Here is a 141,709-nt window from a genome sequence, read left to right as displayed (position 1 = left end):
AAAGGGTCTTAGTCATTCGTACCATAGACATGTGGTCAACTAGAAGTGACTTCTTCAAGTATTCATAGTTCATCACCACCAAACAGTTCAACATATTTTTGTCTCCATTCACTTAGTTCTTTTAACAAATTCATTCGAACAACAGCCCATGACTCCTCTCCCATGCCCAATTCGGCAGCAACAACACGGTACCCACAATGGCCATCAGCCTTAACGTCCACAACAGCAAGAATGTATGGATGATACCCAACAGGGAACTGATCAAAGAAAGGAATGGATTTTGGTGGTAGAATTTGTGGTAAGTGTGATGGAAGAGGCCCAAGCACAAGCCCACATGCAAGCCCACCAAAGGGTGGATTTGGGTCAACCTTAGAGTTATGGCCAAGAGGATCCAAGAAGACGTTCTTTTACATGTTCAAATGCCATAAACTCTAGTGTAGAGTAGACTTTTAATTTTTGTAGTCAAGTAGCATAGGAATTTGCTTGTAAAAATTGTTTGGCTTGTAATTAGGATGTTTTAACTTTTAAACCAACCTAGGTTAGATTAGGATTCTAGAAACACCTAAAGCTAACCTAGGACGGTCATTTTGAGACCAAAATAAGCAACCTAAGAGTCACTTGAGTTAGGACCGGTCACACATTTAACATGTGACTATTTAGGATGTCATTTCCATTTCATTTGGTTTGTAATTCATGTCACATTTGGCTCTTCAAATGACCAGCCTCCAAGCCTATATAAGGAGGTGCTTGGGTCATGTTTTGTAAGACTATTTTGAGTAATGAAATGCTGCCAAAGTGTCATTCAAATTGCTCCCTTGCCAATTCTCTCTAGAATAGGCTTTTAGTCTTCCAACTCTCACCTTCAAATGGAGACGGCCGAACCACTCCAACTCTCATTACTCCTCATGCACCTTTAAGGCTCACACAACTCCTAGGAGTGCCTTATTCCACTTGCAACCATTGAAGCTTCCGCCAACTACATCAAAACTTGAAGATGAAGGCACATATTCCATCAAAGTGTCCTTCCATAGATTTTTTAGTCGAACAACTATCCTCTTGCGAGTGTAAGAAATCCACATTTTCAAAATAAGAAGGCATTCGCTTAGTTGATCTCATGAATTTCGTAGGACGAGCCATCTTTACAGCACCTTTTGTTTTCACCTTAGCATGTGGTGCGTTAATAGATGTCTTCTCTGAAAAGGCTATCTCTTGCAATTTAGTTTTGATGTTAACCTTACCTACAACATCTAACTCTTTGAACCGCTTCGCGATCACCTCAAACTCTTTGTCAATTGACAACTCAGATGAGCATTGTTCACTTGTAATATCTTCAAAGCTTAATCGAGTCCACATGACATGTATTGATTTAAGTGATATGCTACCCACACCAAATGAAGCCAATTGACACGCACACGGAAGACCATGAGTACATGTAAGAGTACATCCACACCGATTTTTATCAAACCCCACTAATTTGACCCTATCAAGCTCTTCAGAAATAAGGTTCAAAGCATATTTTGACACAAAACCTAACAATTTTTTGTAAGCAGTAACCTTAAATCGATGTCCCACCACATTAAGACTTTTTTGGAATGAAGCTTTGATTGCATTATGTTGTAAAATAATCATCTTATTGATCAAATCCCAACAGAAAAATAAATCCCCCATAGAATTTTGAAGAATTCTCTTTAGGCTTTAGTGTGCCTCCTCAACCCTATTACTTGTTGTGTTTCCTAAGTGCATTACCTTATCTGTCCGTGTCTTCACAAATTTTTCTTTGTGTGGACGTAACCATGTATCCATCACATAATCAACAAATATAGGTCATGGAGAACAAACAACTTGAAAAACGTTGACACGATCTTCAAAGGCCTCAACAATATCACAATCCACAACAGATCCCCAAGCTTGCATTACTTGATCCCAAGCCTCCCTTGGATGCACCAACATTTTACATTTTGCTTTCACATTTTTATCAATGTGAAATCGACATAGCAAATTATAAGCTTCAGGAAACACAATTCCCACTGCATTCATTAAGGCAATATCTCTATCACATACTACCACCCTAGGGTATGAATCAATTCTAAAAAACAATCCTTTAAGTCTATCAAAGGCCCACAAAAAATTGTTTTCCTTTTCTGCTACTAGTAAACAAAATGCAACGGAAAAAGTCAAACCAGTTGATGTAATCCCAACAACCTCAAGTAAAGGCATCCTATACTTGTTTGTTTTGTACGTACTATCCATCAATATGACAATATTAAATGAGTTCACTAACTTTACTGAATCTGGGTGTGTCCAAAATATATCCTGCACAACATTCGACACCTCTTCACACCTACACCAATGCACGTACATGTCTCGCTCCAGTAACAACATGAATTCAGAAATAATCATCTATTCCGGATATATATCCATAATTCAGAAATAAACTACGGATATGGATATCCATAATTCAAAATACAATTACGGATAATTATATCCGTAATGCAGTGATATGGTGCAGAAAATGTTACTCACTTACGAACGCTTACATCCGTAACGTTAAAAAACACTTCCGGATATCGGTATCCGTCACTAGCTGAGCTCGAACAAAATGCGATAAAGAAGCACCTTATCGGTTCTTACCTCACAACAATGCACCACCATCACTGTAAATCCACCTCTTACGCAACTCAAAGCACCACCAATGAAGAAAACCAACTCAAAGCTCTACCGTCACAGTTTTTCCAAAGAAACCTTCACAACTTTTCTAATTAAAGAAGACAAGGGCATAGTTGGGTTTTTAAAATTTCGTCAGGAAGCAAATGATCGGGTGCAAAAAGTAATTGCCTTGAGTAAGAATGATATAAACAAAAGGTTGCTTCTTGCTGCACCCCATAGGTTCTTGCTGCACCCACATCAATTTTGTAATTCCAAAAATATTTCTCCGGAATTAAAATAGTTAGTTCCGGATTATATAATCCGAATTATGTCATGCTGGGTGAATGAAGTGTCTGGGGGTACACTTGTGAGAAAAATGAGAACAAGCGGTAGGATGAAAAACCTAAGTGAAATTTTAGGATTTATTTAATTTTTTAACTGAAGGACAAAAATATAGTTACACAATTACTATGGTGCAGCAAGAACCTATGGAGTGCAGAAAGAAGCAGCCTAAACGGAAACGTTTCAGGCAAAGGCCGTGAAGCCTGAAAATTTGAACGAATGGTAGAACTGTCTTCGTAGTAGGATCCCATGACACAACCAAATCATCGATGTGGAACCTCTACACCTATTTTGTTCCCAAAATAGTAGAATTTTCAAAAGTTAGTTGGATCCTCTTCGATCTTCCATACTCCAAAATCCTCACCTTAATTCCCATTCCTTATTTGAAAAAAAAAGATAAAAACTACTTGTTTGTTATAGTTTTTATTTCATTTTTTTTTCTCGTAGGTGTCATGGTAATGTACGTTAGAGGAGTCATGCGGGATGTTGCAGAATCACCACGTTGGATTCAGATTTCAGGTGCGTGGAACACTTCTCATTTGGAAATAGGAATATATGATTTTGATTTCGGTTTTTGAATTTTTTGTCTCGTTCTTGTTTCTCCCGTGGTTTTGTGATCCTGTTTCTAATCAACATTGCGTGAACGCAAGGAAATGAATGCGATGCATGTAGGCAATCACTAGGAGGAATTAGGATCAGCAATGAGCAATGAGCGTGGTGTTTGATAATAGAAAGATTGGTATCACATTGATTTGATTTTGTTATAGTTAAACGTCCATTTCACCATTAAATTCTTGACTTACAGAGTAGAGAATTCTTGGAATGAATAAGTAATTATCGGAAAACAACCTTCTATCTGTTAGCAATAATCTTGGAACAGTTCTCAGAAAAGGTTAATTTTGAATCTTCTAGAAGAGTTATTAATATTCAACTGTAAAGATCATTCAAAAATCTAGTTATAGTGATAGGTTCAAAGCTTATCAACAATTTGTGCGAGTCCAAAGAAAACTTCTTTAGCCGGTGCTTCTCCCTGCAGAATTTCAAGTCGTTGATTTTCTTACCAAACCTGTATCCGGTGCTTCCTTTCATAGATTCAAAAATAAACTTATGATGGTTGTTAATCTTATCATAATAAGGGGATGTTAGGTAATATTGAGTGTCATGCATGGGTTGTTAGGTTCGAGAACAGTTAGGTTATGCCCCTCTATTTCTGTATATATTCTTTCTCCCTCTCTTTCTCTTCTCTGATATCCTCACAATGCACAAAGATCACCCAAAAAACTAATTACACAGATAGTTACAAATCAGATCCGACCCTGAAGAAACTTTTCGAACTTTAACAAATTTTCCTAATACTTCTAAAAGTATAGTTTGTATAGAATTTCATTCTCCAATTAGTCGTCTTTGTAAATTTAGTCTTTAAATAATTATATTTGTGATAATTTAGTTTAACTTTACTGGAAATATTTATTATTAGTTAACAAACAAATTCATAAATTGCATACTTCTACTCTAAATTGACACAAATGAATACTTCTGAAGACAAATTGCCTAATTACTGTTTAATTTTCTATCATATTATTGGTTGGTTGAAAGTGAAGAATACACCAGTGGCCAAACTGTGCGAGGTTTGGTAATAGGAGTATGAATTAGTTGTAACTATGCCTTCAGCATTCCTAAATGTTGGTTTTGAAAGAGTAGTGTAGGGTATAGATTGATGCACTTAGCCGAACTGATGGCCCTCCCCCATCACGAACTACCCAGTGCGATCGACGAGGGTTTTTTCTGTTGTCAGATTGGACAATAATTTCTATTATAAAGAATGAGAATAGAGGAGAAGAAAGAAAACTATAATAAAATGATAAACGATGTGACGAAGAAGATAGATAGAAAGTAAAAATATCATTATTGTCAGTATTACAGATGAAAAAAGAAATACAGAACTTTTCAATTTCTCATGGGATGCTGTTGTTAAGACACCAATTCTGGCTTGATGACTTTTTTCTGTATAATTAACGGGCTCTGATTTCACTTGTTTGATATTAAAGTGTATTGCTTCCCTTTGATATCTTAACAGATTTCCTTGTCATAAAATAAACCATGTCACTTTCTTAGCTGTTTTTCCGTATGCCTAAGTAGTGAGCTTCTTAATTGATAATATAGAATCTTTTCAAGATCATTATGGCCATTCCTTTTACTGTATTTTGCCCTGATTCCTCGTTGTTTGAGGTACTAGCAACACTTTTTCTAGATGATGGCCATTTATCCACCATGATGAAATGGCCTACATGTGATACTTGTATACAAATAATATAATATGGCCCGTTGAAACGAATATATGCGTGCCAAAAATTATCATATTCTACTATTGGCCCCCATGCCACTAAAATTCAGTGGCGAATATCATCCTGTCAGAGGGTTCATCTGCCCCCAATCATTATTATTTTCTTTAAAATTTCTCTGATTAAATTATACAGATTGCTTTGGCAATTGAAGGTTTGGGAAATTATCAACTTCGATTGGTTGCCCTGAAAGCTTTGGAATTAACTACTGTAAAAACTGTTTAGGAAGTTTTATATTTTATCCTTATTATATTTTTATTTTGTATCACAGCTGTATCTTACTATTAATATTAGGATTATGTATTTAGAAACAATCCCACAATCATAGGGATTTGTTTCTCTAGAATTAGTTGTCCATATTTCCTAAAATAACTAGCAAGCTCTCATGTATATATAGGTCTAATGACCTCATAATTTAAATAGAAGAAAATATTATTCCTTCTAAACTTGATATGGTATCAGAGCTCCTGATCTTTAGGAGTCTCTGACCGTGCCTGAAAACCCTAAGTTGCAGCCGTCATTGCTGCACAACATTGAGCCTTGCTGCAGCCTTCATTGCTGCACAACCTTGGCCTAATCGCAGCCTTCATTGCTGTGTAGCCTTCACCGCGGCTACTGTTCACCGCGGTTACTGTTCACCACGCACTGTTCATCACGGTTACTGTTCACCGCCGCTACTGTTCATCACTGTGATGGCTGAGATCACTGAGATCGTGAATCCTATTGGGGACAGATTCCAAACTGCTGGAGAATTGCAGAATGTTCATTCTGCTTATAGATTAAATGGAAAAAATTATCTCAAATGGTCTCAACTCATTAGAACCATCCTGAAAGGAAAAGGAAAGGTCAGTCACCTGACTGATATGGCCCCTGATGAACAGGATGCCAAGTTCAAATCATGGGATGAAGAAGACTCCATGATCATGGCATGGCTGTGGAATTCAATGGTCCCAGAAATCAGTGATACCTGCATGTTCCTTAAATCAGCAAAGGAAATTTGGGAGGCAGTAGAACAAACCTATTCTAAGGCCAAGGATGCTGCTCAAATATATGATGTAAAAGTGAAAACCGTGGCTGCTAAGCAGGGAAACAAATCTGTTACAGAATATGCCAATCAACTCAAGTCCCTATGGATGGAATTGGATCACTACCGAGTTATAAAAGCAAAATGTTCAGAAGACTCAGCAATCCTTAAGGAGTATATTGAACAAGATAGAGTCTATGATTTCTTGGTAGGCCTGAATCCTGAATATGATCAGGTTCGAATCCAAATCTTGGGAAAAGAGAAAGTCCCAGGGCTTAATGAAGTGGTAGCCATTATTCGAAGTGAAGAAAGCAGGAGAGGACTGATGTTGGAGACCCCAACTACTGAAAGCTCAGCAATGAAAGCTGAAGGAGGAACAGCCATGCTAACTAACCAGAAGAAAAGCAGGTTTTCCAATATAGAGAAAAAACAGGAGGAAGTCTGGTGTACCTACTGCAACAAGCCGCGCCACACAAGGGAAAAGTGCTGGAAATTACATGGAAAACCCCCAAGCAGAGAATGGGGCCAGAAAGGAGGCCCTCCAAAAAGGGAAGGACAAAGACAAGCACACATTGTTAATGGACAAGGAGAAGAATCTGTCCAGCTGAATCATGAAGAGATAGAAAGGGTAAGGTCCTTCCTTAGTAAATTGGAGAAGCCCTCAGGTATGTGCTCCTTAACATATTCTGGTAAGTTTCCATTTTCTTTTGGACTTACTGCTTCAGATACACCCTTTACTCATTTCTGGATACTAGATTCAGGTGCTACTGACCATATGACCCCTCTACCTAAATACTTCTCCACATATATCCCATGTCCTAGCAACAAGAAAATTTCCACAGCAGATGGAACATGTATAACTGCCGCAGGTCAAGGAGAAGTCCAAATAAGCCCATCTATAACATTAAAACATGTCCTTCATGTCCCTAAATTGTCCACCAATCTGATTTCTGTACAGAAACTCACAAAAGATCTCTCTTGTAACGTTGTTTTTCATAACAACTATTGTGTATTTCAGGACAAAAACTCAGGGAGGACGATTGGACATGCTAGAGAATGGAATGGCCTATACTACATGGAGGATCCTAATCTTGGTATCAATAGTCACTCTCTCATATCTGAATCCACCATGACCAGTAAAGAGAAAGCTCAACTATATCATTGTCGGCTAGGACACCCTTCATTTCAAGTTGTAAAAGTGCTCTTCCCTTCCTTGTTTCAGAATTTAAATGTGGAGAGTCTCCATTGTGAGGTGTGTGAGCTTGCGAAACACAAGCGTGTACCTTTTCCCATTAGTAATAAAATGAGTCCTTTCCCTTTTTTTCTTATCCATACTGATGTCTGGGGTCCTGCTAATATTCCTAATATCTCAGGTGCTAAGTGGTTTTTAACCTTCATAGATGATTGTACACGGGTGACTTGGGTTTTCCTATTGAAACATAAATCTGAGGTTAGCTCCATTTTTGTTCAGTTTGTGTCTATGATTAAAAATCAATTTGGAGTTAATATCAAGAGAATTAGGTCTGATAATGCTAAGGACTACTTTAACCTGGTGCTAAACTCTTTTTGCCAAAAGGAAGGGATAATTCATGAGTCTTCATGTGTTAACACACCCCAACAGAATGGGATTGCAGAAAGAAAAAAATGGGCACTTATTAGACCAAACTAGAGCTCTACTTTTTCAAAATCATGTCCCTAAGAAATTTTGGGGGGAAGCCCTTCTTACGGCCACCTACCTAATCAATAGGTTACCCTCTAAAATCTTAGCATCAAAAAGCCCCATGGAAGTCCTATCCTCCTTCTACCCACACCTAAACCCTACAAATAAACTCCAACCTAGAATATTTGGGTGTGTATCCTTTGTGCATGTTCATAGTAATGAAAGGGGAAAGTTGGACCCTAGGGCTGTCAAATGTGTATTCTTAGGGTACTCAACCACACAAAAAGGATACAAGTGTTTTCACCCCCCGTCAAAGAGATTCTTTGTGTCAAGGGATGTCACATTCAACGAACAAGAGAGCTACTTCCAGCCTCATCTTCAAGGGGAGAATGTAAGAGAGGAAGATGAGCCTCTCATGCTTCCAAATATGGCATTTGGACCTGAAATTGGGACAAATAGCATTGCTGTCCCTGAAACTGAGACAAGAACAAAACAAGCACCTGAACCAGCAGCAAGACCTGAATCAGCTCCTGAACAGGCACCTGAATCAGCAGCTGAATCTGCACCTAATGGTGGTGGAAAATTCGGAAAAAATCTGGTATATTCAAGAAGAGGAAAGGTCATTCCAGAATCTATCCATGTCCAAGAATCCAACCTACCATCTTTACATGAGGTAACAGTTTCTAATCCTAGAAATTCCAATAATTCTAATGAGTTTATTTTGGAAAATTCAGAAGCACAGGAGGATCAAAACCTGGATCTTCCTATTGCCCTTAGAAAGGGAACCAGAACCTGCACCCAACAGCCACTTTACCCTCTATCAAATTTCCTATCCTTTGAAAAATTCTCTCCTACCCATAAAACCTTTCTCACAAACTTAAACTCTACACCCACACCTTCCTCTGTATCTGAAGCATTATCTGACAGGAAATGGAAACAAGCCATGGATGTGGAAATGGAGGCACTAAACAAGAACAGGACCTGGGAGCTTGTCACCTTACCAACTGGAAAAAAACCAGTAGGGTGTAAGTGGGTATACGCTGTAAAGTATCGGGCTGATGGGACTATTGAGCGTTACAAGGCAAGGTTAGTAGCCAAAGGATTCACTCAAACCTATGGAGTGGATTACTTGGAGACATTTGCTCCGGTTGCTAAGATGAACACGGTCAGAGTAATATTGTCATTAGCAGCAAATCATGATTGGGATATGCAGCAGTTCGATGTGAAGAATGCATTCCTACATGGAGACCTTAAAGAAGAAATATACATGGAGTTGCCCCCTGGCTATGATGGACAGGTTGCTGCTGGAACCGTTTGTAAGCTAAAAAAGGCTCTATATGGGCTGAAACAATCCCCAAGAGCATGGTTTGGAAGATTCACCAAAGTTTTGACAAGTTTGGGCTACAAACAGAGCCAAGGAGATCACACTTTATTTATTAAACATTCAGTTTCAGGAGGAGTAACAATATTATTGGTGTATGTAGATGATATTATAATAACTGGAGATGACAAAGAGGAGCAGCAAACGTTAAGTCAATGTCTTGCCACGGAATTTGAAATTAAGACATTAGGGAGACTTAAATATTTTTTGGGAATTGAAGTGGCCCATTCCAAGAAAGGAATCTTCATATCTGAACAAAAATATATTACTGACTTGCTTAGAGAAACAGGAAAGACAGCCTGCAAACCAGCAAGTACTCCAGTTGATCCAAATATAAAGTTGGGAAGTGCGGAGGAGGATAATGCCGTGGACAAGGAAATGTACCAAAGACTCGTGGGCAGGCTTATTTACTTATCTCACACTAGGCCAGACATTGCTTTTGCTGTGAGTCTAGTCAGTCAATTTATGCACCAACCAAAGGAGGCACATTTGCAAGCTGCCCTTAGAATTGTGCAGTATTTAAAAGGGACTCTAGGAAGAGGGATTTTGTTCAAACGAAACAAAAGTGTTCGTCTTGAAGCATACACGGATGCAGATTATGCAGAGTCAGTTGTGGATAGGAGATCAACTACTGGATACTGCACCTTCCTTGGTGGAAATCTAGTGACTTGGAAGAGTAAAAAACAAAGTGTAGTAGCTAGATCAAGTGCTGAAGCAGAATTTCGAGCAATGGCCCAAGGAATATGTGAACTTCTATGGCTGAAGATTATATTGGAAGACTTGAAGATAAGATGGGATGAACCTATGAGGTTATATTGTGACAATAAATCTGCAATTAGCATAGCCCACAACCCAGTACAACATGATAGAACTAAACATATCGAGGTGGACAGACATTTTATCAAGGAAAAGTTAGATAGTGGCTTGATTTGCACCCCATATGTGTCCACTCAGAGTCAACTTGCAGACATACTCACCAAAGGACTGAACTGCAGTAACTTTGAAAGAATTATATCCAAGCTGGGAATGGAGAACATCTATTCACCAGCTTGAGGGGGAGTGTCAAAACTGTTTAGGAAGTTTTATATTTTATCCTTATTATATTTTTATTTTGTATCACAGCTGTATCTTACTATTAATATTAGGATTATGTATTTAGAAACAATCCCACAATCATAGGGATTTGTTTCTCTAGAATTAGTTGTCCATATTTCCTAAAATAACTAGCAAGCTCTCATGTATATATAGGTCTAATGACCTCATAATTTAAATAGAAGAAAATATTATTCCTTCTAAACTTGATAACTACGCATCCGGCCACTGTGTTTTGTTCATCTAAATTCTATATAAGTTCCTTGACAGTTGGAAAATGGAACATCTTTAGAACATGCATGTATCAGCCTCAGTGCTTTAATTAGACTAACAGGCCCATTGTAGAAAACAAAAATTTGCTACTACTACAACCCAGAGGCAACGGAGGTAGCGTTTTGTAGCTGACTAACCCAGAGGAAAAAAGTTCAGCTGTACACTTTACTTTTCCATTAGAAAAGAGCAACAGTAGACTGTTTACGAAGGCACGATTACAAAGTATAACTTTATAACTGTTTTCATCGGTTACAATTTCTATGAGAGGGTCAACTTGAGAGGTAGAAAGGAAAGTTAGAACAAATGGTTTAGGCAAACAATTCTCTTTATAGTTGAAAACAAATCTGAACAATTGGATAAGGCATTTGATTGTATGTACACTCACAAGAACAATTGATTAGACACGAATGATTGACAAACCTCACAACCACACCAATGAATTACTAACTGTTCCTATTGATGTTCTTTTTGGAATCCTCTTGAATTGAACCTCTAGACTGATAAAGCTCCAGCCAACCTTTGGATTCCTGCAACAAAGCCTCGATGTTTTCATCCTGCGTCACATTAGGTTGCTTGGAAGCCCATTCAAGCACTCCAAGAACCCCGGCCCTAGCAAGTTCCTCACTGTCTGGCACATACAATGCAATGTAGGAGAGCAGAACTAGTGCTGAAATCTTAACTGTCTGTTCTCCAAAATACACAAGCTGGACCAAGTGCTTTGCACCACCAGCACTTATAATAGCCTTGGAGTGATCAAAACGGAGGTAGTTTTCCGTGGAGACAAATTTTGTGAGAGAGATTGCTGCTTCCCTTGACACCTCTGGCCTTCCTTCATCAAGAAGCCGGACCAAGGGACCAATTATCCTTGTGTCCGTTGCCCCGAATGTCCTTGCCAAATTCCCTATAGCCTTTATGCAAGGAATCGGGAGTTTTGTATCTTCCTTCTCAATGATCTTAAGCACTTGATCAACAATTGCCTTGCAAGCGGGAGAGTTGGGTTTGAAAGCTGATCTTCTCAATTCTGCGTCTTTTTCTGCCACTGCCGTTATCTCCTTCACTGCAGGCAGAATCGTACTTCACATCTTCAGACCCTTTCTCAAGGAGAATGGCAAAGCACAACAGAGCCCTCGATTCAGTGATGCTCCGACAAATGGCTACGTTGCCCTTGGCGAGCTGCCCGAGGGCTCTTGCTGCCATTGCTTTCATGTAAGCCTTATTCTCAGGGTCCTCCAGTTCCCTTCCCTTCATGTTAATTCCAGAGTAGGTATAGCTTTGCTGGTGGGACTGATGGCTCTGCTTGCCATTACTATTCCCATTGGCCTTTGGCGGAGCACCCTGTGAGTTCTGAGTCCCTTCATTGTCTTGACTTAACTGTTGCTGCTGCTTGTTGGCAGCATGCATTGCCATGGTACTTGTAACCACTTTAAGCATCTGATTTGTGGACTTATCACCTAAGGGATGCTGCATGCGACTTTGCATAAACTTGTCCTCATATTCACTCTCCTTTTTCAAAGTATTGCCATTAGAATTATTACTAGCCATCACAACAGCATGGATTGATGTGGGTTTGTTGCTAACAATTGCGTATTTACTATGCTCCTGAACGGTTTCAAAAGCAAGATGACTTACAAGCAAGCGAACGATATTATGCTGAGCGAAAAGATCTTGACATTTTGGGTACTTAGCTGCCAACTCAGACACGGCCCAGGCAACCACAGCTTGAACTTTCATGGGACCTTCTTTCAGAACTTTGGCGAACACAGAGCACACCCCGGCAAGGATCATAAGCTCCACGCTCTCAGGGTCACGGCCCAGAAGCCCAATAGCCCTGGCGGCGTTCTCTTGACCCTCTTTTTTACCCTCCTTTATCAGCTTCAACAAGGGTCCAACCCCACTTTCCTCGATTATCAACTTCCCATTCCGGTCGTTGTCACGTACTAGCGAAACGAGCGAGGCGGCTGCGACAGATCGGTCGTCGAGAGAGCCTTTCTGGAGGGTCGCCAGCTCCCCCCAAATGAAGCCCAAAATGGGGTCGTTCGCGGCGATCGGAGGGAGGCTGATATACTCGTCACCGCGATTCTCCGCCGGAGCCGAAACCCGGAGGAGCCACGACACGTCCCCGATGGAATTCTCGAGCTGGGACGACATCTTGCGAAACGCCGCCGCCGGAATGATGCTGAACACGCGCTTCATGAGGCTGTCGGCGCCGCATTTCAGGACCAAAGATAGAGCCTTGTCGAGGACGAGTTCGGTGTCGGCGATTATGCGCCGCGTGGGACGCTCGTAGAGGTCGGAGCTGGCACGTGCTGCTTGTCGAAGAAGGCCGGCGAGTTTTTCGGTCTTGGATTTGAATTCTAAGCACTCTTGCTTGAAAGAGGAACTGGCCTCTTCCGCTGCCTTGGTCACTTGGTCAGCCAATTGGATCGGCTTTGCCAACAGTTGCTTCACTATGTCTGACATGGTTCTCTTCTTGAACGCTCCGATCCAAAACCCCAGTTGCAAAAGTTTGAGCCTTCATTAAGAGTGTTTGATGTCTTCGTTAAAAAAAAAAATACACTTTTCATCTCCATTTAAGAGTGTTTGATGTCTTCGTGAGTAGTAACTACAAGCAAGTATAAGTATGATTAATTTAAATACAAGTGTAAAGGTTGGAGTAAAGTCAAATACATTGTTGATTGTAACATTGAGCTACTATTTTTAGCTTATTAGGTACCATTTTATCTCCTCATCCAATTTGTTTAAGAGGACATAGATAGTATCTAAAATTAAAATTGGTTGTGTAATTGTTGATATGTTGGTGATCTCTTCGTTTCTTCTTTCGAGTTTCTTTCCTAATATGCTGGTGTTGGATCGGGGTTAATCTGAAAAAGGTACTTCAACAATCAAGTAAGTACTTTGTGTAAAAAATGTATATTTGTAAATTGATAAAGTGTACCTTACACCTCTGTGAAAGGTTTATTTATAATGTTGGTCATGGGTCCTTGCTGTAATGGGTTGAATATTAGTTACACACTTATGTATAATGTTGGTATATCTGAAGAATATCTTTAATATCTTTCAGTTAATAAGTATTTAGCTTATTTCTCATAGATATTTTCCGCATAATCTGGGACGTGATTATGACCTATTAAATACTCTGGTAATTGTCGTTGCTTCCATTTATTAACTACCTTCAAATGTTCTTTGACACGATCAATCGGTCACCGAGACCGAGATTAGTTTGTTCGGTACTGATCGAGGAGTTGAGATGTGACCGTTGGGTGCCCCGAGACGAGATGATGTGACTGTTGAGCACATTTAATGTTTGTCAAAGATGTAACATTATTTTTTTCAAAATTTCATTCAATGAGCACTGTTTGATCTAATGGCTGACAATTTGTGTCGTTTCAATTGTCGAGTATGATGAGCCTTTGGATTAAAAATGATCCAACGGTGCTAAGTAACGCACACTTATTTCTCTCTCCTATAAATAGCAATGATCATGAACGTTGAAAGGTTTACTACTGCCTTATTGCTTTATAGATTTCACAAAGCTTGTTCTGAGTCCCAAGGCATTCAAATAGGTATGACTCCCGAAGAGCAGAGCATCCTAGCGGTCGTCTCAACGAGTGACTTGGTGGCTAAGCTGGCAAAAATGCTGAGTCACTCACTGGTGGTCAACCGGACGCTGGGAGAAGAGCTAGAGAGAAACTCAACCACTGGTGGCCAAACTGAAAGCCGAGTTGAACGAATCTTCTAGTTCAATACAGGATACGCTGGAAGCAATGGGGTCGCTTGATGAAAAAATGTGTCAAGTTAGTATTGAGGCTGACGAGGCGAAGAAAGAGGTGGCCGCATTGAAAGCCGAGTTGGAGGCGGGAAAGGCCAACCTTGCCAAAGTAGAGGGTGAAGTCGTGGAGAGAGAGAAGACGTTGTTTGCTGAGTTGGAGAAGTAGGCGACATAGTCGTTGCCAAGTAGATAAAACAATAATTTTTGTCGAGCGTTGAGATAAGTGGCATAGTCGTTGCCATATAGAATGAAATAGTTTGGTTGAAGCAGTAATATGAGGCCTATGTAATCGATAATGGTTGACCGAGCTTTTAAGTTTCCTTCAACTTTGACTTGGGAATACTAATAAGCTTTTATGGAAATAATATGTATTGTTGACACAAGGCCCAACATTCAATAAAAGTAGCATAGAACATGTTGAACTTGATAACTGAATGATGCTAAAATTCATGTAATAATTCCCTCTGACGGATGAATCTTTAACAGACTGGTCGGAGCAAAAAATTGAGTCGTGACGAATTGTATGAAATTAGTTAATAAAAATTGTGTCTCTGATTTATGATGTATGAGAAAAATCCATGTGCAACGAGAAAAATTGTCAACAGTAAGAAAGTAACGCAAACCAATGTGTGTAGGAATTTATGAGGATCCCAGACATCACAATGTAAAAGTGAAAAAAGAAATTTTGTGGTTATTGAGCTTTTGGGAAAAGGCATGATTGTCTACTTAGCCTTTGGAAAAATTGTACAACTATTTCCTAGTTATTTAAGATGATTAGGGAGTAAATGTCACATTAATTAAAAACGAGAAAAAGAGGGATGTCCCAAACGTAAATGTCATAAGTTGGACGACTGAGAGACATGGAAAATAGTCGATTTATTCTTTGATGAATGCATGTAGTATAGACCACCACACTGTCTACCCAAGCCAATCATCTTCCCCGAAACCAAGTCCTGCAAAATACAAAATTCAGGAAAGAATAAAATGCAACAATTTAGGCATTTTGTGAGTTTGCTAGCTGAAACCAAGTTCAAGTTAAAAGATGGGACACGTAGGACATTTTTAAGTGTGAGTTTGGCATTAAAAATAACGGTGACAGTGTGTGTGACTTGTGTTGTAGCACCATTCGGTAAATTGACACTTGTATGGAAGATTTGGGTTCATTTAAAAGAGACATATGGGAAACAATGTGATTTGTGGCGTTGATATCCAAAATCCAAGAACTTACGCTACTAGAATTAACAGACACAAGAGTTAATGGAATCAAACCTGTGACATTCGCGTACGCGTCAATATTACCAAAATTATTTTGATTTAATGCATTGATTGCTTGAGCTAATTTTTGGATGTGCTCCACAATGAATCTTTGTACTGCACTAGAAGAAGTTGAATGATATACTTCATGGGATTTTGTCATGTTTTTCGTGGATTGATAGTTGATGTCATTTAATTTGATATGAACCAAGAGATTGTCTGGTTGATCTGAATGATGAATATAGAACGGGTGTGAGGGATCAGTGGTTTTGATATCCGATCCAAAACCATTCGAATCGTCTACCATGACAGTATTGGTGTTTTTAGAATATATGAAAATTTTGATAATCAAGAACACCAAGATCATGCTACGATACCATGACCAGAATAAAGATATTGGTTTCAAATAGAATGAATTCGGAGTATATATATATATATATAAACAAAATTGTAACTTCAGAAAAGAATATAAAACATAATCATGTCTATTCAATCAACTAATTATGTTACATAATAACTAATTATATCATATAATAATTTATATATAATTTCTTTAATAATTAATTAAGTTATATAATAATTAATAATATCAATAATATATATATATATATATATATATATTCCTTAATAACTTCTCATTTGGAAATCGGAATATATGATTTTGATTTGGGTTTTTGAATTTTTTTTTATTGTTGTTTCTCCCGTGGTTTTGTGATCCTGTTTCTAATCAACATTGCGTGAACGCAAGGAAATGAATGTGATGCATGTAGGCAATCACTAGGAGGAATTAGGATGAGCAATGAGCGTGGTGTTCGATAATAGAAAGATTAACTTTGAATAAATAAGTAGTGGTCTCTCATTGATTTGATTTTGTTATAGTTAAAAGTCTATTTCACATTAAGCTAAAAATTTAAGTGTCTTTAGGATCACCATTAAATTCTTGACTTATAGAGTAGAGAATTCTTGAAGTGAATAATTAATTATTGGAAAACAATCTTCTATTAACCCTAAACTCTATTTCTATATATTCTTTCTCCCTATCTTATTCTAATACAATATGTTTTGTATGTTTCATCATACAAAATCTCTTTCTCTTCTCTGATATCCTCACAATGCACAAAGATCACCCAAAAAACTAATTACACAGATAGTTACAAATCAGATCCGACCCTGAAGAAACTTTTCGAACTTTAACCAATTTTCCTAATACTTCTAAAATTATAGTTTGTATAGAATTTCATACTCAAATTTGTCCAATTAGTCGTCTTTGTAAATTTAGCCTTTAAATCATTATATTTGTGATAAGTTAGTTTAACTTTACTGGAAATATTTATTATTAGTTAACAAACAAATTCAGAAATTGCGTACTTCTATTCTAAATTGACACAAATGAATACTTTTGAAGACAAATTGCCTACTTACTGTTTAATTTTCTATCATTATTGGTTGAAAGTGAAGAATACACCAGTGGCCAAACTGTGCGTGGTTTGGTAATAGGAGTATGAATTAGTTGTAACTCTGCCTTCAGCATTCCTAAATGTTGGTTTTGAAAGAGTAGTGTACGGTACAGATTGATGCACTGTGACGAGGGTTTTTTCTGTTGTCAGATTGAACAATAGTTTCTATTGTAAAGAATGATAATAGAGGAGAAGAACGATAATTATAATAAAATGATAACCGACATGACGAAAAAGATAGATAGAAAGTAAAAATATCATCATTATTATCAGTATTACAGATGAGAAAAGAAATATAAAACTTTTCAATTTTCTCATGGGATACTGTTGTTAAGACACCAATTCTGGCTTGATGACTTTTTTCTGTATAATTAACGGGCTCTGATTTCACTTGTTTGATATTAAAGTGTATTGCTTCCCTTTGATATCTTAACAGATTTCCTTGTCATAAAATAAACCATGTCACTTTCTTAGCTGTTTTTCCGTATGCCTAAGTAGTGAGCTTCTTAATTGATAATAGCTTCTGTAGTGCACAGCTAGTTCGTTGTCTATTCCTAGAATCTATCCAAGATCATTATGGCCATTCCTTTTGGTGTATTTTGCCCTGATTCCTCGTTGTTTGAAGTACTAGCAACACTTTTTCTAGATGATAGCAATTTATCCATCATGATGAAATAGCCTACATGTGATACTTGTATACAAATAGTATAATATGGCCAGTTGAAATGAATATATATATATATATATATATGCGTGCCAAAAACTATCATATTCTACTATTGGCCCCCATGCCACTAAACTTCAGTGGCGAATATCATCGTGTCAGAGGGTTCATCTGCCCCCAATCATTATTATTTTCTTTAAACTTTCTCTGATGAAATTAAAATTATACAGATTGCTGTGGCTATTGAAGGTTTGGGAAATTATCAACTTCGATTGGTTGCCCTGAAAGCTTTGGAATTAACTACGCATCCGGCCACTGTGTTTTGTTCATCTAAAATCTATATAAGTTCCTTGACAGTTGGAAAATGGAACATCTTTAGAACATGCATGTATCAACCTCAGTGCTTTAATTAGACTAATAGGTCCTTCGTTATGAAAATTAACGTCTAATGGCCATTGTGGAAAACAAAAATTTGCTACTACTACAACCCATTGTAGCTGAATAACTCGGGAAAACAGTTCAGCTGTACATTTTACTTTCCCGTTAGAAAAGAGCAACAGTAGAGTGTTTACAAAGGCACGATTACAAAGTATAACTTTATAACTGTTTTCATTGGTTACAATTTCTATGAGAGGGTCAACTTTTGAGGTTGAAAGGAAAGTTAGAACAAATGGTTTAGGCAAACAATTCTCTTTATAGTTGAAAACAAATCTGAACAATTGGATAAGGCATTTGATTGTATATACACTCACAAGAACAATGGAGATCCGAACACTTCTCTGAAATGGCATGTCAGTGTTGAACACATCGGACATGACACATTTGTACGACACCCGTAAGACACCTATCGATAAAATGTCTAATTCAAAAAATATGTTAGATTTTTTACCATTTTAACATATGATTCTAACATAATTTTTAAAATGAGAAATACATTAATTTTTTAAAATTTCAAATTTATTGTATAAATTTTCATTATGATTATAAAAATACATAACATACTTTTAACCAGCTATAAAAAAATCAAAAACTAAAAAAATCAAAAACATTATATATATAAATCTTTAATGTTACTTTATATAATTCATAATTATATAATATATATATATATATATATACACACACGTGTGTCTCCATGTCCTACCTTAAACATTATACGTTTGTATATGTCCGTGTCCGTAATGTACATAAACTGTCCGTGGTTGTGTTTGTTCTACTACTTCGGTTGAATCTCTAGACTGATATGGCTCCAGCCTACCTTTGGATTCCTGCAACAAAGCCTCGATGGTTTCATCCTGCATCACCTTAGGTGGCCTGGAAGCCCATTCAAGCACTCCAAGAACCTCGGCCTTAGCAAGTTCCTCACTGTCTGGCACATGCAATGCAATGTAGGAGAGCAGAACTAGTGCTGAAATCTGTTCTGTCTGTTCTCCAGAATACACAAGATGGACCAAGTGCTTTGCACCTCCAGCACTTATAATTGCCTTTGAGTGATCAAGGCAGAAGTAGTTTTCCGTGCAGGCAAATTTTGTGAGAGAGATTGCTGCTTCCCTTGACACCTCTGCCCCTCTTTCATCAAGAAGCCGGACCAAGGGACCAATTATCCTTGTCTCCGTTGCCCCGAATGTCCTTGCCAAATTCCCTATAGCCTTTATGCAAGGAATCAGGAGTTTTGTATCTTCCTTCTCAATGATCTTAAGAACTTGATCAACAACTGCCTTGCAAGCGGGAGAGTTGGGTTTGAAAGCTGATCTTCTCAATTCTGCGTCTTTTTCTGCCACTGCCGTTATCTCCTTCACTGCCAAGGCAGAATTGTACTTCACATCTTCAGACCCTTTCTCAAGGAGAATGGCAAAGCACAACAGAGCCCTCGATTCAGTGATACTCCGAGAAATGGCTACGTTGCCCTTGGCGAGCTGCGCGAGGGCTCTTGCTGCCATTGCTTTCATGTAAGCCTTATTCTCAGGGTCCTCCAGTTCCCTTCCCTTCATGTTAATTCCAAAGTAGGTAGAGCTTTGCTGGTGGGACTGATGGCTCTGCTTGCCATTACTATTCCCATTGGCCTTTGGTGGAGCACCCTGTGAGTTCTGAGTCCCTTCATTGTCTTGATTGAACTGTTGCTGCTGCTTGTTGGCAGCATGCATTGCCATGGTACTTGTGACCACTTTAAGCATCTGATTTGTGGACTTATCACCTAAGGGATGCTGCATGCGACTTTGCATAAGCTTGTCCTCATATTCACTCTCCTTTTTCAAAGTATTGCCATTAGAATTATTACTAGCCATCACAACAGCATGGATTGATGTGGGTTTGTTGCTAACAATTGCGTATTTACTATGCTCCTGAACGGTTTCAAAAGCAAGATGACTTACAAGCAAGCGAACGATATTATGCTGAGCGAAAAGATCTTGACATTTCGGGTACTTAGCTGCCAACTCAGACACGGCCCAGGCAACCACAGCTTGAACTTTCATGGGACCTTCTTTCAGAACTTTGGCGAAGACAGAGCACACCCCGGCAAGGATCATAAGCTCCACGCTCTCAGGGTCACGGCCCAGAAGCCCAATAGCCCTGGCGGCGTTCTCTTGACCCTCTTTTTTACCCTCCTTTATCAGCTTCAACAAGGGTCCAACCCCACCTTCCTCGATGATCATCTTCCCACACCGGTCGTTGTCACGTGCCAGCGACACGAGCGAGGCGGCTGCGTCAGATCGGTCGTCAAGAGACCCCGTGTGGAGGGTCGCCACCTGCTCCCAAATGAGGCCCAAAATGGGCTCGTTCGCGGCGATCGGAGGGAGGCCGAGATACTCGTCACCTCGATCCTCCGCCGGAGCCGAAACCCGGAGGAGCCACGACACGTCCCCGATGGAATTCTCGAGCTGGGACGACATCTTGCGAAACGCCGCCGTCGGAATGATGCTGAACACGCGCTTCATGAGGCCGTTGGCGCGGCATTTCAGGACCAAAGACAGGGCCTTGTCGAGCACGAGTTCGGTGTCGTAGATTATACGCCGCGTGGGACGCTCGTACAGGTCGGAGCTGGCACGCGCTGCTTGTCGAAGAAGCCCCGCGAGTTTCTCTGTCTTGGATTTGAGTTCTAAGCACTCTTGCTTGAAAGAGGAACTGGCCTCTTCCGCCGCCTTGGTGACTTGGTCAGCCAATTGGATCGGCTTTGCCAACAGTTGCTTCACTATGTCTGACATGGTTCTCTTCTTTAACGCTCCGATCCAAAACCCCAGTTGCAAAAATATTATCTTACACCATATACCCTATCAAATATTAATTTTTTAATTTTTTAATTTTTTAATTTTAAAAATTATTTTATTATTTTTCATTCCGTTTATATTTTCATTAATGATATTTTTTATTTTTTTATTATAAATATTAATATTTTCTTGGTGTAAAGTGAAACAAGATGTAAAAATATAATTATCTAAAAGAGATACACTTTTCATATCCATTTAATAGTGTTTAAATAATTATGGGTAGTAACTACAAGCAAGCATAATTATGATTAATTTAAATACAAGTGTAAAGGTTGGAGTAAACTCAAATACATTGTTTGTAACATTGAGCTACTATTATTTTTACCTTATTAGGTACCATCTTATCTTCTCATTCAATTTGTTAATTTGTTAAAGAGGACATAGATAGTATCTAGAACTAGTTGTTCAATTGTTGATGTATCGGTGATCTCCTCGTTCCTTCCTTCGAGTCTCAAGTCGGACAGTTGACAATGAGGCACCACCACCAACCACGGTTAACTAATGTATTTTCATATTCGTGGAATGCTTGTCTGAATTTTTAAGGTGATGAATGAAGGGGATTAAATATAGTATAAAAGTATTCCACAATAATGGTATTATTTCTTTTAATTCTCATGATTTTGAATCTCATACTATTTTGTTAATATTGAAAAAAAGTTGAATTCCCATTTCATGTTATTCTAAAGTTTGCATACCTGCATATTACTAGTGGATAATTAAGTTTCTATTCCTACTATATTTCTTATATTTTTTCTTAGACTCTCTTAGTTAAATATAAAGTACTGCAAAAAAATATTGTTGGCTAACTTTGTCTCATAGGATTTTATATTTTATTTTATTCTTGACTACAATTTTTCAGTTTTTATTTATATTAATTTTATAATAATATAAAGAGATTATATCCTTTTTAGTTATGCAAAGGAACTTATGTGATATTTCTTTATTATAAAATTTAAGAAAAAAAATTCCAAAATATGGAATTGATCAATTTTAAATGCAAATGATAACATTATAAAAGACTCTCTTTAACTGATTTCATAAAATTGTTTTTGTCTTTAAAAACTCACATATTACAACACAATAAAAACTGAAAATTTATAAATATTAATAAAACATGAAAAACATACTATCAATTTATTTCTAATCTTTATTCCTTTCTTCATTTTTTTCTTTTTTTTCTTATTAATTTTATTATATATATTTTTTATAATATATCAATTTTCACAAAATGTGGGAAGTATGGTAAAAAAAGAATGTGGAAAGTAGGTAGGTGGGAAGGAAAGAGAGAGAAAGTGGGAAGTAGAGTAAGTGGGAAAGAAATAGAAACCAATTTTAGAAACAAAAATAATTAGTTGTTATAGTAACTAAATTAGAGATTATTTTAGGGACTAAATAAATTTTTGATTTCTAAATTAGTTTATATTATTTTTAAATAATTTCTTAGCAATCAAGATTTTTTTTACCAAATTTAAAATCTAAATAATTGATAGTTAAAATTATTAATTAAATATCAATTTAAAAACTAATTTAAAATATTTTTTTCTTTTAATTTTTAAAATGATCTCTAGTTTAGTTACCATTACGACTAATTATTTTGGTCTCTAAAATTTGGTTTCAATTTAATAATAATTTTCTTGTAGTGACTTCTATTTTCTATAGTCGCAATGTTTCTCAAAAAATATGCTTAATAATTAAACATTTAAAAAAATAAAATATTATCTTTGTTAAAACTAATAATACAAATAAACATACTTTTTAAATATTTTTCTGATTTATTTTTTTCAATTTTTTTATTATTAGAAGAGAAATAATTTAGTTATTGTTAACTTATATTTTTATGAAAAATATGAACTCAAATAATTTAAAATTCTTATTTCACTTTTTTTAGTATTTAAAAATAAACAACATCAAATAAATTTATTAAAATAAAAAAAAAAATCAATTTTTAAATATGATATTTTATTTTTTAATAAAAAACTTTATTTGGAATATTTATATATTTTTTATTTTATATGTATATATATATATATATATATTAAAAGGAAATTAATGTAAATTAGACGTTTTTGTTAATTTTAGTTTGTGTTTTAATTAAAAGATATTGTTTGAATTAAAAAAAATATGAAAATGCAAGAAAAGGTAAGGAGGTTGGAGAGAATTTGCCATATATTTTGTTGTTCAGAGAATTATTTGCACCTGACTCTTTGAAGTGTGCTGCATATTTTAATTATAAAAGCCCGTGTATGTTTATATATCCTTAAACTTCTTATAAAGTAATAATGAAATATTTCTTATATAGTAATTGTAGTGATTACATGTTATAATTCGAAGTAAATTGCACTTGTGCTGATTTATATATTTCTTTCTCGAAGAACATAACATTGGCATAATAAAATCATTAGACGTTCATACCTAGATTCATCATAAATATTCTACCACGATAAAGCCAAGGTGTTAAAAAAAATTCATCAATCATCTCAATCCATTCAACCCATATTACCCAAAAGAAGCTAGGAGAGAAATCGGAAACGAAACATTACTAGTCACAAAATGATAATATTTAAATTAATTCAAATTAGCAATACTGTCACTAAAAATGCAAAAAAAACACACACAAATTACCAGAGTATTCAGTATTGTGTATTTGAGTGACCACAAATTGTTGGTGTTACACTTTTCGCTCAAAAAGTTAACTTAGAATTGACAGACATAGATGGATATGGACAAATCATTTGCTTTTATTTTGTGTTAAAGCATTGCAGCTCCGAAAAGCTACAAGGAATCCCAAAACACAAACCCATAAACAATAACAGCAATAGGACATGTAACTTAAACAAAATATAAATTACTGTCTATTAAAAACTCCATATTCTTGGTAGAAAATGATTCTCAAAAGAGAGGCCAAAAGTTTAACATAACAATCTATAAGAGAAAGAAAAACAAAAATGGAAAACAGGCAATGAAATATACCAATCCTAACAACACTCTCTCCTTAAACCTTATCGGCCTTGGAAGCAGTTGCAGCAGCTTGTCCTCTAAGACGACCAGTCCTCCTAGCAGCAATGAGACCAACCTTCTGTCCAGGAGGAGCATCACGCCTGACAGTACTGGCGTGACCAATGTGCTGGTGGTTACCTCCTCCGTGAGGATGCTCAACGGGATTCATAGCAACACCACGCACCTTGGGCCAGCAATTCCTCTTCACTCTAAACTTGTGGTAAGCATTTCCAGCCTTAAGAAGAGGCTTCTCAGTTCTTCCACCGCCTGCAACTTGCCCAATCATGGCCCTGCAGTCACTGGGAACAATCTTCTTCGCACCAGATGGAAGCTTAATCCTGTATCAAAGCAGGAACCACAGTTAAACAACACTCAAATGCCCCACCATTTCAATAACAATCCACAAACCCTTAAATCAATTCACCAAAACCCTCAACCATTCTCATCACTAAATTGTATGTTATGCTGTGCACTCACACAACAATCGAATTGGACCTAACATATCAATTAAAACTCTTAAACCAATTCACCCAAATTCCCAACATTTCTCGTCAATGAAATAAACATTGTGGTAAGCACTTCAATCAACCCGCGACCAGATGCTCCAGAATTACAAATACAATAGAATCCAAACTGCAAATACAGAATTAAAATGCTCCGATTACATACAAAATCCTAAACATTTCTACCCAAATCCTGAACCAGTAAATTATAAATCACGTTAGGCAACTCAAAAAATGCAATTATAACAGAACAACAAAAACGTGGATGCGAACCTAGATGTGTCATTATCAGGGTTGTGACTGATAACGATAGCATAGTCGCCGGAAGCCCTAGCGAAGACACCACGGTCACCGACATGGTGCTCAACGTTGCATATAACAGCTCCTTCAGGGATAGAGCGAATGGGCAAAACATTACCAACTACGAGAGTGGCCTTCTTGCCGCAGTAGATGAACTGACCAGTATAAAGGCCTTCGGCGGCAACGAAGAGCTCATTTTGCTTCTTGTATCTGAAGGGATGGCGGAAAGTAACCTTGGCAAGTGGGGCACCGCGGCCAGGGTCGTGGATGACGTCGGTGACGACACCCTTGAGGTAGCCGTTCCGCTCCCCAAAGTCAAGACTGCGGAAGCGAGCCGGACCCTTGCGGTGGTGAGTGTGGGACTTGAAGACTGAACCCGCACCCTTACGCTGCGCACGGATCACACGTCCCATTGCAGCTCTGCAACCTTCGATAACCTACCTCTCAGATGGAAATGAATTCTAGGTTAATGGAGGCTTATGTTAGACTATACCAAGTTTTCTGGGCTTAGATCCATTTGGACCGGCCCAAACTGGAGGCTTACATTAGACTATGGCAATTGCTTCCAGGCACCCAACACTTTTGAATCTGCATCCAACACTTTTTTGAACCTGCACCCAATATAATTTCAAAAATTCCAAAAATACCTTTTATTTTAGAAATAAAATTTCGGAATTAAAAATACTGCTTTCTGGAAAAGTAGAGCCGAAATAGATTATTGTGTTCCGGATATAAAAATCAAGAAAAATAAATCAAAATCCCATTCCGGATAAAAAATAATTCAGAATTAAAAATAATACATTCCAACAAAATTTATCCAGAAGAGATTATTGTGTGCAGTTGTATGGTGCAGAAAGCAATTTCCTTAGACTATACCAAGTTTTCTCTTTCTGGACTTAGGTCAATTTGGACCGGCCCAAACCCATAAGATTTCGATTCTGTGAGGAAAATAACGTAGAAATTAATGACTAAATTTGAGGATGATTATATATTTTTTTTTCTGATTTCATAGGAATATCAAAGAATAAGATATGTTTGATAAGCTTACCCAGAAATATTTGTACACAGGTTTTTTAATATGAAAATAATTTCAAAGTGATGATTTCAAACCTTTTACCAAAGTTTAAATCAAATGCAAACATAATTTCACTAATTCAATTTATTGTCGTAGTACAATCTAATATTTTATTATATTTTCTATAATGATGTAACATAATTTTTTTTTTATCATGTACCATTTTCTTATACAATGATTTTTCAAATGATTTTTTCTATTCTGAATTTTCTTTTTCGAAACAAGATTTTAATTTTCGAATTCGGCTCTAAAGTTTTATTTTCAAAATACAATAATCTATTACAAATTTATTTATTTTTAAATATTTTTTGAATTTTAAATTTTAAAATCAGAAATAGAGGATAATTTTAGAATTGTCAAGGTGCTGGAAGAATTTATCTTTAATTAAATACACAAGCAACTCTGATCTGACTGACGAGATGCTTTGAAAATTACAAAACCAACCTTCAATTCAACTAATCTAAAAAAAATTGAACCGTTAAAAAAATCAAATAAAAATGGTAAAAAATGAAAGTAGGTTAAAGATATTTTTTAATGCCATTTTTATTTTAAAAATAAAATAAAGCATTTGTTATTTTAAATAATATAATTGTGTATGATAGAAACTTAAATCTAAATATTATACTATATTTTGATTTTTAAGTGTATTTTAAAGGTTAAGAACATAAAATATATTTTTTTAAATTTTAATATTATTAAGTTATACTATTATATATTTTAGTGTTTATTTTGATATTATTTAATTATTTATACTATTTTATTGATATTATCACAATCATCTTTTAATCAATGATTCACTAATAAAATTATTAAATAGTAACTAAATCACCTTAGAGTAATAATTACATTAAAAAATCATTAAATAATAGTTAAATTTAAAAGTAAAATATAATTAGTTTTTATATTAATTAAATAAGATATTATCTTAAAAACTAACAAACATATTTAAAATTATTTTTATTATTAATAAAAAATTATAACGTATTTTTTATAAAATAATTTTTAAATTAACTAATGGTTAAATATTAGTTTAGAAATTATTTTATAAATTTTTATTAGTAATAAAAATTACTTATAATAATTTTTTTAATTTATTAAATAGTCTCAAAATTAATTAATATAATAATTAATTATTTTGATTTTTAATATTATAATTTTTTTGTTTTACTGTTAGTTTGTTGACTTATTTAAAGTTCAAATGATTATAAATATCGATAGCAAACTAAAAGTAATTAATAATATTAATTATAATACTTAAAAGATTATTCACTAAAAAATAATAATGAAAAGACGAAGGGAACATATTATGGTCGTTGATTGAAGTGGTCTATCAGAAATGAAATTTGAAAAACATATCACATGAAAACTATTGACTATAAATCTCAAAATGTGTATACCTAAAATCCGTGTTTGGATGGGAACAAAAGCAACTCAAAGAAGACAAAACACACTCACTTATTTCTTGTCTCTTTGAATTCATGCAAGTAGAAATCAAAGATGAACAATTTATAAATACTTAGAAATGGTTTAGTTTTCATGTTTGGTATAGGGTCTCTTTCATGATGCATTTTTTGTGTGTGAGAAAACAACATTACCTAACATGGTGGGTTATTATCTCTTTTGAATCACCAAAAGAAAATGCAATCCCTTTTGCTAAAGGTATTCTAGGGAATAGATACACACTTTTCAAATTTTACTTGGAATAAAACTAAGAATATAAGAAATACAAATTATCATAATTAAACTCATAATAGAATAAATAAAGCTAATTATCACAACTATTTTTGGAACATGAACAATTCATAATGTACATAAATATGTGATATCCTCAAACTTATATTCCCAACACAATGAAAACATCCTTAACAACTAAACCCTAAAAAAAAAAATAATAAGGTGTCGTGGACTATATTTAAATGAATATATAAATTTATTATTTTATATATCAGCTTAGTCGATGTTACATATAGTTAATGTTGTTTTAATGGTGGTAATAAAATCTGCTAATTTAAGTGTGATTTGGTGAATAATGGAGTTTGTAAGAACTGTTAAGTTGCAGTGATATAGATCCAATCTCATATATATATGCACTATAATTCTAAGGTGATGAAAACAAAATGATGTCAGCACTTCTGTTTTGGAGCTTTCAAGTGTCAATGAAACATTATTATTGAGATTAAGACTCTCTAACTTCCTTAATCATGCTTCTCATGAAATTCTAAACTCATACTATTTCCTTAATCATACTATTTTCTAATGGTAGGATACTTTTCCTACTTTGGGTTATTATATTCCATAATAAAGCTTTTCCTTTCAATGACAAAAGAGAATGTGACATAATTGTCAATTATGTATCAATTATTATGATATTTATGCATGATTAATCACCACCAACAAAGTGGTGGCCGTCAACTAAGCCCTTATTCACAAGTTATAGATTTTGTTTTGCAATTTTGTGATGGTAGTAAAAAGTTGCAATTTCATGATGATATGTTATTATTTAGATGAACTATTCTTCTTTTAAGGTATCTTTGTACGAGTATGGAGATCTCCGAATTGTTTTATCGAATGGATGAAAATATTTTTAGAAAATTATTTAACATTCAAGTTAGTAAGAATATTTATAAATAAATATAAAAAATTATATGTCTGAAAAAATAAGATATTTATAAATTTTTAGATCCAAATAACAACTCAATAAAAGAAATTACAAAAATCGAATTGTGAATAATGTGGATTTATATTTTAGTTATCAGTAATTTTATCATATTTAAATACAAAACCATAAGTATATCAGTCGGATAATATATTTTAACACCCTACCTCATCTTACCTTCATAACAAAATATTAAAATATTTTTTAAAATTATAAATAATTAAAATATTAATATTTATTGAGTATTGGTAGACATTAATTAAATATGTAAAAAGAAAAAAAAAACATTTTTCAAATTAGTTATTTGCTTTCCTTCGAAACAACTTTTGACTGATAAAGAAAATGATGTGAGAAAGGATGAAGTTGAAAAGCAGCATATACTTTTTCGATAGTATCATCAATAATGGCATCCATTGACAACCAAAACTTTTTTTTTCTTTTTAATTTTAACCTTAATAAAAATTATTCGGCTCAATTCCCTATCTAACACCATTTACATCTTTATTTTCCTATCTAGCATCCTTTTGTTTTTATTTCCCTATCTAACACTCTTTTATTTTTTATTTCCCTATCTAGCACCATTTTAAAAATAAATAAATAAATAATAAATTATTATTTTTTAATAATTTTAATTTTGAATGCATTAAAAAATAAATATTTTTAATGTTTAAAATAATTAGAAATATAATTAATGAATAAATAAATAAGTTTTTACAAAATAAAAATAAAAAAGTAATAAATTAAAAATGTTTACTTTAAAATTATTTTTTTTAAAAATGAAGAAAATAAAAAATTAAACTCTACAACAACATAAAAGTTGAATCTATAAACATAAATTAGTATTTATTTTTATTATTATTGATGATGTAATCATGTTAATTTTAAGTAAAAATACAGGACATATTTATAAAAAAAACCAAAGTCAATTAGTATTAATTAATAGTGGACACATAAATAATATTGAAGTGTTTACCTAAATGCAAAATTCTAAAAAAAACTAATACAAATGTTACACTTAATGCTTAAAAATGAGACCAAAAAAATAAGTATAGAAAATAAAAACAGCAACAATAAAATAAAAACAAAAAATAGATATAAATAAAGAATGACAGAAAAAAAAAACAACTAAAAACATAAAAGATATAAAATAAAAGCAAAACAAAATAAGATAAAGATAAAATATAAAAAAAAAATTCAAACAAGATAAAGATAAGAGATATAAGGTGATATTAAATAAGTATATGTTGATCATAAAAAGGAAAATAAATAAAAGATGATCATTCATTTGATATTTTCATTAAATAGTTTGTGCAAAATGAAACATAATTAATGACGAGAATTGCACAATCCAGTAATTTTTTTTATAATTTTAATTTTGAATGCATTAAAAAAATATATTTTTAGTATTTAAAATAGTTAGAAATATAATTAATGAATAAAAACATAAATAGAAATAAATAAAGAATGCCAGAAAAAATAATAATAACTAGAAACATATTAAATGAATGATCATCTCTAATTTATTTTCCTTTTTATGATCAACATATACTTATTTAGTATCATCTTATATCTCTTATATTTATCTTGTTTTGATTTATTTGATTTTTTTTATATCTTTTATCTTATTTTGTTTTTTCTTTATTTTATACCTTTTATGTTTTTAGTTATTATTATTTTTTCTACAATCTTTATTTATTTATTTATGGTTTTTGTTTTTATTTTATTGTTGTTGTTTTTATTTTCTAGACTTATTTATTTTTGCATTTTTTTCTTCTCATTTTTAAGCATTAAGTGTAACATTTGTATTAGTTTTTTTTTAGAATTTTGCATTTAGGTAAACACTTCAATATTATTTATGTGTCCACTATTAATTAATACTAATTGACATTGGTTTTTTTTATAAATATGTCCTGTATTTTTTACTTTGAAATTAACATGATTACATCATCAATAATAATAAAAATAAATACTAATTTATGTTTATAGATTCAACTTTTATGTTGTTGTAGAGTTTAATTTTTTATTTTCTTCATTTTTAAAAAAAATAATTTTAAAGTAAACATTTTTAATTTATTACTTTTTTATTTTTATTTTGTAAAAACTTATTTATTTATTCATTAATTATATTTCTAATTATTTTAAACATTAAAAATATTTATTTTTTAATGCATTCAAAATTAAAATTATTAAAAAAATAATAATTTATTATTTATTTATTTATTTTTAAAATGGTGCTAGATAGGGAAATAAAATATAAAAGAGTGCTAGATAGGGAAATAAAAACAAAAGGGTGCTAGATAGGGAAATAAAGATGTAAATGGTGCTAGATAGGGAATTGAGCCCAAATTATTCATCGAAATCCCTTTTAAGTGGGATTAGACCCTCCCCAAACTCTTTAATTTATTTTTACATACATTAATAAGATAATGATTTTGGTTAATAATATTGTTTAACAAAATACTTTTTATAATTTGATTAGAGATAATTGTTATTTTCATGCTTTTTAAATAAAATGTTGGGATATCATTTATTTTTCTTTTACAATGTTATTATTATTAGGTTTAACTAATCATTCCTGATACTATATTTAATGAATTTTATTTCCTGTTCATATATAAAAGGTTATTAATTATTTGATCCTTATGCACACTATTTTAATTCATTTCAAATTATACTAAAAAACCATTAAATAAATAAAAAAATTAATAATTTTTTTATTATTAATTATTATATTAATTAACTTAGATATTATTTTATAGAAAAAATTATTAGTATATAATTAGTTTCTATTATTAATAAAAAATTATAAATTGATATCCAATATTAATTATCAATATTTTAATTATTAATTATTTTTAATTCTAAATTATTACGAAATAATTTAATATTTTTCAATTGCTGACTATTATTGTCCTTAGATATGATTTAGCTACTAACATAATTTATTCAAATCTAATCTATTTTTAAATATACTACTAAATTTTAGAAAAAAAATATACCCATATTTTTATAAATTCAGTTACATATGATAATTATAATTTTCTTAAAAAATATTTAATATCTTCCAAGTAAATATATTCTTTTATGTTTGACCATTTAAAAAAAAGTATATATTCATTGAATTTTGGTGGTTCAGACTTTACATTATCATGTAGTTTCTAATGCACACAAGTAGGATATTTATTTCTCAATATATGATATATTTCATTCACAAAGTGGTATCATCTAAAAAATTGATTAAAAATACAAGCAGCTACTACTACAAACCGATTTGTAAATTACAATAATTTATCCTCCTAAGCTTTCTTTATGGAAAACTAACATTTTCCATGTTGTAATATATTATGAAATGATATTTAAACGAAATAGACTAAATGAAGTGACTGATATTTAAAATATCAGAATTTTATGTTGGTGCTAAAATGGATAAATATAAGTAGGCTTAAATATGATTTTATTTTTAAATTATATTTTTTTGAATTTTTTTACATTTTTTGTCTAATAATTTTTTTTTTATTCTCTAAATTGTTTAGATAATGTTTTTAACCGTGAAATAAAGTGATTTAGACAAATATAAAAAATATTAAAGATAAAAAAATAATTTGAAACAAAAACAATTGTGATTTTTTTTTCTAACATGAATTGAACTTTTGCATGCATCAAAGGTTTTACATCAGAATATTATGGTGTTGATGTATGGCAAGGAGGTTATATGATTTTGATATGGAGTAGCAAATATTTTATAATGTATTACATAATGAATGCAATGATGCATTTACGATAAATAAGATAAAGTCACTGTCACAAAAGTATTTACATATTGTGTATCTATGAAATGTATTTGGTTAATGAAATATAAAATTGTCATAAGTTTTAGTAGGTATTTGTTATTCAGGATAACATGTTAAAGTGGACAAGAAAGATTGTTTGTGAGTTTGACTTTGTTATTGTTATATTAAGGTAAGATAAATCGAATGACCAACGAGAAAAAAATACATGTGTATTATTAGGTTGTGAGAAGTGAGGTACATTCAGACAATATGCAAATGACCTAGAGGTTACTAAATATGGAGGTAAAAAATGTTATTGTCCTTGTCGTTTTAGATTTCAAGGGAAATTGGTAAAAGGTGATAAATGATGGATTATTAAATTATTTTGTGTTTCTCATAATCACAATTTGACATATATTTTTTAGTTAAATATATTTTCTCATCAAATTAATATGAGAATTCTTTTAGTTAAATATTTTTTTTTACTTAAATGATGAAGTCACATACAAAAATAAATTCTTAAATTAAAGTAAATTATTATGTGAAAGAGAAAAATGAAGAATTTATTATTCGTCAAAAATATGTATCTTCAATTTGAAGAAATTTTATTTTATATATGATAAATAATAAGATTTTGAGCACCAAGGATTATCTAGTTTTATTGGACATTTTGTGAATGAGACTGTACAATTTTTTCACAAAACACAACAGGAAAGAATCTCATGGGATAAGCTTGAATTTTTGTATGCTTCTGCATCAAATAGTACTTAGAAACATTTTTTTTTATATTATATATATATACAAATGAACACATTGAAATTTTTAAAATTGGATTAAGAATTTGAGTTAAAATTGGTTTCTACCTTTTTTTTACGTTGGCTATGACCCCACAAGTGAAGATCTCCCCAATAGTTTACTTTAAATTTGTTAAAAAGTGATATTAATTGTTAGATAGAAGGTTTATTATTAAACAAAGAATCATCATATTTTATCTTTAGTTTTAAAATAAAAATTCATACTCATCCTACACTCATCCAAATATATAAACATAAAACTTAAAGTAAACAAAATATGATGTTATAAAAAACCGCATAGTTTCTTCTCTTGGATGCCAAATATCAATAAAGAAGTTATAATGACATAAATTGAAAACTTTTAAGATGGAACATCAAACAAACTATAAAAATATTTTAATAACTTTAAGAAAGAAGGATAAATATTGTTGGAATTTCAACATTAGGACAATTCATGGTATATAACTGGTGTAAATCTCATTTTATGAGCCAGTTTTAAGAGATCGAGTTAGACTTAAATATACTTTTATAATAAATACATATACTTATTTTCAGTAAATATATATATTTTCTTCAGTATTGGATTGAATTTGGATAATATTTCCGGATATAAGTTTATTTATAGATAGAAGTAGATGAATTAAAGTGAAAAATAAGGGTAGGAGAGAAGTTAATTAAGAAAAGAAATGAGAAGCATGAAGGTATATACAATTAGAATTAGAATTACAGAAGGAAAAGTAAAAATGTTATTAGTGGTTTAGAGATGGAAGAGATGAAGTAGTTGGTAGATTCTCATCTAATCATGGAGGTAAGAAACTCAAAAACAAGTTCATCACATGGGATTGTAAGGCCCATGTCATGATTGAACCCAAACTCCTCTTCAGCTCTTTGGAGAAGAGTCTGAAACTGTGGATGAGGCAACCATGAAATTGGGACAATATATCTTGTCCTGTTTTCACCAACATACACTGCAAAGTGCCCTTTTGGCACATCTTCAGGAAGACCCTCTTCATTGTAGCCCTGTTTCTTTCCAAAACTTGAACACCTTCTCACTATTTGCTTCACCACTTCTGCTTGGTTGGATTTTCTTATGCCCATTTTCTCTTTCTGTTACTCACTTTCAAACTTCTAACTTCAAACTTCAAACTTCTCTTAAGGGAAAAGTGTGGAGTGGAGTGAGCCATTTATCATTGCACATTGCTGAGTGTGGAGAGGAGAATTTCAGCAAGAGAAACAGGGTCACGTGGTTGTGGGGACATGTACCAGACCACACCCAAATTGCTCCTACATGTCTCTCACAATTGCAACCATCAAAGGAAAAACCTTCACATTTTTCCTAACAAATGTAGAATGCACCAAATTCAAACATTTAATTATTAAAAAACAGTTAGTAATTACTTTTGGATCTAATGATGACAGGAAAAAGGATAGAATGAAAGATAGGTAAATGTTGTGATGGGTATCACAATGCTGCTTTATACAACTCACTTCACTCTGTCCCATCACACTATGCTTGTCTAAGGATTACTGAATACTGATTAAGCTCAAAGTCACACCAAATTATGTAATTCTCAAGTGAATCAAGTAAGTGTTAAAACAAATCATTGCTGAACTTAAACTTAATACGAGTAAAGGTTAAAATACAAATAGTATATGTTTCTACTAGAGAGATGGACTAGGATTCTTCTCGTCTTTCTACTTCTCTTTCGGTACTCCATATCGGGTGAACATCGGATGGTAGAGTACCTGTGAAGACACTCCGACGCTCAAGTCAGTAAAACGAGTGATGGTGTTCTGGTAGGTGAACAGTAATAAATGACGTACCTTATTCCTTGGGATGCGTGTTATTTATATTATTTTAATGGGTCTACCTTGTTGGGCCTGTTTATCGGAGTGGATACCGCTTAGGATTGTATTACCAAATCCTTAATGACGAATTAACTTCACTGACCTTAGTTTGAGCATTAACGGTAATATGGGTCGGCCGTCGGTCAGGATTCCATGGTCTCGGTCGTCTTGGCCAAGTCTTTAAGGTCTCAGCCAGGTTTTCCTAGTCTCGATCCGGTAGGCCGTCGGCCTCGGCCTCTCGGCCAAGTCTTAGGTCTCGGCCAAGGTTCTCTGGTTTTGGTCAGGTAGACTAGGTCTCGGGCAGTCAGGTGGGTCTCGGTCAGAGAGACGAGGGGTCGGTCTCGCCCATATCGGTACAGCATACATTATTAAGAAATAAAATTTAAAATTAACTCAAATTTATAAAATTGACTTAAAAAATAAATTTATATTTACTTATATAGTGTTTTGATCTTAAGTCTGAGAGATAACATCACTGGGATCAATCATCGCATTTGATGTATTGTCCACTTTGGAGGTCGATGTTCCGTCACGGTTTTATCCTTAAAAGGCGTTTTTGAAAACAAAAATGTGCTCCCAAACCCTTTAACTAGGGGAATCATTCCCTTAGACTTCGATTGAGGGACTTGTTCTAGTATGTCCAATATAACCTCACATCGTTGTTGACAATTTATATACATTTTTCTCTCTCGATCCTTTGAGGCGTCTTTTAAGAATAAAACCGTGATAGAGTACAAACCTCCAAAGTGGACAATATATCAGATGCGGTGATTGACACTAATAATATCTTTTTTAAAAGAATTGTATTTTTTTTAATTCAATCTTATAAAATAAAGTTTTGAATCACTTATATATTATTAAATAATAATTTTATTTCAATGAGAGATATCCAATGTGATAAACATCATTGATATTAAATCTGATTGAATTTAAAATAAATATGAAAGAGTGGAAAGCAAGGTAAAGACACTCTCCTTATTAGACTCATTTCAATTATTTGATACTTCCTTCTTTTCACACTCGTCACTCCTCCTATAATTTGCGTGCCAAATCTGAACTCCTAATATTATCTCATTTTTCAATACATCTCTTTCCAAAATATATTCACTATGTTTGATTTTACGGAATCTTTACTCTACTTCTTAATTTTCTAAAATATTCTAAAATATCATTTTCTTCTGTCTTTTTTTTTTCCAGAAACTAGATGTATTTTTCACTCCAAATGTTTAACTCGGGATAGAGTTGTTGTGAATGGCAAAATTTATTCTTTAAGCATTTAAAAAGAAAGAGTTAAAGATCAGAGGTTAAATTGAAACAATATATGGTTACTCATCTACAGTGTAATTTAGCATATTCTAACTTAAAATTTGATACATAATATCGTTAAATCAATCATCATATTTAAAATATTTTTCTTAAAATTTAGTGTTTCGTGGCTTTGTATTGTAAAAGAGTTTGAGTGCATGAAGTTGAACGACAAGAATAAGCAATTTGGCATTGAAAAATTGAAGTGTCCGATGCATGAAGTACAATGAAATCCCACTTGTGCAAATGGGAGCTGTGAAAGATTGCAATCACCATAAATCCAAGATTCACTACTAAACAAAACTTTCTTCACACTCACCACCACATGGGATTCATCCAAAATTTTAAACTTATATATTTCATCTTTTACATATGTTTCATTTCATTTTCTAACTCTAACAAAAGAGGTTTATCAAAAACCCCACACGTAAATAATATTTGCTTTTAGATTTTGTTTGAGCAAAAGTTTCATTCAATAATTAAAGAAAAAAGAAAATATAAATTAATTATTTTTTTATAAATTAAAATTACTTTATGATTTTAGTACAAATTATTAATTATTGAAAGAATGGTAGTCAAATTTGAGATTATAATGAAGAAAATATAGTTTGATAACTTTTAGAGTTGTACATTACTTCTCTGATGAGTTTAGAAATAAATATATATAATAAAAAATAATTTGTAATTAAGTGGTATAAAAAAATATTAAAATAATAATATTGCGAGTTGTAATGTGGTTGTATAAAAAATTAGAGTTGTCAATGTATCATTATCCTTATAATAAAGGGATCACAAAATTATAAACTCTAAAATTGACATTTACACCATACATCAAATATTATGATTAAACTTTAATTAATATTTAAATTCATAACTATAAGAAAGTCAATAACTAAAACTCCATACAAATATCATAAATCAATAGATGACAGAAAAAAAGCAACTTAAGATATTGCACAATTGCCTATTCTTATAGCAAAACAGAACATCTGAACACTTTAAATAGACCTCTAAAGTAGATAATCCAAATTAAAATCGTAATCACTCAAGATGTCTATAACTATTCCATCTTAGTGTCTTTGATGTTTATTATTTTTCCATCTTATTGTTTATTAATAATGTCAGTGATGCGAACCATTTTGGTGCCTTATTTAATATAATTTTATTTATAAGTAGTAGCATAATGTGTTATCTTCCACATTTTTATTTGATTTTAGTCTTTTATCGAGCAAGTTACATATTGTTTTTAGTGGTTTATATGTTATAATACCTTAAAATGGAATTCAGAATTACTGGAGCCAATGAAATCATATTCATCCATGATATATAATGTCTTGTGTTCACTTACTCAAAGACATTAATCCATTAGTGAAGCTGTAGCTGGTGATCCATTATCTAACTAATATGATATGAAATGTTATGTATAAATTTAGTTTCTTATTCTTTCTAGGTTGCAAATAAAATATATTTTAGTCACATACAATACAATGCATACTATTTATTTATTGTTAAGTGATCTATTAACATTATTTCTTCTTCTTTCATCACATTATTTATAAATTTTGTTTGTTTTTTTAACTTATCACATACTTGTCTTAATTATTGTAGAAAAATCAGGTTTAGGGTTACTTATATTTTTTGTGAAGGGAATGTGTGTGCTGATAAGTTGACTAATTTATGATTTATTCATAGAGAATCCTTTCATTGGTATAATAAGTTTCCATCTAGTCTGTTCTTAGAATTATTTATTAATAGGTATAATCTACCTATGTATCATTTTTGTTAACATATGAGTTTTAGTCTAATCCTCCCATATTTTTGTATTTTTTTAATAATATTTTTTTCATGTGATGACAAATGATTGTTGTTACTTGAGATGTCAGCCTAGCTGAGATGTCAAGTAGCACAGTGATGCTTAACATGGAAGTTTTTTATAAAAAAATATTGGTTCTTGATATGAAGTGGATGAGGAAGTTGATTATGATATTTCTCATTAATTATATTCCATTGAGTCACATAGCTAAATAATGAAATAAATTTAGTAAGACTTTGTTTTTGAAATTAAGACAAAAACTAATAAATCATAAATAATTTAGATAACACTATTACCTTTTCTTGACATCATTCAACTCATTTTGAATCTTCTCCTTAGCTTCTACCACTGCCTCACCTAGAGGTCACATGACTAGTTTGTCATCTTAATCAACCATTCAAAACACTTTGATAAAAAGGAGATTCCCCCACAAATTAATTTTTTGTTATCCAAAATCACATTACCCATGATCTCAATAAGAACCCTAAGAAAGGAGTGATGTGCAAAATAAGTTAAATCCAATATTTTCAAATCTTTTCCTTTTGTCGCATAAGAGTGATGAGATAAGTTCTTGAATAAATATATATTCTATTTTTTTTAGCCTTGAAAATTATCTTATGATGAAGAGGGATCTTTTTATCAAAATCTTTCAATATCAAATCTATATAGTGTGTTGCAAGATTTTATATGGTATTTTCAACAATTTCTTCAAGACCTATATGCAATCGACATGAATATTCTCGTTCCAATATAGTCTATTCCATATTTAAAGTGAGATTACTCATATATCAACTTTAAATCTTTTGGTTAAAAAATACAAGTCCCTACCACCTATACCTACCGATATTTCGTATTCTATATAAGTTAAGAAACCATTTTATCTAATTTTAGTTTTATTTTATTGTCTTATTAATATTTATTAAAAATTATCCAATTTACTAAGTTAAAACTTGAAGCTTAAAATATACGAGAAACTATTTTTTTTACACATTGACATTAAATTCTGCAAAATTATAAACAAAACTTGTCAAATATGAAAACAAATTATATGATTTTATAAATCTTAATAAATAGGTAAAGAAGCAATAAAAATATGTTTAAAATGTGCTTTGAAATATTTACAGCACATAAGACATGACCATTACCTAATAATGGAACATTCAATTGTAGTGTCCCTTTGTTGCATTGGCAAGTACTATGTTAAGACAATGAGAATAGAGATTCCTAAGGATCATTGAAGTTGACATTCATCCACCTCCCAAACACCACATCCTATGTCTGCCTCCCCATGTCCCTCTCTCCAACAATCCTTCATTCATCTATTGGCTGCACTTTTTCTTATCTTATCTTACACCTTCTTAATGAAACCTCCCACACATATAATAACTAATTTTAAAAATAAAAAATAATCACTCAGAACACTTATTATAAGTTATATACTATCTTATAAACTAAAAAATTATTGATTAAAAAAATTTATATTATCAATAAAAATTTATAAAATAGGTTCTAAATTGATATTCAACATTATTACCAGTATTTTAGCTACTAACTACTTTAGGTTCTAAATTAGTCTTTAATTTAAAATTAAAAACCAATATAGAATCTAAAATATTTAATAACTAAAACATTGATAGCTAATGTTGGATACAAATTTAGAAAGTATTTTATAATTTTTTGTTAATATTAAAAATTATTTTAGATACCAATAAATTTTTAGTTTATAAATATAATTATTTTTTGTCTCTAAGTTAAATGATTTTATTGTAGTGTATATATATGTCATTTTTATTTAAAAAAAACATTTTGTAGGTTGAGTTAAACTTAAAGTTCACTTCTTAATATGGTATTAAAGTTTAGAGCATATCATAGCGAGAGTTTGTTGAGTTTATAGTGTTACCCGCTATCAGACCACTTATTATATAATCTCACACATGAGTTGACAGTCTCGGCGTCAAGGAGTAGGTTGGAGATCTCATATCGACTAGAGATTAAAACATTTCATAGTTTATAAATGGGTGTAAAGCTCACCTTATAAGTCAGTTTTTATAATATTTAGTTAAGCTTAAAATCACGTGGATGCAAATATCACATTATAAGTCGATTGTATGAGGTTGAGTTAAACTTAAAGTCCACGTCTTAATTTATAAAATTTAAAATATTAAGTTCTTATATTCCTTCCTTTTCAATTTAAACCAATTAAAAGTTTATTTCTATAAATTGTTAGTGACAAAATATTTTTGCATAAGTTCCAAGTAATTTAGCAAATTGAAAAAAACGGTTATTTACAATGAAAATAATATCACATGACACAAGTACATAATAATTTTTCATTATTATTGTATGCTTTAATATTATTTTTAAGTTAAGTTATAGATTCTGTTGTTTCCCTTATTTTGGAGTAGATCTTATGGTTTAAAATTTCAATGGTATTTCTGAACTTTTAATTTATTTTTTTCATTCGACACTTAATTAGTAATGATTGCTACTTAATATTATTTTAATTACCAAAAATGTACTAAAAATGTCTTTCTTAAACTTATAAACATTTATTTAAAATGATACTTCTTTTATAATTTTAATTTCATAGTAAGTCCTTATAATTTAATAAGAGATTAACAGCAATGTTACTAAATGAGATTGAAAGCATAAAAAGTTTAAGCATTCTTATATTATATTATTTAACACCAAATTAGTTAGTTATACATGATAATTTTTCTTATTTCAAGTAACATCAAAATTTAAGTTCATATATTTTAAATATTTTTTAATGATGACCGAATAAGATATCAATTTTAATGTATTTGTATTTTGCAATAAAATGTAATACTATTAAATATGCATGTATGCTTAGTTGATCAAGGTGGCCTTGGTTGATTGATCATTATGTGTGGTGAATTCTTGGATCAACCAAAGTTCATTCTAGGTTATTGAATTAAGACTTATCAAGGCTTTTTAATATTGATTTGTCTAAGAACAAATAATTCCAATAAATTATTTCAATGTAGCCTAAGTCATCTTCATGTCATTATCAGTGTCCTTAAGGCTGATATTCAAATTTGTTAAAAGTTGGTACTTCAATGTGTGGAATCTTAGTGTGAACAAGGGAAATACCTCACCCATATTCAAATCTTAAGTCCAATATTAGGTGACTAGGGATTAAATGCATTTGGAAGGTAAAATTATCGATTTTTTATAAATCACTCCATTCTTAATAAAATAGCTTGGAATAATATAACATTTTTTTTATAAAGATACTATTTTTTTTTCACAACAGCAAGGTTATACACACCTAAACAATAGAAAAATAGAAAGATAAGGTGTTACATGTTTTTTTATAATAACATTAGTAGTTAATGTTATTATTGTTTTCGAGAGTAGGGATGGAAAAAAAGACTAACTTAACCTGTTTTGCTCTGATCCGTCACTAGTTCATTAAAATCGAGTGGGCTGGACTGGCCCCCCAAAGTTATACAAACTGAAATTGGTAACTCGCTTTGTCATAGAGTGAGTTGACAGAATCGCTCGCCACTCTTTAATTTTTTTTAAAGTGCAAAAAATAAAGAAGGATGTTGACCTTCCCGCTTGTGACTTGGTAGGTTGACGAGTTAAACAGACAAGACCAATACGAATTGGTGGGCCAACCCGACCTACTTTGTCCTCCCTAACGACCTAGCTGATATGCCACTCTTGGAACCTATCATTTGTTTGGTGGAGGTAGGTTTGAACATTTCTAATGTTGCTTTAGAGAATAGGTTTGTTGAAGATATTCCTATCATTCATACTTTTAATGTTTTAGATCAATAAGAGGCCATATTTAGCTCTTAAATAATATTCGTAGTTTGAGTAACAAGGATCCTTAAGGTGAAGCTATTGCTTCTCCTGATGTTAAAGCTAGGGCTATTTCTTCTTATATGGCTGATGTTGAATTTGGCTCTGTTGTTAAAGAATTGCTTCCAACTCCAGGCTTGCTGTGGAAGCCAATTTGGTTTCCAAAATTCTGGACTGATAGAATGTAGCAGAAGGAAAAGTCCTTAAGTGAATAAGATGATATTGAAGATGAGACTATCTCCTTACAAGTGATCCCATCTAGCATGAAACCTGACAGACCTCCTAAGAACTTTTACATAACCAAAGAAGACCACTAAAATTGGTCAAAAGAAAAAGTCTCAGATCTTAAAGGGTTGCTTTGAAATGTGAAGGGATTGCCAATGACAGAACCTTGAACATGTTTTAGTATATCATTCATGAGCAAAAGCCTGAGGTTATTTTTATTGTTGAACCTATGACTCCTTTTACTAGTTCTCATGGTGCTTTCTTCCAAAATTTAAATTTTAGTTTTTGTACTACTAACGAAATTAATAATTTGGTTCCAAACTTATGGTGTATTGGCAGGTCTGATGTGAATATCATCATCATACAATCTTCTATGCAATATATTACTGTGACTATTTCTTTGCAGGGGAAACCTTGAACATGGTTGGCATCTATAGTTTCATTTCAACATTTGCAAAATAGAGTTTGATCTAGTCTGTTTTATCTTGTTTTCCAAGTTGAAAGTACTTCACGTGCACAGTTCAATTATCCTGGTATTATATGTCTCTGTTATGTTCTGAGAATACCAACACAACATCCTTCAAGCAAGTGAGAAATAGAGTGATCCTGGAGCGATATGACAGTGCAACTTGTTCTTGCAAAAAAATGTAATTAAAGCATGAGGATTATAGAATGAGAAATTATTGGATGTTCTGAAAACAACAGAAATCTCTTTATACCATTGAATCTGTGTATCATCTCATTCTAAAGAGCCCTCAACATCTCTAACTACATTTTTAACACAGGCTAAAAGGTGAACACATTTAATGATACACAGCAAAATACTTCTTTTGCGGCGAAGAAACCTGGGTATTACCAGTATAGAACAGAAAAATCTTTTGCTGATCTCAAACATTTGATGGGTATATATTTGACCGGGGTTTGATGACTCGGTTTCTGGTTTGAACATATACAACGAAGAGACACGTCTTTTTCTCATTAAAAATTACGCCGAGTTTACATTCTAAGGAAAAAAAAATCCGTTTTGAAAGAGGCATTAAAATGGCAATCAGAAATTAAGATGAAAGGCACTGATGATGTTTATGGAGCCCTCCATGGATGATTCCTTCTGGATTAGAAGACCTCTGACAAATGGTCATTATCCTGTAACGCTTCACTTAGAAGCCTCCAGTTGTCAACAAGAAAGAGCTAAGCCAGCATTTTGTAGAGTGCAATGGCATTTACAGGTTTGAAGAGCTCAAGGCCATCATTTTACACTGTTCATTCAATGCTAGAAGTTGGGCCTCTTTCTTGTCAAGCATAGCACTCAACCTCACATTCTCCTCCATAAGTTTCTGAACTTCAGCCTCTTTCTGCATTTTCTCACCCTCCAACTGAGTAGTCTTTCCAACTAGTCTGCTCAAGAGAAAAAACCGAGCAGTAAAACAAATAAATCTTTGTCTTAAAAAGAAAACATAAACGCACTATGAGAATTGAAATTAAATTAAACCCCATTAGCAGGAAAATATGTGGATATTAACACGCCTGTGTTACACAATCATGTATTAATACTGCATAGGCACATACACACTGTCCATCCCGTCCTACCCAAGATATCTTACATATTAACATACTTTTGGGTCTCAAACTTGTGCTTCAATTGGTGTAGTAATAGCAGTAATACAAAAGTTATTTTGTCTTGTATGGCTATAACCAGCCTCCATTAGTACAAACCCTGACAAGAACCGGAACAAATTATAGACGAAAATAATGTTTGTTTATGGAAAACAGTGTTACATCGCAGGTATTCAAGGGACCTGATTCTCACCCAAAGATTTACCAAATCCAAAGACAACTCTCCCCCTCAACCGCTCTTATTTATAGGCAACTCCTAACTAACGAACTATGATTCCCTCAGACTCTCCTAGCTAACTAATGGCTATCTATAACATCCAAGAAAAAGCCAACAAATACAAGAACATTTGAAGAATATAATTATCCAAATTCAAAAGAATTATAGAAGGTATATTTAATGCCATCCAGTATAAATATAATAGGTATATTTAACCATAAGAATGTAGCAGGAAGTGGACCATCTATGTCAAACAATTTGAAACAGGTCAAATAAAGATAAAAATCCAAACTTAAACATAAGCAATTGCATATATAAATATTTACCGTTCAAATAGCCTTTCAATAGTTTGGAATTGCTTCTCTGAAGAAAGTAAGGTTTCTCTTACTGTGATTAAACTACTAACATATGACTTTAGAGACTCAAATTCCCGTTTCACTCGAGAAAGCTCTTCTTCATTTTCAGAAGCACGTTGTCTCTGTCTAGTTGTTTCTTCAACCAAATCTGCAACTCTTTGCCGCATGTCATTCAAAATACCATTTGTACCCAAAGCAAACCGCTCCATCTCCTCTAGTTTCATGGACATACTCTCTAACTGAGCAGACTTCCGCATAACTTCTTCCTGGCCTAAACTCACTTTTTCCCTCTCCATTGTAGTTTCTGATTCTGCCAATAAAACCCTTTTGACAAGGACTTCCATCACATCCGTGACCATCTGAACAGAGTTGAGTATCTCACCTATATAAACTGCATCTTGTTCGTCCAAGGAACCAAGCTGACGGCTAATTCCTAACCAAGATTCTTCGTCTGGATCATCAAATGAAGAAAGATCAACATTCCTAGACCAACCTGATAATGGAATCCCATCTTTGTCAACAAGCCCTACTACATCTAACTTTTTTATGCCACAAGATGTATGGGCTAGATGAGGAACCACCATGATTCTAGCTTTTGATTTTAAGTAGGACAACAGGGTAGATGTAGTCTTGACTCTTCGCCATAGAACCTCTAACTCCTTTCTTGCATCGTCCTCTGAGCCATGTATGCAAGCCTTTACCTCCATTATCCTTGCCTCCAACACATCCACTTGAGATTGACTTCTTTCGATCTCCTGCTTCCAAGTTTCATGTGACTGACTCAGCTTAAAATTCAAAGCTGACATACCATCATCTGCTGCCATGTCCTGCCCAATGTTGAATAGAACAATATGAGAAAATTATAACAAAGTTGGCTGTGATAATGTAATCATAAATGTCCATTAGGGCAAAGACATGAGCCTTGGATTTCAAAATATGAAAATTCGTAACAAACCGTTGTAACTAGAAATATATGGTAAAACTCAATCAAAGACAAAGCAAGAAGATATGAGGCATCTGTAACTGGGTTTCAATTGTAAGAACCAATTTCAGAACTGACAATATAAGGATGCAGCCATGTGCATGCCAAGTATAGAATAAAAGTAAAATGAAAGCACAATTCACCAGAAAATCATCAACCTTTTAATCTTATAGTTATGAAGCTCAGAAACACTCTTCAATACCATGTCTCTGAGACCAACACATGTTCAACACCAGCACACATACGATACCCATACAACATATGTCAAGCACTTTGCTAAAGTGTCAAATTTAAAAAACGTTTTTTTGCAGCTCCAACATTCCTCAAGCATGCTCCAACACCATTCGGATACAACATTAATGAGGGCAGACACAATGATCTCTTTAAGGAGTTGGAAAGTAAGAAACTTATTGTGTAAGTTTCTATTTCACCTTTAAACAAACAAACTGTCTATTTCACATTTACATTTTGTATTTCCATCTTCACTATATGAATCTAACTTAGAAGCTGTAATTTTCAATGATGGTGATCAACAAAGGGGTGAAATGTCATAAATGAATTAGATCATCTTTTCACCTTTTGATTTTGAGAAGAATTGATTGATCCATTTTTTCTATTAGGAAATAATGTGTTCAGATTGTTCTATTTGACTAATTTTTTTATAAATGATTTTGAATATAATCTTGATTGTCAATTTAAATAATTCATAATAATGTTCAACGTGAGCGTGTGTATACATATTCATGTTGCCATCATCTACTACATTTTTTAAATTATAGGTGTTGCAGTGTCCGGTGCTTGTGTGTGTCCAGGCTTCACAGAGTTTGCCTCTTCCAAACTCATATATATCACAAATATTAAATACAACCAAGAAATTATGCTGCAGTGTTATCAATGGTGGAATACAGAAAATGAAGGGAAACTAATAATCTGCTATATCATAAGCCAGATAGTATCATGGTGATTGAAGTATATGACATATATCATTATTATTCATAAAGAAAATAAGTTGTCTGCTAATAAAAATAAAATGCATAAAAATTGACATAATATAACTCAAAAGTTCAATTGTCCAGAGACTTGCTAGAGATGACAAGAGGAAGCAGAACACATTATGACACCATAGCAACCGCAATAGTGAACAAGGCTACAATCATGGATCCAAGAAATTGCACTACGCAAGAGCGTTATAGCAGCTACACATAAATACAAACATTATGTCTTTTATAAACAGTAATTCGTACATAACATACATTTTTGGGGTCCTGAGGCCTTTAAAAGCCAGAAACTAGGAAGTTTATAACATCCACCTACTCTAACAATGAATAAGTACATCACCGATATTAGACAAATAGCACGGCATAGTTCATGTTCCCCAGATTTCAAATCTCATGCAACGACCAGGACTTCTAATCAAACCTAATACAGAATTGATTCAAACCATGCTGAGCCATTATTCTGCAGGAACTATTGGCAAGCCAACTACCTACTTTATAACAACACATGCCCATAAAATTTAACAAAGTACAGTTTCTGTTTGAAACTAGGTTCAACACCAAGGAAACTTAATGCAAATGGGTAACCGTAGTATACCTTCAAAATTAAAACTAAATCAACAATGCTACTGGAAAAACAAGCAACCGACAAAAAAGTTAATTCTTTCATATGCTATAATCCTCCGGACATTGTTTTCAGCAACAATTATTCTTAATTATTATTATTATTGTAAATAATAAAAAAACCCTCATGCTTAAATCTATTGCATCTAACAGTTAACGATCAAAGCCATGCATCAAACGATTATCTCGACAAATAGAACTAACCCAAACCTAAACACTATCAACTGAGATTCCCCTATTTTTTTCCTTGAATACTTTATAGTGATCTACGAGAAGAAGGGGGGAATCGAAATTGAAGCGAAAGTTGGATGGGAAAAGGTGCAACCGAAACACCAAACGGGGGAAAAGGGAAAAGAATTGGAGAGTTTGGATAAGGAACAAAGGGTGCTGATAAAAAATAAAAAAAAAAAAAAAAGGAACAAAGGGAGAGAGGAAAACAATAAAAAGAGGAATCTTGTAAAAGATAAGAACCATGAGAGAGAGAGAACCTGGTAGGATGAAAAGCGAGTTAAAGGAAGAAGATGATGATGACGAAGATGAAGGTGTTACGGCTATGTGTGCCTATCTTTCTTTCTCTTTGTTGGGAAGAAAAAGAGAAGAAAGGCAACAAAAACCCATTTCTGAGATAAGCAGCATGTGCTTTATTCATTGTTGCAATTTCTCACTTTCCTCTTTACCCTCTGTTTTTTTTTGTTTTTTTTTTCTTCAAGATCAAATTAATCCACAAAGATTTGTCGTACAAGGAAATTCAGAATATTCCATGTGGATCCAACAACAATACAACATAATCACTCAAAATTTACCACCAAGAAGTTCCCAATTCTTTGGAGTTAACTCTTAATTTTTTATTAGTTACAAAACTCAGATAATTAAATGTCAGACTCTTTATTTAATCAACTATTGAAATTTGTGATGAACTCTAATGAACTCATAAATCAATAATGAATTAAAGAGTTTGAAATTAAATGTGACTTTTTTTCTTACTTTTATCACAAATACAATATTTCAATAGACTTCTTATTTAAAATTAACTCTTGAATCATTTTCATATTAACAACTTATGTTTTTTTTGTGAATTTATATATAATTTAGTTATTCATATAATTTCACATTAATGTGCTATAATATTTTATTGTTGTGATTTACTACATTTCCTTTTAGTATGAAGTAGAAATGTTAAATTATTATTCTATTAGGAGTACAATGTGATGCATCAATGTCATTAATAATTTGTTAATATTATTTATATTATTTTTATATTAGATAAACTTTTACAGGTTTACAAATTAAATTTACAAGTTTTGAAAACTTTCACATGTTCGTAAACTCTAAAACCTTGATGATGAGAATAATTTAAATTTATATCACAATATAAATCTGTTTTACAATTAATGTTAATGAATAGTCATAAAAACTTTCTTCTAAATATTTTTTAAAAATTAATGCAATTTTATTTTAGTAAAAAATTATGAGAAAGAACATTAACTATTATTTAAATAACTTCATCTTTTTATGATAATCTGGTTTGTTATCTCTAATGAGACATTATGTAAGGAGATTGAGTACAACTTGAACACTTATTACTTATAATTAATTATTATATTTTTAATGCAATGGTGATAATAGTATAATAATTCTACAATAAATAAATAAACTTAAACCAAATTTTTATAATTTTATTAAGCATTTGCTTAAAAAATGTGATATATTAAATAATGATATGTTGACTTAAATTTATTTAAGTATAAAAAGAAAAGAAATAAGCATTCCATTGACTGTAATAATATAACATTTGTGAGATTCTAACTAAAATACCAAAATTTATTAATTGGTGAAGTAACTCGGATTAGAAAATAAAGTAATAAGTTTCAATTATTGATAAAAAAATTAATTAATAATATTACGTGTACATTCCTTATAAATCATGGATGTTTGAAAATATCAATAATTAATAAATGTTGTTCTAATCAGCTAGCGAAGCAGATAAAGAAAAGCAGAACCTGTTGCTTCATTATTGGTCATTATTGAAGATAAAGAAAAACACCAAACAGAAAGAGTGTATTCACAAGGTTAAGAAACGGAATCTAGAAGTTCTGTACATAAAGCATTATCTTGCATCTCTTAATAAAGTAGAAAAGCTCCTTGTAATGAAGGTAGGTGTTGATGCCAAACAAAGCAAAACTTTTGGAAGGGTTTGCTAAAAAGTTATTGCTATCTAAGAAGGTAATACAGAAAAGGGTTATTTACATATGGCACAAACAGATTTGGATGATACAAGTTCTAGAAGGAGAATGGTACAGTGGAACTGGCAACTAAACCAGACAAGAGAGCAACAAAGAGGGCACTATTGTATGTTGTTGGTTCACCTTGCATAGAGTTGTTTCTGAAATCATTGTATGTCTCATTAAGGAAAGGACCACCAACTAGTGCCCCAAGTGCTACATTAGGATTGGGGTAAGGTGAGTAAAGCCACTTGAATCCATCCTTGCAACCAGTTGTAGCATTAACTGGAATAGAAGATCCTCTGTGATGTATGTAATTGGGGTTGTGAGTTCCATATCCCACAAGATAACTCATCTTCATAGGATTTTCACCCAACACATAATCTGCCTGAAATTGTTCAACCATAAATGCAATATAGAGTCACATTCATCCTATACTAATTATAGGTGCTTACTGACTAGGAGATTTTGAAGCTAAATACAGTGATGGTTAAAAGGATGGAAGATGTTTCTCTCATTTTATAGGACTTGCATACCTGAGAAATGGCAAACTTGCGAAGATCTACTGGCTTATACAATTTCCCACCGCAATATAGTATTTCGGTTTGAGATGTCTGCATGTAGTCACTGTAAAGAATAGCCAAGAATGCAGAAGCCACTGAATGTTGCAAAGAGTTCCATGGCACCAGCCATATCAGTCCACCTGTTACATGACGATAGTTGGTTTGGTTCATCCAATGGGGAAATTAATATTTGATATGTTCTTTGCCATCTTTTGCATTGTTAACATGAAATTCTAGGTACCCTTTTGCCTGAATTAACAAAAAAGAATAGGCTGACACAAGTTATGCAAATGATAGAGGGAAGAAATCAATCCTACTTTCAGTTCTGTTGGTGGTGGCTGTTGGTGAATCAGGTAGAAGCGTGCAGATGAGGATTTCAACACTTTCTCTGTACATCTGAAGGTCAAGGTTCTCCGTATCTGGGATGTTTCTTGCCCCGAAGAAACTTACTCTGGACAAAAGAACCTAGTTCAACATCACAAAATGCATGAACAGAATATCTATCACAAGAATTAATATGCCTAATTCATCTGAGAGCTACCAAGGAAAAGTGAACAAAAGAAAGTGTTCAATTTTTACGTACTTTTAGAATAAAAGAAGTTTTAACACTAAGAATCAATTAAAAAAAACATGGTTAGCATGACTTTTTAAGGTACTAAGGAATAAAGTCTATAAACTTATCATACACATGGACTATTTACTAAAAGCTAAAAACACTGTATCATAGCTGGTACCTGAGTTGCAGCATGTTTATCATCCCAGCTAAACCACGATAAGCTTCCTAAACTGCCAAATGCTTTCTCATTCTGCTCTGTCACATAATTGAGATATGATGGATCCTTAGTTGCATGATAGAGCCAGACACCTGCCCATAACAGTTCATCCCCAAAACCAGATGAGTTATAGTAGTTCCTGACTTGAGGGATGCTGACAGAGTAGGAAACTCTATATGTATCAGCAAAAATAAACAGCTGTTGAGCATGTCGTAGGAGAATCCTAGAATAAGTGAAGTCAATCTCCTTAAAAACAAGAGATGCTGAGGCCAATGCAGCTGCAGTTTCAGCCGCAACTTCTGTTCCTGGAGAAGACGAGTTAATTTGAGTGAGTGGCCTTTCTTCATGCATGTCTTCAGGCCTTTCCCAGCAATTATGATCCACCTCAGGATCCCCCACCTTCAATCAAGAAAACAAAAGCGTGTTTCATTCAGCTTACCAGAGTAAAAATGGCAAGAAAAACAAATTTATGTTTGATTTGACTCATTTTCTTTATAGTGTTTGATAAGAAACTTGCCAAAACCCTGGTACAGTGGAAATTGAGAGCCCAAGCAATAAAGTAAAGTCACACTAAAATATTTGAAGAATCACACCACAAAACTAGTAAATGTAACTAGAAGGATGAAGATACTATATAAAACTCACTAGATTCTCTTATCTTGCAAATGGATCCTAACAGCAACTCCTAAAAGAGACCTATTATTTATACAAAAAAAATCAGAAACCAGTAACATTAAGTGGAAACAAATAGTTGACCTGAATGTAGAGCACTTCTGGAAAAGGGTGTGCATTAACAAGATAATCAGTGATCCACTTTAACGATTCAAGTGCATAGTGTAGCTGCTTCACCGCATCCATGCGATCTCCATATTCAAGAATCGCCCAAGACAACACGGTTGCAGTGAAAGCCATGGGGAACCCAAATTTGATTTGGTCACCAGCATCATACATTCCTTTCGACAAATCCAAATCCGCTTCACTCCCATCTCGCAGCCCTGAATCCCCTCGCCACAAAACCCTCTGATTCTCCACTTTACCCGCTACAAAGCACAATTTTTCAACAACAAAAAATCAACTTTGGGCATTTGCAAATCATATTAACAATCTTAACAATATAAAGTCCGTGTTATAATATTATATGCAGTGATTACATTTCTGGACGTAGAAAAACTGCAGAGCCAATTGAAGAGCAGAGGCGTATTTCTGAACAACGTTGGTGGGGTGAGAAGTGAGTTGAGCTGAATGAGAGTGACCAACCTCAAACTTGGTTATTAAAGAAAGAACAGCAGCAGCTACTACGAGAACTGCGATCATGGACACTGCTAACCACAAAAACAAAGCACCAACGTTGTGGTTTTTGTTGGGTTCTTTATACCGGTTCAGTTCCATTAAGGTAATTACTAGGATTTGTAAGTTAAGTCATGGCGATTTTAAACCACGGTTTTGTTTAATATAGAAGAGAGTGTAGAAGAGAGTGTAGAGTAAGACAAGTAGAGGGTGTTGTTCTACTTTGATGTTGTAAAAGTGATAGTGAAGCACAAAATTGGAACTGCTAAATTATTATTATTCTTATTAATTATTAAATAAAGCTTGAGAATCCAAGACGCAACCGCAACAGGGTGATTGTGCCGCCGGAGAATGGTGCCACTTAGAACGTACAAACAAGGATTTCAGGTTCTTATGCATTATTTGTAGAAAGGTTTGTGTGTGCTCAAATTATGCAATTCTTTTTAGGCGAAATATTTGTCTATTCATATTAGTTTATAATTTTTAATTTATAGAGTATACATGTATACTTGTTTTTTTTCAAAGAATTAAATAAATTAAAGAAACACTAGGAGTGTTCTAACCTTATAAAAAAATTATTATTTTATTATAATATAATATTTTATTTTAAAAAAATTTATTAAATGATTTCTTTTAGTAGTTTCAAAGAAATTTTATTCTTTCTTAGATGCCTCTCTTCCCGTTACAAACTCGCCAAACCATTTTTCATGAAATGTAAGCAAAAAAAATTTAGAAAACTCTAAAGATTATATATATCTAGGCAGCAAAAATTCTGATCTAACAAAGTGAAGCTACAATGCATTTTGATCTACAACATTATGCCCATATTGCCATGACTGACATGCCCCCTGCACCTAGCAAAACTGCGGAAAGGCCAAAGCCATCATCTTTTTACTGTCTTGTAGCTTAGGCCCCATAAAATCAGAAGCCAGTAGTTCAACCAGTGCCATGTAGTTCAAAAGTCCTGCAGATACAGCATTCAGAATCCCCTCTACAATAAGCGATGTTGAACTCGTATCGCTATAAACATTCGACAATGCTATCCCCAATGCAATCCCAAAAGGTGTTGTTGTTGAGAAGAAGAAAACCATTGTACCCTTCACCTTCATTCCATATTCACCCTGCCACAATCACTCACTACAATCAATACTTCCTTCTAAATTTTCTTGAATGACGTTAACATACAAAATGAATAGATAAGATGAATGACCTGAAGTATGCAACCACCTAAACCCATTCCTTCAAACATTTGATGGAAGCATAGCGCAGCAATGAGAGGCTTAATCGTGCAAGGGTTCATGGAAGCTCCCATTGACAAACCAATCACCACCGAGTGCACCACAATCCCTACCTCCAACACCTAAACCATTCCACACCACATTAAACATTAACTGCTAAAAATTAAAATGCAATAGTTTTTTGCTTTCATTTTGAAAAGGTAACTAACCTGAGCCACAACACGATACCGCAACAACTGTTCGGCATCTGCATGTAGATCATGTCCATGGCCATCACCATGACTGTGACCGAACAATTGCACTTCCTTTCTCTCTCCGGCTTCAGGGCAAGTTGAAGCGTTAGCGTTCGTAGCAGCAGCGGCAGAGACCTTCTTCTTCAAGCAACTGACGCAGCAGGAATCAATTACGAGAGTGAAAACCGCGGAGAGCATGGCGATGAAGGTGGTGAACGGAAACTTCCGCCACGGCCGTTCCGGCAGGCACTCCGACGTGAGATCTTCGAAAGAGTCCGGCAACACGTGCATGTAACCGGTGGCGAGTATTACGCCGGAGGCGAAAGCCTTCACGAGGACGAAGAGGTCGCGGTCCGGCCGCAGGGCGGGAATCAACCGGGAGAACAGTGGAAGCGAAACCCCGATGACGCTGGTGGCCAGTATGCTGAATATTGCTATCACCTTCAACTTCAAGGACTCCACCTTGTCGCGACAGCCTCCCTCTGATTTAGCGTCGCATTGCTCCGCCGTGGTCGGAAGCACCGCCGTGAGGAAAAGTAAAAGAATGGCCGTTATCGTAAAAGAAAAAGAAGGTGCCATCTGAAACTAAAATTGAGCGTGTGTGAGTGAGAGTGTGTAAAAGCAAATGGTGTTTTTGAAGAGATTAATATTAAAGTATATGTGAAAACAAATTATTAAATAGAAAGAAAAGGCTTTAAATAGACATTTGAAACTAAAATACCTAACAAACTCAACACAAGTTAATAGTTTGAATGCTCGTGTCTGAATGTGCTAGGTGTGGCTCCACACACACTTTCACTGTTTCACTTCCATGGTGAAGCTAGTATTACACATGCTAAAACTTTTTCGCTTTCAAAATAGAACTCAACAACTACTATAGTTTAAAACAATAATCAATGCAATGTTCTATAATTAACATTGTTAATTTCATGTTTATTGAAAACATGAAAATAAAAAATATATATCTATTATAGTTCAATTTTTTTATAATTAAGATTTGTTAATTAGTTGAGCTTTCATTGTTGAATTGCAAAATATGTTTTAATATTGAAAGTCTTGACACGATTATATAGAGTTTCATAAATAAATAATTCTCGTATATACATATGGAGTAATTTAAATTGAATTTGTAAATGACTATTTATATAGTTTTTAATGTTATAATTAAGATTTTATAAGAAGATAGTTTGTGAGATATGCCTTGTAAATATTTGTGCTTTTAATGTAGAATAGTTTGCATTTTAATTAGTTAGGTAGAACACATCACTTTCTAAGGTGGAAATTTGTTTTTTGTTTTTTAAAGAATTATGACCATTATTTTCGATTTCGTGAAGTGCGTTAACCATTTAGATTTCAGTTATTCAAACTAGATTTTTGTTTTCTTTATTTAAAACGGTTAATATAATAATTAAATAAATAAATGAATCTAAAAATAATTTAAAAATAACTAAAATATATTTATTTCAATATAGTAATATTACAATTAATATATTGTTTAAATAACTACGTGGATGATGATACATAATTGTTTACTAACAAAAAAAATTAATAATTAATTTTGATTAATTGAAAATTTATTTATTTGAGAGTTAAAGATGTAAGGAAATAAATCACACCAAATTGAAAAACAAAATATAATTGAAATAGAATTTAGATAAGGAAGTTGAATCATTTCCTAACTAATAATCATTTACGTGAGATTCGTGTTAGTTTTCATTTATACAAAATAAATGCACAGTCTTATGATTAATTACACAAACAAGACATTGATAGTTGATTTTCGTGATCTTTTTATATTCTTTTATATTATATTACTTATGTTATGTTGTGTAATAGTTTTTGCTGAATTGTGAGATTTACTACTAGTCATGTCTTGTTTATTCTAAAGTTGTATTAAAGGTTTAAGAAGATGCTCATTCAAAATTAAACACTCATAGAGTGCTTGAATTGACAAGAATAGCACATGGTTGTGGTCGAGGAGATGATCAATACAAAATAGGTTCAACCAATTACAAAATTTGTTGTTAGACTAGATAAAAGGTAGTGCCATTGTGAAAAGTTTTAGAAACCTCACTTACCATATTTCCATGTGCTTGTTGTATGCAAATATATTCACCACAATTCTAAAGTCTACATAGGTTGGATGAATTGAATAAAATTTATGACAATAAAAAACTTAAATAAAAATATTAGTGACTAACACATGAAATTTCACAAGTCTATCCTAATCTAGTCAGGAGACGAGAATTCAAAATAGTTAAGCATTTAGATTAAAATGAACATAAAAAGAAATAATGTTGTACAAAGTGATGCTCTTATTATATCAAACCACATAATTTCAAATAACTTTGCCGACAAACTTAACTTCCTATCAATAACTTAATTGTATTTTTCTAATATGTCATTAATCATTTACTCATACATTTGTTTTATTCAAATCCAAATTTATTTTTTTAGTTGTTCATTTTTGTTTGCTTTACTTAATTGTACTTAAATCCTTATTTATATTATTAATTTTAATCAAACACGAAATTATCCAACTTAATTCTTAAATGTTTTACATTTTCAAATTTATTAAATATAACAATAAATCTTCTAATCTTCTCCATCATATTTACTAAACACATATTCCATTTAATCACATGCTACATAATACAAAAAAAAAAAAAAAAAACTTTGTTATCCAATAAATTTTTAATATTTTTTGTTACAATTTTTTTATTATTTACAAAAACAATTATTTTTTACATTTTAATTACTTATTTTATTTATTTAAAAGTTTTCTTCATTTTCTGTTTTTGAATTAAAAACAAATAAACATTAATATTACATATTTGAATTTCAACAAAAAACTAACTAATTACTTTACTAAATATTTATTTTTCTAAAAAATATTTTATAAAATATATAATTTTCTAAATGATGATTTCTTAAAAATAATTACTTTTAAAATTATTGTTTTTTTAATAATTAGTTTTCTAAATATATCTTCTAAGTAATTATTTTTTATTTTTTTTCTAATTCTCTTTCCCTCACTTTTTAGAAAAAAAAGGAAAAAATAAATAAAAACTACTCAAGAATTTGATTTTCCGATAATCGAATATCAACCCATATTTCGGCCAAATTCGTAAAAGTGATTTTCATAATTAAACTCCCTCAAAACTGAATTGCTATACCTGTAAATTTTTTTATACAAACCACGCTATCTATGTAATTTTTGTTATAAGACTTGGGGAATAAAAATAAAAAAAACTCTGCAACTTTAGAAAAAAAAAAAACACCTACATGCTTCCTTTATTTCAGTGGTTGTCTTTCAAATATTTAAGGGAAAGCAAAAATAACATACGATATGTATTTTTTTTTCAGAAAAAAAAAAAAAATAATAAAATAATCACTTATTATAATTATTAATATGTTTGAGTAAATTTATTTGAAAAGTCTTTTTCGTGGTTTGCTGTAATAAAAAAGGTACAGGAGAAATTATGAAGGTTAAGAAAATAAAAACCATTTGACAGACCCATACTTTGGATTTCTAATTAGGCTATTTCTCCCTGCACACCCAACAAATGACTGCCTGCACCCCATCATTTTTGGAAAAGACCATTTTACCCCTTTAAGAAATGACTTTCAAATTATTCTTTATTGAATATTTCTGGAACATACTTTCAAAAAAACATTTTATGAAATCCAGATTTACCATTCTATAAATTAAAAAAATGTGTTTCAGAAAAGATATTTTGAAATGATTTTTTACCTTTTGAATTTCCTGTTCTGGAAATATTTTGCTTACGGATCTCTTATTCTGAAAATACTTTTTGCTTATGGAATTCCATCATCCAAAATTATCAAAAATAATTTTTGTATTGCATAGAATGTAGAGGTGCAGGAAGAAAAATGTAGGGATGCAAGAAGAAGTACCCTTCTAATTAAAAGGAATTACGGAGGCCCACTAGGCTAGAATAAAGCCAGTATCCAAACTTATAAAAATTTCCAAAAGTATAAAGGTTTTATGCACCCTCTCAATTTGAACCTGTAGCCTCACAAATTCTGAAATATTAAATTTGCCCTTGCGAGATTTGTTTCAAAGTGAAAACCTCCATGGAAGAGTGGGTTATAGTGGTGCTGGTCGAAGGTTAATGTTGGCTCAAATGATGAAAATGTCGTTAGTATAAAAAAGACTTTTGAAATAGGCATTCCAAAACACGCTTTTGTGACACCGAGTGACTTTTGGGGTCGAGTTTCCAAAATTGTGGGGTGCATTTTGAAAATGTAACCCAGAATAATTTGTGGTGTTTGCCATTGTATTCCATAATCATCTTTCTAAAATCTTATGATGTTCATTTTGGAAAATAATTTTTGGAAGCTGAGAATATCTGTTCAAAAATTTGAAGTATTCATCAAGAAGGTTATGGTTGTATGTGCTATGGAAGTCAATTTTCCAAAATGAAAAAAAAAAATCAATTCTAGATTGAGAAATATAAAATGCTTGAAGTGTAATTTTCATTTTGCAAATAATATTTTGGAATAGAAAATTGTAATTCTGGAAAAACATTTCATGAATTCATATTACCTATTCCAAATTTTGAATTCTATAATTCATTTTTCCGATTATTCAATGATTTTTGCATAAATATTATGGATCAAATGTTTTACAATGAAATATTATATGATGTTAACGAACTATAAGAAAAACGCGAATTACATACGGATCAAAATTCGTTCATAAAATAAAATTTGCAATGAATGGGATTCGAAATCAGGTTCCTTTAGTAACCAAATAAAATTTAACAACTCACCAAGCACATTCTTTAGTATTATTATGATTTTTATTATACTAATTATTATTAATAATATTAACAATATGAATATAATATTAATAATATAAATATAATAATAATAATAATAATATTATGAATATAATATAAATAATATTAATATAATATTAATAATATTAATATAATATTAATAATATTAATATAATATTAATAATATTAATAATCTATACCTCTTAACTGCTCTTCATTTTTTTTCACATTTTATCCTTATATTAATATTTAATTTTATTATTGTATTATGGTCATTGTGTCATTTCTTATTTTTTCTACAATATTTGGTATACGTAGTGGGGCGGTTTTGAATTGAAAGAGAGGTGGAAGAGTGATTTTGAATTGAAAGAGATGTGGAGGAACAATTATGAATTAAAAGAGGAGTGGATGATCGGTTTGATTTATTTTCAAAATCACTTACATTTTATTAATATTTTATATATTAATATTTTATTTTATTCTTATTTTTATTATTTTGTAACTGCTTTTTTTATATATAATTTTTTAAAAGAACAGTTAAATATAAAGAGAATTCTCCTAAATGACCTTGGTTATTTCGTAGACAGTTTTGAATTTAATTTTCTATTTGTAGTTTTTCTTTTTGAATCAACAGAACGGTTTTTCATTTTATTTACGAAACAATTTGAATCAGCAGAACGAAACAATTTGAATCAGCGAGAGCAGTTCTCGATAATTTGATTCAAATAGATTTTTCATTTCCTCATTTCTTACCTTTTTATTCATTCAATCAACGAAATCTAATGTAAACTCTCATTGACTCTCTGTTGATGTTGTTCCGTCTCTCTGTGGATGTTTCTTTTGATTTTCCAAAGAAAGTGGAGAACAAGATCGAGAAGTCGATGTGGTTTCATGCGATTAGTCCTTTAAACTTTATTTTTTTCAAGCTAAAAGAAAACCGTGAGGGGGAGTCTGAGAAAAAGAGGGAGCAATCCAAGCACCCGAAGTCACGCGAAGATTTCATCATCTTTCTCAGTCACATTGCTTCGTTGCAAGTTCGTTTTGCATTGTGATTAACAAGGTTTTGTCTTTAATTTCTCGATTAATTTTACTCCAAAGTCAAGATGAAGACTAATGAAACTTTTTATATGCTTGAATTAATACATCATGACCTGTGCAGGCTGGACTTGCTAAGGCTTATTGAACTCGACTCGTGTGCTTGCTTCTGCATAAATAAATCCATGAATTATAGTTTTTTTTTATTTAATTATAGCTTTTATTTGTTTTCTATTTTTTGGTGTGGTGAGATTTTAAGACATTGTTTGCAAACCCAAAAAATACTTGCAATTATAACAGTTTTATCTTTGTATTTGTGAGAGGTTTGTTTTGAATTTTCCTGATATATTCAACCTTGGTTGCTTCATGAAGAATGGTCAGTGATGCAAGTATTGTTGCTAAAGAAAACACAAAACCTGATATGGAGATTGTAACAAGGGTAATGGGACTTGAAGTTGGATATCTGATCACACCAATAATTATTTTCCGTGTGCAGCCCAACGCAACAACATTCTAAATGTTTATATAATGAATTGGTGGTTGTCTTGCCATGTTTGAATTTAGGTTATTGAAGCAATTGATCAAATCCGAGAAGAACTCTGCCTCATTTGTAGGATATAGTCCTTGGGGTACCATATAGACCATATGGAGGTAGCCCTTTTGTAATGGCTTTCTTGAATTGATTAGGATTAGTAATTTATTTTAAATAATGAATAGTTGTAGTTATTTTTATATTTTTATGTTGAAAGGTGCTCTCTCTCTCCTCTTCCCTTTCTATCTTTTTTTCTTTATGTTGGTTCTTCTATAATATTTTATTATTTACGTCTCTCTCTTCTCTTCCCTTTTTTATTTTTTTTTGTTCGTTCTTTTATAATAATTTATTATTTACGTCTCTCTCTTCTCCACTAACTATACCAACTTTTTTTAAAAATACCATTATCTTTGAGTTGATATGAGTTCTAATGGGATCATTCATTTTTTTAAATTGTTTTTGTTCAATATTTTTGTAATATAAAAATGTGAATATTTAATTGTTGTTGGTAGATTTAAATTTTTTTAAAACAAAAAGAATTTAACAAAAAAAAAATCAATAGATACAAGTTTATTATTTGTTTTTTTTTATTCGCTGTTAGTTTGAGATTTTATAGAAAAGGGTGTTGATTATTAAGGTAGTGTTAAAAATGTATTGATTATTAATGTTTTTAAATATTATTTTGAAAAATTAATATTTTTTGATGTCATAGATGAAAATCTTTTATGGTTAAAGATCAACTTTTTTTTGGTGAGTATCATTTGGAAGTAAAATATTTTATTTGTTCTCACTTAATGGAGTATCCACATATTTGTTATCACCTAACTGATAGGATAGTGGAGAGATTGATTACTTTTCTGTTTTAAATTGATATTCTTCTTTATTAAATAAACATATTTTTAATTTTAAAATTTTATTTTATGTGTTCTCACTTAACTAACAGGAAAGTGGAGAGATTAGTGCCTTTTAGTAGGGAAGAGTGGAGAGAGGGGTGAAGTGTGGATTTATGAACTGTTACTTTTATTAGGTAAAAGATTGATATATAAGAAAACTGTGAGAGAGAAATAATATAAAAACATTTTAATATCTCCAAAAATCTTAATTTTGGGATTTTGAAACTCTATTGTTGTTCTTCTTCACATTTCATCACTGGCACTTCACCAGGTCTTCTGTCTCCTCAATGCTTAAAAACCCTAATGTTGAGATTCTGAAATTGTGAATGGCTAATTTATTTCATCTCTTTTATTTATCTTATTTTGCTTTTCCTATTTCTGTAATGTATACATTTTATTTTATTTTTTTATATAGAGATGTTTAGTTTTTTTTATAATTAAATTAATAACTTCAATTTCTTTAGTTAAGAATCACATTCTTAAAATATTAAGTTCTTCAATAATATTACATTTGATTTATAATTGTTTTAAACATATTTAATTAAAAATAAATATAAATATAAGTAATAAAAAAATTAACACAAATAATAATATATTATTTCATTTGATTAAATTTTATATTTAATTATATAAAAATAAAAAATGCTGACACTAATGGACTTTTTTTTTTCTCATATATACTAATGCCTAAATCAGTAAAATATAGAATAAATAAATAGGTAAAACATCGGTAAAAAAATAAATAAATTGAATAACCGTTTTTCTTAATTATTAGTGATCCAATGTTTGGTGTGAAACTGAATTTTAAAATATTATTAATTTAATTAAATTTTATATTTAATTAAAATAAAAACTAAATTGAATAATCAGTTTTTATATTTGATTTCATTTTTTTTCTTTCTAAATCGAACTGATTTGATTAACAGTTTTACATATTATTTAATTTGATTTGATTTTTTTTTTTCAAATCAAACTGATTTATTAATAATTTTATATTTTAAATATGATTTTTAACACAATTATCATAAAATTAGTGAAAACATAAGTGTGACGTGTCTGTATCCATATCTTTATTTTCATAAATTTATATGAATCTACATTCTATAATATTTGATATTTTGAGATGATGTTTTACAAACAATAAAAAATTGTTTCATTTACTTTCAATGTGTATATGGATATTTTATATGTATATACGTATATTTTAACAATTGACAGTGTTTTGTGTATTCTCATTTGTTAATCTTAAAAAATAAATACATAGATGATGTTAAATATTTAGAAATACATATACACAAGTGTAGTGTTGTCAAATATTTGATACTTATCGTTGTCAAATAATACAGATACACAAATATTGTCAAATACTATAAAATACAAATACATTGTCAAATATTATAGAATACATATACACATAAATTTATGAAAAAAATTAAAAAATATGAATACACATAAATCTATAGTTTATTTAAATAAATACCAATATACATATAATAATAAAAAAAATAAAAATATAAAAAATGCGGATAGAGAGCGCCTGTGTTCCCGCTAGTATTAATAATATGAATATAATATTAATAATATGAATATAACATTAATAATATGAATATAATATTAATAATATGAATATTAATACTAATAATATTAATAATAATATTAATTATAATATTAATAATAATATTAATTATAATATTAATTATAGAATGTATTAAAAAAAAATATTTTTAGTATTTAAAATAGTTAGAAATATAATTAATGAATAAAAACATAAATAGAAATAAATAAAGAATGCCAGAAAAAATAATAATAACTAGAAACATATTAAATGAATGATCATCTCTAATTTATTTTCCTTTTTATGATCAACATATACTTATTTAGTATTGTCTTATATCTCTTATATTTATCTTGTTTTGATTTATTTGATTTTTTTTATATCTTTTATCTTATTTTGTTTTTTCTTTATTTTATACCTTTTATGTTTTTAGTTATTATTATTTTTTCTACAATCTTTATTTATTTATTTATGGTTTTTGTTTTTATTTTATTGTTGTTGTTTTTATTTTCTAGACTTATTTATTTTTGCATTTTTTTCTTCTCATTTTTAAGCATTAAGTGTAACATTTGTATTAGTTTTTTTTAGAATTTTGCATTTAGGTAAACACTTCAATATTATTTATGTGTCCACTATTAATTAATACTAATTGACTTTGTTTTTTTTATAAATATGTCCTGTATTTTTTACTTCAAATTAACATGATTACATCATCAATAATAATAAAAATAAATACTAATGTATGTTTATAGATTCAACTTTTATGTTGTTCTAGAGTTTAATTTTTTATTTTCTTCATTTTAAAAAAATAATAATTTTAAACTAAACATTTTTAATTTATTACTTTTTTGTTTTTATTTTGTAAAAACTCATTTATTTATTCATTAATTATATTTCTAATTATTTTAAACATTAAAAATATTTATTTTTTAATGCATTCAAAATTAAAATTATTAAAAAATAATAATTTATTATTTATTTATTTATTTTTAAAATGGTGCTAGATAGGGAAATAAAAAATAAAAGAGTGCTAGATAGGGAAATAAAAACAAAAGGGTGCTAGATAGGAAAATAAAGATGTAAATGGTGCTAGATAGGGAATTGAGCCTATCATTCTCTTCATTAAGTGATAACAAATAAAATATTTTACTTCCAAATGATACTCACAAAAAAATGGATCTTTAACAGTAAAAGATTTTCATCTATGACATCAAAATATATTAATTTTTCAAAATAATATTAATTATTTATTTTAAAACATTAATAATCAACACCCTTTTTAACACTACCTTACTAATTAGCACAATTTTTCTATAAAATCCCAAACTAACAACGAATAAAAATAATTAAAAAAACAAATAATAAATTTGTATCTATTGATTTTATTTTATTTTGTTAAATTCTTTTTGTTTAAAAAAAAATTAAAATCTACTAACCGTTTCTGTTATTACACAAGAATTAAATATACACATTTTTATATTACAGAAATATTGAACAAATACAATTTAAGAAATGAATGATACTCAAATCAACTCAAAGATAATGGTATTTTTAAAAAAGGTTGGTATAGTTACGGAAAAGGAGAGAGAGACGTAAATAATAAATTATTATAAAAGAACGAACAAAAAAAAGATAAAATGGGAAGAGGAGGGAGAGACTAAATAATAAATTATTATAGAAGAACCAACGAAAAGAAAAAAAGATACAAAAGGAAAAGAAGAGAGAGATGTAAATAATAAATTATTATAGAAGAAGAAAAAAAAATGATAGAAAGGGAAGAGGAGACAAAGATGTAAATAATAAATTATTATAAAAGAACGAACCGAAAAAAAAAAAAAGAAAGGAGAGTTGTTATGGCATTAGTAAGCGGCAGTAGCGTGCACCGATTGGAGAGAGTAGCGTGCACCAATGATTGAGTCACAGAATTGCGCCTGTCTCCCTTTCAATTAGGTGTCTGACTCAGTGATGGTACCTATTGCATATGTTAAGCCTTCTTTCCAATAAAGCCATCATAATTTTAAAATAAATCATATCTTTCAATTCAAAATTGATAATCTATTCCAAATACTTTAAAAAAGTAAAAAATGACGCAATAAACAAAATAATGAAATAAAACCAAATATTAATCTAAGGATAAAATAGGAAAAAAATTTGAGAGCGGTTAAAAAGGGAATCCCTTTATATATAGGTACAGATAATATTAGTAATAATATTAATAAATATTAATAATATTAATAATATGAATATAATATGAATAATATTAATAATATGAATAATATTAATAATATGAATATAATTTATTTTATTATTATTAATAATAATTATATTAATATGTATAAATTATATTAATAATAATAAGTATGATAAAAATGATAATATGACCAAAAATAATATTAAAATGATAAATTATATTATTTAATCTAGTGGTTAATCTTTTCATTGTCTGATCTAGTGGTTAATGTTTCCCAAGTACTTGAATTCGAGATAGGTGTGACGTGTTATGATGTTGACATAGTATAATACTACATAATGAATGTGGGTACATGAATAATAAATGAGATAAAAGACATTGACATGAAAGTATTTACATATATTTAGTTTCAAAGAAATTTTATTCTTTCCTAATGCCTCCCTTCCCGTTACAAACTTGCCAAACCATTTTAAATGGAATGCAAGTAAAAAAATTATAAAACTCTGATCAATATTATATATGTAGGCAGCTAAAATTCTGATCTAACAAAGTGAAACTACAATGCATTTTGATGCAGATACAAAAAAGAATCTATGAGTTTGTAATCTACAACATTATGCCCATATTGCCATCACTGACATGCCCCCTGCACCTAACAAAACTGCAAGAAAGGCCACAGCCATCAACTTTTTACTGCCCTGTAGCTTAGGCCCCATAAAATCAGAAGCCAATAGTTCAACCAATGCCATATAGTTCAAAAGTCCTGCAGATACAGCATTCAGAATCCCCTCTACAATAAGCGATGTTGAACTCGTATCGCTATAAACATTCGACAATGCTATCCCCAATGCAATCCCAAAAGGTGTTGTTGTTGAGAAGAAGAAAACCATTGTACCCTTCACCTTCATTCCATATTCACCCTGCAGCCACAATCACTCACTACCATCAATTTATACTTTCTTCTAAATTTTCTTAAATGACGTTAACATACAAAATGAATAGATAAGATGAATGACCTGAAGTATGCAACCACCTAAACCCATTCCTTCAAACATTTGATGGAAGCATAGTGCAGCAATGAGAGGCTTAATCGTGCAAGGGTTCATGGAAGCTCCCATTGACAAACCAATCACCACTGAGTGCACCACAATCCCTACCTCCAACACCTAAACCATTCCACACCAGATTAAACATTAATCGCTAAAAATTAAAATTACAATAGTTTTTTGCTTTCATTTTGAAAAGTAATTAACTAACCTGAGCCACCACACGATACCGCAACAACTGATCGGCATCTGCATGTAGATCATGTCCATGGCCATCACCATGACTGTGACCGAACAATTGCACTTCCTTTCTCTCTCCGGCTTCAGGGCAAGTTGAAGCGTTAGCGTTCGTAGCAGCAGCGGCAGAGACCTTCTTCTTCAAGCAACTGACGCAGCAGGAATCAATGACGAGAGTGAAAACCGCGGAGAGCATGGCAATGAAGGTGGTGAACGGAAACTTCCGCCACGGCCGTTCCGGCAGGCACTCCGACGTGAGATCTTCGAAAGAGTCCGGCATCACGTGCATGTAACCGGTGGCGAGTATTACGCCGGAGGCGAAAGCCTTGACGATGACGAAGAGGTTGCGGTCCGGCCGCAGGGCGGGAATCAACCGGGAGAACAGTGGAAGCGAAACCCCGATGACGCTGGTGGCCAGTATGCTGAATATTGCTATGACCTTCAGTTTCAACGACTCCACCTTGTCGCGACAGCCTCCCTCTGATTTAGCGTCGCATTGCTCCGCCGTGGTCGGAAGCACCGCCGTGAGGAAAAGTAAAAGAATGGTGGTTATCGTAAAAGAAAAAGAAGGTGCCATCTGAAACTAAAATTGAGCGTGTGTGTGTTTGAAGAGAAGAATATGAAAGTATTAAATAGATAGAAAGAAGGGCTTAAAATAGACATTTGAAACTAACATACCTAACAAACTCAACACAAGGTAATATATGCATGCTCGTGTCTGAGTGTGCTAGCTGTGGACTGCACACACTTTCACTGTTTCAGTTACATGGTGGCGCTAGCATTACACATGCTCAAACTTTTTCGCTTTCAAAATATAAGTCAACAACCACTATAGTTTAAAACAGTAATTTTAATGTAATATTCTATATAATTAACATTGCTAATTTAATGTTTATTAAAATCATGAAAATAAAAAATTCATATATATATCTATTGTATTTAATTTTTTTTATTAATTAAGGTTTGTTAATTAGTTGAGCTTTCGTTACTGAATTGCAAAATATGTTTTAAAATTTAACGTCTTAACAAGATTATATAAAGTTTCATAAATTACTAATTCTAATATATACATATATGGAGAAATTTAAATTGAATTTGGAAATAAGTATTTATATATTTGTTAATGTTATAATTAAGATTTTATAAGGAGATAGTTTGTGAGATATGCCTTATAAATATTTGTGCTTTTAATGCAGAATAGTTTGCATTTTAATTGGTGAAGTAGAACACATAATTTTCTATGGTGGAAATTTGATTTTCTAAAAATCGAATTATGGTAATTATTTTCGCTTTTCTGAAGTGTGTTAACCATTCAGATTTCAGTTATTCAGACTGGATTTTTGTTTTCTTTATTTAAAATGGTTAATATAAATGAATGTCAAAATAATTTAAAAATAACTAAAATATATTTATTTAAATATAGTAAATATTACAATTAATATATATATATAATAATAATAATTGTTTAAATAACTACGTGGATGATGATACATAATTTTTTAGTCTGATGAAAACAATCTATTACACATAAAATGTTGATAATTATTTTGAAATAATTTTATTTTATAAATTTGTTGATAAAATTTTAAAATGGTTAATAGTAAATAAAGTGAAAATATTAGATTTTAAAATTGTAAAAATTGGTATACAATAATTATTTAAGATAGAATTTGTTTTAAAATAAAAGATGATAAACAATGGATTGTTAAATTAATTTGTGATTCTCATAATCATAATTTGATGTGTACGTTGGTTGGTAGGTCATCCATATGTTGGTAGGTTAACACTTGACGAGAAATTCATGCTTTTTTATATGAAAAAGATTTCAAAGAAACCTAACAATATTTTGCTAACAATGAAGGAACATAATGATAAGAATGTCATTGACATAATGCAAGTTTATATTAATGTGTGTCAAAGATGAGAACAAGGTCACATAAATGAAATGTAACAACTGTGATGTTACTTCAACGAGACATGTATCTTAGCTCGTGTAGGTTTTTAAGAAGAGTATGTATGAATGTGGTGCTATATATATTTTAAACACACCCTGATTTAATGAATATGATTTGAGTCAACCCCTATCTAATTTGAGCCTCCAATGAATTATTTCAATTAAATGTTTGTTAAGGTAATAATTCTTATTTAACTTACATTATATATAATTTATTACACATGAAATTACAAAAAGGTTGTTGAATTTCACCAACAAATATATGTTGTGGTCTATCCACTATTATCTGACTACCCAAACTTAATAATTATATTACACCAGTCAAATACAAGTTTTTACACGTACAATAACCATTAGATGACATTTCTAATCTACATTTTGTATTTAAATTTTTGAACACTTAGGAACTTAAGTTTATTAAGCATACAATTATTTTTTTATTGTCCATATATAATCCACACCTACCCCTATTTCAAAATTCAAATTTCAGCATTCTTCTAAACCATATTTCTAAAAAGAAAAAAAAATGGCAACTACAACCCGACTAGAAAAAAAAAAAAATCACGAACCAAACACAAAAGATAACCAAAGCAACGTGAAGAAGAGAAAAGGCGCAGCCACAAATGCAACAGGAAGGAAGATATGGAGGGATGAAAGAAGACCAACGTGCTTTTTAATTATAAACCCTTAAGGGCATTTCTGTCATTTGATTAACATGAGGGAGTGCAGTTTAAAAAATGGGGGTGCAGGAAGCAAAATCCATTGAGGTTTTGTTTCTGACTGCAGTAAATTAACAAGAATTGTAAAATGTTATATATATATATATATATATATAATTTAATATTAGTATCTGCGAAGAAGCGAAAACAAAAATCTGTCTCCGGTGTGGTTTGGTTTGTGCGACACACAGAGAGACAGAGAGAGAGAGAGAAGAGAGAGAGAGTGGTGGAGTTGAGAGGGGAAGAAGATGTTGAACGCAAAAGGAGGTGAAGGTGGAGAAGGGAGAGAAGGGGATTGGGAGTGCAGCAGTTGCAACAACAGGAACTATGCTTTCAGATCATTCTGCAATCGATGCAAGCAACCCCGCCTCCTCGTCGACACCAAAACCCCCGCTGATTCCAAGTGGCTTCCTCGTATTGGCGATTGGATCTGCACCGGTTAGCCCCAACCACCCTTTTTTCTCTCTTTTCCATTTCAAATACCTTCTCTTTATTTTCTCCTTCATCCCCTTATGTTTTCTGTAATGCCTGCTTTACTTCTTCCTTCTCTCTGTTATCTTGGTGTGAAATGGAATTGGAAAATTACACCTTTCTTCAATCATCTTTTATACTGCCTGACCTAGTATGCTTCTTTCCATTTCGCCCATATATGAAACACTCACTACAATTTATAACTGGATAGATACTTTTTATTTTTTAAATTTTATTTTTTTTAATCATTAGTTCCTTCCATGTAACAATCTCTCATTCAGGGTTAGAAGCACATAGGTTTTGTAATTTGTGAGGACTGAAATTGAATAGAATTTAAAAAGGGATCTAGTTGAGAAAACAAGTTATTAGTTTTCTTGATTTAGTTTCTTTTCTTTTAAGTGCTTCTTGAGAAGCTGATTCGAACTGGTTCATAGTGTAGATTTGTTAGTGTTTCAGCTTTGTGTGTTCTGTTTCTGGATAGCAGTACTCTTAAGGACACACGTTTGCCACCATGTGTTTTATGCTTTATTTATTTCATGCATGGTTGGGTTTTAGCAAATGATTGATGTTAAAGATGCCCGACCTAGCATGACATTTGATTTTGGTTTTATGATATTCTGTTTCAAATTGAGATGAAGAACTGGCTATCGCCTAGGTTGAGATGTTTGTGCTTTTTGTATGTGTATTTTGTGTGGGATGGACGGGTTGGTGTGCGTGGGACGTGTTGGTGTGCGTATCCTTGGCTTCCTTTCCTCTCTGGCTGCTTTCTGGGGCTGGGTTTGTATGCATGGAACAATAGGTTGCACTAACAACAATTATGCATCAAGAGAGAAGTGCAAGAAGTGTGGACAACCAAAGGAAGTAGCAGCCATGCCAGCGATTGCGATGACTGGAGCATCTTTCCCCACTTATTCACATTATTATTCCAGGGGCCCAGGAGGACCAGAACAAAAGATGAATATTGGATTGCTTGGCAGTGGAGCACCGCCACTGTCACTACATTTAAACTCCAATTGGCCCATTCTTGGAGCAGATAAGTATGGTGTTCAGCCAATCTCCATATGGCTACCAGGTGGAAATTATGGCTCTGGACATCCTCTTGATAATTCCAACAACCAGAACCTATCTGTTCCAAAGGGATGGCGCAGTGGGGACTGGATCTGTAACTGTGGCTTCCACAATTACTCCTCCCGCTCTCAGGTATGTCTTGAATTACTTGAAAGTGTTGTTGAGTTATACACTATGCAAGAGTTGAGTGTTAATTATTTTTCTGATTCTATGTTGAAACTATTTGCAGTGTAAAAAATGCAATGCTTTTCCACCTGGTATGACTTCCTTCCTTTGTATATGCTGTAGCCTTGTTGGGTGCAAATTAACTAATCTGTGTCTTCTACCAAAGATAATTTGTATATGTGCACAAGTCTTGGAACACACCTTCTTATGGTGCTCTGTTGTCCCACAGATAGTCCTCCCGGTCTTTGTTGCATTCATAAGAATACTTTTGGTTATTAAATATAAAAAGTGGTTTTCAATTTCTAGCAATTCATGTTAATCTTCATGCTGTTTCCACTTTTTGGGTGTGAAGCACTTGGGACAAAACGGCTAGCCTCTGAAGAGTTGGTTTATGACTGGGACAACAAGAGATTGAATGTAGGAACTGTAAGGACTTTGTTTTTTAGCTAATTTCTGATGCACTGCTGTGGTTTTAAAATTTTGTTTTGACAGTTTTAGAAGCCTCTTACTGTCTTCCATACTTATTTGGCAGACAAATGATCAGCAAACATATACAAGTTTAGATCAAGTGGTTGGGACAGGTGCAGATCCAAAACCTGGAGTCTTCCCCTCTTATGCCAGCATGAACTCAAGTACAGCTCCAAGTTTGCCATTGGCCACACTTCTTCCACCTCAAGTTTCTACACCTGCCCTCCTTGGAAAAGGGTAATTAATTTCTCTCACATGAGCATCGTGTAATATTATTGAAGAGTGAAGACATTTATTATATTTTTTTAATAGTACATCTATAGATGCTATCATACTCTGAAAGGCTCTAAATTTAAATACAATTTTTTACCTATTGTACCTATTAGAGCAAAGCAATGGCGCAGTGGAGACTGGATGTGCTCAAATTGCAATAATCATAATTATGCTTCAAGACTACAGTGTAACAGGTCATTATGTCATTCGTATTATTTTTTATGTTTTGGGGTGCAAATTAAATGCTTTAAAATGAAGACAAAATATGTACGTTTTTAATTCATTATGTAGCAATCAAACATGTTCGCATTTTCTGTTGCACGTTGTACTGAATAATCAAAATCGATGCTCGTCATTTGCAGGTGCAAAACCCAAAGAATGGCCTCCATGCAACCTGTTAATGTTGTGTAATGTTGAATTCATTAGTTAAATTGCTGTGACGTGCCCTAGTTTGGCTGAGTTTTGTTTTGATTTTCTAGCGTGTATTTTGCCAGCAAAACGCGTTGAGATTCTGACATACTCGTTATGTTTACTTAAGACATAATGGTTTATGCTTTGTACCATCATATCTTCTAGTTTCTGAAAATGTATTGCTTACTATAAATATTCTATTTAATAGATGATTGTGGAAGATTTTGAGTATTCTCTTCTAGTATCCTTTGTTTTAAGTTACAACATTGGTTCAGAAGTGTAAAACAAGGATTCAAAATGTCTAAGAATTAAATTGATGTATACCTGATATTTCATGTATCACACGGATTTACTTTGAAAAGCATTGATTCTAGTTATTTATTACATAGCAGGCTGCTTTCAGCCCCGTATAAAAAATGATGATAGACACCAATAACAACAATGTTACCCCACTAAACAAAAATGATTATATGGATCATTCATATCATTAGGTTTGATTAAAAATCAAATTCTCTGCTTGTGGTCTCATAATTTGGTTAGAGTTGTGTTAGTTCTACTGTAAAACTAATGTGAATTCCAAACACGAAAAAATGTCTGTATACTAAAAGAAGATGATGTGGCCTCTAACAAAAATGTCTGGTTTTGCGCCCCTGGATTTATATATATAACATCTGTTACACACAGTAATACTAAGTAACAAGGTAATCTTTGTTGAGAGAGCAGAGAAACATAACTGCAGATGAGTTGAGATGCTAAAAGCTTTTTGAGTAACTGATCAAGTTCAAAACTTGAGATGAATCACTTGAACACATCAGTAGGGGAGAGTGGAGGGCCATCGAGCTGGTAAAGGTTGAATGCAGGACCCACAAACCTGAACACTATCCACCCCCCAATCATGATGAAGATTGAAGCATATGCAGATTTGTTGAGCCAAAAGAGAGCACCTTTCTCTCCTACATAAAGCTCCATTGCTTTCTCACTCAAAGTCATATCCTCCCATTTCTTGGGAGGACTCTCAACCCTTCTGTCTGTAGATTGCATGCCGTTTTCCCTCTCCCTCTGTCGTCTAGCTTGCCTTCTTGACCTTCTCCTGAAGCTCAATTCTACAGGATTAGCCGGTGCTGCACCTGGTGCTTGAACTGAGTTTGCATCATCATTGGTTGTGTTGCTGCTGCTGCTACTACTATTGTTATTATCAGTGGTGGTGCAGCATATGGGGTTGAACCTGAGAGAAGCGTGACGGTGGGGAAGGAAGATTTGGCTGTGTCTTGATGATGGCAGTGAATGTCTAGTGAGAACGATGACGGAAGATGAGTTTGGAGAGAAAGAGATGGTTTCCATGGCTTCCTGGAATGTGTGGTTATATTTTGCTTATCCACTTCCCTTTTATAGTCCTCTGTTCTTATTGGGTTGGGCTATACACCAGCCTTTATGAAAAACTACTCATATTTTCACACTACCCACTTAATAATTTAATATTTTAATTACATTTATTTTATTTTTTAATTTAAAATATTCTTATATTTTTGTAAAGGTTGTGAAGTGAATGTTTTTATTGGGGAGAAGTTTCTACCACACTCAAAAAGAAAAAGACATACATTTGATAATCAATTATAATAATATTGATTAGGTGTAAAACTATATTTTTCTTTTATGAAATTGAAATGCCTAAAAAATATACAAAAATAAAAGATAAACCATAATTTAAGTTTTCTTTTATTTCTATCCTCGGTTTTGATTTTTTTTTATAAAATTTAGTTCTCAGGGTTTATAAATTTTATGAGTTGATCTTACTCACAATTTTACATTCATTTTATCTATTTATAGTTTACTGCAACCGATTGTAAGTTTAGCATATTCATATAGGGTATGGTTAAGAATTAATTTAATTAATAAAAATGAAAATTAAACGTATACAAGATTGAAAATTGAATCAAAGTCATATTAGTCCATACAATAAATTGTAACTGAATATTACTATTAAGGATGCAAACATCCACATTTAAATCTTAATAAAAAGTTATTTGTCACACTCGATTTTAAGACAGATTAATACATAATCCATAAAAAATATCATTAGCAAAAATAAACTTCAGTTTCTTATATTAAAAGTGATTATGTTATAAAAAATCTTAATACAAGGATCTTATTCAACTTCTCACCACTCAACATCCTATCTACCTATCTATTTAATTAGATTATTAATGCAAAATGTAATATATCATTTTAATAATAATTTTTATGCTTAATACTACCATTTTGGAGGTCATAATACCATCTCATATTCTCATCACACACCCATAGTGAACCATAATTCACCCAAAAGAAGCATCACAGCCATAAGGATCACACCCATAAAAAGATCATCATATCATATAGAAGTATCACATACAATATACAATAAATGTATATATACATTATGCATCTTATAATCATCAATAACCATCAATTTGGAAAAATAAAAAAGGAACAAGAATGATTCAATGAATTTAAAATAACAACAAAATCGGAATCAATCCAAATGAATTATGCATTCAAGTTAAAAACATTTGTTTTTACAAAAACGAAAAACACACATAAGATTTGATGTGACATTTCATCATTACCATGAATCATGTCATGTGTTCACATTCATCACATATCACATCGTGCATTGATGTCCTTCCTTATGACTACTTCATAAATAAAGGTTATGATTTACATAACTTAATCAGTCAAACTTATTTTTACAAAATAAAAAATTCAATTGATATCTTATCAGTTGAAAGATCAAAATATGTTTCCTACATCAAAGTCCAATTTCGACTGACACTGCATATGAAGTCCAACTTTCCTTGACACTCACATGTGAATTATGGTTTCTTATGTAAAGGTTTCTACACCTTGCATACCTGTACACCAAGGTTTCGACACCTTGCATACCTGCAGACCAAGGTTTCTACACCTCACATGTTGCATACCAAGGTTTCTACACCTTGCTTTACCTACATACCAAGGTTTTTACACCTTGCTTCACACTTGCATACCTACGTTTATGCACCTTCTTTCTTTGACATTCATATGTTTATTTTCTGCATAAAGTCTAGCTCATACTGACACCTGCAAATGAAGCCAACTTACACTAACACATGTTTAAGCCCAGCTTCGACTGACACCTGCATCTATTAAATTCTAGTTCAGGACTTCACTGTTTATTTTTATCTTTTGGAATGGTCATTGACTTTGTAGTCTTTTATTTTTTGGATTTTTTGGATAGAGGCATGCTTCATTCATATGATTGGTGATCAGCTTCGTTATTTTTTATCTTTTGGATAGAGTCTTGTTTCATTCAAATGAATGATCATGGACTCTGTAGTTTTTACTTTTTGGATAGAATGCTTCACTATTTTTTAAGTATAATATAAAAACATGGAATATAATTAGATGAAACAGGGAAAATAAAGAACGATCCAAGCATATTAATTTTAGATCACCAAAGTTTATTGATAAATGAAAAGCAACATTATTTGCTTCCAACCAGCATTAATAAATCCCTGAACAGATTCAGGAACAAAACAATGGCCAACCAAAAGAGGAAAGTGGTGTCAAGAAAGACAACCGAAGCAACCAACCCACAACTCACAGCAGCATCATCATCATCATCACCAATCAAAATCACACACTACAGTTTTCTTCTTCCTCCTCAGGGAAGCGAAGGTGCTTTCCTTTGGGTGTTGGCAACCCCTTCAAATGCACAACATCAGAGGAAGCACAAGACTCAACCACCTTCTCCACAAGCTCATCCTCACTGTCGTAAACAAACCTTGTGTGCTTCCCACAACCTTTCTCATTCACGCTGATGTTGTTCAACCCAGCACACAGTTCATCAAGTAACAATCCTCCATCATCCTCCTCCTCAGCATCCTCGTAATAATCCCCTTCTTCCTCCTCCTCGCCACTTTCCTCCTCCATTTCATCTTCATCGTGTGTGCTTGCATTCACTTGCATCGACCAAACAGAAGCCCCATCATCCTCCGTGGACACACCACTCCCATGTGTCACAGAAGAGCATTCAGAAACCACCTCGGATTTATCCGAGAAATCCAACAGCAAGGACCGTGTTATCACGCTCTTTTCACATTCAACCTCCTTATTTTTTTCAAATATTTCATTCACCACCTGCCATGACAAAAAGAACAAAACCCCTTTATTATTTCGATTCAAAGAACACCACATAAAAATAAGTACAGAGAACGAGACACAAATAACTGGTCTAAAAAGACAAAAAGCTGATTCTGTTTCTGATAAGCAAAATATTTAGTTTTTTTCTTCCTTTTCCTCAGATTCAAATTTCATATCAAACACCAAAAACAATTTCATTTCTTGAAAACAAAAGGAGCAAGAAAACAAAACCAAATAACGAGGACTAACCCGCGTGATCAATTGTTCTTCAATCACACAAGAAGGAGGCGACACCAAAGCCAAAGCATCGCCGTTGGGTCCAGAAAGATTGGGAATCTGAGGAGTGTTTGCAGGAGTGGGTGCAAGAAGTGACATGGGGGAATTAGCGATTTGAAGAAAGGGCGAAATAACTTCCATGGTGAGTTTCGATATCACAGCCTCTTCCTCCACTTTCTGCAAAAGGGTCTTCACCTGACCCCTCAGCAAGGCCTCTCCTGAACCCGGCGTTTTCTTCACCCGCTTCTGCTTCGCCATAGACGACAATGGTGTCTCAAGGTCGTTGCCGTTAGCAAGCCCCACAATCGGAGAATCGTTCGATATGTCAATGAGGGCACACCGATCCTGGTTCTGCACGCCCTTTCTTTGCTGGGTTTTCGATACGGCCATTTCCGAGTCCTCGTTCTTTTTTCCTATGAAACCAAAAGAGAAAGAAAAAAAAAAATCAATCATTGATGAAGAAAGATAACGGTGGTGGTGGTTAACGGAAACAGTAACTTACTTGAAAGGGGAATGTTGTTGGAGGTGGTTTGGGATCTTGTGACTCTTCTTGCTGTGGATGATGGAGTCTCCATTGTAACTGAAAATTTCACTGTGATCTTGGTTTTTGGAGTGAGAAAAGAGAGATTAGAGAAGATTTTATGAATCAGAAGAGTGAGGATTTACAAGACTCAAATGTGGGGTTTATAAAAAGGTGGTGGCATCAAATTTGACCGTTGGCGCGTGTGAATATTTGCTTATTTATCACCTAAATTAAGACAGAATGAACTAGCCGTTGGCTTATTGTTTTGAATTCTGAGCCCTTTGTTTAAGTTCGGCCCGCAGTAGATTATGGGCTTCAAATGCGGGCTTGGTTCAGCTCATTTGAAATGTACTGCTGAATTATAAATTTGAGCAATCAGTGGTTATGTATACATCTTAATAAACTTTTATTTTCAATTTTTTCTTTTGAAATTCAAAAAATATGTTTTAAATGTAATCAATTTTTTAACAATTTAAAAAAAATAGAATGTTAAACCTTTTAATACTATTGTAAAAGAATTTTGAAGAGGAGAGTTGTAACTTCAATTTTTTTTCAAATTTATGATGTGGGTAAACTTTTGTTAAAAAGTTTATGATGTATACAATTTTTTATCCTTTTACCACTTAAGTAACCCTTTTTTAACCTAAAATAACTACCTACAAAATAAATAAAATCTACTTACAATAAATTATAAAAATTATTATCTATAAGGTTAATTTTATCATTTAATTTTCATTTTTTAAACTAAAATTAGTACCTACAAAATAAATAAAAAACACTTTTTTAATTACTTTTTATTGTATAATTATTATAATAATACTTTTTTTTTGTTATAATAGAAAAGAGTAGCACATGTCTTTCCATTTGTCATCATCTACAATTGTATAAAAAAGAACATCATTCGATAACTTTCTTTTGTATTATATTTTAATTGAATAATTTTTTTTTAATAAATAAAAAATTATTTATTTAATAAAATTATTTATATATATATACACACACATATATACACTGTTAAATTGTATCATTTTTTATTATTATTTTCTGATGCATTACTCATAAAAATAATAAAAATCTATAACATTAATAACAAAGATTTTCCTTTCTGTATATACAAATTTTTACCACTACACCTTTTAAGTAATAAATTTTTAAACGAAAATAATTACCTAAAAAATAAATAAAAGTTGCTTATAATAAAATTGTAAAACTATTTATATTTATCGATAACATTAATAAAGAAAATTGCCTATGCATACCTATTTTAATTATCTTACCCTTCAAATAACCATTTTTTAGACTAAAATTCATAGTTATATAAAAAGGATAAACTATTTGATAAATTTCTTTGGCATGACATTTTAATAAAACAATTTTACCTTTTAATAAATTAAAAATATTTTATTCATTTACTTAATAAAATAAACAATTGAATAATTTCTCTTTATTTCAAAATATCTAAATAACTTTTTTTTTTTCAAAAATATTGGCTATGTAATTTTTTTAATACTGTTTTTACAAATTTATATGAAGACTACGAAGAAAGGAAGTTCCCAAGATCAAGAAGACAAATAATTTTTGAAGTAGACAAAATACCTAAATACAATGTAAAAATTTCCCAAGTTTAATGGGAATTCAAATCCTGAATTGCATATTGAGTGGGAAGGAAAGTAAAACAGATTTTCTTTGCATATAGACAATGCAGTTGAAATTGCTACTTTAAAGTTTGAAGGTTATGCATTAATAATATGGTGAAATCAAATCTTGTATGATGTGACAAAAGGTAAGAAAAGTTTATTGTTCTTATTTTTGGTAATGAGCCTCAGCTCCCTAGGGTACTCGCTGACAAACTAAATAGGCTTTTGCTTTGACTTCGTACACCAAAACTAAACTAAAGGCTTGGTTTATTATACAACAACAATTGAAATAATATTATAGGTTTTGATAGAACGGGAGAATGAGATAAAACTCAGTGAGTTTGATAAAGGATTTCTCACGTCTGGTTCACTCCATACACTATGATTATTAGAGCCTAACATCACATGCCAACCACAACAAATCTCATTACATTTCTATCAGAAATGGGTTACCAAGTATGTGATATTTACTTCTACCGGAAAATTCATCCAACGTTTTACCGTGTGATTTTTGAACGAAGGAAAATTGATGTTTGCAACTGCGCAGTCACCACAATTCTGTGTTTGAGTTTGAGGGGAGCGACATTCCTTCGCCCTTTGTATAAGAATCCCCTTGAATCAAGGTTATAACAAATGTCTAGAAAAGAAAAACAAAGCACAGATCAAAATTACGGATAACGTTCTGTTCAATCAACAAATGCAGTCAGATTTAATTTACCAAGCATCCAAGGTAAAAAAAACAGACTAAAAGTACCAGGAAGAAAAGAAACAACAAATGTGCAAAATCATGCAACTCTTGGATTTTGTTCCGTTCAATGATTTGCATCCATGTAAGCCAACTACTCAGAGGAATCCCAGAAGACTGGGAACCACGAAAAATGGAAAAACTCCTAGTTTCTCTTTTTGACCACTGAAATCAGTTCTTTGCCTTCATAGAGTTATTCTCCTTGATCCTTGCCCGGTTATCCAGCTTAACAAAATGTTTTAGATTGTCATAAGATAGTGTTTCAACATTCTTCCTACGCAGTTCACTAAGTGCAGGGCGTTTGTCGAGTAGATGCCACAGCCAGTCAGGGTAGTCTGAATCAGGCAGGATTTTTGGATCAGTTCCTTCCTTCAGAATGTTAGCACCTACAGTTGTGCTTGACTTGATTTCTTTGCTAAGAGTTGATGCCTTGGGTGCATCAGCAGCTCCACCCCCTTTAGATCCTTTCTTTGCTTTACCGGTGGCAAAAGTTCTTTGGCATGCAACCCTAACTGCCTCCTTGGTTGTAATATATCTTATACATCTGGCATGGTTCATTGCCATCACTTTCTTCTGAAAGACAATTTTATTTCAGTTCAGGGTGGAACATTACTGTATAGAAAAATTCAGTATGAATAGTAGTTCTCTTACAATTTAAATTCAACACCTTGATTACTTATTAGAGTTCAGATACCTACTTTATAAATAAGATGCAGAAAGTGTACAACACATAATCTGAACTTCTAATAATACTATCCTAGTGTGTGTTTGATTCAGAGAGGAATAATTGCTTATCTTTCCTAATTATTAAGAGAATAAACACTTATTCTTAAAAAGTAACAGACTAAACATGCTCTTCATTAATAATTGAATAAAATGTAATTTAGGTCCCTCAATTCAGGTCAAAGTTGGTCTTAATCATCGAACTTTAAACACGGGGATTTAGATTATAGTATTTTTCATAATTGGAGAATTTAGTCAATCACTCCAGTGGATGAAGTTTCGTAAAATTTCATCCAGAAATGTTTAAATAACAAATAAATTATTTATTTAATTATTTAATAAAATAAATAATTGAATAACTCTTCTTTATTTCAAAGAAAATTAAACAACATCTCTTTTTAAAAATTAACGGGTTTCATCTATAGTTGTTACCATGTCTCCATTTATGGTTATTCCTGCTGGACCCTACATGTCTATGGATATGAAAAGAAAGTAAAAGAAACAATATCCCCAGACTTAAACAAGTATACCAAATTGGTTTCTGTCACATGAGATAATTTTATTTCAGTCATAATACCACTACAAGGAAGAAATAGTTCCACCTAAGAGTATTTGTTTTTGGATTATTTATTAGTGTAATTATTACGTTTAGTTAACATGTATCAAAACTTCATCTTTATTTGATACATCATGTGTTCCCCCTCTAGCTGGGAATTTTTCTTGCACAAAAACGTCAAGTTAAAATTGCTCAATCTGAAGGAAAAAATAAACAAGAAACTGAGAGATCAAAATGAGGAGAGAAAAAAATCCAAATGTTCACCAGGCAAGTACCACTTCTAGCCCACACTTAACTTCCTCAATACATTATTAAATAATGTGGCTTTGAAAGGTTCAGGTAACTCCTTTCTCCATTATTAATGATGGGTCACCAATTCTTTTTCATGTAACAACTTCTTGTGGTTACCAGTTAGGTTTAAAACATAACAGAGGCAACCAACAATTAGGTATCTGCCAATGAATACACCTAGGGGAAAACCAGCTTCTGTACTTGTGTAAATTTGCATTCAATTGAGTTTAAAACAACAAATTCATGTGAAGCCACCTAATATCAAATGCACCAACCTTATTGACATTGTGATTATGATAAACAACAAATTACTAGTGATGTAGATAATCAAACATAACTCTCCTTCAAACCTGAAATCACTAGTCCCAGTGAAACAACTCTATCCAAATAACGGTTATTTTAGTTGTTGGGCAACCCAAGCCAAACCCCCTACCTCCCCTTCAAAATATAAAAACAGCAAATTCCAACTGGATAGAGCATGAAATTTTCAACATGCAATTCATCTCACATCCACATGAATCAAATACCAGTGCACTCGGCACCAAAAAAATTGACAGCAAGCCCTGGACACCATTCTTCATAAAATTCATGTGCTTCTCACAAATAATATATTCCCAACATAAGATCATTCTACCTTTGAAAAAACAAAAGAAAGCATATCACTTCATTTTTGGCGAATCTAACCCAATAAGGTGAAATATTGATTAACACAGAAAGGCATCTGTACGCATAGTTTTGGTTTGAATAGTGAAATACTATTATCCTGTAAAGGCGATTGAGGAATAAAACAAAGAAAATAACCACAAAGAAAGGAAAGGAGAGACATATGGTTATAGACAGCTACATCTTGCTAATAGAAAATTGCAGGTGCCTTTAAAATGAAAACAAGTTCTTCAGCAGACTTCCCTCCTAAAAGGAACAATCATCAGGTTCACCCCATCCAACATTACATCTACATATTTTTTGCATCGCCATATTTAAAGTGAAAAATGCACAAATCCTTCTCTAGAAGCTCCAGGTTGTTCTGAAAGAGCATTCCAAAAGACTTAAGGTCACTCAGCAGTCACAAGTTACCACAGGGGCACTCAGCACTAAGACCTGTTCTCTACTTAATCCAGACAGTTAGTGCAAGTAACATAATATATCCAAATTAACTGTCCTTGGTTAGTAATTCCAAACAAAATATTATTCCCAATTTCATCAGCTCCAGAAGTAAAATATCTCCCTGGAATTCCACTTCCCAGTTCCCACAATCCACCACAGCTAGAAATTTATTTCTTACAATCATAACCATTAATTAAAATATTAACTTGATTATCCTTCTTTTTCCTATATGTCATCAGAGAAATTTTGTTTCTCGGCACCAGGAAAACACACAGCAAACGTCAAAAATCCTTCACACCCAAACCTACTATAAATTGATTCAAAATCGAAACTCTGAGAAGAATACATTACAGTCACACCACAGAGAATCAAGGTAAAACGAAACTCCAAGGATCGATGACTGGAAATGAGGATATCGTACACAGATCGAAAGAGGTGTACGATGAATCCGAAGCAAATGTAAACCTAACCCTAACCCTAACACATAGTCACATCGAAGTGAATAAATATTAATAAAGCAAAGTCAAAGAGGGATTAAGGGAAGAACCTGAGAGAGTTACGGTGGGAACGGTAGATGAAATAAGCGGTTACGCTATGACAAATATATGGATGATCGGAAACTGAGTTATGTACCGCGCTATTTGCAACAGAGCAGCTGCAAGAAATTTTCTTTTGCTCTCTGTTGGAGTTTACCTTCGTCCTTTTTTCTTTGTTAATTTTTGGTTAATCATAAAAATTACCTTGTCATGTTTTTTAGACCTAAAATCTATATATGAAATTTTTTATAGATCCTATGTATTGCAATGTTATAAAAAATGGCATAAAAATAATCTAATAGTTTGTTGAACTTTATAGATCCTATTTATTAATAACAATTTATCCACGTTATTTTTTAGATGAGTGTGAAATTCAACACAGTAAAATAATAATTCAACCAAAGCAATAAGTAACGGATAATAATTTTTTCAATTTGCAATAATTTGTGAAGAACAAGAATAATGACCGCAACAAAAACACACTGAAAGAAGATACAAAAATTTTAACGTGAAAACTTTCTGAATGTGAGAAGTAAAAATCCCGAGCACAAATAGTCAATCAAGCTCTCCACTATAAATTAAGGTTACAAGAGAGTCTCAAATCACTACACATATTGTGCTCAATAATAAGCTAAATAGCAAGACAACAAAGATTAAACATAGAACAATAAACTAGAAAATTCACAAAAACCGCAGCCTCAAGGTCTGTTCCGATGACTTTTTAACAATTTGAACGGTCTCAGTCTCTGCATGTTCATGTAGAACCCACAATAGAGTCATCTTTTATCATTATGTAACCTATATTTAGGATTTATGTTTTCCAACAACAACATTAATGATGAATCCTTGTTAACCTTTAAAATAGGTAGTGATCAACCATTTGAAGTAATGAAGTGCAAATATCTTTATTGGTATAAATTATGTGTCTCTTTTAATTTCATCAAATAAAAATAAATTATGTTGATATCCTAAAAAATGACCGATAATCATGTCATAAAAAATTTCAACATCTTCATTTTTTGAGATAATATGACTTTTTAAACAATATAACATGCATTCCATATATGAAATTCAAATTTGGGATTTTTTTTTATTAAATCCTCTCATTCTCAATACATTGGTAGTTCATGGGAGCACTTTTAACATATCATCAAGATTTATAGGTTTAATCTCATATCTTATGCGTACGAGATATTCTGCAAAATTGTTTGTAATGGTTGCATGTTTTGTTGTAAATGCAATACATTCGTGTTATTTCATAGGAGACTCAACAATACATGCATAAATTATGCCTTTGTACCTTTTTAAATAACAAACAATACTTGATGAACATTTTCTCCTAATATCGTCACTTTTCCCCAAAATGGAGCATGACAATTTAGAATAATAGAATAATGTTCGATTTAATGCCTCCAAATCAATTTCTTTAGTCATGAGTGTTTTATCCTAAATAATTGTCGTTGTTTATGTTAGTAACTTGTTGTTTACTTATTGAACAAAAGAAATCCGTCTCTACATTAATATGAAAATATACAATTCAGTCACCGTATAATGTGGTAAAAAGATATTTAACTTATTACTTATGGTCTATAAAAAAACATATTTGACTTTGCTTATAATTAATTAGATCTAAAATGGTATTCAAAGCAATCAAATCATTATTCAATTTGTGTACATTGTCAAACTATCTATATTAATATTAATAGCTCTTATTGTATGATTCTTTCTACTAGAGTATTCTCAAACGTATCCGAAAATCGAGATCCTTAATTGTTTGACCATACTAAATAAAAAGGTCATTTAAAGCCCTCAATAAAATATTAGTTAAGTCAACGTCCATAAAAACACATGTGTTTTTATATAACATTAACAAATGGGATTTCTCTCTGATGAATACAATTTTTTACTATTTTACGTGTTGAGTGTATTTGTTTTCTTATATTAAAATAATAGTAATAAAAAGACTACCTCCAAAATAAATAAAATCTACCGACATAAAATTATAAAAATTATATATATATATATATATTAATTACCTTTTATGATTTTTTTATAATTTAATAATATTTTTTATTTTAATAATTATCTATACCATTATATTTAGTAAGTTTCTTGGTGTCATCGTTTAATTCAACAATTTTATCCTCTAATAAATAAAGATAATGATTTTATTCATTTAATAAAATAAAAATGTGTCTATTATGTTCTATGCGCATGTGTCAAATTATTATCCTCTTAACAAATTAGTATACTCTTAACATCAAACGAATCCAATCAAAGCAAATTGTGTCATTTTAACAAAATTAGATTTGAGGGAAAAAAAAATTATGACACAACATTGAATAACTATAACAAATATTTGAACCGAATGTGGTATTCAATCTAAATATTTTATTTTATTTTATTTTGATTATATATATTGGTTCTGCAATATCAACTTACACTAGTATAGTTATAAATTTCATTATGAAAACCAACTATGTACTAATTATTTTTTAATTTAACAGCTAAAACTAATTATTCATTGGAAATATTAAATGTGTTAGAGTTTATTTTTTCCAATATGATAAGGTTAACTTTGTTTGAAACGATTCTTCTAAACCGGATTAATGTCTTACTCAATAATAATACTAAAAATGGTTATACTCATCTTTTAATTCTTGATGCAAATCAGAGCACGCTTCATCCACTTTTTTCCCCATCACAACTTACTTAACACAAGGAACAACTTATATAACTGGAACAAATTGCACAACTTAACTTAACACCATAATCATGCATTTTTTTCTTTGCACTAAAACTCTTGAGACCAAAATTGTACGACATTCAAATTTAAAGCATAAATTTTTTTTAAAAAAAAACTTGACTTTTATGTACACGCTTATGATTATTTTTCAAAGATGCTTGAAATAGCTAGTACACTAATCGGTGTAGTATTTGAAAGATTTAATTCAATTATGTCAAAATATTCTGCTAATTAATCATGGAATTTATGTCACGAAAAAAAAGTTGATCAACAATAAACTGATTTGTCGACAGCACGTAACAGCGGGTGGTTCTAGAATATATATACTAGTAATTTCTTTATAATAATTTTTTGTATATACATAAAGTAAAGAGAGGAAAATAAAAGAATTATAATTATGATAAGTTTAGATATATTTTAAATAAAGAGAGTAATAATAATTTATTTTTGAGATTTGTTTGGTTTATAAGTTAGTTATATCTAATTATTCAAATAAAATTTGAATTTGTTGGGGGATTGCATTAGCAGGTAAAACCTATACAGCATAGTGTCAGTATAATTTCTAAAATGTAAGACACGTAGACACAAATTTATATATTATATAATTATAAATTATATAAATTGGCAATAAAGATTTATGTACATAAGTATGTTCCAGATTTTTTTTAGCAGAAAGATGTTTTTCATGATACAATAAGTTTGAGTTTTTAAAAAATTAATGTATTTTTCATTTTTAAAATTGTGTTAGAACCGTGTTAGAATTGTCAGAAATCCAATAAATATTTTTTGAATTGGACACTTAATGGATACTTATCCTATAAGTGTCATACGAGTGTCGATGTTCGATACATGTATCTGACACCGACACGCCATTTTAAAGGAGTGTTCAAACTTCACAGGTTAAAACTAATTAAGAATTCAAAAATTACATAAAACTAAGTTTTGTTGAACCTCGACCCATTTAAAATATAGTTATTACAACACATTTATTTATTTCTGTCACACACAACTATCCTATATCAATAATAATACTGGGATTATGGAATTATTTAATAAATTATGAATTTATTTTTAATTATGTTACGTGTGTGTAATAGTAACTTGAATAGTAATCTTCGGGTTAGCAGTTTTCACACCCTTACCGATCTGGATCTGACTCCGAGTTACGAGCTTGAAGGGATAAAAGAAGTGCAGAGAGTTAGGTAAGAACGTGAGAGAGACTTAAATAGAAGAGGCTAATAAATAAGGAGAAAGCGTAGGAAAGAAAGAAAGAGGAGTAAGTAGGAGCTACCACTCTACGTGGCCATGCTCTTTAACACAACACCACCCAATCTTCCAATATTCTACCAATCCTTCAACACTCTGCATTCTATTTAACCTTCTCAACTCCCACAAACTCCTCAGTCCCACACCGCTCAACACACCAAACTCATTTCACCATCATGGCTCCCACACCCAAGACTCTCACGTACCTCGCGCAGGAGAAGACGCTGGAATCCAGCTTCGTCAGGGACGAGGACGAGCGCCCCAAGGTTGCCTACAACCACTTCAGCGACCAGATCCCCGTTATTTCTCTCGCCGGAATCGACGACGTCCATGGCCGCAGAGGGAGCATTTGCCAGAAAATCGTCCAGGCTTGCGAGGATTGGGGTATTTTTCAGGTTGTTGATCACGGCGTCGATCAGAAACTCGTCTCCGAAATGACTCGTCTCGCCACCCAGTTCTTCGCTTTGCCGCCGGAGGAGAAGCTTCGCTTCGACATGTCCGGTGGCAAAAAGGGTGGCTTCATTGTCTCCAGCCATCTCCAAGTAACATTCATTCTTCATTGTTTTCCATTTTTTAACCTTTTTTTTCCCTTAAACATGCAAACTTTTTATTTTTTCTTTATAAATTATTTATTTTAATATCTCAAATCGAAATTATAAGAGAAATGATATATTCACAACATGTTCTACTATATAACTTCTAATTGATGATATAAAAAAATATTTTTGTAATTTCATAAAAAAAATTAAAATTTTTAACAAAGAGAAAGAGTTATATATTGAAACAAGATTATCAATATATATTTTTTAATTATAAAAAATAAAATAAATTCTCTCTACGTAGATAATAAGAAGAATTTGAAAGAAATGATATTTAAATGTAAAAAAAACCTTCTGTTTGGCGCATAGAAAAATTATGAACTAATACTTTATTTAGATTTGATAATGGAAGGTGAGTGAAAACAAAATGAAAATGAATGAAAAGTATATATTATTACTAATTTATTTTATTATTTTAATAGTATTGTTTAATTATTTATTGTTGTTATAATAAAATAATATTAATAAGATGTTTATGATATAATTGATAAATATCAATAATTATATAACACTTTTTCATAAACATAAAAATGAAAAGACTTTTATAATTTTGAAAATAATTTGAAAGTGATTGTCAAAAAAACTTATTTCTTATTTGTTGAGAGGTTACCATTTTTCAAGATATATTGGTTGAAAATTTCACATTATTTATGCAAATACAAATATTTCATAATATATAACTTATTAATAGTCTAACTTTGAGTTAAAGTTGGATTTTTCTTCTTAATAGCAAAACTCAATTTATAAGCAAATTCTATAAAATAAGTCAATTTTATAAAATTAAAATAGTTTAAAATTCATTTCTTAATAAATTATATTTAAACTTTTTGTTTGTATAAGCTCTTTTTAGTTCATTTTTATTTTGAATATTTTGCAACTTCTCCATATACCACATACTGAATTACACTTTTTATAAGAAGGGAAAAATGGATATAGAAAGTATTTTCAGACAAGAGGATTGATGGTGTAGGAATAATTTTATTGGTAACATTAATTGATCATTTAAGTGCCAATAACCAGCCATTATGGCCCTTTTAATTATTAGATAGAAAATGATACTAATTGCCGTTATAAACACTTTAATTGTATTAATTTAGTTTGGGTAACCTAAACTTAGGCTTAGGCACAAAACAGAAAAGTTGGAGCTAAATCCACCATTCATTTTCTTGTCCATGTGTACCATGCACTGCCATGGAAAATTTTTGTGCTCATTTATTTTTGTTTTTGTTTGCTCCTAAAATGCAAACACCTACCAAATGTTTATCTTGCGTTACTCTTTGTCCTTGCATGTGTTTTCAAGATTGTGGAAAATTTTTGTTTGACACTTCAAACAGCCACTTTGCCGGTACTTATAATAATATAATAATATTTTAAACTAAAAGATAACATAAAAATAATTCAAATATTAGTTTATTAAGATTTTGACTTTTTTACACGATTCTCAATATAATTATTTTAATATTTTTTATATTATGTAATTTAAAAATTATTTTTTATTATATTTATTTTTAAATCCATCATATCAAAAAATTAAATAACTCTAGAAAAGTTGTCAAATATCATTTTACATGTATTTATCGTTGAAAGTTTGAATATTCAGCTTGGTTTGAAAATGAACGATGTGGGGTTTTTTTGGACATGTCAGGGAGAGTCGGTGCAGGACTGGAGAGAGATTGTGACATACTTTTCGTACCCGAAGAAAGAAAGGGACTATTCGCGGTGGCCGGACACACCAGAAGGGTGGAGAGCGGTGACTGAGGAATACAGTGAGAAGCTGATGGGGCTGGCATGCAAATTGTTGGAAGTATTGTCTGAGGCAATGGGGTTAGAGAAGGAGGCTTTGACCAATGCATGTGTTGATATGGACCAGAAGGTTGTGGTGAACTACTACCCCAAATGCCCTCAACCTGACCTCACTCTCGGTCTCAAACGCCACACTGATCCTGGCACCATCACCTTGCTGCTTCAGGACCAAGTCGGTGGACTTCAGGCCACCAGAGACAATGGTAAAACCTGGATCACTGTTCAGCCTGTCGAGGGTGCTTTTGTTGTCAATCTTGGCGACCATGGTCACGTGAGTACTAATCATTCATTTCATTTTATATACATCAATATACGATTACATCAATCTTAAAAAAAAACATTGATATCGTTCTTGCATATGTATGCAGTTTGTGAGCAATGGAAGGTTTAAGAATGCTGATCACCAAGCAGTGGTGAACTCGAACCACAGCCGTTTGTCGATAGCCACGTTTCAGAACCCAGCACCAAATGCAACTGTGTACCCTTTGAAGGTGAGGGAGGGAGAGAAGCCTGTGCTGGAGGAACCCATCACTTTTGCTGAAATGTACAGGAAGAAAATGAGCAAGGATCTTGAGATTGCAAGGATGAAGAAGCTGGCTAAGGAAAAGCAATTGCAGGACCTTGAGAAGGCAAAGTTGGAGACCAAGCCTTTGAAGCAAATTCTTGCTTAATCAGTCTTCAAACATACATAAATAATTATCATTTCCCACTAGTTTGGTGCTTTGTGTTTTTAGTTTGAACTTGTCTTTGAACCCTAGCTAGGATCCTCCTGATATCTACATGCAAATAAGTGGCACTGCCTTATTGGTTCCATGATGGTCTATCATTGCACTCACACCACCTTATTTGAGCAGAGGATTTAAATATGTAATTCATTTTGAAATCACTACTTTGCTAAGTAGATTCTCTATTGTAAAACCAGCATTGTGATATTCCAAGTAAAACTGAATTCGATTTTTTAAATTTGAGTTATATTTGAAACTAAATTTTTCATTAAAAATATCAATTAACTATTTGAGTAGAGATTTTATTAAGAAAATTGTTAGATACACATAGGACATTATAAACATATTGTAATCATACATACGCATTAATTATAGAAAAAGTGCAAACATAAAATATTCTTTAGTAATATCTTAATATAATGACACCAAAATTAATTTGAAAGGCATTTTGTGTCTTTATTGAGAAAATGTGTTAATAAGATGTTTTTTTAATCCACGGGTTGTCTTCAAGGGACCCATGTAAAATAAAACCGAAATTATGAAAGTACCCGAAAATTCTGTAGTGAATTGAGCCACACTTAATAAATATTTGCTTATTTTACTTAAATAATGTCCAAAAAATAATCACCAGATTTTGGGACTGAACATTCAGCATGTATATATTACTATTGATTAAAATATTTAATTTCTGTAAAGATAGTCGAGTGTTGGGTTGCTCGGTTTCTACTTCCTTTTAAAACGAACTTTTCTTTTATTATTTTATTTTTCGTTCTCGTAATCTTTAGGTTCGGATTATATTTGTAAAAAGACACTCCTGTCGTTCAAGTAAGAATTCGATATTTGACACTCGACACTATTAATATTATGTAATGACATACCTGATTCTTGTAATTTGTGTCTATTTATATGACTATCATTGACCATTTGTTATTAGATTAGATTAGGGAGTTGAATCATGCTTAGAAGTGCATTACCTAGTGTTTGATCTTTGATTAATTTCATTAATCCTATTTAGGCGTAATGATTTTGGTGATGTCGATCGACGAGTCATGATCTCAGTCGTCCGGATCGTAACAGTACACTTAACAACATTCTATGTTTTATAAAATATTTTTTCATTTTCATTTCTCTAAAATTTAAAATCATTTTAAAATTATAATATTAATTTTATGAAAAAAAAAATTATAAATCTTAAGAATATTTTGAAGTATCTCAAGCTAATATTTTATCACAATATTTAAATCTTAAATTTAAATAGACTATGAAAATAGTAGATATGTAAACCGCTTGAATCTCAACCGTTCACTCTACCTAACTCTCCATGTCCCCATGCTTATTTGTAAGGTACTAGTTAATAAAAACAAATTTATATTATATGAAAATATAAAAAATAATATATTATTTTTTATAAGTAAAATAAGCTTCTATATCCGTATAATAATGAGCATAAAATCTAATGGTAGAAAAGACGTGTGAGTAGACACTATAAAACATACGTTATATTTTCTGAATTTTTCGTTTTTATTTTCCCTTTTTAATCAACATTCAATTCTTGAATTGATTGTCTTATTTCTTTTTCGTTTTTTACATTCCATAGTTATATGAATATGTGTTTTGATACTTTAATATGTTAATTTTAAATGTTAAAGTATTTTGATACTTCATTAAATAATATTTTATAATAAACACTAAAGAGAGAAGACTTTATTTTACAATTTTATAATTTGATTTTTGCTTTGAAAATATTTATGAAACTAATTCATCAATATATTAAATCAAAAGATGATGACAAAATTAATATTTTGTTCCAGATAACTCAAAAATATTAAAATTAATTACATTATAAAAAAATATTTTTTACATATATTTTTTTATACAAAAACTGGAATAAAAATAAAATAAAATAACGTAGAAGTATACAATTTAAGTAATTAAAAATTAAAAAAAAGTGAAATAAAAAAATGAAAATAAAATAAATTAAAGAAAGATAATAGTTATCATTAAAATTTGTCTTAAATAATTTGTAATAAATAGTAAAAATATATAATTACTTATCAATTTATTTTTAGACTCTAAATTGAAAAATGAAAGTCGATGATTTAAATACTTTTTTATAAATAATTAATTTTAAAAAAAAATTGGTAAAATATATATGGTAAAGATTTTTTTTTATATTTTTTATTATTTATGTATTGTAAGTATTATATTTTGTTTGATAAATTAAATTTTAATTTTAATTTTTTAATTTTGTAAAACTTGTTTATCTATTTTAAAATAATATTTTTTTAAAAAGCATATAAATTAGACAAAATTTGAATATTTTTTAAGAAAATATAAATATATTTTATTATATAATTTTTAAATATATATATATATATATTAATTATGATGTTATCTGAAATTTATCCTTGCAAAATAAAATCTTAAAAATAATTTGTAATGAATAGTAAAAAATATATAATTATTTGTCTAAAATTAATTTTAGACATTAAGTTTAAAAAATTATATCTGATGATTGAAATACTTCTTATATAAGTATATTTTTTTATAAATCTTAAGAGTATTTTGAAGTATCTCAAACTAATATTTTTATCACAATATGGTATATTTAAATCTTAAATTTAAATATAAATAGTCTATGAAAATAGTAGATACGGAATTGCTTGAATCTCCACCGTTCATTGTACCTAACTCTCCATGTCCCACGCACCCCTCAAATTCTAATATCTAAAGGTCTGCTTAATTATTTGTAAGGTATGGGTGTCCCATATGACTTATTTAGAGTGATCTTTCAAGTTTTATTTAAACTTTTAAAAAAATTCATTTAATTAAATAAATTAGATTTTTTTACTTACGATTTTTTTATTATGGTAGGCCAGTATGTTTGTTTATTTAATTATAATAAAATTAATATATAGATTATAATTTTACATCTAATATTTTCATAAATTCAATATTTCATATCATAGAAAATGGATTATTATGGTTGAGTTCATGAACCACTTGAACTATTAAAAATTTGACCAAACTCTAGGTTTTATCCACTTTCTTTGCACATATTAATTTAAATTGATCCTTTTATGATTCATATTTCAATAGTATTGACAGAAAATGCCTTAAACAGTTGGATAATGATAAAGAAATTTATTAAGTATTCATGCCAAGTCAACTGCATCATTAACACCAAGTTTCACTAATCCATAGATGATAAAGCACGCATATCAATGAGCAAAAAGAACACCATAAATATGCCATGGATGACTTAACTAAGGCATGAGCCCAAGCACATGCTTTAGAAAAAAGATTGAGAAGAAGAGTAAAAGAAGTGGCTTGAAACCGACAAAGTAAGTGGCTAAGAACTTTGACGGGGATTTCTCAATTGTGATTAAATTATAGGTTATAATATCACATCACAATTTGAAATGTTCTAATTTGTACTTCATTAATGGAAACATAATTTATAATTTATTATAATTTAAAAATAATGTTATTAAGTGATATTTTTTTATTAGTGCATGTGTCTCAATTGAGGTTCTTTTATTATTGGGGGTTATTTTTTTCCTTTTTATCAAAATGGGGTTCGTTTAAAAAAAAATACAAAAATGGGGCAAGTCGTGCCAACTTGACACGACTTCATATGTGGAAGTCGTGCTAAATTGACACGACTTTGACACGTCAACCTGAAGTCGTGCTAATTTGGCACGACTTTGTCAACGTCATATTTTTTTATATATATATATTTTTAAAATAAATATATATATTATAATTATTTAATTATAATTAGAATTATAAGTTATGTAATATTTGAAATTAAATTGATAAATAATTTTTTTTACGAATGAATAAATACATAGGTAAAGAAAATTAGGAAATTAATAATCAAACTTGGAATTGAATTTTATTATTAAACCTGTCTGTGCGAACAATTGTTTCTATTGTGACATTCAGTTCTATAATGTGAACATCTTTTTAGCTTATTTGAATTGAATTATCCACAAAAATAATTCTCTATTTATTTTCAAATAGCACTTCTCAAATAAATATATTACGTTACCGTCAATCATGATCCATATACGATTATCTAATTTTTTTATTGCTTAAAACTAACACCCTTGAAAAATTATGTATCAAATTAATTTAAAATATTACATAACTCACTACTCAATATAAAAAAAATGACGTGGACAAAGTCGTGCCAAATTGGCACGACTTCAGGTTGACGTGGCAGTTTCAGGTTGATGTGTCAAAGTCGTACCAATTTGACACGACTTCTGCATATGAAGTCGTGCCAAGTTGGCACGACTTGTCCTATTTTTGTATTTTTTTTTAAACGAATCCCATTTTGGTAAAAAAGCAAAACAAAAGCCCACTGTGGGAAAAAAACCGTCAATTGAAGACTTTGTGATGGAATTATCAAAAAGAGTTGTACAAAACTTTTTTGTGTACATGTCTTGACTTAAAATCGTAATGATGTTTAGAGTCGTAATGGGGTTTACAAGCATCGTGTGCATGTCTCAGCTCAAAGTCATAATGAGGTGTACAAACCTTGCATGCATGTCCTACTCGTAATGAATATTAAAATCTCGATTAGAGCCATAATGGGTTGTGCAAACTCTGCATGCATGTCCTAGACGTAATTAGGATCAAAATCCCAAGTAGAGTCGTAATAGGAAACCTTGCGTTCATATAACGACTCAAAGATGTAATGACATGTACAAACCTCGCGTGTGTGTCTTAATCGTAATAAACCGTAATGGGTGTACAAACCCATCGTGCATGTTTTGATCTTAATGAGAATTAAATTCTTGATTAGAGCCTTAATGGGTTGTACAAACTCAATGTGCATGTTCTAGCCATAAAGAAGATTAAAATCCCAATTAGAGTCATAATGTGGTGTACAAACTTTGTGTGCATGTCCTAGTTGTAATGAGGATTGAAATCTCAATTAGAATAGTAATTGGGCCTATAAGGCTCATCTGCTCGTTTTTGTGTTGTTTTGATTTGCCTTTTTAGTATTTTTATTATAATAGAGAGAGAATAATTTTCTCCTAAAGTGCAAGGCCTGCATTTTTTTTAATCAAAGTGACAATTAGAGTCATGTGTGTTTGCTTAAGGACCAAAAAGTAGCCATTCCACCAACGCCATAAACTAACTATCGCTAGTCGTTGGTGGTAAAGAGATGGGGAGTCACCTTATGAGAGGATTGAGAGGAACTCATAGCTTACAATATTATTGACATTGAAGACGATGAAAGAGGGGCTACCATCGCTAGGGATATTAGAACCTAGGTGTGGTGGTTGACACTGAGTTCGTTGCCAACACATGTGAAGCCGTTGAGGCTGAAGGAAGAAGGATTTGGTAATGCATATTGCAAACCCATTGAGGAGGCAACTACTATGACAATCATGCCAAAGGTTTCCAACAATGCCTTCACCCAAATGTTGAGTAAATTCAAATACCAGCCTGGCCAACCTTCTAAAGAACACGCTAACTATCTTCCATAGGCAGTGCCAAAATGTTTTAGCCAAAAATACCTCTGTTTAATTCGTAGGGTTTCTAACTAGAGCATCCATAATTGCCCTTTTACATATTGAGAGAGACATTCATAAGTCTTAGTTAGTAGCTATGTTATCATTTGAATCTTAACTAATATTATCTAATCTTTAAAGTTTGAATTTTCCTTATCGATTTTAACTAAGATTCAGGGTAGTTTTATTGAATCTTTCTTTTAATGATTAATAAGCCTTGAAACTAACTCTTTATAAAAGTTACATTCCCTTTCAATAGAAGATCAAACTAACTAACTATGTATATGGCTACAAAATTGAAAAGACATTGTTGTATTTTTGTTGGTGAAAAGAAGTATAATTATCCATCATCTTCATACTTAAAAATATCATAAAGAGGTGTAAAAGTTGAAGTAAATATGATCAAATTAGTGATTGAGAGAAAGAAAAAAATTTATTTTCCACAAATAATGCAAATTCAATACTTGAATATTTAAGAGAAAGAAAAAAATATTTACTTTCCATAAATAACACTAATGTTATACTTTAATTGAATATTCAAGAAAGAAGTCTCATACTTCACGAGGATGATATTAATCTTTAGTAAATTAAGTTGTAGAAGGTTTTCTAATATCAACAAAAGAAAATATTTTTTGACAAGAAATCTAACACACAATTATACTATTACAAATTCGAGGTTAAGAGTTAGGCTACACTAAACTATAACCTCATAGAAAATTAAAGAGTTATAGTCATACTTTATTTTTCAAGTGAACAAAATATAATCCATAAAATTGATTGAAAAAAAATCAAAATTTAAAGAAATAAGATTTCAATTACATTTATTTAATATAAGAGGTTGTTTGAACCCATAGTTTTGCATATTAATATTTATTTAAGCAAGTTTAAGATTTGAATTTTATGAACAAAGAAACATTCATTAGTGTTGTTGAGTGGTTATAGCAATTAAATTAGTATATTTAAAGAATTAAAAACAGTATTTAAAGGGTGTTTAATTTCCATAGAAGGGGTTGATCTGTAAGGGGGAGTTGATTGGGGAAGGGGTGTCATCCCGACCCCGTCCCGTTATCGCTCTAATCCAAAGGTTTTCTTCCGTTATTCCTTTGCATCACAGTTCACACCCCTTTGTCTTTCTTCCCCAAAGGGATCACAAATGCAACTACTTTAATTGCTGTTATTGTAGATAGATATTCTAACTTTTTTTCCAAGCTCCTCGTGATTTCTATCTTTTAAGCGTGTTCGACCCTCTCCGACCATGGGAATTTGCTATTCCGCCACCAAGGTCAGCGTCTTCAACGGCTCCCCCGTCACCGTCAAGAAAAACCGCAAGCGCGCCGCGGCACCCGAAAAGAGGACGCCGACGGCCAATACCGAACGGCACAAGGCAAGTTCGCGGCACGTGCCGTGCGGGAAACGCACGGATTTTGGTTACGAGAAGCATTTCGATACGCGGTACACGCTGGGCAAATTGCTGGGACACGGCCAATTCGGTTACACCTACGTAGGAATCGACAAAGCTAATGGCGATCGCGTCGCCGTTAAGAGGCTCGAGAAGAGTAAGGTATTTTCGCTCGTGTCGTATAAGTCATGAATCTTGCGATTGCGAATGAATTGACTCGAATTTAGTGCTTTAAATTCGTTGGTGTGTGTAATGTTGGAATTGATTTCTGATTTTTTTATTCTTGAATTTGGTGGCAGATGGTTCAGCCTATTGCCGTTGAGGATGTTAAGCGAGAGGTCAAGATATTGAAAGCGCTCACTGGCCACGAGAATGTGGTTCAGTTCTATGATGCGTTTGAAGATGATTCTTACGTGTACATAGTTATGGAGTAAGTTGCTTTGGTTGCCGTTTCTTCTTTTGTTGCTCTGATTTTTCAGCACTTGGATATGTTCTGGATTTGTGCTTTGGGAGCTCAATTATCAAATTGTAGTTTGTTTTCTTTCCATGTGATTTATATTTGTGCGTGCTTCTTAGGTTATGCGAGGGTGGAGAACTGCTTGATCGGATATTGGCCAAGTAAGTATTGTTTGATTTGGATGTGATTGCTATTTTTGGAGCAGTAACCTCAACACTTTAGTCCCAGAGATTGAAAGTGTTGGTTACTCCAGTGCCTTACCTTATACAACTTTTACTACAGTCCCCGACTTATCTTAATGTTACAAACTATATTATTCAGTTTTAAGTGAAAAATTTACTGGACACGTACTAAAGCGATGAAACATCAATCCTTTAATTTGCTTCACGTATTAGCATCCGATACTGATACTCTTGAATATTTCCAATACTTATTGGTGAAGTATTCAATCCTTTAAAAAAGGTGATGAAAATTCAAGAACTTGAGACATATAGAAACATTGCCCCTTGATGAATCAAAAAATAGAAATTGTTCTCTTCATGGATTACCTCTAGAAATGAGTGAGATTGATGGTACTTTTCCTATTTGTAGATGATATCAAGTAATATATTATGACACTGATTTATACTCTTTTTTTTTTTGTATTTGGATTTGAAGAATTACAATTATATTTTACCATGTTTTGTATATTTATGTATACACTTATATTTCTTAATTATATTGTATTAGGGGTGTAGTTGGGCTAGAGATGTCATAGTTTTGGCCCAACTTGAAATATTGATTAGACCATTTATTTAGGTAAATTCTCCCTCCACCTTTATACTTTCCCCTTGCACCTTCATATTAATTGTGAAAAGTCGGTTTTATCCTTTTTAAAAAGTTTAATTAACCCCAAATGAAACATAACCTCACACTTTTAAATAACCTGAGTTGCACTCCCCGCACCCTCATACTTCCTTTCCAATCGTATCACTTCCATTCTTCTTCAATCGCAATGTTCGAGGGAACAATTCCATCAATTGAGCGTGTGTGATAGGGTTGTCGAGAAAATTTGTTGTATTCGACATTTCCAGTGTGAAGATAATTTTTTTTTAGTTCTCCATTTTTGCACCTTGCTTGTTTGTTTTCTGGGTTTTGTGACTTCCAAGAAAATGAAAAAAACTAAGCAACGAAAACACTGCCACCACCAGCTACCACAAGCAACCACCACCACTTGAAAATGAAGAAGACGACACCACACTCACCATATTACTCAAAAGAGTATTATTGAAATAAAAAAAAATTATGAAGGTGCAGGGAGAATTTTCCTTTATTTATGTCAAAAAGATCCAATCAAGACTCCAAAGAATTATACTATATAACAATTTACATTATGTGTAGTTAAACCGTGGAAAGACAACCCGAACTAGTCTTATAAAATGCACGGTGTCTATTTTCAAATTCAAACTCATCCAAATCCACTTTAGCTCAGACTGGACCGACAGTTTGGGTTGGGTCATGCTCATCCCCAAGGTTGTCAAACTTGAGTTTATGATCTTAGATAGAGAAAATGAGTTAACTCACTATCAAACTTTTTTTCTAAGTAAACTCAGGTAAAACTCTTTAAACTTGTACTCACAAACTCTCGAGTCAGGAAGTGAGTTAACAAGTTTTGAAATAAAATCAAATGTATTTTTTGTTCGACTTTTCCTCCCTCCCACAATGCCAATATTTTATTAGACTCAAATTATATGAAGAAATTAACTCCATTTTGAACTGTTTTCACATTAAGAACTTATGTTTTTTACGAATTTATATATGATTTAGTCATCTACGTAGTTTAATCTTATTTAGCACTAATGTACCGTCATAATTCATTATTGTGATTTGCTACTTTTCTTTATTGTGAAGTGGAAATATTGAATTACTGTTGTATTAAGACTATTATAATATGCATATATGCCATTAATAGACTTTTAATATTATTTATGTTAGGTACAGTCTACGAGTTTACAAGTTGATTTTATGAGTCAAGTTTACTGAAGCTCCACGAGTTTATCTAAAATTTTTAGTTTGACAACCGTGCTCACCCATTTATTGTAAATAATTTTAGAATCATTGTATCCAATAAATATTTGTCCATTATTGACCAAAGCTAATTAAACATATTATGAATTTGGGGAGTAAAATGAAATTTTTGTAAATTTATAGACCATTCTTCCTAACCCTTATAATCTCAAGGGGGGCAAAGTGGAGGTTTACTCATTTTGGTTATGTATAACTTTTGAAATTCTAAGTTGAAATTGCAGAACCAGAGTCAACAATGATTTGTGAGTCTATGTTTATGTGTACCAGAACTTACTTCCTCTTCTTTTGCTTCAATCAGGAAAGAGAGTCGTTATACCGAAAAAGATGCAGCGGTGGTTGTAAGGCAGATGCTCAAGGTTGCAGCTGAGTGCCATTTACATGGTTTGGTGCACCGAGACATGAAACCAGAAGTATGGTCAAGCACTTTACATATCTGACAAATTTGTATAAAGTGGTAGTTATATGACTAGATGCTATATGGTGAATTATTTTTCTTCTGCAGAATTTTCTTCTTAAATCCACTAAAGAAGATTCACCTTTAAAGGCCACAGATTTTGGTTTGTCGGATTTCATTAAACCTGGTGAGGGAGAGTCCTCATTTGCATGACCAATTTCTTTCTTTTTCTTGTCTTCCATTTTTTGTTTCGGACTTATTTTCCTGTTTCTTTGGTAGAGTTTCAAGACATGCTCTTGCAATTTTTATTTGAGAATTATAATTCTCTATCGCTGAAAATAAAAATCCTGCAGGAAAGAAGTTTCATGATATTGTTGGTAGTGCTTACTATGTTGCACCTGAAGTATTAAAACGCAAGTCTGGCCCACAATCAGATGTGTGGAGTATTGGTGTTATTACATACATATTGCTGAGTGGGAGACGCCCATTTTGGGATAAGACTGAGGATGGTATTTTTAAGGAGGTATACTAGATTATTATCATGTAATTTTCTGATTTTACCTATTTATGTGGGATTTTTTATCCATTCATGTTTCCTAATGACATTTTAAGTCTATGACCTTTACTTTAATTGTCCACATAATTTTTAATATTTACAAAGGAATTTGCTAATGTTTTTGTTGTCGTGTTTAATTTATAATCTGATATGCAGGTTTTACGGAAAAAGCCTGATTTCCATCGGAAACCATGGACAACTATAAGTAATGCTGCAATAGATTTTGTGAAAAAATTACTGGTAAAGGATCCTAGGGCAAGGCTAACTGCTGCTCAAGCTCTATGTATGTATCCTGTTGTTTTCTTACAGTTCGAAGACTGTTTATTATGTTATTTGAGCCTTTAAGTGATTTTTGTCTCATCATAATAGTAATAATGATGATGATAATAGCAATATTATTTTTGGGTGGTTGTTCTATATAGCACCTAAAATTTAGGCATTGAATTCATAATGCACCCCATTTTAAATGCTACTTTATTGTTAGAACTTAGAAGATTTTTAAATTTTTTGATTTAATGCTCTTAGAAAGTTTATCTCGATACAAAACATGTTGAACCAAAAATATGTGAAGGAACTGGAAAAGACTATCGAACATGTTCTAAACTTGACACCATCTTTTGCAATTTTGTTAACTTGGGATTTCCTAATTGAGCATGAATCATAATTGGAGAGACCGTAGCTGCATGTATTGATGGTAATGGATAGAGATAGTAAAGACCATGTGATTGGGTCAATCGGGCAACAAACAGTAAATTAAAAGGGCAATTAGGAACATAGAGTCAAATGTTGAGAAGGGTTGGGTAAAACCAATGCCGCGTCCGTGAACCATTGATAACAATAATAAAAAGAAAATTGGCAGCTTTAGTAAAAGAGGAGAAAAGGCAACAATTGCCAGATATATGTGATCAGTTGCATCAGAGTCAATAAACCAAGGCCCAAAAGAAGGGGATTGAGAAAGACAAGCAGATGAATTATCAGTATGTGTAACTAAAGCAATGTTACTAGTGAATTGACATGTCGCACTCCATTTGATAAAATCTTCAAATGTTGTTGAAGATGGATCATTTGGGAATGTAGGAGCAACAAGTGACTCAGCAGTGGAAGTGGAATAATTAAACTCATTCATCTTCTCAATATAAATAAAACACATGTGTTGTCTTAGAAACACATGTGTTGTCTTAGAAACACATGTGTTGTACATAACCTCACACTTGGTTAAGATAAACTTTCTAAGTTGATATCAGAGTCTATCTTAGCGAAGTTTATTAAGCCTATCGTGCAACCTATTATTGGGCCCTTCTCTATTTTCATGTTTGATGTTCTCATCGTGATTGGAGATCTCATATCAATTAGTGATATGACCAATATATGACCAAATTATAATATATAAGATGAGTGCAAACCTTATCTTACTAAGCGAGTTTTGTGAGATTGAGTTAATCTTAAAGTCCACTTTCTAAGAATTACAAATATATAAATTTAGAATGATACCAAATATTGAACACTACCATGGTTTAAAATTTTGTTTTTATCTTTTTTCAGTGAGATCAATTTGCCTTTTAATGATAAGTAATTGTTCAGTTATTTGTAATAATTGAAGTTATACATAGTCTTGTTACCACAATCAATTTGACTTTGAAGGTTCACTTAAATTGGTATATGTAATTAAATGCTTGAGTGAATTTGTGTAGCATTGCACTATGTTATCGACAGCCTGGGAAAAATATAAGAATTTGTACGAGAGAGAGTTGGAATGTGAGATGTACCTTTTAAATCAACATTATGTTACGTTTTAATCTGATGATATGTTTCTAAAACTTAGAGCAGTAACCCTATATATTTTTAACTAAATAGTAAACAGATCATGAGAACCAAACAAGCTAGGATGATTGTCAGGACTGCCACCAGGCAAGCTAATATTTCTGGGAAAGCCAGGAGGCCAAATTGGGTAAAGTTGATTTTCTCTCTATATTACAGTACTTGATTTGAACGAAAGAGGACAGCTTTGAGTAGAGGAGGTCATGGGTCAGGTAGAGAAGAGAAAGACAGTGCCAAACAGCCCTAGAAAAGCCACAGCTAAGGATGCATGGGAACCAAAAATTGACAAACCAAGTGCACATCAGGAGGCAAGCAAGATGGTGAGCCAATAGCTATTAAGAGTTGCTAGAAATAGAGAGAGATGTGACATTGTTCACAGCAAAGGAAAAGGACAAGTGAAAAAACACGCCTCCAAAAATAGAACATGAGAGTGGCTTTGGCAGGAAATGAATTCACAGCAGTGATGGTGAAACAGCCGTTGTGAGACTGGAAAAGAACTAAACTTGCTGAAATCATGACATTGCAAGTTGGGGGGATGGGGAATTATGTAAAATGTAAAAAAATGTGGTGGACGAGATAGGAGACAAATGAAGGGCTGAGAACTGTTTGAAATAAGCCAGAAAAATACTCAGTGGAAATTGAAAACTTTTGGGATACTTAGATTAGAGCCCGAATCAGTTTTAAACACACTAGAAAACATCCATAAAGAGAGGAAATCAGTGAAGGAGATGAAGAAACACAAGAGAAGTTAATTTAAAGGAAGAGTCGTGAAGATAATCGGTACCTTGTTGAAATTAGGGGATTTTGTGCCTGAGAGGAGAGATTGTTGACTGAATATAAGATATTGATATTATCGTTATATATATATGCATAATGTATAATATGTATATATATAATTTACAAATATATATCCTTTGATGCCTTAGAATATGATGATGTGTTCATATAACCTAGAGCACTTACCTTTATTCATACTAACAATCCGAACTAAAGAAAAAAATCATGTGACGAGGACAAATGATAATCAATTCTAAGAGATGTTAGGGAAATAGGGAAGTTAAATCCTAAAGGATATATATAAGATATTCTAGGATACAATCAAGATAATATTGGCTATTTTTTATATTCTAATTAAAAGAAAGAGAAGAATGCTTCTATTGTTGAATATTTAATGACTATTGAGAAAAGGGTTTTCCTCGGGTTTCCCTTTCTTGGATAAAGCAAAGTTCCCTTCCAACTGTAATCACCTCATTACTATAAGTACTTTGAGACTAATTATATAACATCCTAATTTGAAACCTATTAATTGGCTCCCCCATGAAATTCCAACTTGTCACATTGTTGGCAATCGCTGTCCTCATCTAATTGTTAACCCTTTGCTAAAATCGTCACCTACATAATCTTTTCTAGGCATTAGTGTATTAGAATTAAGAGTTAGTCACATATTGCTCCTCTTTCCTTTGTTGAACATGTTGGTAGGGAAGATGCTGTTATAAGAACCACGAGAGAATCACATCACAAAAGTTAACTGTTGTAGTTGGAGGGCTCAAAACCTTATGAACCCTACTAGAATCCTATTAAGGCTCAACTCCAGTACCTTGTAATTAGATCCTAACATCTCATCATGAGCCGTAGTCCTAATGCCCATGTGGGATAGCTGACCACCAGTACTGTGCAAAAACTGCAATACTGGTGACCCCAACCACGAGTTTCAACAGACATATGTTGTCCTAAGCGATATCGGAACCAGTAAAACCTTTGTGCTGTCCATGCTGATAAAGGCTATCCTCTATCATTTTCGTTTGATGAATCTAAAGAACTTGATTGTTGCTATCCAACATAGTCAATTGCTCTCTTTAAATAGGAAACTTTTACTTTCCTTGCTCATATTCGACTGTGCCCCCCCACACCCAATTTTTCATAACCAGAGTGGTTCATTGCAATTTTCACTGCCTCCTTATTCCATTCAGATGACTCTGAACTGCACAACTTGAAACATGTCTTCTTTGTCTCTTTTGTCTACCATCTCAAAGCCTTGTTTTTCATCCATTACCCTAGTTTCAGTTTAATCACATTGATGTTATCAGGCATCTTGATGTATGTGATATTAGATTCTGAGGAATGCAGCTGCACACCATGTTCTCTTTTTCTAAGGTTATCTTCTCCAAGGCTTCAATATGTTGCTCCATCTCACCAAATTATGGGTATGGTTGATTGGACAAGTTGTTACAAACCTGGAAACAGAAGAATGAGAATTTAGTGAGATTGAACAGAAGAGTATAGGTTAATGTTCTTGAGAGAAGGGGGATGTAACTGTTCCTACACTGGTGGTTGTTAATAAACAGATACACTAGCTTGAAGTTTCGAAGCTCTAACTGCTTTCTGTCCTAAGTGTTCAGTCATTCTAGCTTTGCTGAATGACCTCGGCAGTTTTTTCTGAAGATTTGCTTACAGTTATGTTCAGTAAACACGATGCATGATGTTTCTGGACAGTGGCAATGCTATATAAACATCACTTTACGTAATATAAAATCTCAGATTGTTTTTGTGCCCATTTACCTAACTATCTTGCACTAAATGGAATGCATTAGCTCTGCATCATGTCTTTAGTCGTCAAGTAGCATTATCTATTTACAGAATTTGCAAAATCAAACTGTATTATTCTATCTACAATGCAAAACATTTTCTTAAGTAAAGCTTTCCCTAATGTTTAACTGTTTCAATTATACCTGATAATTCCAGCACATCCATGGGTTAGAGAAGGAGGAGAAGCATCGGAGATTCCTATTGATATATCCGTTCTTAGCAACATGCGGCAATTTGTGAAATATAGTCGATTGAAACAATTTGCACTCAGGGTAAGAGAAATTAGTTCTTGACTTTTCATGACAGAAGCATGGAACTTTTTGACATCCAGCTTTTTTGACAACTGATTACTGTTGGAATATATGGAAATATCTAATCATATTTTAGATTATCCTTTTAAATTAGTTTCCCTATTTCTTCTTTATCCCTTTGGATTAGTTACCATATTTCTTTATCTTATCAAGATTTATTTCCCTAATTAGCTAGGATTATGATTTGTATAAGGTTAATGCTACAGGTTTTAGGATTATATGAAACACTTAATTTCAATAATTACCTACCTGCAGGCATTGGCTAGCACACTTAACGAAGAAGAGTTGGCTGATCTAAAAGATCAATTTGATGCTATAGATGTGGACAAAAATGGTTCTATTAGTTTGGAAGAGATGAGACAGGTAGTGTTTAGTTTACTGGCTTTTTAACCAACTTAAATCTAAAAACATCACTTTTCTATTGATGAGCAAATTATTCCCCTAAACATTTCCCTACTTTAGTCTAAAGGAAAGATTTTGTGCAGGCTCTTGCGAAAGATCTTCCTTGGAAGTTGAAAGAACCACGAGTACTAGAGATATTGCAAGCGGTTAGTATGTTTGATCTTTTACAAGCAACAAATGTAGTTTTGTTTGCTGGCAGCTTCTTCTCAACCTTTATTCTATGTCTAAAATTACGGAGTTTCTTTGGTAATTGATAATATTTCATTTACTTCTATGAAGATATATGTGGCTTCCCCAAATTACACTTTTCTACTAATGCTGCTTTGTCATACTCTCTAGCTTGCAAAAATAGTATAATTCAATCTTGTGTAAGCAGATAGACAGCAACACTGATGGGCTAGTGGATTTTAGTGAGTTTGTAGCTGCTACATTACATGTGCATCAGTTGGAGGACGACTCTGATAAGTGGCAGCTACGGTCACAAGCTGCTTTTGAGAAATTTGACATAGATAAAGATGGCTATATTAGTCCAGAGGAACTTAAAATGGTTGGTATCAACTTTTGTAAAGGCCCCCACTCATTTATTGCGAAACTTTCTCAAGAAGATTCAAAATAGTTCTCTTTTAGTTTACTATCCTTATAAGTTTATGATTTTTTGGGTGAGGGGTATCTGCTTCTCAGTTTTAGGCGGTGCACATTTGTAAAGATAACGTAGTTGCTATTACTAATATTCCTTTTTGGCTTTTCAGCATACAGGCTTGAGAGGCTCCATTGATCCTTTGCTGGAGGAAGCTGATATTGACAAAGACGGAAAAATCAGCCTATCAGAGTTCCGTAGACTTCTAAGGACTGCGAGCATGAGTTCTCAAAAGGTTTCAAGCCCAACTGTCTATAAGCGGAGAATCTAGAATAGAGGCACTTCCGAGACATAAATTTGGAGATGCGAGTGGAGTTCCTCTTAGTAGTATCTTTTGTGTGATTTTCCTGAAGCTCTTAAGATTATCTCTTCTTTTATGCAAATTTTAATCACTCATCTGTGCTGACAATCTGTGAAACTCCACACCAGTTATTGACTGCGGTATCCCCTTTGCGGTGATTATGTCCACAATTTGACGAGGACTACATCAAGAGGTGTTTGGTAGAGTTTATGTAGACCATGCGTGGATGGGCTTCAGGTATTGCAGTTTCAGCAGTATCATTTATGCGTGGATTGACTTCTTGTATAAATAAAATCTTCTGGCCAAAAATGAAAAGAACAACACTATAAATGATGAAATGAAATACGGATCAGATTCTGTTTTTTCTCACTGTTTTTCCATCTCTTTCTTATTTTCTTTCCCTGCAGAAAGCGAATGCACCCTGCTGTTCTTAGTAAAATGATTGTATAAATTTGGTGTACTGGTTTGTATCTGAAATGTAATTATGTATAGTGCTCATCTCTTAAGAATTAGCGGGAAGATGCCGTAAGAAGGAGTGGTTGAAGTCTTTGATGACTTGCGTTCTATGTACTCTAGACACTAGACATTGATACGATACAGACATTGACATGTAGATACGTATAATTTTCTAAAATGTAAGACATAAGGATACAAATCTATATATTATATAATTATAAATTATATAAATTGGTAATAAAGATTTATGTACACAATTATATGTTTCAGTTGTTTTTGTGGCAGAAAGATGTTTTTCATGACTGATTCAAAATGATTTGTTCCTTATTTTTATAATCATAATAAAAATTATATAATAAGTTTGAATTTTTAGAAAATTAATGTGTTTCTTTTCTTTAAAATTGTATTAAAATCATGTTAGAATTGTCAGAATCACAAATATTTTTTAAATTAGAAACTTCACGGATACCTGTCCTACGAGTATTGGTGTCTGATACGTGTGTTTGACACGGACACGCCATTTAAGAGGCGTGTCCGAACCTCATAGGTTGTGTTTGCTTTTAGTTATGTGATAGGTTTCCTTTCGTAGTAGAAGCGATAAGTAGTCGGGATGTCTTCTGTATTTTACATGGATCTTTTGTTATATCATATTTTGTCACCCTCAAACAGAATTGGATGGATTCTAAATGATTTTAACTATCTCATAAACTCAATTTATAAGTTAGAATTTATATCCATTTATATATTATAAAATGTTTGAATATCTTGTCAATGTCATCTCTTATATATCATAAACAATTCATTGTTAAAATGTAAGCCTTGGGATAAACCTAGGACACTTTTTGGTCTGGGAGCATGATAGAAAGATAAAAGGTAATATTAATTTTGAGGATACTAATAATAGATCCAAGTAAGATTAAGTTTGAGGATACTAATGGATTCTGTAAACCATAGTGAGGAGTATGAATATTATTTTCAACTAATCCAAGTTATGCGACTGTATGTACCCTACAAAAATGTACAGGGTTTGGGGACAATTTTGTCATGTTTTGTAAATAGAGGCATTTTGTCAAATAATAAGGGACACCCTCATAAAACTTGTTTACAATGTACTTAACTTTTAGTATTTCTTTAGATGAAGAGATGGAAAGTTAGGTAGTAAAAAAAGAAATAAACTAAGAAAAAAATTAAAAAAAATAGGTTGCTTAAATTAGAAAAGAGTGGAAAGAGAAGAATAATGAATAAAAAACTTAACTGAAGTTATTACTAAAGTGTCTTTGTTTTAAAAATTATATAGAAATAAAAGGGAAATGTAAGGTGTGTAGTCATTGTTCTTAGAAATAGAAACATAATTGATTATATTTTTTAAAAGAATGGTATATGATATCAATTGTGTAGGTCTCTCTTCACATTAATTTTTTCATTTCATAGAAGTGCAACTTGTATGGGTTTTACATGTTCACTTAACTCTTCTTCACACAAGAACAAAATCAAATGTGTCACACCTTCAACAATTTGTCTTCTTCCTTTCACTTCACAATACCAACTATCATATTCTTATCTCAATCATTCTTTAGTCCTAAAAGAAAGTATCCAATGAAGTAATTAGTAACATTTTCACAATACTAGTTGCCACATTCACAGTTTAACAAGATTAATCACTTGAATAACATGAATATATATGGATAATCTTCAACTAGCCTTATGTTACTTAAATATTTCTAAATATTGTAATGAGAATTTCCTTCTACCATGAATTTACAAGGTGTGTTGGTCTATAGACAAATTTTTGTAATAGGTATAATTTGTGTATGATTAAAAAAAATCATTTAAAAAAAATATAATTTCTCTATTCTAAAATCGTGTAAAACTGACACATTTTACTATGAGATCAATACAGTTTTAATTAAACATTAAAGTGGTAAAGACAACTTTAATTAACATTTAATTAAAAATGTGAAAGATAAAAATGATTTTTAGTTAAAAAAAATATTTGTATGGAAAAAAATTATGTAATTATCCCAAATTAATAGGAAAAAATATTTAAGAAAACTAAAATTAGAATGGTAATTCTTTTAATAGAATTTATGCTGTCACAAAATAAACAAAAGCAAAAATACTTTAAAAGGAGTGTATACTAAAAAATGGTATTAACAAAATCATGTTATTGATTTTTTTCTTAACAAAATCATCGATTTGGTATTTTAAATAAATATCTTAGTTCAATAAACATAATAAAATACATATAAAATTGAGAATTTGACTAAAATATTATAAAACAAAATTCAATTTACCAATAATTACATCTAACAAAAGATGACAATATAGTATAAAAATATTTGGAATTGCCCTACTTTTGTATTTTCTTTTTAAAAAGAAAAAAAAAATGCAGAAATAAGCTGTTTGTGCAATGTGTAGGTAGGAGAAGAGAAGAGGAAGGGTACAGAGAAGAAGGGAGAAGAAAAGAAATTTGTTTGAAAATGTAAATTGTAATGTGTGTGAGAGAGAAGAAGAAAGTGTGGAAGAATGAAGATAGTGAGTTACAACGTGAATGGTCTCAGACAGCGCATAGCGCAGTTTGGGTCTCTCCGGAATCTGCTAAATTCATTCGACGCCGACATCCTTTGTTTTCAGGAGACCAAACTTCCGAGGCAGGAACTTACGGCGGATTTGATCATGGCCGACGGTTACGAATCCTTCTTTTCCTGCACCCGCACCTCTCAGAAGGGCCGAACAGGCTATTCCGGTGACCACCCTTACTTAGTTTCTTATTTTCTTTTTTTAGACTATATTGTTGTTTCTTTGTGTTTTAGATATCAATTGCTGGTTAGCATATCAAACACATTCTTTATTATTGTTTAAAATTTATTGGTAATTAAAAAAATACTAGTTTCTTGAACTCTTTCTCTCCCTCTCATGGATTAGGATTGATTAAGGGTTTACACAACTTTGTTAATTAACTTTTACTGATTTTGTAATTTTCAATACATTTTGATCAATAAAAGAAAGTGGAAGAAGAGTGTATTATTTTATAGAAAAATTCCAACATTATGGTACCATATAAGGTTGGTTCTATCTTAAAGGAGGTAGTCTCTCCATCATGGTGAGATAAGTTTCTAGCTTATTGGCACCTCACCTTGTCTCAAACAGGATTGTCTAAAAGGAGGAAATTTATGGGAAACAAAAAACAAGATTACATTATCATGAGTGAAACCTATTTGATAAGAAGTAAGACTCCACAATTTTTTAGTTTTTAATAAAATTTTATTTAAGTATAAAGAACTTTTTTGAAAGAGTGTGGTACAAAGTGTCTAAATCATACTTATGAGGCTGTATATTGTGTTGCGTGTGTGCAGGTGTTATTACATTTTGTCGTGTAAAATCAGCATTCTCTAGTAATGAAGTGGCATTGCCACAAGCAGCAGAAGAAGGCTTTACTGGACTTCTGAAAAACTCTCAAACTAGCAAAGATGAATTGCCGTTCATGGCAGATGATCTAGAGGAATTTTCAAAAGATGAGCTTATAAGTCTTGATAGTGAGGGGCGATGCATTATCACGGATCACACTCACTTTGGTGAGTACAAGAGAAAAAAATTGAAACCAGTTGTGTGAAGCATGATACAGTAGTGTGATTAAATAAATATGTTTATATTTGTTTTGACACATTGGATACCTGTGTTCAGTTCTTTTCAATGTGTATGGGCCTCGAGCTGCAAGTGATGACACAGAGAGGATTCAGTTTAAGAAATTTTTTTACAGTGTATTACAGGTATTTGAAATGTTTATGTTAATGGAATCAGTAAATGATGCGACTAAATTCAAAAGTTAATAATTAGAATGTATGTTTGAAAAGTTTGAATAGGTTCATCCAATTGCATCATTGCTAAGAAGATGTGACCTGAACATTGTCTGTCTATTAGAACATGTTCAGAGTGTAAGAAACTATAAAGCTAGTTTTCTTAAAGTAGTATTATTACTATTTATTTTGTTTTACCTATAAATTAATATGATTCAATGAATATTAAATATCAAAAGAGGAAAGGCTATCTCTTAAAAAATAGGATCTGGCATAGTTTATGTTTGATGTTCATTTCTTGTGCCTCTGTTAAGTTTTTCAAAACTGAAAATTTTCATTTCTCTTGTTTTCTGGTTGATTGATGTTGATACTCTCTTTAATAGAAAAGATGGGAGTATCTCCTGCATCAAGGAAGGAGAATATTTGTTGTTGGTGATCTCAATATTGCCCCATTTGCAATTGATCGATGTGATGCAGGACCTGATTTTGAAAATAATGAGTGAGTTTACTACCTGAATTCTATGAAGTATCTTTGGTGGTGTTAAATCTCACATGCTAATAATTGTCTTAAATTTTTTTCCTGAATTTATATGTAGATTTAGAAAATGGTTCAAATCAATGTTAATTGAAAATGGCGGTCAATTTTTTGATGTCTTCAGAGCTAAACATCCAGATAGGTATGGATACTCTGTTTTGCTAAATATCAAAATCAATTATGATGTGTTGGTTTCTTCTGGAAAACTTAATGATATTGATACTTAATGAGAATTAATCATTTTATTCTTAAAATCATTTTATTCAATATGATCAGTATTAATCTTGTTACATCATATCTGTACATTTCGAGATTGCATGCAGAAGGGAAGCATACACCTGTTGGTCGCAAAATACAGGTGCTGAAGTATTTAACTTTGGGAGTAGAATTGACCATATTCTGTTTGCCGGTTCATGCTTACATGAATCATGCGACCATAGTTTTGTAAGATGTCATGTCAAGGAATGTGACATTCTGACACAGTACAAACGGTGTAAGCCAGAAAACACACCGAGGTAAAATGCAAGCCTTGTATGTGAAATCCTAAGCTCTTTTGCCTGTGAACCTAGATGGTTATTATTTTCATGGATGTAAATGTTATATACTTGGTGAAACTTAACATGCCCTTGTGTTTTGGATCTTTTATCATTACAAATATGAAATTTGCAAAGATTGTACTTTCATAACTTGTTTTATCTTTTTCATAGTTTTCCATCGTATTTTTTTAATAGACTTGTTTATTTTGTTTTCAACTCATAATGTGGTTATTCACCTCTACTCTGTTAAATGGTTCAATATTTGAATGCATATGTGCTGCATGTGTCTTTCTCAATGTTAGGATAAAACTTAGCTTAATGATCTGATCAGTGCCCATAGGTGGAAGGGAGGGCGCAGCATTAAACTGGAAGGATCTGATCATGCTCCAGTTTTTATGTCTTTACATGAAATTTCTGAGGTCTCTCTGCATAGTACTCCTTCCTTATCTGCTAGATATGTTCCTATGGTTCACGGCATACAGCAAACTCTGGGTACCAAACATGGTTTCTTCTTTGGATGAGTCTCCGTTTATACACAATTTTTGTTTCTGAACCTTTTCTTGCAGTGTCAGTGTTGATGAAAAGGAAAGTTTCTGAACAAATTAAATCATGCAAGATGGCACCTGAAGACGATGCAATGGATGTTACTTGTGAGGGAGAAGAACCAGTTAACAGAGCTGCTTCATCTGCAACCAGTCCAAATGAATGTCGTTTTCCTCCAAGTCAGGTTTATAAAGGTAGCATTTTGAAACCAAATGAACTTTCCAGAGGTTCTTCTCAGGAGGCTGTTTCCAAATCACTAAATGAAAGTGAAAAATCAGTAATGCACAAGTGTAACAAACCCCACAAAAAAGGTAGAAATAGTCAATGGTCCCAGCTCTCACTTCGGTCATTTTTCCAAAAAAGTACAAATCTTGACAATGACGTCAATGGCTCCTCATATACTGATTACTCAAGTAGTCAGGCTGAACCTTCTCAACCCAACCCTCAGTTACATGAAACTCCTACAGTGTCTGATCACAGTACCAGTCCCAAGCAATGTTCGTTGGATACTGATGCATGTGATCAGGATTTAGCTGGGCCAAAGGATAGTTCCACTAAGGAAGAAAAGAGTAATGTGGCTTCATTAGAGTGGCAAAGAATACAACAGTTGATGCAGAATAGTATACCTATTTGCAAGGGCCATAAGGAACCTTGTATTTCTCGGGTGGTGAAGAAACAAGGACCAAATTTTGGCCGAAGATTCTATGTTTGTGCTCGTGCTGAGGTAATCTGTTTCCATTGAGTGGTTTCGGGCTCTGTGCTTCTTACTCTTTGACAATTATTTTTCTGCATTGAACTATAGTTTTGTGAGGTCTCAACTCAATCCATTGTCAATCCAAGAAAGATAGTCACCTGTTAAAATTAAAACAGTCTTGATCTTTTAGTTGATTTCAAGGTTGTCAAAGTCGATAGTTTATGAAAATTTGTAGAGGGTTGGTAAACTAGATTCGTAAACTCATTAGACTTTACCAAATTACCACGATGCAGCAATTTAGTTTTAGGTACTAAGTTGTAAGGTCATATATTAGGACCAAAATGAGGATTCAGTCTTGTAAGAAGTAGCATACTTGCACCATACAATGACACAAGAAAATAATCAGCATTCCTTGTTTTAAGGGAGGGATTGGGTTTTAATGACACCTTGTGTTTTTTGGGTTTGTCATTTCTTAATTTGTGTAACACCAACCTATGATAGGTGGTGAATATTAACGTGATTTCCACTTACAGGGCCCTGCGTCTAATCCTGAAGCAAACTGTGGTTACTTTGGATGGGCTTCTTCAAAGTCTAGGAATAAATAATGCAAGAGAATGGATGATTGATTAACCCTCCTCGTCCAACTTTCTTTCATAACGACAATGTGGAGAGGAAATACCAGTTTTGCATGATTATGATCATTACCAAGTTCCTTCAAGGAGCTGCCTCTGATAATCTGTCCACCCTCTAGGCAAGTATTCTTCTAGGTTTCTCTACAATTCTGAATTTTTGTTCTGTACAATCAGCTAATGCCACCAAAATTATATGATAAGTTTGACCCACATAATTTTATGGTTTTGAACAAATTTTGACCAATAGAAAGAAATCGATTAGCAGAATCTAAACATTTTAGTCTTGTTCTATTTTTAAATAAAAGAAAGACAACAAGATCAATAAAGCTAAACAACACCAACTCATAACTAGTCACGGTTAATAAATAAGTTAAGGACTTGCTATGGCTAATAAAAAACGTTCTTACTAATCTAACTATAAATTTAAGAATCACATTTATCATTATTTAAATCAGAAAACTCTTCCTCAATTAATTTAGTATATTTTCCAAACTTAGTCATAATTTAAATTAGAACAACTCTTTGTCAATTACCCTACGTGTTTGATGATATATTAGAAATTGGCACGTGCTTTATATTGTGGAAATATTTAGAGTAATTTTTCAATGAATTAAAAAACATTTACATTTCATTATATTAACCAGAAAATATTTAATAAGAATCTATTGTTATAAAATTATATAGATTTAAATACTATTAAATATGAATAGATTAACTACATATTGATGTGATATAATAGAAAAAGTTAACCACACCTATAATACATTTAAAAAAATTAATTAAATATATATTTTTTCTTTAATTTGTTAAGATGGTTTTTAAGACTCCTAATAGAATTTCAAATTTCACATTTGACAACACTTCAAATGCAGTTATTACCTTGACGATATTATTTGGACAGAGCTGCGAATTCTAAGTTTTGTCAATGGAAGAAGAAACCAACTTCATTTAAGTAGACAATATCTACGATTGCAGAATTACAGCTACTCAAATCCATAATCATGTATACTCTTCTTTCGGTTCATTATACATTGAAATATTTTTGTTATATTTCCTCTTATTTTATATGAACAAAATTAACTAATTTCACCTTTAATAAAAATGGTAGTTGAGCTTATTTAATATTCTTGATTTCATGGGTATATTCCCTAAATTAGTCTGGAAGATTATTTCTATAATTGAATATAAAAGTATTTTTTAAATAACATTAGGTACAGTGAACATATTTTCTTTCTTTTTATAAATGAATGCAAAATGTCTTGCCCTCATCATTTAAAACCTCAAACAAACAAAATCTGAATGAAACAATTTGTTCGAAAAGTGAATTGCATGTTTTTATACTATTTTAAAACCGCCAAATGCATTGGTTATGTATCTAAGGCAAGTTATCTTCCACGCATTATCAAAAGAAACAATAAGATAAATCAGATAATAAAAGAAACTGAGTTTTTTGTCCATTAACTTGCATAATAGAAGAAAAAGTCCATTAGCTTAAAAAACAAGTCCATGCCACGGAGTTGCAAAACGCGGTCTTCTTAAAATACAACGTCCAGAAGCAGAGAATAAAAAATGTATGTTCAACTAAAAGAGAAGAATTTCTACAGTTCCCTGATCTTTTTTTTCTTTGTACAAAAGGAAAGAGAGACAGATTAGAGAAACATATACAGGAAGAGTTGAAGTGACTCAGTACAATTCTTTAGCTTGCACCCTCCAGTAAGATAAAAGAAAATTGTTAATTCTTAAGAAACTTCAACCCAGATCATGCCACAATTGGAAAACATTACCAAGATCCGGTGATGATGAGTCTCAGATACCACTTTCAATTTTAAAATCTGAAAGAGTGGCAGATTCTCGAGCCTCAACTGTTGATGGTGCTTCCTTCTTGTCAAACCCAAAAAAGGAGCAGTTCTGAAATGCATCCAAGCTGCTTGCTATCAAGCGATTCAATCCACTAAGACTATCACTAAAAATTAGATCTTCGGTATGGTACTTAGTTGATGATGGTATATCCAAATCCAAAGGTCCCAAGGAATCAGGCTGCCACATGATAGAATAAAAAATCATAGTGAGAAATAAAGTCAGACGCACTGTATATTAACTGTTCAAAGAGTTTTTGAAGATCAGATTAATTATTTTGTTTGATAGTTCAGAGTAGCAGGATGTAAATATGTTGGTAGTAACTCCCTAACATAAGCTTCCAACGAACTGTCTTGATGTAAGTGAATCTAAACAGCTACAAAGAAGCCGTGACTTTGACATTAAAACTGAAGTATAGAAGAAAAATACCCAATATATATCTGTTAGCGCAGTAAAATCCTTTCCTAAATGATCCTGGATATCTGCGTCAGACTCGGAACTGTTGTCCATAGGCAAAGGGTCTGATTGAACAAAATCTTCCACAAGCCTCTCTCTTTCGGGTGAGAACTGCAATAAATACCATGAAAGTTAAAATTTCACTTCGCAAGCAATATCTACTAATAATAATTAAGATGCTCTACCTCGTCCAATTTCTCAAAGCTTCTTTCAGGAACCTTGTTCTCAGACTCTAAAGAAGCAACTGGAGACAAACAAGGACGATCTACATGAAGAATAGGATCTTTTCGAAATAAAAAGGCATCACAAGTTTCTTCAGCATCCCAGATGGAAGACATATGGGCTGCCAGCGATGATTGTCCCATCTTGTCTTGGTGTCTGGATATGTGAGCAGCAATAGCAGCATCAAAAGAATCACTACTAAAAGGAATTTGCTGAATATCATGACAATTCTCAGCAATAGGAGGATTGATGCAGTCATCTTCGAGATCCTGGGACACTCCTGAAAGTAGATCCCCCACACTAATGTTGGTAAGGCTGTCAGCCCATTCTCCAGCGGACTGTCCTGTTCCACTGCTTAATTTTAACTCATCCTGAATACAAAGAACTTGAAGTTATGGAAGTTGATTAAACAAATAAAGCAATTTAACTGACCAGATAAAATAGTCTGGTTAATGTATACCACTTGACCTGGAAATGCTTAATTGAAATGTACCAATCTAAACAGGAGGGAATATATGCCCAAAATCAGAATAAATGAGAAAACTTATTTCATTAGAGGCAACAAAGTACAACAAAGCAACCCATTAAGATCCTATGGCACAAGTTGAAAGTCTAAAGTGAAACTACAGGGCTAATAAAAGAAACAAATTGAGATTATTAAAATTACCAAGTCTTCTAACTGCGTAGTTACAGCTCCATCCCTAACATCTTTTTCATGCCACAATGAGTTGGCTGTAGGACGACGAGATTCCTCAGAGCTTGTATTTGGGTGAGCATTGTTGCCTCTAGTGTTAGGCACATCAGGTGAAGAGGTCATAAGAGTATGATTTCTGTTCATGGATATTCTGCAATCTTCAGAGAGCTCCAAGGAATGACTATTAGTTGATGGTGTAGGAAATGAAACCGAATTCATAATCCGATCCTTAGAATATACACTACTTTTGGATTGTGTGAGCATGGAGCCGGATGCTACAGTCACTTGCATATTTAATAACCCAAGTTCAGTATTGGAGAACCAACCATACCTTCATAAAGATAAGTGAATATGATCATTACAATGTAACTACACACTAAAACATACACAGACACTCCTGCTTAAGGTGTCAGGAGTGTCAGGTACAATATCAGCATGATTACACAAAACAACTTATGTCCAGCGTTGCTCACTAGGTGTTCTAAACATTTAGAAAACTGAAATAAATATAAATAAAATATATATAAAAAAATAATGTCCCTTATCATTTTAGGTTCATTATCATAGGATGAAGGAGAATCAAACTACACTAAATAATGCCTCTTTGTCATCTTGTCAGTTTCATTATCATGGGAAGGTGAAAAATTAAATTTTGATAGTCAATTCAAAATATTTGCCATGTTGGTCATATTTTTTCTCTCTCTAATTGATGTATGTGTATGTCTGCATATGTCCCAGTATCCTACATTTTGGGTATCAGGTGTTGAAATATCTGTCAGAGTCTGTGTTTTGTTGCATAAGTTGACCAAAGTACAGGCTATGGGTTTCTCAAAGTGAAAAAAGAGGAAAGGAATTTTTTTTCTACAAACACTAGTCACGTTAACATTAGTACAAGTATTGCACGTGAAAATTTTGATTACAAACAATTTTATCTATATATTGAAGCCAACGAATCAAAAGCTAGGAATTGGATATATTCAAATTATATTCTATATATCTTAGCAACTCAGTTGGCTTTCCATTCATAACATTTATTGTATGTAAAGATCCCTCAAAACTTTTTCTTGTTTATATAACAAATGGATTTTCACAAGTTCTTTTATCTAACCAATTATATTACGAACATTACAATTAAATCAACTGTCTTACATGTCTCTATTTAGTTACTTCAAATATAACAATACACCAAGAGGGCAAGATAAAAGAGGTACCTTAACCGAAATATGGGTGGACTTCCAATCATAGCATATATATCAGCTGCACTCAGAATAGATTCCTGGGTCCATCTCTGATAATTAACCAAGTTTTCCCTCTGAATACCATAAGGAAAAAGCATTAATTCTCCAACTGCTATGCTTGAATGACCCCATTTACGGTTTAGATGTTCCAAAATTGATGATATCTTCTTTCGAGTACTAAGTGTAAGCTCCAGGTGTGGATTATGCTTATCCTAAAAGGAAAAGAAAAACATATATATAATAGTTTCCAAAAGCCCTTATACATTGCTACAGTAAGATGTTCATTGATTTTCTTTATTCTCACCACTTCCAATGCTCTTCGAGTAGGTTCGTCGATTGGGAATAACTGGAGCTTAAGTTTCATATTATTCACATTGTTATCAACAAATTGATTTTGTGGACATGTGGGTAAAGAGGGCAGGACATAATCGGTTGGATCAAAACACTTTTCTCCTGGAATAAAAATCAGAGTGAAGTTACAGAAGATCTGAGAAAGCCCTTGTGGAAGCAAGGATAGGATAAAACAAAAGTGTGATAGCTACCTGGATTCTCCTGATCTTGTTCAATCTCTCTAACAGTTGCAGCTCGCTCCAAATGCTCTGCAGCATCTGCAACTAAAGAAACACCAGCAATTGCAGCCTTCTCCCATTTTTTATATGCAGCTGTTGAAATCATACCTGAGAGAGAGAGAGAGAACATTTTTTTTCATCGTAAAGGAAGTAAAAATATGATTTATGCAAATTTACTTTGAATATCAATTATCCAATAGTCATGAAGGAAATCTAGTTCAAAGAAGAAAACAGGTAAAAGATATCTTGAAGGGAATTGAAAAGAATCACCAGATTTCTTTCGTTGCCTTGTTGATTTGATGGCATTTGAATCTCCTTTTGTGTTACTACGGCTAACACCCATGTTTATATTGCGCTTCATTGATGATTTTGAAGGTCCCAATTTAAGAATATTTTGACTGTCAACAAGAACAAGTTTAACTGCACGGGCCTCATTTCCTGATGCTCTACTTTGATTTGAGACTGTACTAGGCAGAGGAGGAAGACAATTCCCCCCCTGCAAGGGTCGCTTCCTTACATTCTTCTTTCGGTCCTTCAATAGTTGGTGCTCCTTTCCAACAGAAAACATAGATCAGCTTCAGAACATATTAAAAAAAAAGAAGTTCCCTGAAAAAATAAATAGCTTTCACTAACCAAGGCTTCTAAAAATATTTTAAATCTCCGAGGCTTCAGGTGAAGCTTTGAGGCTTTGCAGCTATACTTTTCCAATAAAGACCACCTGAGTCACAAGTAAAAGTGAGAAACTTTCAATGCTGTAAACTCTCATAAAAATAGTAGAGTATATCCCTGCTCTTATTCAGGATATTACATGTAGGCAGGAGATTCAAGAGAGAAAAAAAAGGAGATTCAAAAGAATTCGTTAGGAGGTTAGTAAAGAAAAAGGGATGCAAACAACAGGAAAGAGAAAGAGGAAAGCCCTGATTCCCCTTTTTTTTCACCATTCCTCTACAATTTAATCCTTAGGCAGAGGGATACCTCTTGTATGGAGCTTAGTCTCATTTATTTCTATGGTCAATTCCAAATTTCTATTGACTGCAATAACATTTGATAAGGTTTGACATCTCATGTTGCTAACAAGCATTAAATTTTGTGACAATACATCATTGGATGATGGGGTAAGCTGTAAAACTCATTTCACTTAGTGCATAAAATAAAACTCAAATCACAAATCCAACTAGTTATCTTTCAAGGTTATACTTCTTTAACATTCTCACATTTCCATAGCATAGGATCTCTGATGTAGACAGTCTAGTGGTTACATTCCTAATATACCTTCCAGTCATTTGAGAAGAGTTGAACACAAGAAAATGAAAGGAACGTGGAAATGTAATAATCTCTCATCAATTAAACCTTCTATAATTACAGAGACACTTAAGAGTGATGAATGAGGGTAAATGACTAGATAATGGATCCAGACAATTTCAGTCTCAATAAAAAATCAGTCACCAAGTCATTAAACAGTCCAGTCTAATATCAAATTAAAAAGGGTCTTTAAGCAGGGCAGTTATGTAATTTTAAGCACGTTAGTCAAGAATTTCACCCCTTAGTATTTTCTTAGTACCAAAAATGTTTACCCTTACAGTCTAGGCTAGACACATTTCTGTACAAGGACATGTTCCCCTCCCATTATCAACCTGTTCTTTCCATTATTTTCCTTATATCTATACAACAAAATCAACAAAATTACTGTTCCTCACCCATTCACCATCATAAGCCCTTGATATCTTTAACACAAATAACTTCTTGGTGGACAAATTTTCTAGTCTTGCACACACATGCACATATGAAAATAAAGTCATTTAACAAACAACTAGTCCAAGTAAATTGTTACCAGCGAAGCATTGCAGCATTAGTATCTTTAGAGTTTTTGGCATCCAAACATAGTCCTGGACCAAGAAGTTTGTTCATCCGCCTCACAAGCCGGTAGTAATAATGCCTGACCTGCAAGTCAACCCCCGGACAAAGAGAAGAGTGAAAAAATTAAAACAAGCCATGATATTATTCACAATAAACTAAATATAATGAATGGGAAAAGGCAAAGGGTTAAGAAGCCACATAGAGTTGTAACGGTTACCTGATCCTTGTTTTTACTTTGTACACGGGAAGTGATTTTCTCAAAATTCTACACACGAAAATTTAAATCAGCAATCATTATGATACCATAAGAAACAAACATATTAAAATTTAAACAATAACGCCAAAGATACCGTACCTTCCTAACTGCATTAATTATTAAATAATAACGCCAAATATACCGTACCTTCCCAACTTGTCGTAATGCAGTGAAGAAACTCTCCTCCTCTTGTCGAGTCCACGCAGCCCACTGTCTGGTCGGTTTTTTTGTAGCTATATATGACACCAAACAGTTAGCCCTTTAGCTTCGCATCACGTGTCAAACTCAACTGCTCAGTAAATTAAAACTAGAATGATGCACAGAACTGACCTGGCTGCTGAGGGATAACAGCATTTGCCACATATGAGGAAACACCAGGATCCCCATTTTGAACTGAGACAACAGGCTCTGGCTGAAATTGAGTACTTGAATTGTGAGAGATTTGCGCCTCAGCCTCCATTTTTTCCTTCGCTTACATGCTCGTCTTTCTTCTGTTGAAGTTTGAAGAGAGAAATGGTATACATTTATGTCATATAATCCTCTAGTATTTCAATGCATAGCTGACGAGCATATATACACACAAAGCATTACATAGGGATGAGCTCAAGCCCGTATAAAAAATGTATCTAACAAGTTTCAATTTCTAATTCAAATTAACCAAAACATTCAATTTCACTGAAAATTAAAATTATTAGAGTACCAAATCATGCCTCAACTGCAACACAGGATCATAAGTTATGAGAAACAGGGATCACAATTATTGAATACAGGTACATATCATTACGCACAATGCAGGTTACAAGCACACAAAATTAATTCACACTCCAATTAGTTTTCCACACAGACATTTAAATGATACATGAAAATTATTTTATTCGAATTTCGTAAAACTGACAAGCAAGAATCAAGTATTAACACGAGAAACATAATCAAATTGAAGCTCAGAGAACGAAATATTTTACCTTGTGGGCCGGTATCTTTCAATTTGATGAGTTTTGTAAACGGAACAACAGAGGAATTGTGAGATGCTGAGGGTGGGAAGGTAGCGAATCGAAGAGAAATTGAAAATCTGCAAACCCTAACGCGATGTCGAATGATGATAGAAGAAGCAAGATCGACGAAGCTGCATCTTCTGTTCTTCTAAATCTAAACGCTTCGTTTTCCAGTCGTTGCAAATTTTTTTAAAAAAAATATTAGAAAGTCCTTTATTCCTTTTGTATTACACAATGGTCCCTTAATAATAATTTTGTAATATTGATGATTTTTTAAATAATATTAAATAACTCTGATTTATTGTTAATATTAATAGAGAAAAAACCTTCCACATAGTATATGAAAAAATTTATAACCCATTATAATGCAAAAATATGTGATAAGTTTATTTACTTTTCCAGTAAATGTTGAAAAGTCACAATTGTTGTATACATAACAATACAAAATTATATACACTAACCTTGTACTCACTATTAAAAAAAGTGTTCAACCACCAATAATCCACCCTCAAAATATGTTTTGTGAGTAAAAGTATGTTTTTGAATTCAAATTATGAACTCATTTTTAGAATTTACATATTTTCATTCATTTCTTATTATTTTTCTAAAATTTGTAAACTTTTTAATTGATATGTTGTTGTAATTATTAATTTTTTTATACTTAAGTTTAAATTTAGTAGCATTTTACTATATTGAATTGGGTTACTCTAATCACATTAGAGTAGTCTGACACAACTTAAGTACACTGTAATTTTTGTTGAAGTCATTTGATACAATTAACATCATAATTGTTAGTATTTTAAAAACAAATAATTATAAAAGTTGAATTGAATTATTGTATTAACTTAGGTTTTTCAAAATTGAATAATTTCTTATAATATTATTTAGGTTTTAAAAATTGAATAATTTTTCATAATATTATGTTGCTTTTTTTTATTTTTAGTTGGGTTGTTTCAGTTTTATGGACCTTTGCTTCTCGGTCCATGTCTTGCATCTCTTTTATTTGTTTGTACCTTCCTTTAGACGATAATAGTGGTGTATTTCTTTTGTGTGACAAGCGTCTTATATTTTATGTGTCTTTTGTACTATATCAGACTTTCTCTCTCAAAACTTCTTCTCATTCTTCCATTGTTTCTTTTCTGTTAAGGGGTTCATTCTTGATCATTTTTTCTTATGTTTGTAGGGCTGCTTCTTATACTTCTTGATTATTTCATGTTTTTTATATGGTATCAAAGCTCTTACTCATGAAAAGCTCGGTTGTGTTCACTCTGATTTTATTTTTTGTTATTGATTTTGTTTCTTTGTTTTTGGTACAGTTTCTTTTAGGCAAGGTTGACAACAATGATAGACTATTGGATTAGACAATCCTATTTCGTTTGATATGGCTGACGAGAATCTTGCTTAAAGTTACCTGTACTTTCACCCTGAAAACCTCGCGACTCCTCTTGTCTCCCCCATTCTTGATCCCTCCAACTACCATTATTGGTGTAGGTACATGGTCACGACTCTTAGCGCAAAGAACAAGGTTGAGTTCAACCATGGTACTCTTTCACAACCCGCAAAGACAAACAGGACTTTTTCGGCCTAAACTCATTGCAACAATATGGTAGTCATGGCTACTACATTCACTTTCTATTCCTATGCAACAAATCATTATATGGATGGACAAAGTGGTGGATATCTAGAAAGACCAAAAAGCGTGTTTTCCTGGATTTTTGATCTTCAAATGGAAGCATCTTCCCTTAGTTAAGGTGATTTTTCTATTATCGAATACTTTACTAAGTTGAGAATCATTTGGGATGAATTAGAAAACTTTAGGTTCGATCATGTCTGCACATGTCAAAATAAATGTTATTGTAAAGTTTCCTTTATCATAACTCAAAGAAAGAGGACTAAGGTATGCAATTTCTCGATGGTCTTAATTATCAGTATAATAATGTTAAGGCTCTTATTCTCTTTATGAAACAGATTCCCTCCATAGCCAAAAAAATATCCTTTCTTGTTCAACAAGAATGTCAGTTAAACAATAATGTCTTAGTGGTCAATGAAAAAACATGAATCCCATCCTTAGCAAGACTGTCTTGCAAACCACCATCACCTGTTCTTTATGTGGCAAAAATGGTCATACTGAGACATTTTTGTTTTAAGGAACATGGTTTTCCTAATAAAGATGGAAAGTGTGTTAGATCTACTAACAACAATGAAAAGAGTTGTACTCACTATAACAAGACTAGTCACACTATAGAGACAGGTTATAAGAAACACGATTACCCCCCGGGTTATAGGTTCCAATATGGAAAATCTTCTCAAGTCAATAATATGGTTGTTCAGGAGGACAATTTTTTCAATCAAGATCGGGTCAAAAATGACAGTGGAGACATTTGCATCACACAACAATAATATCAAATTCTTTCATATCTTTTCAAATTTGCTAATAATTCAAATGGTCATGCTCAAGTTAATCAAGTTGGTTCAATTTTTGCTTATCATCAGAATCAGAATTCCTCACCTAGAAGTAATATCTAAAACTTAAAAGAGTTTTAATTTAATTAAGCATTCTTGGATTTTAGATTTGATGCTACGGGCCATGTTTCTATCTCTCTATCCAAATTTTCTTCCTATAATCATATTAAACCTACTCTTATAAAATTTCCTAAAGGACATTTTATCACTGGTTCCTACTTTAGAATTGTGCGTTTTATCCACAAGTTTTTCTTTACCAATGTCCTATATGTTCAAGACTTCTCTTTTAATCTTATTTCTATATCTAATCGTACTATTTTCTTTAAATATGAACTGGGTTTTTTCCTTTTACTAAGTGTTTTATATAGGACTCCAAAACCAAAGACAAGATTGGTTCAATTGACATTGTTGTTGGTTTGTATGTGTTTAATAATTTTGATCATCAATCCACTATTTTGATTTGCACTGTGAAAATAACAATCTCTGGCATTATATAATGGAACATCCCTCAGATGGAAGATGAAAGGTTCTAAAAAATCATTACCCTGACATTTATATTGAAAATTCTTATATATGTGATACTTGTCATCTAGCCAAAAAAAAAAGAAAAAGACTTCCTCTTTCTCTTAGTGATTCTCATATTTTTCAAACTTTTGAATTGTTACATATTGATATATGTGGACCTTGTTCTGTTTTTTCTATTATCATCAAAGATATCAACATAAACGAATTTATTGTCTCAAGGGCTAAGATATTATCTGCTAAGACAAATGTGATAAAAGACAAACCAGCTAAAAAAAGTCAGAGAAAAACTTGATCACAAGAAGAAGAAAAGTTTAAATTTTCTCATCCCAATGGATTTAACCCCACCTTCAAGAATGGAACTTTTTCGTTTGTGGAAAGTTAGGTCATTATGCACCTCAGTGGCATAGAGTCAATAACAACAATATTCCTAAGGCAAATACAACTCGAGGGGAAGTTACAATTATTGAAGTTGTTTCATAAGTGAACGTTGTAACCAATGTGAGCAAATGAGTAGTAGAATTTAGGCCTACTAGACACATCTATGCAAACAGAAATGCTTTTATGTCTTACACTAATGTGCAAAATGGATAAGAACAAGTATATCTCATTGACTCCAAGACAACTTTGATTCTAGGAAAAGAAAAAGTTCTTATGAAGCTTTCATCTAGAAAGACTCTAACTTTAAGCGACGTGCTACATGTGTCATCTATTAGAGTTAATTCAATCCATGGAGCATTATTGGGAAAGATTCAGGTCAAAGTGTCATTTGAGTCTTACACAATTGTTAAGAAAAAGAATTATGCGTTTATGCGGAAGAGATATTGTGATCAAGGTCTTTTTGTACTTAACATTTCTGACTGACGTTGTTAATGAATATGCATTTGGGTCTTCTACTTATATTGTTGATTCTTATTATGTGTGGTATGCTAGATTAGGACATGTAAATTCTTCGTATGTTATTAAATTGCAACGACTAAGACTAATTAACATTCATGTCAAATAAAGTAAACATATCATTTTGTGGAACGTCAAATTGAACTCCTTAATTTAATTTGAATTGATCTTGCTAACTTAAAACATATAATATGTAAAGGTGGTAAAAATTATTTTGTAACATTTTTAAATTATTATTCAGGATACACCAAAGTGTACTTAAATAAAGACAAGGATGAAGTTGATATGTTTTTAACTTATAAAACCAAAGTAGAGAATCAATTAAATAAAAAAATTAAAAGGAATAAATCAAATGGAACCAAAGTAGAGAATCAATTAAATAAAAAAATTAAAAGGAATAAATCAAATGGAGGTTGTGAATATATTTTGTTTAATGATTATTGTGTAAAAGAATGTATTATTCATTAAGTAACTCCATTATATTCACCTAAATCTAATGGAGCAACTAAGAGGAAAAATAAAACTCTTAAGAAAATTATGAATGGTATGTTTATTAGTGATAGTGTTCCTGACAATCTTCAAGCAAAAGAACTTCTTACAACATTTTTTATACAATTAAAATACCACATAAGAAAACTAGTAAAATATCCTGAGTTGTGGAAAAGTTATCAATATAATCTTAAATGTCTAAGAGTGTAAGGTGTCTAGATATTACCTGATCGTAAGAAAAAGAAAATGAGTTCTAAAAATTATTAAACTGGCACTATAAATTATTCTTTTAAATTCTGAAGTAAAATTAAATATTTTGGCTGCATTCAAAAAATATATGCAAAATTTCTCAATTTAAAAATTAAAAACACATAAAATTAAATGTATGGAATACAAAATGTTTTTAAATGTAATATTAAATTAAAAGTAGACTTTAAATTAGATTTTTATTCATGTGAAGAATGTAAATAAGTAAAAATATGACAATATGAGAGTTTAAGGACTAGATAGATCTTGAAGATCTTCTTCATTGTTATTGTTTTGATTCATTTGATAAAATAAAGATGTGGAAGTGAGGGACATGATTTTGTTTGTTCTACTTATGAAACTAATGTAACATGTATTTTGTTCAAATAAAGCTAAGATTTGAAAGGCATATACCAAATCTCATAGTTGCATGTTGTGTATAATAGTTGCATGATATATGTATGCTTGGTTAAATCATGTTATGTATGTTTGGTTAAATGCAAGACATTGCTAACAAGATTCAATAAAGTTTCAAGTCAAATCCTTTACTCAAATCTAACATGTATACAAAATTTAAAAACTTATTTTATTACTTGCACTTTTCTCTACATATTTAAATTTTATATGATGACCTCATGTTAAGCAAATAATGAAAATGAAAGTGAAGATAAATTACAATTACAATTTGTAAAAGATGGAGATGAAAAACATGAAAAATAAGAAATGTAAGAAAAAAGAAAAATAACAATGTTTTTCTTCTAATAATTTATAGGTTATATAAAACTTAATTAGAAATTAATAATAAATGAAATAGAAAACTAAACTAAAAATATCATAACGTAATATCACAAGTCTTAAAAACACAATCAACTTCTACTTATTCATGTTAATTAAATTATTGTAAGTAATCCATATTTACACCATTACCGTCATGTAGATGAATAGCATCAATGTTAATTTTAACATATCCAAGAGTAAGATCAAATTGAAACACATTTTTCATTCCCGAACGATGTTATAATTTGTGTACTTGCAAAGGCAAAAATTGATAGCACGTCACGGGGACAAAATTGACTGTTTATCCTAAATTTTAATGTTAAATTGTTCTTGATAAACTGTTAAGTAAAAAATAAATAAAGAAGGCATAAATGAGATTTTTTTTTGTGTGCAACTTTCTCTTCAAAATTCATAAAGGTTGAAATCCAAATCTTACAATGCCAACCTCCAAGGATTTGATTAGAGAAAATACGTCATAAAAATCCTTAATTTTTCTTTGAAACTCTAATAATCCAAAAACTTTTAAATATTCTCCTTACATGCTCTTATATAGATTTGAAGCCAATTTCCTAAAATTTCTCACCAACCACCTTTTCAATTCTTCGACATAGATTGCAGAGCACATTCCAGTGCACCCACGAGAGAAAGTTTTTTTATCAATCATTGTCTTGAACAACAACAGATTTGAGAGAAGCATAGGACATAAAATTGAAACTAAAGAACTGCCCATATAGTTTCAAGAAGTTACCTGAAAACAAATACAAGAATGTCAGCATGGAAATCAAGAGATACCAGCAAACAAATACAAGAATGTCAGCATGAAAATCAAGATGGAAAAGAAAACCGAGTGCCCACAATGCGGCCTTATCACTATGCCTTATACATATAACCCTGCTTTATTTCATAAATATAGAGGAATCCACAGCCAGAAATCAGGCTTCCCCAACAAAAAAGGGGTAGTTTTATGAGGGAGAGAGAGAGAGAGAAGTGGGGGATGATGGAGTTGTGCCTTCCATCAGGGGAGGTAATCAACTGATACAAATTGTTTATAGTCTTGTAGAAATTGCCATAAGGAATTGGGCAGTTAGATTTACTGTTAGTTTTGGTTTTTGTGAAGGATCATACCATTGTAGTACAAAATTGCAAGAGATCCCTTTCCTACAAGCCTTGTCCCCATTTCCGTACCAACAAGACAATCACAACGAAGGACCACCCACCAGGATCATCATTTAGATCTCAGTCGGAACTGGATTCTCTCAGCTTTTACCCTCCCAAATTACCACTATGCCCTCACCTACCATCCACGATAGACACCTTTCTCCCTCACACACATAGTAGGCAGAGACTAGTAAATAAACATACTACATAGTTATGGATGTATATGTATAATACATATATAACACAAGATTTTGATGAAAGGAATGGGATCTTAGAACAGCGTTTGGGTTGGGGTTTGCGTTGGCTAGCTAGTGTTATTAGACAGGCCAGGGATCATAGGAACAAAGAAATTGGGTTCGCATTGGCTAGCTAGTGCTTGAGAGAACATTCATTGCAGAACAAATAGGGCGTGTTTTTAGGATACGTGAAACTGTCACTGTCACCTAGTAGTTGTGCTGGTCCTGCCTAATGTCCCAGACATAAAAGCAATATGTAGATTAAGGATCTGAAATCTGAACCTGATTTAGTTAGATGTACTAGTTAACAGGCGTTTTGATATTTTGATTAACATTTGGAAATTTCTCTCTTGGAGTGACTTTCCCCAATTTCCAATTCCAAATTAAGGGGATAAATACACGGAGTTAAATATGAAGCACTAGACACCCAAATCCAGTGCAACACCTCATGGATTCACATACTTTCTCATTACTTAACAAAGAATGAAATAACTGAAATACGACCACACAACTATGTACCAAGATATCTGAACATGTACACTTTTTCATTTACGATATTTAAACTAAAAGTAGCCTTCAAAAAATAGTTACTTATCGCTTCTAATCTATCCTAACATAAAAAGTGATGAAGCATGGTAAGCTCTCTAGCTTCTAATCTATCCTAACATAAAAAGTGACGAAGCATGGTAAGCTCTCTAGCTTCTAATCTATCCTAACATAAAAAGTGATGAAGCATGGTAAGCTCTCTAGCAAGGCGATGGAGGTTGTTGTATCAAATAAAAAGAGACACTGACAAAAACAAGAATACAGCCATGTCTCCTCCTTTGTCTTACACTGTGCAGTACACTAATTAATTAAATCTTAATCCATGTATCATACTCATTCGTTGTTTGGGAAAGATATAGGAATCCCGGGAATGATTTCAGGTTATCCCAAAGGAGAAAAACCTCTGCAGGTTTATTATAGAAAAAGGAAAGGGTTAGCGAGGAAAGGGTGAAGCTTGTAATTGTTTTCACACGGGTCTGAGAGTTTTTTAAAAGGTTGATGTAATACTTAACAGGCCCATATATTTTAGAATTGAGAATTTTGGACATATATGAACTATTTTGACTGGACAAATATCTAGTGTGAAAGGAGAGGCTTTCTTGTTTTTTCTTTTCAGCAAAGAGGTAATTTCAGAGATTCAGTGTTTCTTCCCCTTATTCTTTGAGCTGTTTGAGTTCTATTGTTTTCTCTTCTTATATATTATAATTTAGTCATATCTCTAGTCAATATGAGATCTCCAACACACATTCTCACGCTTAGGATTGGACTTTTCAAGCTCGAAACTAGATATTTGTGAGTGACACGACAAGCTTAACAAACCTTATTAGGACAAGCTTTGATACCATCTTATAAAGTGAATTTTAAGTCTAACTCAATATCACAAAATTAGATTGCAATTACAAAACTGGATTGCAAAGTGAGGTGTACACTTATATACTATAATTTGACCATATATATAATCGATGTAAGATCAACATTATCATTGAAAAGGGTTAAGAGAAAAACAATATGCTGCAAATAAATTGTAAATAGCCTCTCAACCGAGAAGGCATCAAGAGGAGAGGAAATTTTAAGGTTATTTAACTCAAAAATAATGACAGATATTTTCCATTGTGCACTACAAATACAGAAAAATAGACATTAAAAATCAACACCATGTTGCTTTTTGCTGATTTCCTGTCAAGATTTCTTCAAATCACTAAAGATACAATACTTAGCAATTAGTATGTTAAGTTGGATATTATTTCAACTTTAATATATTCCAGGCTTCCCCACGAAAAGATAGAGCCAAAACATTATAAACGTCATAGACTGATAACCTATAAATCTCGACCAGAAAAGACTTGTGAAATAAAGCAACTAGCATGTTAACTCACCAATTAGCCCTAGAGGAAGAAGAAGAAAAATGCTTGGTTAACTTCAATTTCAATGGCAGTTTCTCAACAATAATATGAAGAATATCCTGATTGAGCAGTGCTTTGTAAGCATCATTCAAACAAAAATGCTGCAAATTAGACTGTTGTGCAAGGAAAAACAATATCCAAATCATTGATACTGAGACTCATCCTAGAGTACATTAAATCTTAATGGTGTGACAGCAAGCTTGCGTATAAATGAACGTTTCACTTATGATTAAGCATGAAGCATATTGGCCTGCAACAGTCACAGATTACTACAAACCTCTAGAAAATTATATCCACAATAAACTAAGGTAGAAGCAGATTCCATAGTATCTTATAACATCTATCACTCCTTCCAAACCGGTAAGGAAGAACACCAAAATCAAAATCGACAAGAACCAAAATAGTCCACAAAGCAAGCCAAAATCAAAATTATCAAACCCTACGACCAAAATTTTGAGTGATGAGAAAGTTAGCGAGTATCTTTAAATGAGAGAACGTGAATGCTAAAGGGTGTGAAAATGGGTGAGTAGGCAAAATTCTTAGAGTGCTGCATTGTCAGAGGGTGGAAGAGTGAAAAAGGTGGTTTGAAATGACTGATGAGTATCTATGCGAATGAAAGTATCCACAAGAGAGAAATGGTTACTATTTACAACTCAATATAATTTTATGAAGTGTATAAATGAAGTGGGAATGGTTAACGAGGAATCAGCTGCTAAAAGGCGGCAACTTCTAGAGATTGGATTTGCTTTATTTATTAAAGTAGTTAGTTTTTTTAAAGTATTTTCATGACACAAAAAGATGTTCACATGGTGCCTTGTCACAATTTGGTACAAAAATGTCTTAAAGAGCTATTTATTTGTTAATGTAAAAAAGTAAATTATTAAAAAAATATACATATTAGGCTGATATAAAATGTATATTCTTTTTCATAGTACTACTATATAGCAGCTTACGTTACTGTAAATTGAACGCCTTTGTAGCTTGGAAAACACAACCCTCCACTAGTAAAGGTGCAGTTCTTATTATAATATTCGTGGTTATAAAGTACAGATATTGTTTGTGCTCACTAGAGCCTAAAGCAAAAACACTAAGCATTCAGCAGAGGAATAATTTATATTCATTACACAAAATACCAAATTGAACATCAAGGTAATGAAAAGTTTTTATTCTCAACCTATCAATGCTGAAAACATCATATTAAAACCCAATTCTTGAGAAATAATTAACAGAATATAAAACATCTGGGAGTGACATAAAAACCAAGTGCAAAATCCCTCACCTGTACAATTATCAATTTGAGATTGATCAGTTTAACAAACTTGTTAATCTTCATCATCAGAGCTGACATCATCACTACTATAATCACTCGTATCACTTCCTCCAAGGTCCAAATTAACTGGCTGCACTTGAATAACTTCTGGTTGTTTGGGCTGAGGAATGTGAGGTTGCATTTGTTGCTCGGCAAATCTAAGCGAGTCCATGGGAGGCAATGGCACAGGATCCCCTGGTTTCCACCCAGGCGGGGGCAGTGGCAAATCAATAGGCAACTGCACAGGCATTCCGGGCTTCCAACCAGGTGGAACCGGAGGCAGCAGTCCTTGAAATGCAGACAAATTTGGAACTGCATTAGTATCCACCTGTGATGGAGGCTCAACAATAGCTTCAACAATTTTCTCTTTGGTTTCGACTTCTTTGGGCAATCCAACATCAAGGTCAGCAAAATTATACAACTGTGAAGCTCTCATTTGCTCTTCTTGTGGTGCAGGTGGCATTGCGCCGCGAAGAGGAGCTTGGCCAGCCCCAAATTCCGGTGGTGCAAAGGTGGTGTAGCTTATCTTGTGGGCATACGATAATATATCTGACAGCTTCAGCTGAGAAGAGACAGTTGATGAAGTCATGGAATCATCATCCCCAGACTTTGATCGCTTGGAGCGGCGATAATCAGAGTAATCATCGACAAGAATGTCTAGGCAGCACTCAGCCTCTTTGAGTTTGTTGGCAAATGCAAGTAGCATTGAATCTTGGGAACGAATTTCACGGTCCATCTTCTGCTTGGCATCTTGGAGGTCAAGAATCTCTTGGAGTTCCGCAACAGCTTCGAAGATTTGGGTTTGGAGAACAGTAAAAAGGGAAATTATTTCTTTTGCAGTGGACGGAGAAGAGTCAAGCGGGGTAGATGATTGAGAAGAGAGGAAAGTTGGAGATCCACGGAAGGCAGTGACCCAAAGAGACCTGTTAGGGGAAACTTCAAAGAGCTTGGAGGCTAAGGACGCCATTTGGTGAAGAAGTGCTTGGGCTCTAGTAAGGGGTGGGAGGAGAGACAGAAGAGCAGAAGAAGGGGTTGAAGAGTTGCGGTCTTGGGGTTGCTGGGTCTGTGTTGGAGGGAGCTTCGGAGGGGTAGGGTTCGGAATTGAAGGAGAGTTAGGGTTTGCTAGGCCTAGCCTAGCAGGGGACTGCACAATTTGATGTTGAAGCATCTTCTCTATCAGGAAAACAAATTTCTATGAAGGGATGAAGAAAGATTATTGCAGATTGAAGGGTATTGTAACTTCAAAGCCCACACAACATTTTTTCCATTCACCAAATCAAGTGGCATAAAAGCATTACTCACACTGCAGAAACACAAGCCGGAGATTATCCTCTAACACTTACAGGGGTTTACATGCTGAGCTTTGCTCAAAATCCTTCAAAAAAAATCAAACATCACCAGCAAAAAAATTTAGCAAAGTCAAAATATAGGATAATCAATTCAATGTTAAAAAGGAAAAATCCACGCCTCGGATACAACACAGGATCATAAGTTAGAAGGAACAGGGATCACAACTAATGAACACAGGTACATCATATAGCAACACATATACGTTACAGGCACAGAAAAATTAATTCACACTCTGCAATTAGTTTTCCACAATGATAGCATTCGCAATCAGAGAACGAAATCTTTCTACCTCGATGAGTAACGGAAACGGAACAACGGAGGAATCACGAGATGCTACGAGTGCAGGGTAGCAAAATGAAGGGAAATTGAAATTTTGCAAACCCTAACTAATGATAATAGAAGAAGAAGCATGATCAGTTCTTCTAGATCTAATGCTTGCTCCCAGTGTTGCAAATTTTTTATTGTAAGAAGGTCCTTTATTCCTTTTGTATTACACTTCAGTCCTCTAATAAACTTTTTTTAAGTATTTTTTTATATGGTAATATTGAATAGCTCTAATACTTTGTTTAATTGACATAATATAAAGCGAGGGGTTGAAAGAAAAGAAGCTAAAAAATGTTTATTCAAGTTATATATAATTTTCTAAAAATTAATTTTTAATTTGAATTTTTTATGAATTATGAAAATTATTTTTAAAAAATAACTAAATTTATATTTTATTTATATAACTATTTTTATAATGTAAAATATTACATAAGATTTTAAAATTATAATAACCAGCTTAAAAAATATTTAAATTATTATTATACTTAATAGTTTAACAAATAATAGAATTTAAATCTATGTATCAAAATAATTATAAAAATCATATAAAATAAATGTTAAATAAAAAATTATGATGTAAACTAATATTATCAAAATTATATACAAAAATTATTCATTTATATAGTTAATTTTATTAAAATTATAAATAAATTATGATTTTTGTAAAATTAATATAATGACGCGAATACTTTTATTTAATATATATATAATAAGAAATATTTTTATAATTTAATAATCATTATAATTTAAATTTATTTGTAAAAATATATATATAGAAAAAGACAGAGTTTCTCTTGTCATGATAAATTTAACTCACTCCTTCCCTTGAGATAAAAATATATATTATATCAATAAAATAAAATAATAAGATAACATTATCATATTCATGTTGACACGGATATCATATTATTATCATATTATATCCGTCAAATGGACTTATAATATCAATTATTTTACAACAAATATTATGTAAAACCTACAAAAATCTAAAAATTTATACGTTAATTATAACACCCCATAATTTACATATAACTATTATAATAAAAAATTATATCAGTTTTTATACCAATTTTGAGTTTGTTAAAACATTTCTAATTATGATTTATAGAAATACAAATATTTACATATTTATAGTTCAAAATAAAACTTTGAAACCTCTAAGGCTCTCCTGCACCTGTATGGTTGGTTATCTGCTCTCAAACCGCTTAAGGTAAGTTAGTGAAAATATAATTTTATAATATACACACTTAAATTCAAAGAGAAAACCAAATTACATGATCAAATTCTCAAATTATTCAATTTTCTTCAAATCTCAACAATAAAACAATCACATAGATCTCACATGGATCTACACATTCAGAATATTCAACAAACAACGTTTTCCGGAAGACCCGTATTAAGTGAGTCCTACTAGAGACTAACACCTGATCCAAATATTACCATCGAATCCAACAGAAAGGATCAGGGTAAGTTCAATACAACCCAAGTCGTGTATCTCATATGTCATGGTGTGCATGAACTCCCCCATCAGCTTCTCACCACCTGATATCTTAGTCTATGTGACTTAGATCATCAGTGAAACTCTAAGATTTTTGTTACCACATAGGCATCAATACTTAATACACGACAAACATCAGTGCATACATTATCCCAAATGTATGAATTCAATTACATACCATTCAGTCATACAATATCATGCAAAAAGTGATCCACAATATTCAAAAATCTATTTGACATAAAAAAATAACACTTTAATACTAAATCATCAAAACCTAATATTTCCACAAATTTAAATAATATAAAACAAACAACCGAATATATATAAACACACAACATCCATGCAAGAGAAATGGAATATTGGGACCACGTCCCTTCCACATCCAGATCTTCTAGCTTAGGGTTCTTTTAAAAATTAAATTTAGTTTCTTTTACCTCAATTGCTTACTTTCTAAGCAACTTCTAGAATTTTATTCCCCACAATTTGGATAAGCTTCAAGATTTATGGGCTTAATTTCAAAATATCCAAACAAAACAAAAATTCATTATATAATAGAATAAGTTGAGAGGATTAAACTTCTCAATTGACCCCACCAAGATTGATGACTAAATCCTAGAAAAAACAGAGACCAATGGACTTACTCTGTTTGAAAATTTGATCGGGCGGGTAGAAATGTTCCTTAACTCCTCAGCTACAGCGTGGTATGATCAGATTATAAAATAGATGAGGTATGGAGTGAGAAATTAAGAGAGAAGATTGAGGTTTCTAGGGCTATTTTGGTTATTAAAGATTTAACTTGTCTAGTGGGTAATTTGTCTAAAGCTTCAATGAAGAATGATATGTTCGATTTCAATGTGCTCAAGTTTTTTGGTATTAACACTCGTACTGGTAAAGTTTTACATCCTCTTCCTGTTAGATGGGAGTTTCCTTCACCAGGCTGGGTTAAAATTAACACTGATGGGGCTGCTAGGGGGTATCATGGTTTTGCTACTTGCAGAGGTATTTTTCGTGGGAGTATGGGGGAATTTATTGGAGCTTTTTCTGCATTTCTTGAAGTTCATACTGCTTTGGTTGCTGAGTTTTATGGGGTTATACATGCTATGGAGGAAGCTCAAAAGATGGGGCTTACTAATGTCTGGTTGGAATGTGATTCTGCTTTGGTTTGTGCTGCGTTTACTACTAGGACAACTGTTCCTTGGATGCTTCATAATCGATGGAATGCTTGTCTTACTTACTGTGGGAAAATTAGGTTTACGGTTACTCATATTTTTCGTGAAGGAAATGCGTGTGCTGATAAGTTGGCTAATTTAGAATTTTTTCATAGAGAGCCTTTTCTTTGGTATAATAGGCTTCCACCTTGTCTATTCTTAGAATTCTTTATGAATAGGTATAGTCTACCTATGTATCGTTTTTGTTAACATATGGGTTTTGGTATAGTCCCCCCGTATTTTTGTATTTTTTGTATTTTTTTTATTTTTCTTTTGTTCAATAATATTTTTTTCATGTAATGGTAAATGATTGTTGTAACTTTAGGTGTCAGCCTAGCTGAGATCTTAAGTTGCATAGTGATACCTAACATGGAAGCTTTTATTTAAAAAAAAAAAAGGAGAGATGGAGAGGGAGAAAGAAGAAAGAAGGAATATTTATTAACAACATTTTATTATTAAGTTTATGATATTAAGTTAATTTTCTTTTACACATTTATAATTCTCAACTCTTTCAAAAAGTAGATTGGCATGGTCATTTCAACTCTTTAAAAAAAAGTAAATTGGCACGGTCAAAAATCAAATTTTTCATTTACTACTTATTTTAAAATAAATTTTATAAAAAAAATATATAATAACATTTTAAATTATATAAATATTAACTTTCATAGTAAATATTCATTAATACCTAATATAGTGTTTATAAAACAAAAGGATATCTGAAAAGTATATATATCATCTAGAAAATTTTAAGAAATATTCATTAAATTAATATCTCAAAGAAAAATTATTTGTACAAACTAACTTTTTTCATTCTATTTCTAAACATATTATATCTACAAATATATTTATTTTTAAGATAGTAAATATCACGTACAAACCCTTATAGACAATTTATATCGAGCATGTCTCGTCAAAGACTAACATCTAAACACTTTTTACTTACACACAAATCTAAGCCTCATAAGTAAAGGTTCATTGTACAAGTAATTATATATCCAAAATGTGTATCGGTGGTGTAATAAATCTCTTTCATTTTCTCATAACCTATCTTAATCTACATGATTCAAAATATCAATAAAGCAAAGATATATCTTCTACATCTTCCAACAATAACCTGATGTATCTTAATAGTCACAAGTTTTGTTATCCTTGAAATTAGTAAATAGTATGTCAGTTTAATTAAAAAATAGTCATAATTTTTCTTGTAATAAGTTTAAATCATGATAATGCATCAATGTCTCTGATTGGGAAGCCACACTTTTGGTACATTGTGGGATGAAAGTCATGGATCATGATTTTGTCTAAGGAAGTACTTACAAAGTACGTTACACCCTTATTGCCTATATTGTATGTTAAATTTATTAAGATTGATATTTAAAGCTTACAAATACCTTACATTTCTCTATTTTTATTTCATTTGTGTTTGTTGTATGAGTAGAAGGAGAACCCTCTCAGTAGAATGATGACTCATAAACAACATAGTTTTAATATCCTTGAGAGACATTAAAATATATAAATAACCCTCCATTGTGGTGTAGAACTCTTATTATTGTGCAAAACTTATATTATATGTTTTTGTTATATACTTTGAATTATTGTAAAGATGTAACATATTGATATACATTATTATATGTTTTTGTTATATACTTTGAATTATTGTAAAGATGTAACATATTGATATACATATTTGTATATAAAGTTATGTTATAATTAATATTCTTCATAAAAAAATCTTCACACACACAAAAATTACTCAGAGTTTTTAATTAAGTAACAAATATTCATATAATAGTAGGTATTACATACTGTTGAGCGAGATGGTCGATGTCTTTCTTATGACAAATAAATAGCTTAAGTAAAATGAGTTCGTTGAAGCAACAATTTGTTAGAAAGAGATTATTTTATGTTGTGTTAAATGCTTTTATACATGTGGATATATATGGATTGACCATGGATGGGTGATTTATATGATCCTTGATGTGCCTTGGGTGACGATAATAAACATGAAACTTACGTTAACAATGATATCATAACTTCATTGATGATCTAATCACGTAGACCGAATTTCAAGTGATGAGAAGTTGAAGGAGACTTACACTAATTTACATCTGACTTGGTAGCAAGTGTACACCTAACTTGATAGCAAATGTTTTGTGTCACCTTAACATCCTAAACATAAGTCAGATAAGGTTTGGTGAATTCAAAATATGTTAGGTGTTAACCTCGTTGCAACTTATTTATTATAGTTTAAAGTTTTCAAAATGACATCTTACTTTATCTTACTTTCGTCATGATTTAAACATGAGTTCATCATCATTCATATGCATGATGATGATTTTGTATAATGTTACATTTTTTTTACTTTAGTTAATTGTTACGTGTTTACTAGTATGTTAATTACGATGATCGTACGTGGTATAAAATAACATTTTATTATAAGTGACAGTAAGATCAAACAAACTTCTATCTGATAAGATATCTATATCAACATATGACACATGATATATATATATATATATATATATATATATTATTAATATGATACTATTTGTTTGTTGGTAATAAAATTTACATATGCAACTAAAACAAGAAAATAAAACTTTAAATTTAAATGAGGGAAAAAACTTATTTGATTTTAAAATTTGGTCAATCAATTTTTTATCTTCACTCAATAATCATCTTACTATTTTGAAAATGATCAACTTCGAAATTGGTCGAATACAAGGAAGAATCGTTTTTTTTTTCTTTTTGTTTGTGTTGGAATTATTATTATTTTTTTTTATGAAGATTGAAATGTTTATAATTGACTTTAAATATATTAAAAAATTTATATATTTCATATTTTTATTTAAATAAGATGTTAAATATTTAGAATTTGTTTATTTAAGATTTTAAATATTTTATATATTTCATATTTTTATTTATATAGAACATTAAATATTTTGAATTTGTATTTATTTAAGAATTTGAACATTTTAAGAATTTTATATTTTTATTTAAATATGACATTAAATATTCAATATTTGTATTTATTTAAAACTTTAAATATTTTAATATATTTATATATTTCATAATTTTATTTAAATATTTAGGATTCATATTTATTTAAAATTTTGAATATTTTATAAACTTTATACATTTCAAGTTTTTAATTTAAATAGGACTTTAAATATTTAGAATTTATATTTTTTAAAAAATTTTAATATTTTAAAAAATTTAGATTTTTATTTAAATAGGACATGATATATTTAAAATTTGTATTTTTAAATTTTTTAAATATTTAAACTATTTATTTTGATGTAATAATTTATAATTTTTACATATATAATCCTAATTACATTAAGTAAGTTGTATTTTTTTAAAATAATCATTCAACAATATTTTCTATAATAATTTACAGCAACTTAATTAACTAAAATCTACAAAAACAACATCATAATTCACTATTCAAATAAATAAATTTGTAAACTTGCCCTTTATAACTTAATTTTTTTTTTTTAATTCTCTCTCAATCAACCATCGTCTCTCCATAAACTTCAATCAATCATCTTCACGAATTTACTTTAACATTTTCAATACAAACAAGTTTATCTTTACACATTCATTCTTTCTCACCTCCACAAATCTTGTTTCCAATCTAAACGCAAGTATTGCATATATCCTTCAAAAATTTGTAGAAGATGTACACAATTTTTTCAGGCTGCGTTTGGCAAAAGAAACAACGTATACCAGAAATTAGATGCAAAGGAAAAGCTATAATGAAAATTATTTTGGAACGTGTTTTAATAAGTGCGTTTCTGGCCACGTCTTGCCAAGAGACCAAATATGATTTATACCTAAATTAGCTGAAAAAAAGGATTACGATGAAATCATTTTGAAAGGATTTGTTTGGCCGTGGTTAGGTTTTAAAACCTAAGTTTTTTTAAATAACAAATTAAATGCTTATCTACCCTAGAAAATGATAAGAGTTTGAGTCGTGATCATTTAATATATGTATTCTTTTCAATAGTTTTATTATAAAAAGTGGAAATAGAGTAAAACAATGTGTATCCTGCATTTTCTATTTTATTATTTATATATAACTATGTTTAATATTAAATTTAAATAAAAGAGAGTATATATATATATATTATTTAATAAGATTTATTAAAATAAAATATTTCAATTAAATATGCAAATGAAAAATAATATTTTAATAGTTTTAGTGTCATTAATAATGTTACATCAAACAAATACGGATTGTTTCATCTTTCAGTAATCATCTATTTTTTTTACATTAAATAGTAAATGAGAATAAATAAACACTCTTCCATAGCTTCCTCCTCTTGGGTCTTCTTTATCCTTAATGACTTCTACACCTTCATATTTAAAAACTCCGAAAACAAAACAAAAACATGTAAATAAGCTTAATAAAACATTTATCTTTTTTAGTTTTAAAGGCTTAAAAAATGATTTTTGAAGACAATAAAAAAGTAGTGAATGGTTAATGTTTATAAAACAATCATTTTAGTGCTCTTGGTAAGAAAAAAAAACATTTGAGTCTTTGATAAAAATAAATAAATAAAAAGGATTTAGGGAGAAAATAACGAAGAAATAAGCAACAAACGTCATGTGAATATCTTATTATAATTGTAGTGTTTTATGAAAGAAATAGAAACTGAAAAGTTTACTCATTTGAGAGTGAAAGAAAAGAGTGAGTGATGGGAAGTGGAAAAGAGAGTCCGTTGAACGAAAAGTCACTTGTCTTAACTCAACCAATAACCAAACTTCATACGTTTGTATATAAAATTACGTACAACATTTTATATACAAAAACGCAATGCATGTAAAGAAGATGGAACAATTGGAACAAAACCAGAAAAAAAAATTAAGACGAGAGTAAGTAAGTATCTACAAAAAAAGAGAAAAGAAAAAAAGTGAAAATGGGTGTGTCTCCAAGAGAAAAGAGTAAAAGACTTAAGGGAAGAGACTGATTTTTAGATACATTAATATTGTAACTGATTACTCCCAATGAAAAGAGAGAGAAGTGAGAAGTTTTTGATAAATTAAAAATGAGAAGTTTTTTTTTATAGAAAGACTTATGTGAAGTTGTTAAGAAAGTTATATTATATATAATTAAAAAAATAGAGTATTTTTTTTAAAAATAACATAAATATAGAAGATAACAATAAAATGATAAAAAATCTCTTATTATATATTTTTAATATAATAAAATAAAATATTAATATAAGAATAAAATGAAAAAAAGTAAATACGTACATAAAAAGAATAGTTAGTAGGAGAATCTTCTTCATATATAAATATATAAATATAGAACATGAGATATTATTTTATATTAATAGTTTACTTATATTTATTATTATTATTATTATTTAAATATAATAACTTATTATTAAAAACAATTGTGAAGTAGATATATACTTGAAAAAGTGGGTCATGAAAGCATATTTGTCCTAAAAGTTTGTCCATTCATCCATTTTTTAGCTAATGAAGAGAGGTTTTAAAATGGAGTGAGTGAGCCCTTTGAGGCAATACACATTATCATCTTATTCTGTTTATATAAAAAATCAGTTCCTCCTCAAAATTCAAAACCCTCAACTTTTAAATTACAAACCCTATCACACAATTCATAACATGATCACAGCACCTTTTTCCACACCCACTGCTACTTTCTCCCCTCAAAGCGTCTCCTCACGGCAGCGCCACATCAAATTCCGCTCAACTGTATCCTTTGCCGCCGCAACCGCCACCGCCACCTCCATCGATGTTCTGAGCCCTCAAAGCATGGCTTCCTGCACCACGCTTTACGAGGTTCTTGGAGTCCGTCCCGCCGCGTCGGAAGGAGAAATCAAAGCGGCGTACCGGCAACTGGTGAGGGTCTGTCACCCGGACGTGGCTCCGGTGGGGCAAAAGGAATCCTCTGCGGGCAAGTTCATGAAGATCCATAATGCGTATCGCACGCTTTTGAACCCCGAGAAGCGTGCCAAGTACGATAGAAGCTTGTTTCCACGTGGGCGAGTGGTCTCAACGGCGGCGTCTAGGGTTTCCAGCTACGGTGGTCGGAGATGGGAAACTGATCAGTGTTGGTAGAGATTGAGAACACGATAACTTCTTCTTCGTTAAAAATATTAGTTTATTATAGATATTATCGTAACTCAATTATCTCATATTTGTATATTAAATCACCTTCAGTGTATGTGACTATTAAGTATATAGTAAAGAGAGTAATTGAATTTTTTAAAAGGAAAAAGTTAAAATTATGCATTTAATTTGTTAGAAATAGCTTTTCTATATTTTATTTAAATATAGATAAAATCATACCAGAGTATAAATTAAGACAAGAAGAGAATACAAAAATGAAAAACACTATAACTCTTATTATCATGTTATTGTAAGAGTTATCATTATTATTTCCAAAGTCATTATTAATTGGTTATAAAAGGAGAAACATTCTTATTATTATTATTGTTGCTTTTTTAATGTTATTTATTATTAAATATTGTAATTAAAAAATATAAAAAATATTTTATCAATTTATTAAATATCTGAGAGATGTTTTCAATAAAATATTTATAAAAAAGTTATACG

General features: G+C 31.8%; 17 protein-coding genes and 2 pseudogenes across 31 annotated transcripts; 5 read left to right on the top strand and 14 right to left on the bottom strand.

Moving 5' to 3' along the window:
• Positions 1-62: 62 nt before the first annotated feature.
• Positions 63-1,668, bottom strand: LOC137805700 (uncharacterized). The gene is made up of 2 exons (XM_068605636.1): positions 1,162-1,668; positions 63-404 (listed from the first exon to the last, which is right to left on the bottom strand). Exons 1-2 carry the CDS (start codon positions 1,666-1,668, stop codon positions 63-65), a joined length of 849 nt encoding a protein of 282 aa, XP_068461737.1.
• Positions 1,669-6,155: 4,487 nt separating this feature from the next.
• LOC137808467 (uncharacterized) lies at positions 6,156-7,509 on the top strand. Its single transcript, XM_068609594.1, has 2 exons — positions 6,156-7,019; positions 7,373-7,509. The coding sequence occupies exons 1-2, from the start codon at positions 6,194-6,196 to the stop codon at positions 7,405-7,407; spliced, it is 861 nt and encodes a 286-aa protein (XP_068465695.1). The 5' UTR covers positions 6,156-6,193; the 3' UTR covers positions 7,408-7,509.
• Positions 7,510-11,067: 3,558 nt separating this feature from the next.
• Positions 11,068-13,373, bottom strand: LOC137808466 (uncharacterized; annotated as a pseudogene).
• A 5,113-nt stretch (positions 13,374-18,486) lies between these two features.
• LOC137808465 (uncharacterized) lies at positions 18,487-21,171 on the bottom strand. Its single transcript, XM_068609593.1, has 2 exons — positions 19,049-21,171; positions 18,487-18,763 (listed from the first exon to the last, which is right to left on the bottom strand). The coding sequence occupies exon 1, from the start codon at positions 21,105-21,107 to the stop codon at positions 19,050-19,052; it is 2,058 nt and encodes a 685-aa protein (XP_068465694.1). The 5' UTR covers positions 21,108-21,171; the 3' UTR covers positions 18,487-18,763; position 19,049.
• Positions 21,172-23,999: 2,828 nt separating this feature from the next.
• On the bottom strand, positions 24,000-25,435 carry LOC137808471 (large ribosomal subunit protein uL2x-like). Its single transcript, XM_068609599.1, has 2 exons — positions 24,944-25,435; positions 24,000-24,505 (listed from the first exon to the last, which is right to left on the bottom strand). Exons 1-2 carry the CDS (start codon positions 25,381-25,383, stop codon positions 24,163-24,165), a joined length of 783 nt encoding a protein of 260 aa, XP_068465700.1. The 5' UTR covers positions 25,384-25,435; the 3' UTR covers positions 24,000-24,162.
• An 8,517-nt stretch (positions 25,436-33,952) lies between these two features.
• Positions 33,953-34,483, bottom strand: LOC137808464 (auxin-responsive protein SAUR50-like). Its single transcript, XM_068609592.1, has one exon. The coding sequence runs from the start codon at positions 34,361-34,363 to the stop codon at positions 34,058-34,060; it is 306 nt and encodes a 101-aa protein (XP_068465693.1). The 5' UTR covers positions 34,364-34,483; the 3' UTR covers positions 33,953-34,057.
• Positions 34,484-43,237: 8,754 nt separating this feature from the next.
• LOC137808463 (uncharacterized) lies at positions 43,238-47,771 on the bottom strand. Its single transcript, XM_068609591.1, has 3 exons — positions 47,564-47,771; positions 44,445-45,301; positions 43,238-43,682 (listed from the first exon to the last, which is right to left on the bottom strand). Exons 2-3 carry the CDS (start codon positions 45,296-45,298, stop codon positions 43,508-43,510), a joined length of 1,029 nt encoding a protein of 342 aa, XP_068465692.1. The 5' UTR covers positions 45,299-45,301; positions 47,564-47,771; the 3' UTR covers positions 43,238-43,507.
• Positions 47,772-49,101: 1,330 nt separating this feature from the next.
• On the bottom strand, positions 49,102-52,165 carry LOC137805979 (endoglucanase 24-like). Its single transcript, XM_068605853.1, has 6 exons — positions 51,785-52,165; positions 51,390-51,673; positions 50,595-51,032; positions 50,178-50,325; positions 49,834-50,000; positions 49,102-49,685 (listed from the first exon to the last, which is right to left on the bottom strand). The coding sequence occupies exons 1-6, from the start codon at positions 52,020-52,022 to the stop codon at positions 49,356-49,358; spliced, it is 1,605 nt and encodes a 534-aa protein (XP_068461954.1). The 5' UTR covers positions 52,023-52,165; the 3' UTR covers positions 49,102-49,355.
• Positions 52,166-52,736: 571 nt separating this feature from the next.
• Positions 52,737-53,970, bottom strand: LOC137805699 (fe(2+) transport protein 1-like; annotated as a pseudogene).
• A 10,812-nt stretch (positions 53,971-64,782) lies between these two features.
• LOC137805978 (fe(2+) transport protein 1-like) lies at positions 64,783-66,288 on the bottom strand. The gene is made up of 3 exons (XM_068605852.1): positions 65,660-66,288; positions 65,419-65,568; positions 64,783-65,322 (listed from the first exon to the last, which is right to left on the bottom strand). The coding sequence occupies exons 1-3, from the start codon at positions 66,260-66,262 to the stop codon at positions 65,017-65,019; spliced, it is 1,059 nt and encodes a 352-aa protein (XP_068461953.1). The 5' UTR covers positions 66,263-66,288; the 3' UTR covers positions 64,783-65,016.
• Positions 66,289-68,469: 2,181 nt separating this feature from the next.
• On the top strand, positions 68,470-71,445 carry LOC137808469 (ranBP2-type zinc finger protein At1g67325). 2 transcript variants are annotated; one of them, XM_068609596.1, is made up of 7 exons: positions 68,470-68,796; positions 69,629-70,029; positions 70,127-70,154; positions 70,415-70,488; positions 70,595-70,767; positions 70,917-70,997; positions 71,166-71,445. In XM_068609596.1, the coding sequence occupies exons 1-7, from the start codon at positions 68,607-68,609 to the stop codon at positions 71,212-71,214; spliced, it is 996 nt and encodes a 331-aa protein (XP_068465697.1). In that variant the 5' UTR covers positions 68,470-68,606; the 3' UTR covers positions 71,215-71,445. The 2 variants fall into 2 exon arrangements, with proteins under 2 accessions (XP_068465697.1, XP_068465698.1); XM_068609597.1 differs by having other exon boundaries at positions 68,483-68,796; positions 70,415-70,479.
• A 386-nt stretch (positions 71,446-71,831) lies between these two features.
• On the bottom strand, positions 71,832-72,591 carry LOC137808470 (uncharacterized). Its single transcript, XM_068609598.1, has one exon. It carries the CDS (start codon positions 72,553-72,555, stop codon positions 72,013-72,015), a length of 543 nt encoding a protein of 180 aa, XP_068465699.1. The 5' UTR covers positions 72,556-72,591; the 3' UTR covers positions 71,832-72,012.
• Positions 72,592-74,672: 2,081 nt separating this feature from the next.
• Positions 74,673-76,366, bottom strand: LOC137808462 (uncharacterized). The gene is made up of 3 exons (XM_068609590.1): positions 76,154-76,366; positions 75,625-76,064; positions 74,673-75,372 (listed from the first exon to the last, which is right to left on the bottom strand). The coding sequence occupies exons 1-3, from the start codon at positions 76,224-76,226 to the stop codon at positions 74,869-74,871; spliced, it is 1,017 nt and encodes a 338-aa protein (XP_068465691.1). The 5' UTR covers positions 76,227-76,366; the 3' UTR covers positions 74,673-74,868.
• Positions 76,367-78,061: 1,695 nt separating this feature from the next.
• Positions 78,062-81,973, bottom strand: LOC137808461 (large ribosomal subunit protein mL54-like). Of its 4 annotated transcripts, XR_011080713.1 has the most exons (3): positions 81,778-81,973; positions 78,566-79,129; positions 78,062-78,448 (listed from the first exon to the last, which is right to left on the bottom strand). XR_011080713.1 is itself a non-coding variant. In XM_068609588.1 (2 exons), exon 2 carries the CDS (start codon positions 79,118-79,120, stop codon positions 78,728-78,730), a length of 393 nt encoding a protein of 130 aa, XP_068465689.1. In that variant the 5' UTR covers positions 79,121-79,168; positions 81,778-81,971; the 3' UTR covers positions 78,450-78,727. The 4 variants fall into 4 exon arrangements, 3 of the variants coding, with proteins under 3 accessions (XP_068465689.1, XP_068465688.1, XP_068465690.1); XM_068609588.1 differs by lacking the exon at positions 78,062-78,448 and having other exon boundaries at positions 78,450-79,168; positions 81,778-81,971; XM_068609587.1 differs by lacking the exon at positions 78,062-78,448 and having other exon boundaries at positions 78,450-79,129; positions 81,778-81,916.
• A 3,699-nt stretch (positions 81,974-85,672) lies between these two features.
• On the top strand, positions 85,673-89,143 carry LOC137808460 (naringenin,2-oxoglutarate 3-dioxygenase). The gene is made up of 3 exons (XM_068609586.1): positions 85,673-86,320; positions 88,023-88,451; positions 88,549-89,143. The coding sequence occupies exons 1-3, from the start codon at positions 85,955-85,957 to the stop codon at positions 88,849-88,851; spliced, it is 1,098 nt and encodes a 365-aa protein (XP_068465687.1). The 5' UTR covers positions 85,673-85,954; the 3' UTR covers positions 88,852-89,143.
• A 6,275-nt stretch (positions 89,144-95,418) lies between these two features.
• On the top strand, positions 95,419-106,074 carry LOC137808459 (calcium-dependent protein kinase 28-like). 6 transcript variants are annotated; one of them, XR_011080711.1, is made up of 14 exons: positions 95,419-95,994; positions 96,132-96,262; positions 96,409-96,450; positions 98,655-98,766; positions 98,859-98,937; positions 99,104-99,273; positions 99,463-99,589; positions 103,867-103,982; positions 104,277-104,384; positions 104,507-104,569; positions 104,800-104,970; positions 105,173-105,365; positions 105,490-105,598; positions 105,769-106,074. XR_011080711.1 is itself a non-coding variant. In XM_068609584.1 (13 exons), the coding sequence occupies exons 1-12, from the start codon at positions 95,689-95,691 to the stop codon at positions 105,329-105,331; spliced, it is 1,584 nt and encodes a 527-aa protein (XP_068465685.1). In that variant the 5' UTR covers positions 95,419-95,688; the 3' UTR covers positions 105,332-105,365; positions 105,490-105,730. The 6 variants fall into 6 exon arrangements, 3 of the variants coding, with proteins under 3 accessions (XP_068465685.1, XP_068465684.1, XP_068465686.1); XR_011080710.1 differs by having other exon boundaries at positions 105,173-105,598; XM_068609584.1 differs by lacking the exon at positions 105,769-106,074 and having other exon boundaries at positions 105,490-105,730.
• Positions 106,075-108,169: 2,095 nt separating this feature from the next.
• Positions 108,170-112,827, top strand: LOC137808458 (DNA-(apurinic or apyrimidinic site) endonuclease 2). 3 transcript variants are annotated; one of them, XM_068609580.1, is made up of 9 exons: positions 108,170-108,563; positions 109,174-109,392; positions 109,502-109,587; positions 109,998-110,113; positions 110,211-110,291; positions 110,473-110,664; positions 111,017-111,177; positions 111,252-111,952; positions 112,456-112,827. In XM_068609580.1, exons 1-9 carry the CDS (start codon positions 108,344-108,346, stop codon positions 112,525-112,527), a joined length of 1,848 nt encoding a protein of 615 aa, XP_068465681.1. In that variant the 5' UTR covers positions 108,170-108,343; the 3' UTR covers positions 112,528-112,827. The 3 variants fall into 3 exon arrangements, with proteins under 3 accessions (XP_068465681.1, XP_068465682.1, XP_068465683.1); XM_068609581.1 differs by having other exon boundaries at positions 108,178-108,563; positions 111,026-111,177; XM_068609582.1 differs by lacking the exon at positions 110,211-110,291 and having other exon boundaries at positions 108,178-108,563.
• Positions 112,828-113,983: 1,156 nt separating this feature from the next.
• On the bottom strand, positions 113,984-120,915 carry LOC137808457 (TSL-kinase interacting protein 1). 2 transcript variants are annotated; one of them, XM_068609578.1, is made up of 14 exons: positions 120,666-120,915; positions 120,034-120,194; positions 119,851-119,936; positions 119,665-119,712; positions 119,422-119,531; positions 118,224-118,308; positions 117,861-118,140; positions 117,564-117,698; positions 117,326-117,474; positions 116,995-117,233; positions 115,757-116,114; positions 115,053-115,460; positions 114,841-114,978; positions 113,984-114,591 (listed from the first exon to the last, which is right to left on the bottom strand). In XM_068609578.1, the coding sequence occupies exons 2-14, from the start codon at positions 120,161-120,163 to the stop codon at positions 114,361-114,363; spliced, it is 2,397 nt and encodes a 798-aa protein (XP_068465679.1). In that variant the 5' UTR covers positions 120,164-120,194; positions 120,666-120,915; the 3' UTR covers positions 113,984-114,360. The 2 variants fall into 2 exon arrangements, with proteins under 2 accessions (XP_068465679.1, XP_068465680.1); XM_068609579.1 differs by having other exon boundaries at positions 120,034-120,263; positions 120,666-120,894.
• A 5,606-nt stretch (positions 120,916-126,521) lies between these two features.
• On the bottom strand, positions 126,522-132,597 carry LOC137808456 (mediator of RNA polymerase II transcription subunit 4). Of its 3 annotated transcripts, none has more exons than XR_011080708.1 (4): positions 132,381-132,542; positions 130,712-132,116; positions 129,406-129,505; positions 126,522-126,837 (listed from the first exon to the last, which is right to left on the bottom strand). XR_011080708.1 is itself a non-coding variant. In XM_068609577.1 (3 exons), exon 2 carries the CDS (start codon positions 131,907-131,909, stop codon positions 130,755-130,757), a length of 1,155 nt encoding a protein of 384 aa, XP_068465678.1. In that variant the 5' UTR covers positions 131,910-132,116; positions 132,381-132,597; the 3' UTR covers positions 126,522-126,837; positions 130,712-130,754. The 3 variants fall into 3 exon arrangements, 1 of the variants encoding a protein (XP_068465678.1); XR_011080709.1 differs by having other exon boundaries at positions 129,406-129,491; XM_068609577.1 differs by lacking the exon at positions 129,406-129,505 and having other exon boundaries at positions 132,381-132,597.
• Between the last annotated feature and the right edge of the window lie 9,112 nt (positions 132,598-141,709).

The sequence above is a fragment of the Phaseolus vulgaris genome, chromosome 3, assembly GCF_000499845.2.
Source record: "Phaseolus vulgaris cultivar G19833 chromosome 3, P. vulgaris v2.0, whole genome shotgun sequence".
NCBI classification, from domain to species: Eukaryota; Viridiplantae; Streptophyta; class Magnoliopsida; order Fabales; family Fabaceae; genus Phaseolus; species Phaseolus vulgaris.
Note: the sequence above shows the minus strand (reverse complement) of the source record. Positions and strands in the feature narration are given on the sequence as shown.

What these genes read in the sequence shown, in the direction of transcription:
- LOC137808462 (XM_068609590.1), bottom strand. Translation starts at nt 76,226, where the DNA reads ATGGAGACTCCATCATCCACAGCAAGAAGAGTCACAAGATCCCAAACC. An exon ending in CAACAACATTCCCCTTTCAA is followed by an intron (nt 76,065 to 76,153) that starts GTAAGTTACTGT and finishes TTGGTTTCATAG; the next exon opens with GAAAAAAGAACGAGGACTCG. An exon ending in AAGAACAATTGATCACGCGG is followed by an intron (nt 75,373 to 75,624) that starts GTTAGTCCTCGT and finishes TTGTCATGGCAG; the next exon opens with GTGGTGAATGAAATATTTGA.
- LOC137808459 (XM_068609584.1), top strand. Translation starts at nt 95,689, where the DNA reads ATGGGAATTTGCTATTCCGCCACCAAGGTCAGCGTCTTCAACGGCTCC. An exon ending in GTCGGATTTCATTAAACCTG is followed by an intron (nt 98,938 to 99,103) that starts GTGAGGGAGAGT and finishes AAAATCCTGCAG; the next exon opens with GAAAGAAGTTTCATGATATT. An exon ending in TGAAACAATTTGCACTCAGG is followed by an intron (nt 103,983 to 104,276) that starts GTAAGAGAAATT and finishes ACCTACCTGCAG; the next exon opens with GCATTGGCTAGCACACTTAA.
- LOC137805979 (XM_068605853.1), bottom strand. Translation starts at nt 52,022, where the DNA reads ATGGAACTGAACCGGTATAAAGAACCCAACAAAAACCACAACGTTGGT. An exon ending in CAGAAGTGCTCTACATTCAG is followed by an intron (nt 51,033 to 51,389) that starts GTCAACTATTTG and finishes TCTTGATTGAAG; the next exon opens with GTGGGGGATCCTGAGGTGGA. An exon ending in ATAAACATGCTGCAACTCAG is followed by an intron (nt 50,326 to 50,594) that starts GTACCAGCTATG and finishes ATGTTGAACTAG; the next exon opens with GTTCTTTTGTCCAGAGTAAG.
- LOC137808469 (XM_068609596.1), top strand. Translation starts at nt 68,607, where the DNA reads ATGTTGAACGCAAAAGGAGGTGAAGGTGGAGAAGGGAGAGAAGGGGAT. An exon ending in ATTACTCCTCCCGCTCTCAG is followed by an intron (nt 70,030 to 70,126) that starts GTATGTCTTGAA and finishes AACTATTTGCAG; the next exon opens with TGTAAAAAATGCAATGCTTT. An exon ending in CCTGCCCTCCTTGGAAAAGG is followed by an intron (nt 70,768 to 70,916) that starts GTAATTAATTTC and finishes TGTACCTATTAG; the next exon opens with AGCAAAGCAATGGCGCAGTG.
- LOC137808470 (XM_068609598.1), bottom strand. Translation starts at nt 72,555, where the DNA reads ATGGAAACCATCTCTTTCTCTCCAAACTCATCTTCCGTCATCGTTCTC.
- LOC137808463 (XM_068609591.1), bottom strand. Translation starts at nt 45,298, where the DNA reads ATGGCAGCAGATGATGGTATGTCAGCTTTGAATTTTAAGCTGAGTCAG. An exon ending in ATTGAAAGGCTATTTGAACG is followed by an intron (nt 43,683 to 44,444) that starts GTAAATATTTAT and finishes TCTCTTGAGCAG; the next exon opens with ACTAGTTGGAAAGACTACTC.
- LOC137808461 (XM_068609588.1), bottom strand. Translation starts at nt 79,120, where the DNA reads ATGGCAATGAACCATGCCAGATGTATAAGATATATTACAACCAAGGAG.
- LOC137808464 (XM_068609592.1), bottom strand. Translation starts at nt 34,363, where the DNA reads ATGGGCATAAGAAAATCCAACCAAGCAGAAGTGGTGAAGCAAATAGTG.
- LOC137805700 (XM_068605636.1), bottom strand. Translation starts at nt 1,668, where the DNA reads ATGGGGGATTTATTTTTCTGTTGGGATTTGATCAATAAGATGATTATT. An exon ending in TTAACGCACCACATGCTAAG is followed by an intron (nt 405 to 1,161) that starts GTGAAAACAAAA and finishes AACATGTAAAAG; the next exon opens with AACGTCTTCTTGGATCCTCT.
- LOC137808456 (XM_068609577.1), bottom strand. Translation starts at nt 131,909, where the DNA reads ATGCTTCAACATCAAATTGTGCAGTCCCCTGCTAGGCTAGGCCTAGCA.
- LOC137805978 (XM_068605852.1), bottom strand. Translation starts at nt 66,262, where the DNA reads ATGGCACCTTCTTTTTCTTTTACGATAACCACCATTCTTTTACTTTTC. An exon ending in GGTATCGTGTGGTGGCTCAG is followed by an intron (nt 65,569 to 65,659) that starts GTTAGTTAATTA and finishes GGAATGGTTTAG; the next exon opens with GTGTTGGAGGTAGGGATTGT. An exon ending in TAGGTGGTTGCATACTTCAG is followed by an intron (nt 65,323 to 65,418) that starts GTCATTCATCTT and finishes TTGTGGCTGCAG; the next exon opens with GGTGAATATGGAATGAAGGT.
- LOC137808465 (XM_068609593.1), bottom strand. Translation starts at nt 21,107, where the DNA reads ATGTCAGACATAGTGAAGCAACTGTTGGCAAAGCCGATCCAATTGGCT.
- LOC137808457 (XM_068609578.1), bottom strand. Translation starts at nt 120,163, where the DNA reads ATGGAGGCTGAGGCGCAAATCTCTCACAATTCAAGTACTCAATTTCAG. An exon ending in TGTTATCCCTCAGCAGCCAG is followed by an intron (nt 119,937 to 120,033) that starts GTCAGTTCTGTG and finishes TGTCATATATAG; the next exon opens with CTACAAAAAAACCGACCAGA. An exon ending in CGCTAACAGATATATATTGG is followed by an intron (nt 114,592 to 114,840) that starts GTATTTTTCTTC and finishes ATCATGTGGCAG; the next exon opens with CCTGATTCCTTGGGACCTTT.
- LOC137808471 (XM_068609599.1), bottom strand. Translation starts at nt 25,383, where the DNA reads ATGGGACGTGTGATCCGTGCGCAGCGTAAGGGTGCGGGTTCAGTCTTC. An exon ending in CCTGATAATGACACATCTAG is followed by an intron (nt 24,506 to 24,943) that starts GTTCGCATCCAC and finishes GCTTTGATACAG; the next exon opens with GATTAAGCTTCCATCTGGTG.
- LOC137808460 (XM_068609586.1), top strand. Translation starts at nt 85,955, where the DNA reads ATGGCTCCCACACCCAAGACTCTCACGTACCTCGCGCAGGAGAAGACG. An exon ending in TTGTCTCCAGCCATCTCCAA is followed by an intron (nt 86,321 to 88,022) that starts GTAACATTCATT and finishes TGGACATGTCAG; the next exon opens with GGAGAGTCGGTGCAGGACTG. An exon ending in ATCTTGGCGACCATGGTCAC is followed by an intron (nt 88,452 to 88,548) that starts GTGAGTACTAAT and finishes ATATGTATGCAG; the next exon opens with TTTGTGAGCAATGGAAGGTT.
- LOC137808467 (XM_068609594.1), top strand. Translation starts at nt 6,194, where the DNA reads ATGGCCCCTGATGAACAGGATGCCAAGTTCAAATCATGGGATGAAGAA. An exon ending in TAAATTGGAGAAGCCCTCAG is followed by an intron (nt 7,020 to 7,372) that starts GTATGTGCTCCT and finishes TGTGTATTTCAG; the next exon opens with GACAAAAACTCAGGGAGGAC.
- LOC137808458 (XM_068609580.1), top strand. Translation starts at nt 108,344, where the DNA reads ATGAAGATAGTGAGTTACAACGTGAATGGTCTCAGACAGCGCATAGCG. An exon ending in CACGGATCACACTCACTTTG is followed by an intron (nt 109,393 to 109,501) that starts GTGAGTACAAGA and finishes ACCTGTGTTCAG; the next exon opens with TTCTTTTCAATGTGTATGGG. An exon ending in CGGCATACAGCAAACTCTGG is followed by an intron (nt 111,178 to 111,251) that starts GTACCAAACATG and finishes CTTTTCTTGCAG; the next exon opens with TGTCAGTGTTGATGAAAAGG.